The sequence below is a fragment of the Antennarius striatus genome, chromosome 13, assembly GCF_040054535.1.
Source record: "Antennarius striatus isolate MH-2024 chromosome 13, ASM4005453v1, whole genome shotgun sequence".
NCBI classification, from domain to species: domain Eukaryota; kingdom Metazoa; phylum Chordata; class Actinopteri; order Lophiiformes; family Antennariidae; genus Antennarius; species Antennarius striatus.
In genome coordinates this window covers 15,249,678-15,363,719 of record NC_090788.1, presented here as the reverse complement: position 1 = coordinate 15,363,719, position 114,042 = coordinate 15,249,678, and the positions used below count along the sequence as shown (strand labels likewise).

Below are 114,042 nucleotides of genomic sequence, written 5' to 3'. Positions count from 1 at the left end.
TTTCCTTAGATGCCCATTTATAGACAGAAACAAATAAATATCAAAGAAATGGTATGAACATTGGAATCGGGGAAAAGGCAAAACAAATAATTTAGAAAAAAATAAATGTGCAACTTTTGACAGCATAAATATCAAACCACAAAATTTAAAAAAAAGATTTTGAAGTATAATCATAATCTTTCTTGATCCTGACGATAAAATTCTCTCTGTATCCCAAACAAACTCTAACAGGAAGCAGAACAGGAAACGCTCCGCCAGACACTTACGTCTGTCTGTATGATCCTGCCGAGGAAGACTAGTCTACATTCATCAGCAAAGCAGCAGCAGCAGAGTTGTACCTTGCTATGTCAGCATACAGCAATGAAGCAGTCAGAAACACGAGATTGAACATCAACAGAAAGGAATAATATGGCTAATACAGCTTTTAACACAGCCATGTTAGCACCCAGCCACAGACAGATTAGCACCACAGTTTTCCTCCATGCTCAGTTTGTCTCTTCATTCGCATCCTGCGACTTAGTGCCATCACTGGCTTCAAGGAGGGTCTGGCACTTCATAATAGCAAAGTTAAGAAATGGAAAGTTCTGTTTTCTTATGGTTTTTTTTTTTCTTTCTCAAAAAGGTCAAGAGGCAGCAGCATGGATCTCCACATCCAATCCACAGAAGAAAAAGACAAATAAATTTTAACTGGCAAGGTAGAAAGCAGGCCCAAGTCTCGCTCTGCCTCAGACACAGTGAAAGTTTGCTCTTCTCTACACAGACACACCAGCAGTGATAGAAGCAGCAACCGATTCAGAAAACACAATAATGTGGCGTAGTGGGCAGAGAAAGAATGGAAACAGGACCAGGTTTCCCAAAACATCAACTGTCATTTAGGCTCTTTTTCAGTCATGCTTTAACTTTTTTTAATTTAAATTTTTTTGTACATATATGAAAAACTGCATATTATTTTCATTTTATTTTTCTTCAGGTTTAAGTTTTGGGAAACACGGTTCCAAGTTTCTGTTGGGAAATCCTCCCCAGACTGACAGAAGGTGCAGATTTGTGTTCTCATATATTTGATTAAGGCACCTGGTTCAGCAGGCATCATATTCAAAGTGTTCTTTTGATTTCTTTGTATATGTAAAAACCAAATGCACAGTGATGAACACTGTTGTTTTTTGTTTGTTTGTTTTTTCGACTGTTAAAAGAAGAAGATTTTAAAAAAGCAGGGGCATGTGGTTAGAATGTAATGTATTCGGACACTGAAAATCAACATCAAAATATCTTTGTGCTCATTGTAGTAAGTATGAAATCATTCAACAGAGAGAACAGTGAGTGACACCATGTGGAAATGTAGACTGATGATTAGCCAAATTATTTCCCAATGTACCAAGAATTCCAGACAACACCTGGTATTCTTACACTTCAGGGAGTCGAAATGCAGAAACATCATTCCCACTGAATTAGTTTGTCACAGAACACATCTAAGAACTGTGGATTGCAGGTAGTAAACATTCAGTGGAGGTGTTTTTCGTGTAAGGGCAGGCCACATGAGTCGAAACATGACAGGAAACATTTGAAATGCCTCAAAGGAAGCTCTAAACCAGACTCTGTGAAGTGATACCACTGGACGAGGGCATTTGTAATTTTTAATTACAAATCCCAAACTTTCTGAGTAAGATCACGAGACGTTTCCATATTATATGTGGGTTGCCCTACACTAATTGCATATAGAAAATCCAGCTAAGGCATATATATTGAGAAGCTTTCATGCAAAGTTATTCAACCTCAATGGAGAATACATGTTTCAAACCAGCGATTAATGAATACAACTAACTGTTGACCCTTTTCCCCTCAGTAACAGTCCCGTTGATTTGACTATCTACTGTATATTTCGCCTGATTGTCAAACGTTCCTTTAAGGAACCAGGCAGATGGCCACCAACTTTGAGTTGAGTGAGCAGAGTTTTCTGCCAGTTGAAATTGTGTTAGTGTTGATTATGGGGCAAAACTGGGTCCTTGTACAGAGTATAGTCTAGACCTGTGACAGGTGTAATGCGTCATTAGATCAATTCTGTTGTGGTCTAGTGTGTAAAAATAGGCTTGGCCTATAAAAAAAAGGAAAGAACTAAATAACATTACCACATGGGCTTCTATATATTTTTTGAGTTTGGGCAGTGGCATAAATTCAAAGAGTCTGACTTTTACAAAACAAAACTTGTATGCTAAACAATATTGTTCATACAGATCAATAATACTGTGTGAATCTTCCTGATTGGTCCAAAGGGATGCCTTGTCTGATGACAGTTATTGAAAACAATGATCACATGGACAACAATAGTTGTGAGTGGGCCCTAATGGTTGGATCCCACTTAAATTCTTGATTATTTCTGGGACAGTGAAAAGTAATCAGCACCACGAGACAAACCCAAGTTTGGATTGTAATCAGAGTAAAATCATTTTGTGACAAGAGGATGTTGGAGGTTTGTTCTACGTTTGAATACCAATATGGAAAGAGTGACTTGATTTCTTGTTACAAGTCTGTTTGCTTTTTTCGGTTTGTGCACTGAGCATTGCACTATATTGATTGACATTGATAATTTGTGATACACATACACACACACACACACACACACACGCACGCACGCACGCACGCACACACACACACAAAATATTTTGTACAGAGTAAAGAATGGTGACAATAATTGGAATACATAAATATATTTTCTTTTGTTTTTTATGTCATCACATACGTCAGATAGAAGAACGACAATACCCTGATTAGCTGAAGAAGAGCTTTATGGATCCACTTAGCTTTTATTGGACAAGAGTAGCACAAAGTTACACACTCTATTAGCTTAATAATTGAGTGTATAGGATCTATGTCAACAGAAATAAAAAGAATAAGGAATAGTTTGACTGGATTTTCACTCACTCCAAGACTGTTAAAATGCCACAGAGTCTCCTGGTTTGAATGTAAAGTTGCACAGCTTGCGCACATCACGTTAAATCTAAACCTGTAAACCTGTGAGGACTCTTTCTTGAACCAGCCTCGTGATCGACAACAAAACAGACACGCTTCTCTTGTTGGCCGCACTGCTGAGTCGGCCAACTTTCCATCAACCAGCGGCCCTTAAACCACTGTACCCCCAACAGACTTGGCCAAAATCGTAGCTGAAAAATGCATCAACAATCATCTAAACACACAGCTGAGCACAAACCACTCAAAGATGAATCATTTTTCAGGTATATTGCGCCGTGTCTGCTACTTCAGTCATAGTTGTTTTGAGCCAATCAGGCTGAGAGGATTTGTTGTTATTGACCGTGAATTGGAAGAACAATGTCATAAACCTCAGGCGCATCCCTTGGAAACAGACATGTCTGCCATGTTATTGTTTTTATTTGTTGGTATATGAGTTGTTTAAGAAGGCAATAAGTGTCCGGATTGAGTCTCCATGTGTAATTGGCTTGCCATACAGTACAGTGATATAGTAACTTCCCCCAAGGCGGCCCGGAGCATTTTTCAAACTGGCTCTTCCTGGCCGCCTCAGGCTAACCCCCTCCTCATTAAGTCACAAGTAGAAATCAGTTTACATATGATAACAATATATCTCTCTGGAGAAATGTGTCTACACTGTACATCACCCTGAAGAGGAAGCCAAAGCAGAATCAGTTTTTCCATAGGAAACCTCTACTGAAGGCAAATGAATCAAGACGCCAAGGGGGGTCAGCATCAGGATCAATGTAGGGGCCCTGGAATCAAAACCCTCTTTTTAAGACCACAAAAAATTTATTCCCTGTTTAGGAAATAGACATATCCTGTCAACACACTGGGCTTCCCAAAGCCAAGGAATGATATGCTCTCAAGCAGCAGCACATATCATTACGTGGCTCCAGAAACATGTGGACCAAACCCTCACTGGGCCATACACCTATTTCTTGCTAGTTTATAGATGTAACCAAGTCAGGTAATAGACCTACTCTAGCAAGTAGTCGTCAGTTTTACTTGCAGCATTCACACCAGGCCTTTTAGCAGCAAATGGAAGGAAAAAAAATGCTTCTCTTTTCTTTCTGGGTTTTTTTTTGTTGTTGTTGTTGTTTTGTTTGTTTTTTTCCTTTTTTGGACAAAGTGCTTTTGTTTTCAAACATAGAAGGTAATCTATACATATATCTAACATTTAGAAGGTACATATTAACTTAAACTCTATTTACAAAAATGAATCACTACTAAGAATAGCTGTGGACGGTAGGTGAGAGCAAGTCTTTAGGCTACAACTAGACTACGAAGTCAAATCAAGGATGCTCATGGTTATAACTTCAGGAAAAAAAGCACCAATTCTCCCTTTTTTTAGACAACAGGAAATAATTTTATAAAAAAAATTTTTACACACACACACACACACACACACATTTATTAAAAAATCATTCTGGTTGAATTTTACAATTCCTGGAAATGACAGCATTTCCAAGCATGCAGGCATCATGCATTTCTTAAAGTTTTGGACACGCTGCCAGGATGTGGCCGGGACGTTGTAAATCTGTGTCAGGAACAAGGTTATTCTTTGCAACTTTGACCAGTTTGGAAGGATGTTAGCTGAAAAACAAAGGCAAGGCCAGGCAGATAAAAAAAATTCAGCAATGCCATGCAGCAATACTGATGCCAGGAAATACAAAATTCACCCAGAATATTAATGATGATCTAAATGGCAATGCACAGCAATAACTCTAGATCAAAATGGGACAAAAATATGATGGCTTTGGCTTTCTTACAGCGTGTGACCTCACAAACTCTCACATCACCACTCTGAGTTTCTTCCTTCCCTGGACACATACTCGTATTCATTCTGTTTATAGACCTTTCCAACCAGAATGTGTCTTTGCTGCATTGTATTTCACATAAATCCAGCCATAATTTTATGTCAGTTAGCTCAGCAAGCGAAAGAGACCAAAGGGGTCAAGTCTAGGTTCATAGATGAAACTACCAGAATAACTAGCTGCTCATCAAAATAACTTTCTCCTATTTCTTTCCACTTCATCATCTTCTCTCCACTTGGAGAAGGTGACCATACAAATACTTCCAGAACAACAGGACAAGTAGCAGCCAGCTTTAATGCAACAACTTTCTTTTGTTTTGTGTGCGATTTTTGTTTTTTGCTCTAATTGTCTCAATGTAAGGACAGGCGTTACTTTATGTATCGTGCTTAAAAAAGGAATCAATTCTCATCAAAAGTGGCATTTGACCATTGACAGATAAGCATATCAGTTATGGTTCTATATACAGTACTTTAAAAGACAAATCTGTTAATATTTAGTTGATAGACTAGACCTGTCTACATATAGAAAACAAACAAGTGACACAGGAACAAAACATTTTGGTTATTGTGGTTGACATTTTAACAAACAAGCAAAAATGTAACATAGCTTATCTAGTGACGCTTTTGGTGTTTTTTTCCTAAACAGCGCCATGAACACAACGAGCACATGGAGGGAGGAATCAGTTCAGGAATGACATGCTCGCTAAGCAATAATTCTACTGGAGAACACCGTAGATGGGCTTAATTTTAGATTGAGAAAAAAAATGAATGAATGTTCCTTTTCTGTACAGAATTGGACCCAAACTAATTTCACAGTTCAATGAAGTTCCCTGACCCTCCCACATTTCTACATTCAATACGGCATCAGGTAAGCTGTGCAAAACCTTACTTTAACTGGCTGGTCGCCATTTCGTTGCATGTGTCTTTGGTACAAAAACAATCAAAATATAGTGTGCAAATATATTTTTTTAAACAAAAATATCTGTTAACCCTCACCCAGGCTCTAAAGACAGAGTACCAAAAACAAAAAGTAATCTATTGCAGAGCCCTCCTATATACACTGACTCTGTGGCATCAAGCAACAAGAGCATCCGTTTCTTTATGTACATTCAGAATATCTTTAGTCAACTGAAATACACAACAAACCCCACAGGCATCTCCTTCCTCACATTCACAACACTCCTCCTCAGTGTAACATGGGGCTGTGACGCTCTGAACTGAATCAATGAAAAGCAGTGAATCCCACTGTTTGATGGTTTGCCATAGCCCCGCCCTCCACTGAAAAAAACCGCGGTAGTGACGGCAATGACCCCCCCCCCCCAACCTCCCACCCCCGGTGCAGGTTCACACAAACGCAGTGTTTCGGTTATGCCTTGTCGTCACATCCCCAGTACAAAGTAGTCCTCTCCTCTGCGGAACCACAGGGAGTTCTGAGCAAACTCTCCTCCTCATTCGATCCCTTTCACATACGTGCACACACACAAACACGCACACGCACGCACACACTCAAAGTTACAGAAATACACACATACCTACACAAGGCACAATGAGTAGCACTCTGATCAAACACTAGTATGAACACACCAAACTGTTAGCCTGGTCATCTCTTCTGTACAAAAAGGGGAGTCGGTGCCATTTTTTACCGAGAGACACTTTTATGTACAATATCCTGGAGGAGATAGATCGCTGTTTTTTTGCCATCTTCATCACCACCTTCTCTCATACTGGCAAAATGCCCATTTCCACTAGTCCAGTTATAGCCAGCCCAAGGCCAAAAAGCACTTATCTACATGCACTTCCTCACCATATTGTCAACTATGTCCAGTTGTTTAACTTATTCTTGTTAAATCAGCTGTAAAGTTTCATCTCACAGCACAAAATGTTGAGTCAACTGGATGTTTGAAGTTCAATAGTTAAATGTCTAATCAAGCCTTAAAATTCTACATTTTTGTTCAGTAGCTAACTGTTAACTGCTATATTTTTACAACAGCACAACTGACTGGCAAATTGGGAGTGACATGAAGATATTCAGGCCTTCAATTCAGAATATTTCTTGCCACCCCGAAACACCACAAAGAACGCTGCTTTGCTTGGCTCTTCTAGAAAATGATGGTGTCTGTCAGGTAAAAATTCATCCTCTGTCATTAAAACCTCCAAGAAGTTGTGTGAGAGTATTCCAGTGGCTACACATGTATGACTGTGTCGATCAGCCCTGGAAGCAGAAGCAACCCTACACAATGCTATGTTAAACACATCTAATAATCACCGGTGGACTTAGAACGTGCTATTAGATATACACAGAACCACCTCTTGCTTTCAGAGGTGCGTTTCCCAAAAGGCATTCACAATGGGTTGGGAGACAGTGACCCGCTACCTGTGCACAGGGTGCAGAGATAGAAAGCGAAGATGTATGTCATTGGTTCATGACTTCAACAAACACACATACATACACACAGGGAGTGGTATGTGTGTTTGTGTGACCAACAATGTGTATGTACTCTGGGTTGGAGGCGCATGCAGGAGGAGCATAGTTACAATAGGACAGCACGGTGGTAATATTTAGTCCACTCCTCTCAGTGGACTGCCATTTGTCTAAATTTTGGAGGTGGGGACTCGTAGTCCGACCAGTCCACCAGTGGGATCCCCTCGGCCAGTGTTATCCAAGATCTTGTTGACAAAGTCCGAAGTCTGCCCAGCAACAGGTGGTGCCACTGGATGAATAGTCAGAAATAATAGATGTTAAAACAAACAACTTGTTTTTGTACCTTTTGTATCAGAGTTATACTAGGGAAGGGTATTTCAAGCAACAGCACTATCCAAAAGTCACACTGATTTTGAAAAGAACAATTTTTGCTGCATTATGTTTTTAATGTACACTATACTTCAGAATCAGTGAAAAACTCAATAATTGACGCCATTTAATTTTTTGGTTAATTTATTTGTGTTAATACAACACAAAAGAAGATTGTTTCTCCTTTAAATAACTTGCTTTTTTGATGCTGGTCATAGAGTTCCTATTTTTCTTTGTGTTCACAGACACTTGAAATTAGCTTACACATTCCATTAGGTCTGTTTTGGCGACCATAAACGATTCTCACCAAGTGTCTCCTGGATGAGATATTCCAGAGTGTCAGTCATGTTTGTAGGACGAGGAGAGGAGTCCTCCACCCGAACCACAATCTCCTCCTTGATGGCGTTGATCACAAACAGAAGACGGTCTAGAAGACACATGGTAGAGCACACAAATGAGTGATAAGCACAAATCCATTACATTTAAAGTCTGTATCTTGTGATATGCAACTAACGAGAAATCAACTTTTGATTTGACGACGATACATAAATTACATTGATCCTCTCCACAGAGGTCAGATGAAGTTAAAAAAGTTACTACGTACCATACTCTGTGCTGAGTCCCCACAGTTTCACCTTGTTTGCTTCATACTGGGCCTTCTTTTTTAAACGGCAAGCTCTGAAAAAAGATGAAGAGACTTTATTAATACATCTTCTACGATGAAACCTATTTTTTTTTATTAAATTTTTTTTTTTAAATAAATAAATTAACCTTCCTATGTGCAAAAAAACCTGAAAGAATGCTACACCTCTATCCGGGAACAATCTGGCCTTGCATTATAGATCTAAAACATTTATGAAAGCAACAGCCTGAAACACAAGTTTTTAAGATTTATTACACTTCATTGATCTCTATTCACTCTGTTATATGACTTACACACATACACCCCCCCCCCCCCCCCACACACACACACAGGTCTCTGTCTGCCTCTCTCTACCAGCTTCTCCTACACCCTCATCCTCTCTATTTCAGTGCAGGAATAATAGCAGTTCAGCAGGTACCTTACAAGTTATGCTGAGAGGACTGCCGACACTGATGTCAGTTAGTTTCATTCAATGGGGTACTGCCAGAGGAGAAACATCCTCTAAAGCATATCAATAACTCTTTTCACACAGCTTGTTCAGATTGCCTATTGCACCTCGTTTTATTGCACACCACAAAGGTATAATGGAAGATATTATTATTCTGCCTCAACATAGCAGCGGAGGAAATAACGTTACATTGACAGAGTGATTCAGCAAGGTGGTGGGACAATACTCAGGTGGAATGACTTTTAATGCATTACGTGTATGGCCCACAACCACAGGACTTAAAGAAACAGCTAGATGCAGGTAACAGACCAGATATGGAAGGGAACCTGATTGGAATCTGATTTGCTGCAGTCTGAGCGTAGCCAAACACTGCTCTTCGGTGTCACATTATGCGGTGCAGTTTCTTTACCTTGATGCTAGCTTGTTCTTCTCCTTGCGGGATCGCGGCCGTGCAGTGAGTGGCAGCTCGCTCACAGGTGTCAAGTCACTGATCACCTTGTTAAGCTTGCGGAGCTCAGTTCCAATCTGCAGCAACTTGCGAGGATTGGGAGTCAAGTCTTCCACATCTGTACGGCGAGACTTCTTCAGCATGTATTTCCCTAAATAACAACCAATGAACAGAATGCATCTAAGATCACTGGGACTTTAAACATAATGCTGAGCAGACACCCAAGCACAGAATACAATAGTGTTGCAGTGGTTATCAGTTTCCTGGTAAACCATGGAATGTTTGGATGGCTATTATACTACTAACAACTGGTTATTAAAGGTTTTAGAAAAACACAACGGGAGACTCTCCATTACTTAATGAATGCCCGTTAAGACTGTGGAAAGTCCACCAGTGAAACATACAAAGCAGAGAATATGGAAGAGTATATGATGGATTTCCATCCCCCTAAAAGAAAAGTATAATCAGTAACGTGAGACTACTTTGAGTTCTGAAAAACCACCAAGACTTTATCCTCAGGGGAGGATAATCAGATTGTAAGGTGACTGGAGGGAATACATCCAACTACTTTACCTGTCTTCACTAGCATCAGCCTTCTGCCAGATGAAAATATGAAAATGAAATCTTGCTGTTACACCATGCTTCCACTGGTGCTAAAATGTTCAGTTACAAGACATGTTACAACGACTTGACTGATTAATCGTGATTATTTTCATGGTGTTTCTATAGCTTCTTATTATTAATTGGCTTTGACAGAACGACTGAAGATGTGTGACAGAAAAAGAATGCCCCTGTGTTTGAATTCAACCAATCATTTAGGATTATGTTTTTAATACTTGCCATAAACATTTGGAAATGATCAAAATGTACAATGACTTGTCCACTTCACACCTATAAATATTTCTTTTTCATGCAAGACAACTTCTTCACTGCCTTTTCATCTTTTGGTTTAAAGCATGCCTTTTGCATGCCTTTTACAAGAGGATTTTAATTCTCTTTATTAAATATTTTAAATGTTATCATTTAAATTGTAAATATCACTGCCACATACTGTACACAGCTGCTGTAAGATCCAAAACATTGTAGTCCAACTGAAGATCTCTAACAGCTTTCATTAAGTCGCACATGTATTTCCTGTACTGATTGAGGTTGAAAGATGAAATGTAAACAATAATTAAAGAAAAAAAAATTATATCAAATTAAGTCTTTCCTTTAAAGCTTAAAGCATCGGACTAAATTAGTTCAGCAAGGCTTGAATTTGAATTTGATGACACAACTGCTTTAATACTGTTACGGTTTGCAGGTTATAAGTGTGTTTGTGTGTCGGTGTGTGTGTGTGTGTGTGTGTGAGTGTGTATGTTGATGTATGTATACCATGGAGGGGCCCATTCTTCTGGTACAGGTTGCTAGGCAGCGTGTGTCTGTCCCACTCTGAAGGCTTGAGCATACGTTCCTGTTTGGAGGGGGTGAGCTGCTCACTGTACTCCCAGAAGTAGCGGCGCTTGCCTCTCTTCCGGCTTGACACTCCTGCTGTAAGGCCTTTAATATCCTCCGTCAGCTCCATGTCACAGCCTGATGGAGGCAGAAGAACAAGACATGAGAACAGGTTGGAAATCAGAGCAACGGAAAACTTAAGCGGAAATAGTGGCAAATAGGAAATGAGCAATGAAAACAGGAAGCAGCAACTGCTACCTTGCTCTGAGAAGGCGTCACTCATATCATCATCCTTGTCTGCTTCATAGTCTTCATCCTCTTCCTCCTCCTCTTCTTCTTCTTCCTCCTCCTCTTCCTCTTCCTCCTCGTCATCGTTTTCAGACAACTCATGCTCGCTACCAAAACCCTCATCGTGGTCTTCATCGTCAAGCTCTAGCCCATCACCCTCATCCTCCTCTGCCTCCTCTTCATCGTCGTCCTCCTCCACATCCTCATCGAGCAGGGAGTGGGCTCTACCGTCCAGCCTGCTGCGGGTCAGGAACAGAGAGTAGTTGTGCTCCTCCTCCTTGCCGTTCTCTGTGCCCTCAACAGCCAGACCACCACCACTGCTGCTCGTTTGTGCCGCAGCATCGCTGCCACTGACCAGACCACCGGTGTCAACCTGAAGGGCGTGGCTCGCTTCTACAGCGTGAGGCACAGCGGACCAGCCTACAGGCAAGTCTCTCCTCCCTTTCCTCTCCACCCTCTTCTCAAAGCTCGTCAGGCTGCCGTAGCCACTGGCCTCTGCGGCAGGAAGTCCCATTGAAGTAGCACTTGCTGAAGTGGAAGCCTTTTCATCTTGAGGCAGAGAGAGAGGTAAATGGGCATCTGACCTCTCAAACTCTGTCTTGGTGGGACTGTCAGGCTGAGTCTTATGCACAGCACTCACACGAACTTTGGCCTTACGCACAAAGTCAGAGTTATGAGAAGTCTGGGCTGTCATCTTGGTGCCTTGTCCCTGGACCTTGGCTTGAGTTTGGCCATAGTCCTGGGTGAGACTGAGGAAGGTCTGGGTCTTGGCCATAGTCTCCGTGCTGGAGGGGACGGGTCTGGTGGCTTTTTGGGAGCCTTCAGGAAAGTCTGGGAGTAAGTTGTGGGAGGGACGGGAAGATGTAGAGCATGGGGAGGGCCGTGCAGAGCTGGGCCCGGATATTTGTCCAGGGACCAGGGGTCTCTTACTTTGACAGGGAGGCTGAGAGGGAAGAGACTGAGCCGGTGGCAAAGTCAGGTCAGCAGGGGGGTAGAGCGCCTCACACACAGGCTGTGAATCCTCACTGTTCAGCTGGGCCAGAGTCGGAGTTCGACCAATCACTTCCTCATCCTGGTACGGACTAGAGAAGTCATCCAGTCCAAGGAAATCAACCTCTTTGGTACCCCAGATGTCACAGCTGGTCAGCCTTGTGTATCTGCCAAGCGTAAAACCATGATGTTATATCTGTTGTTATAAATACACATTGAATTTAATTTTATAAAACGTAAGGTTCCAAACCCAATCACTGATTTAACACAATAAATCAAAATAATCACTTTGGCCAAAAAACAAGACATTTGAGGCTCACTTTGGAATGAAAAACAGACATCTGACATCCCATAATACAGTGCGCCCTTGTCACTCACAGTTAATGCGTTCCAGGAACCACACACGAATAACAAATTCCGCAATATAGCGACAAACTATTTATCTTATTATTTACCATAATTTAAACGTTTATGAACCCTCCCCCACACTGATATTACACCACCTTCTCTCTGTATTACCTCTTCCAACACTTTTATCGACTTTTTAAAGCACTTTTGCGTCTCATGGAAGTGTGCTGCGTTCTGAGACTCACAGAACGTAGTTCACTTCCGGATGCCGTCAGCCAATAGAATGCATGTACGGTAACACATGAATACCTATTAAAAATCCATGATGAGGTGAAGTCACGAGTGTTGATGTGCAAATGCACGAGGGATTAGTGTACACTTAACAAATGACTTTTAAAATCTTTATATTTGGAGCCTATCAGACTGAGAAAAATGTCAGTGACTCAGAGACATACTCAATATTATGGCTACCTAACAGTCAAGACTATTAAAAACTGAGTTATTCATAGTACAAAAGATGAAGCACTATTTTAATTAAACATGACCTCCAGGAGACACGACCCTCCCTGTGACAGTCAGCACTGTCCCACCTCAAGGGTAATAGCCTTTAGATTTCAGAACCTGTTTACTCTAAACTGACACTCGACAACAGAGGAGGAAGTGCGCAAACTATTTTGGTAGTGAAGCATTAGGATCACTGCAGGACAGATGGAGCATCACCTCACATCTCGGGAGATTGCGGTAGCCAGCTGCTTTGTTGTTTGTCGACCTCTTAAACCACTCTCTGCCTTGGAGGGAAACCAAAACTTACCTCAAAGCATCCACTGTCAGTCAGACTCTACTACTACCTCTCAGTGATGCTGAAGTCTCATGCTGTGAGAACCTTTAGGCAACTGTATGATCGCATAATTGCTTGCAGTTTTCCTATCATAAAACATATATCTCTCAACTCAGATGGTGCAGGAAAACTCTCTGCCAGGACCCGCACCCATTGATCCCCTAACCTTTCACTGACTTTACTTAATGCAGCCAGTCTTGAAGTGAACCATGAACAAAAAAAGGCATTGAAACGTGCTTCAAAAACATAGAAAATATTTTCTCATTGAAAAATGTTATTGAGCAACAATGAATATTTTGGAATTGAAATTTTTAGCAATTTACTGACATTTAGCAGCCTAAAAATATTGTTGGATTAATCAACGGTTTTGTGGGAACTGAACATAATTAGTGATGAACGGGTGATACAATTTACAATGGTTTTGCCATGAATGAATCAGGACTACTGCACTATTCTTCCGGCATAGAATATATTTTAGATGTCTTGCAAATCAAGACCCTAGCAGTCCACTTTATCAAATTTTTGTTTTGCAGAGAAAAATGTTCCCTCTGGGGTTTAAAGAATAATGCTGATATTATTCAATATTTTTCTTACAGTCAACAAAACCATTAGACACAAGTTCCTTCTGAAAACAGATAAGTCTTTAAATTATTACTTGAGCAAATAGATGTAGTTCATTATTTTTTTTCCACTGTGCATTAATTTCCATTAAATTTATGAAAGTATGCTAGTATATTTAGTATTGTCTCAAAATAATCCACAGTGTCTATATTTGTCCTAATCAAGAAGCATGTCCAGGGTGAAGCATGCTGCTTAACAATATGTGTTCAGCAGTGTTTGAAGTTTATTGGAAGAAAGGCTTTGGATAATGGTTGTCTCATGTTCAAAGTAAGAAAAAGATTACCTTTCAAAAACAATCACAGCAAAAAGGGACAGGCCATTTGCATTCATACAATCTTTATAACTGATTTATTAAATGCAGGGCATCCTTAAACGCTCCTCTGAGTGATTTGGTTTTGAAGCCAGTGATTTGTTGCCCATTAAATAAACAAGAGTAAGTCTGTTTGACACTAAATGCAACTCTGTGTAGTTGTAGGACAATCCATTAAAGCTACATTGACCTTCAAAAAGTTTGATAAGTGAAAGACAGTATGTTATTAAAGTTTAATGAAAATCAACAACAGCACATAAAGAATCCAGTACCTGGTGAGGTCTTCCCAGTAGGAGTCCCACTGTTCAAAGGCTGAGCTGCTATAGACCGTCTCACACTCGCCCATACCCATCAGCTGATCCATGCAGCCCTCCACCTCCTTCCCTCCATCCCCTGCACCGACTACGCTATCCCCACAGGGGCTCTGCCGATGGCTCATGTCTCGGTCCTGCAGAGAGGAGGAAACCAGAAGATGAGTCAGGTTTCTGACATTTTTCATTCTACTCAGTCTACCTCATGAATTCATCTTACAATCACAAAACTGTCAAGAAGACATTCTGATTACTATAATGTATACTAGTATGTGCCTGGTCAGCAAAAATTGATTTGTGAAAACATTTCTAATTCATTTCTTTTTCAAAAATATTTAAACTTGGCAGACAAAAGGTAAAAAACAATATAAATAATCTGGGTGCTTGTTATTTTTGTCACATGTAACCTGACATGATTTTTCAGTGTGGATTTGGAGGTAATCAGCTGTGACCACGCCGGTCGATGAAGCTACCCAGTAGTGTGTTTTTACTAAAAGCATTCCACCTTAAAATATGCAATTTGTCTTGTTGTATTTGACTTGTGCAAAATAAAACAATATTCTGTATCTTGATGTATAAACTTTTTAACATGAGATAACATGAGGTTGTTGTTTTTAACATGAGGAAGTTCACACAACTCAAATATGATCACAAAGGATCACTGAAATAAAATTGATATCTAATACAGCAGTAAGAAAAGGCCCAATAAATTAATAACAAATCATGAAAAATAATTTTTACACAACAAAATTCAAAATTGGTGCATCTTACACATGCACGCACGCACACACGCACGCATGTACGCACGCACGCACACACACACACACACACACACACACACACACACACACACACACACACACACACACACACACACACACACACACACACACACACACACACACACACACACACACACACACACACACACATAAACACAGGTAACAATGACAGCTGTGCACAGCACTATTAACCACACCTATATTTCAGTATGGTAAACTCTTTGTTTTCTCTTCTATTGTGTGTGCAGCCACTCACCAGTTCATACATGAAATCTGGGTCAGAGCTGGTGGCGAGTAGCTCAGTGCTGGTCAGGGCCTGGTCAGCAAATGAGTAGTTCTGAAAGGCGTCCCCAAAGGGAGGCTCCATCCCACTGACGCTAGGCTGCAACACCGGACATAAAGCACATTGAAGTCAAAAGTTACTAGTGAACATCATCATCGCGATCGTTAAATCTGATCAAAGCTAACTTTTAACAGTTTTGTCTGGAATTCTGTCTCTTTCGGGTTGCTAAATCTGTAAGCCACAAGATATGCAGGATATCATGACGACTTTAGTCTCACACAGATGGACTGTGATAACTCAGCTGCTGAGGTGCTGATACTTCTCATTATTTATTTGTCTGGGACATAGGGGTACACAAGTGCTGACAGTGTAACAGTTACCATGACTGTTTTTAGCAAATGTTTGCAGCTGACATCCAGTTTGCCTTGTTTAATTTCATGCAATAAGCAATATTTCTCCAAAGTGTTAGCAGCAGACAACACCAGACCTTACTGAAAGACGGCCATAACAACAGACAGGCATTTCATTTCATAATCTCTGCTTACTGAGTACAACCCCATTTCTTTTCATCTAAAACACGGTGCAAAGCTAGAATATATAAAAACTACATTAAACAAGTTGTGAAGCAATTGTGTTGACCAATGACTTTTTATAGATTGTTCCAAAGTAAAGACTTATTACTTATACCGTGACTTAATCCACAAAGTGGTGAACCTCACCTGATCCTTGCAGCCCCATCATATCCATTAAGATATCACCTGCATACCTTGCAATGTTCAACAGGTGTTTTTTGAACTGAGCGCAACCTTCCCAGTCTTTTGTTGGCTGTTTCCTCTTGTTTGAAATGTGTTACTGGTATTAAATTCGAAACTGGAGTTTAAGTTTTTGTCCTTATCTAGGTTTAACAAAATTCAACAGACTTAAGACGCTGTGCAGGTCTGTGTTGGAGGACAACTGTCTGTGTGAAAGTGATGTCATCACTCTTACCTGAGGCATCGCCAGGCACAGCTCAGAGCTCCAGCGGGGATAACCTCTGGGCCCTTTGTCCGGTCCCAGTGGCGGTTGAGTGGGGTTGTACGTTCCACACAATAAATTACTGTCAAATGAAATGATTGCCGAGTGCTGGTATGCACAACCTTCAACCTGGTCTGGTCTGATATGGTTTTCTGTCTGCTTCAGTTCTGTGGTAAAAAAAGAGACGAGGAATTAGAATGAAAACAAGGGGACACAAAGAAATAATCCAACAATAATATGCAAGTGCAGCCATTGTTGTAGAGTTGTTTGGGTTTTTTTTTACCAATCTTCAAGAGGTTGTTTTGCTTGGTTTGGCTTTTACTATTTTCACAAAAAAAAATGGCAAATAGGTGTTTTAATCAGTTGCTTGGGAAAAAAGACCAAAGTAATGACCTTTTCTGTTCTGTTGAAAATGTGTATACTGTACTTGGCTAGGCTCAGATGATGTAAGGAAAAACTGGATTTATTTTTTGCACAGACACAAAAACATGACATTTTAATTTAGTCTTTGTTAACATTTCACTGAAGCTTTATAAGAATAGTTTTCTTATCTTTTAAGCTAATAGGATGAACTTGTTGGCAAAAATTATTTCAAGACACAGCCGGAAGCAACATTATCATTTATGAGTATTCATATTTCCAGTTCCTTGGTGACAAAAGTCTTGTATTTATTCTTTCTTACATCTGTCATGTCTTTACAAACTCCTGAGGAAAATATATAGCTCTTCAGCTAATAAATTGCAAACAGCCGGTGAGAAAATTTATTATCACCTATCATCGCAAAAAATACGATGTAGGAGGTAGCAAGTGCACAACAATATTTTGTAGAATAGAAATGATAAAACTTCTCTCATCAAATACATTAGTGTCTTTATATATCATTGTTCTTCAGCCAAGCAGAATCCCTACTTCTCTGCTGCTTTTATTATCTCACCGAGAAGCTGACGTGTTTAAACGATCAATATATCCCACGCTCTCTTTAACTGTGCTGACTCTTAAGAGGTTAATTCATCACCACCCCCTCTACACTAGACAGAGAGTGTATTTCGGTTACTAGGTTGTTTCCTGATTTCAGACACTCAAAGCTTCTGAGTTATAATGACACATGAATGAAACGGCAATTCAGCAGGATTTCCCTGAAGGTTTTGTAAATGTAACAGACCCACAAAACAGTTAACAATTACTTGTTAATGCAAGGGAAACAGTGCTCCTAAAAATGCCGACCTGTTTACTGCCGGTTGGGAAAGTCGGAATGCATCGTCTCTACAGCTGGACCTAAGATCTGCAGCACTGGACCATGCTAGTCTCACTGTGTCATTAATGAGAAGATACACATGGCAACATATGACACATGACGCTGCAACTTGGATGATCAAATTGCTTCAGATTGTCGGAGCACTTTTACTACATGCGGTATAGCGCTGTGCTAGCACAAGGCTAAATGACACATTAAAAAAAAAAAGTTACTTATAACAGGAGACACAATTTTAGCACTACAGTAACGGTAATTTTTGAATTCATTTTTTCAAACCACCACCGTGTAAAAAAAACATTATTTATAAAGGTGATATAGTATAGCTGCATGAGAAAAATGTTGTTATACTGAAAATAATGAATTTGATCATACTGTAATTTCACTAAATACAATGCTACTGAATTGAACAGTAGCGTCAGTGACTTTGATTTTTTCCAGGAGGAAGCGTTCCATCACAAAGCCTTGTTTGACTTCTTTTAATTTTAAGCCACCCACGGTAAGCTAGCAAAACTATAAGAAGGGTGTTGAATTAACCTCTAGCCCAGCATGCATAATAAGTCAAAAATATGCTTGGTGATAAACTGAGCAACAGATATGCTTTGACGCTAACACTGTTGCACCACTGATCCTTTGACATTAACTCCTACTGCAGCACCGGGCCTGAGCAGCGCTGGATGCAGCACAGCAGCTCAGCCTCGCTGCCAATTCATCCCCACCACAACGAACTGGAACAAAATGCTCTACTTCTAACAAGTATTTCACCTCCAAGATGAACATTATAAACATTATGTCTATAAATTGTTTGAGGTGACACCTGAAAGCACAAAAATATTTGTTTGTTTTTTGTTAAACTTTTCCAGAGCCTCACTATTTTAAATATTGTGAGGTCAGGCTAATGCAAAGCAGTAACATGTGGATGGAGCCAGCAGGATAAAGACTGACGCTGTGTGCCACACATCACGGACCTCACAGTTTTGTTCAGGTTTTATAGAACATCCAAAACTCTGGGTAGGATGTTTTGATGGTAAAACCCCTTAAAGAGTTAACAGTCATTACAGCGAGATGAGTCAAACAGCAGACGTCTGAGAGAGAGTCTCACCAGGCGGTCACTGAAAGCACTTCTCCATGTAGAGCTCATCTTTTCTGTTCACTGTTTGTTTACAGACATGTGGTTGCATTATGGGTTAACCTGACCCATATTGTATTGATAAAATTGGTTTATAAAATGAATGAAAATAGTAATTATCTTCAGATAATTCAGATAAAACCTGAACATAAACTACTAAAATAATATACAATCATGAAATTAATTTGAATACTCATAATTATAATTGTATAAGGAGTGAATGATTAACTGACTATAAACATACTGCTGACAACTCTGGATGGTTTCCTCTTTTCAGCTCTAATATGGAATGACAAAAAAGAGAGCGGTAATGCTCTTCTTGCTCCATTGTCAGAGCCTGGACATCTGTTTATGAATGAATAGGCAAATATTTGCCTATCTCTAGATGATTTGTACAATACTCTTTATTGTGGTATTTTTCAGTCAACACACTGAACCAGTTAGTCAGTTAGAAAAATGTTCAAAGTGACTGACATTCTCAAATAAAGGATGGGATCAACTTTTGATTATTGGATAAGTCATTAAATGATATTCTGATCAAATAAAAACTGATTTATTTATATGATTATTTTTTCAGTGAAAAACATTGCTACCTGATACTGATAAAAATTCAATGCCGCCATTGAAGATGACAGTAATGCATCTACAAGCTGTTTGCCAGCTACCACTAAGAAGAAACCAAGCTGACAGAGAGCCGAATCATGCTAGCTATTAAAAAAAAAAGTACTTATGAAGGAAAATGGGGTGCAGCATCATGTCTGAGAGCATCCAGTTGTGTTATAACAACTGGAAAGAAAGCACCAGCAAAAGAAGGCCCATCCAGCTCAACAGTGGCTGGTGTTATAAACAGATGAAGCAAGTTTGCTGTCAGTTGTGTCTGACACACAATGGCTGTCAAAGCACAGATGATGTTGAAGACACAATTCCCATTCCCATTCCCATCAAAATCTCCTATCATATGTCACACAGCATCCATTTTAGCAAAACAAGATCAAGCCACAGAGATCAAACTGAGATCAAAATCATGCTTAAAATCATTCCAGTCATCACAACTTTGTTGTTCTTTACTCCCACTAACTCACTGTAGCACACACTGGCCTTTGGCTCTTTGCTACCTTTGCATAGCAAATAAATTAGAATCTGCATGGAGACATGGGCCTGTGGTGAACAGCTGACACAATCATGCACCAATCCAACCACTCCGAGACCAGTTGACGCCATCACTTCCTGTCAAATGAACTTCTCACCTCTGAGCTCTATCCCCCAAGCCACAAGCTTCACATCAACATAGGAAGTGGCAGAAAACTCATTTGCACATAACTCTAATACAACAGGGGATTTAAAAATAACACCTTTATAAAACCCAAATGTGAATGTAAGTACACAACTCATTGCATGTAAATATGAATGCACACACATAATCTCTTAAGAGCTGAGAGCATATTTGAAAGCTCAGGCTCTGAAATAGAAACTGATCATTATCATATCTCAGTGTGTACCAGGGCAGCTGTGTCTGGCTTCACTTGAAGCAGAAGCAGAATGGGGAAATGACCTGAACACAGAGCTAGCACCTATATCAATCGAGACTCTCTCCAACAGCAGAAAGAATCAGTGAGGGTGCAATTACAAGCGTTAAAAACAACTATTCTCATCTCTACCGGCAAATCTGTGCTGAATACATTTGAGCAAAATCTAAATAATCCAACTAACTACTCAGCAGCTGATAAACTATGACGTAAAGCTAGATGTTTATGACCGCAACTGAAAGCCCAAACTCAGGATTAAATTCTCTCCTGCTTTGATCAGTCTAGGTTCAAGGATGAAGCATTGGCTCTTTTCCTTTAGCTCTGTGCTTTGGGATTTTTCCCTTGGCCTGGGTCATAACATACTTTTAACCAAAAAGATTTGGCTTTCCCTTTCCAAGACAATGAAAAACTGAAAAACCTTTAATACAGATTAAGAATTCCTAAAAAAAAAATTTAAAATAAAAATAATTATTATTATAATAATGAGCTGTGAAAAAAAAAAGGGACATATTATTTGAAAAGTCATTCTTAAACAGGATGTCAGAAGTCCAGAACGATTAGACACTTTTAGTTGAGTCTGAATGCTTGGCTGGATTTTGGCCATCCAGTCAATGGAACATCCCTCCCTTCATTCTCAGTAATGAGAAAACTTTTGATTATGCTGTTATGACATGCTGTTGTGCATCATTCGACTCCTGCCGTACATATGTGGAACACAGTGAAATGTCTTCTGACACAATTTACAAAATGTGCTTTTGTTCTTTATAGCGTCCCTTGAGGACTAACTTTGATATGCACAGTCACGATGACCTCTCCATAAATATTCAATTTCCTGTGTTGATGCCAGGCTTGCAGATGTGGATTTCTACAATGAACTCCACATGAACTCACACAAAAGTTCCTTCCTTGTTACTGAGCATCAGATTGATTTAGATTTAGAAAATGTGAAACATTTAGTTGTGCTTGTGCTGCACTCAGTTTGCACAATCATACAAACAGTTGACATTCTGCCTCACAACATTGGACGTGATCCAAGTAGGCCAATCAGTTTTTTTCGGAGAGTTACCTAGTGGTACCAGGCAGTCCCCGAATCCTACGATGAGTCAGCAGGAGATGTTCTCGTTTGCCAAAAAAAAACACGTGAGGGGATCACCTCAAGTTTTCTTGAAAAATCAATAAACCGCAGGACCTAAACGTGTCTGTTTGTCATGGTAACTGTCATACATAAAATGGATACCTGTTAGCAGCCATTAGTGCATGAATGTTATGATTTTAAGACTAATTCATACGGCTATTTGCTTATTTGTCTATTTTATGAGGTGATACAATACAGAGATGACACTAGGGTTGGTGACTTGCTGTTAGTGACTATGTTCACATCACAGCATCATTGCCCCATTTCTCATAGTAAGATTATTTTTTAATTAACTGTAATTACAACACGTGTTACCGTTGTTTTTCCTTCTATGAATGACTGACAGAGCGAAACGCATATTTGATAAAAGATAAAATGAACTGTTCAGCTTGAAAATTTGTGGAATGATTGGGCATATGTCAGTGAACAAATTTTTAAATATAGAATAGGAATAGGCCACCTCTACTGTATTTTCTACTTACAATTCTAAATAGTTCTGTAATGCCCTTTTGCGCCTGAAGGAGGAATGCTGTAAACTACTGACTCCTGCACATGAAGGACACGGAGCCACTGCTGTTGAACACATTTAGTAAATCTTTTGCATAGCAGGCATTTCACTTGGCAATCACAGGTGTAGCTAAACCATTGTTTATTGTTGTGTTGCACTGCAATAATTTCTGGAGCTAAGCCATTGTTAATATAATTAGTTCCACCTGTGACTGTCCTGCTATGACAGGTTGAAATGTCTGCCGTTCACAAGGGAAGTAAATATAATTAAATTTAGAACAATATAGAAAGAAGGCCGCTTTCATGGTGGCAGGGCTCTTGAGATTTCAGTTACAAAGATCTATTTAGGACAGCAAAGCTAAATTATGGGGCTTTTTCAGAACTGACAAAGCCTCTTGGATGAAAGGTGAAACGTCTTTCAGAAACTTTCTTAAAGTCCAGTGGATTGATTTAAATAGCTTTGGATACAATACCTGTATTGTAAAGGATGCACAACTAGCATGGATAAACACCTTTGCCTCCACAAGACACAAATCAGCAAGAGTATCTTGTTTGAACATCTGCAGATTGCTAACACTAGTAGCCCTTGTGCTGCTGCAAGGCCAGTGGCAGTGATTCCATGATGGCACACTCCACTCAACATACCAGCAAAGGGAAGACGGATAGTATGTTTAAAATATTTTTTTCCTGTGGAATACACATGCATTCTTTGAATTCATGAACTGGGAAACATTTTGGGTCCTCTAATCTAAGCATGAAGCATGGTTTCAAATTTAGCATGATAATAACAAATAATATTGTTACTAAGTTGTAGTAGTGGATAAGATGTTCTCCAAATGGAAACTTTAAACTATTTGACCTCCACAACCACCAGCAAAAACAAAACAAAAACCATGCCTCCATCTCTTTGTCATGGATCTCCTGCTTCTGGGGTGGGCACACTGGGAGCGCAAATATCTACATCTCAACGTCTTCTCCACCTTACACACGGGCATAAAAGCATGATTACAAACTCCAATAAAACCACTAATGCCACCACAGTCCCCACAGCTTCTGCTCTGATAACAGATCCTAACAAAGCAAATGAAAACCTCGAACAAACACGCGGAGCCAACACCCACGTAATCTACTTCTCCTATTGGTCGAGCGGAGATTACTGTCCTCCTCTAGGCGCCTCTGATTGGCTGCTACAGCCGTCATTATCAGGAGAAGCTTCATAATAAACAGCCCGTTTCATTCTAGGTTGAGGCAGAAGATAAACAAGTTGGAGGCCTACATGTCCGTGGCCTAGATAGCTTATTTTACACATATTTTAAGCCAAATTTAACCACTAACTCAAATAAATCCCAGTCCAAATCTATGTCTTTTGCTAATATTTATACCAAAGTAGAGACACCGAATCAAACGTTTTGCTTAAGTCGGCTGATAAACTAAAAAGCAGGTTGTTTTGGCAAAAATTCACACTAACTTATCACACCAAACAAATCGTTAGTCGAGATATAGCCACGGCATTACCATACGTCTGATTTGGGTCTGATATTTAACTTACATCTCGTGGAAATTTCTGGCTGTGTCGAGTTTTTTTCCACCAGCAGTGGGATTGTTATGTGTTGGGGGGCGTGTACCTCCACAGAGCTCAGGCTGCCAAGCGAAAAGTCACTGTTGGGCTTTTTATTCACACACAACGGCTTTTCTCACCAGAAACACGGTTCAATGGTGTTTAGAATTGCTATATTAGACCCATTAAAGACATTGTTGAGAGTTTTCTCCGGGGTTCACATGATTTGAATAGTTAAGAAGAAGCGTGGTCGCCTATGCTCTTACATAAGTGCAGTTTTTAACCATCCGGACCCAGTGCAGGACATGTAACCACAATAACAAATATTATGTCCACATTAGGACACAAGGACATAATAACTGAAAACAGCAGAATGTTATTTTTGAGCTATGTCGCGAATGACAGTTGACAGTGACAACAATTATCTAAGTACATGATGTAATAATAGCTAAGTTAGACACATAATTGCATGTAAACATTTCCTACGGGATCTCGGGAGACTGCAGGGAATAATAAGGGACATCTTAGCTCAAACTGTGTGTTCTAATAGGGAACGACTAGAGACTCCAGCTTCTCTTTCACCCGTAGCTCGCAGTCAGTATGGCCGTCCGCCCCCTTCCTCATCTCAGCCGAAGCTCAACACACAACAACAACCTGCCGTTAGCTTCCAAGCTAATCCTCGGCCGCGGTGAAACACCGATTCGCTGCTCAGTACAGTTCCCTCAAAAAGGATAAGTAATGGTCGTACTTACTTTAAGGACGCCCATTCATATGTCCTGTTCCGTATTGGACCTCGTGTATGTTCCACTGTTGGAGATAACAAGGCCCCCTTTTCAATGGAGTCCACGCGCTATTACAGCTCTCTCGGGTTTGTTTTGTTTTTCTTCTTCCTGACGGGTTCCTGGAAAGCGCGTGACTGCCTGGCCACGTGGTGAACGTCTGGGCCAATCAGAGCTGAGCTCAAGAACGGGCGAAAATAATTATTTAACATGTCACTTTTCTCAGTTTATCCTGATAAGTATTACTTTTACCTGTAAATTATATATATTAACAATAACGAACTTTTAGATATATCATATAATTTTCATAAATATTGCATCAAAATAGATTAAAAAGTTGTAATTTTTCTGATTTCATTTAGTTTATTTGCTGTATTTTCAATAGATGTAATCTTTTAAATGTTGCTGTAAATGTTGCTTCAAAATCCTGCTGTCAAGAGTAAAATCAAGGTGAGAGAACAAGCGAATTATCATCTGCTAACATAATTGTATTTTTGCATTTAAATGTACCATGTGACCTTTTTGACCAAGTTTAAGACACCAACCAAGGCCTGAGGAATACTTCTCCCTAGCACATAGTTCAACATGAAATAAAGGAGTTTACAAAGTTCAGGCGAAGAGGATGCACAACATGGAATGTCAACAAAAATGTTGTTTCATTACGGAGTTGAAATCATTTGTTGTGGATTTTATTTGGCCTTAACTTTAACATGTCTTAAGTAATAACATTAAAGTATTTTCTTTATTATAGCAAAAAATGTTGGACTGAAAAATAAAACTGTAACAGTAAATACAAAATTGTTAATCATGCAACAATGAACACAGGCAATGAATGCTCTTTTTAGTCTTGTTTCTGAACAATAAGAAAAGAACATACATGCCTGTGAGCTATTCACAAAAGTATATCAGCTTGCATAGCTGGATTTGACTGAATAACATTGTAGACTGAAAAAAAAAACAGCTTCTATGGACAAAGACACACTTTATACTGATGCTGTGCAGAAAATAGGCACAAACTTGTTTTTATCTCCTTTTCAGGTGTCCATCAAATAATCTACTAACTTTTCCTCCTTCAGCCACATACAGTTTGTGATTAAACCGTTATAATTGTATAATCCCTAAGAAGAACACACACACACACACACACACACACACACACACACACACACACACACACACACACACACACACACAAACAACTCAAAAAATGTCTCAACCTAACCTGTTATCCAGCATGAATTTGTTTAAATACATGGCCAGGAATGCATTCATGTAGGAGGTCTTTCCTTGTTACACATTTAGGAGACATTCAGCCTTCACAACCAAAGAATATTATAGAACAATATAAAATGCTACATTCATGAAAGTAATGTTGTATTCCATTTCAGTGGGAAGCTGTGAAATGATAACACTCAACAGCCTGATTCCGTTTATGTGACTTCCATGGTAAAAGTCTCAATTTGATCTCAGGCCAAATTCTGTGCAGCTGTGCCAGACAACCCCCACCCCCTTACTGGAATCCGAAACAATGAGTTGAGTCATTAAACTAAAATGTGATAAGAAGACATATGTGTCAACCCCCTGAAAATTTGTGGACTAACACTTCAATGCCTTTATTTTTGGCCTCGATCAGTACGTTTTAATCGTTCTTTAACCCTTTGTCAAGCTCTATAAATCTATATATTTAATCAACCTAAAAAAGGTCCAAGTTACTAAAAAAATATAATGAAAATGAAACAAGAATGCACACATTTATTCATATGCCTGTTTTTGGTCTATTAATAGCCATGTTAAGTCTGACTAATTACGTCGAATGATGACAAGAGTCAAGAGTTATGAAGAATTTGTTAATTCTCCCAGTGTCTGAGTTTCCTGCCTTCCTCCAAAAACACGAACGAAAGAAAATTTTTGATTTTTGGCTTCAGTAAGACCATATTTTATTCTTGTGTGATACTTGTTCTCATAAGAGTAATTTAATACCAGGGGGAGTATTTCTTGATGTTTTTCAACTGAAACACTCATGGCATTTAGAGGATGTATGACTTTCAGCTGTCTATTAACAATACAGTAATCAAGTCTGTGTATATTACAAGACTGCAATATGGAAATCAACAAATGACAAATATTTTTCCTATCAAATTGCAACTTTTAGGACAATGCTCCTCAATATCATGGTGTCTTAATGTTATATTATGCAATTATATATTTCTCTATTACATTTTTCAACAATGTTTAATGTTTGAACAATACATATATTGTGCAATATACAAGATTATATAGACAGACAGACAGACAGACAGACAGACAGACAGACAGACAGACAGACAGACAGACAGACAGATATACAGTGTGTATATATATAAAATATAAGAAATGGCAGAAAGCCAAAATTGCTGCAACAACTCATGCAACGTCAGTACATATGTAGAAACAAGATCCCCGCCATCAACCTACTGTAAGTTCCCTACCAGTCATCAGATATCGAGCTGGAATACCAAGCTGGCCTCTGGAGGAAATAGATGCCATTGATGTCAAAACCTGAAAACTCTTACAATGAAATTCCTACACAATGAGACTCTAAAACATAAAGATGGAGTATGGGGATTAGTAAATGTCAGAGCCATGATCTAGTTTGAAACAAGGAGCATCTGTAATCAAATCAGAATTATATCCCGGGGGACGGACTGCTAAGAGAATGTCTCAGATAGCAGAAGACTACCAATGTTGAGGAACAAGAGGTAGCATTATGGAACAGCAAGGACAGAACAGATGCTGTTAATTTGGGCAGCAAAAGAACAAGCTCTAAGCACCAGAGGCAGGAATATTTCTATCCAAGAAGCTGGGAAAATATACAGGGACATCTCTGCTCATCATGGATCAACAGTCCCCAAGGTCCAGTGGGAGGCACCACTGAAAATGGTCAATAACAGACATCTCTTGGGTTTGCAAGACAGACAAGTCACAGAAGTAGAAGTGAAATTGTCTCATTTGTCTCTTTGGAGACGAGAGCGTTAGGGACAGCTCCAGCATGGGAAGGTTTTTGTCCAGAGGAACTAAAATACAGCAGAGAACCTGGAAAAAAAGAAGGCAAGTCTGAGGAATACACAAGTAAAAGCCACCGCTCATTTTAATGGTCACCTGGAACAAAAGGCACAAGTTGTAAGGCTGTGAACCACCAACATGAAACCTTCTCCAGGTGACAGATGATGTTATAACCTTCTTCCTCACTTCAGTGGTTGTAGTGAACCACATAAACTTTTTAAAAATGAATTTTCATGACATAAAAATCAGTCCTTGTATTCTCTCAACAATGAGGAAATACATCATGCAGTGCAGCCACCCACATTATTTTGTTTACCAAACATGAAATATGTTGCAACAAACTGTACTGAGCAGATGATGACTTCATTCTTAAATTAAAAAAAACTTTATTCAGTGTGTGTGAAGGCAACAGAAGTTCATCCATATGACTGCCATTAACAGCTATGCAAAAAGATGCTGACATGATGAAAAAAGAGATCAAATGATTATTACTATTTGTAAGGTCAAAAATAAATACTATGTGAATATACTTCAATATTATAATATTGCAGCATGCAATCTGCACCGCCTATTTTTTTCTTTAGTTTAATGTACTTATACTATTTTTCTCTGGACTTTTCCTGCTTCTTGTTCTCTCATGGGACACCACAAAATGTTCTCCATTATTTTATACAAACAGCAATGCATAAATCAATCAAATTGTTTTGTCAGTTGAGTGAACAAAATTAAACCACAGCTGAGACACTAAGGACAAAGTCCATTATCTACAGCTCCCTAATATTTAAGAGAGATGATGTATGTTTTACATTGGAAGTAATGAATTTACACACATACCAAAGAAACAGATTTACAGTCCTGGAGTTCTCAATTTTTTAACTCATTAAATCAGTATCCTGTTCTGTGTTTCGGGTGTTTATAAATTGAAGATCAGAAGAAAATCCCAAAAATAGCAGAATTTCTTTTTTCCCTGTCTTTCACTCATCAAATTAACTGTAAGGTTAATCTGTAGATCCTGTGGAGGAGTCTGAGGTTTAGGTTGGGATGCAGTCTGGAATATTACCTAACTGTAATTAAAATTTACTCCATCTCATAAGCAAGATTCTGATTTTCTGATGCATACAGTTGAATGAATGACTGAACTAACCAACAAATGAATGAATGCTGTATCACCTACTGTTCAAACTAAGGACTTTGAATTCAGTAGGATTTTATCATGACTTTTACTTGTTATATTTAGTTCTATGCTTGACCTTCTTCTTCCTTCACTGCTCAACATACTTGTAAATACACAGGGACCCTTGTGCCCTAGGTCAGGAGGTATTTCGATCAATTTTTGTTTCAGGACTTCACTCACGGTGTGAAATGAATTCAAGCATAAAAGTTTATCTTAACCTAAAAGCCGGAGCAAACTCAAAGTCTTTTTCCTATACATCTTTTGAGACATTTCAGGTGCATCATGTAGTTCACGTCTGTGGAGTTAGCTGATCATTTGGATCTGCAGCACTGAATACAATCATCACTTTTGGGACTGTCATGTCTATTTGAATGTAAGGCACAATGTCTTGTGTCTCAAATGTAGTCAACTGAGCAAACTTCATCTCAAATGAGCAAATTCCATCCAGTGCACTACAAGTGAACATTTCAAAAAAGTAGACCGTGCGTTTGGATCCATCAGATGACTCAAGAATGCCAAGTCGTATCATCAGTTCTGTGTTTAAAAATTTCAGTGCAGAACACCAAAGATAACCTTTTTTTTTTCCATTTCACCACCAAAATTTCTGATTGTTTACAGACAATTCATCAGATTAAAGCGTAATGTCTTTTCCCCAGCACACAATCACATTAGTCATCAACAGAAACCCTTTGGAACCATAGGATATTTAGTTGATAAGTTCGTTTTTCTTAATCCAGAAATCCAATTTAATCAAATCCCAAGGTCCCAAAGCAATACTAAAAACAAAACATTTCTTATGAGGACAATCAATTGCCAACATCTTGTGATCACATCAGTGTCCCATCTTTTCATGCACTTGTCAACTGGAATGACAAATCTTTTCCAAGATCACAGAACTAACTATACACCACAGGCAGCTCTAACATTGTTCCTCTTTTATTTGGTCCAGTGTGAAAACTTGTTGCCCCCCCAAAAGAATTCTTTCCGCTGGATTGTACAACAAAAGCAGCAGGAAGAGAAGCTAATGAAACAGTCTGATGAAAGAGGCATCAGAGGAGAGTGCCAGTGGCCACTACCATGAGTAATAGAAGATTAATTTTAATTTACAAATGACATCTCCGTGGTGCAGTTCATTCCGACAGCACATCCATTAACAGTGCTTATATTTATACAGTAAGAGCAGTGGTGCAGTTGCTTTGGATCTCCTGCACAGATCCGTCTTGAACAGCTGATAAAGGAGCCATTTAAATGTGTTTCGTTCTTGCTCTTAATCACGATTAAACGTTTTCTTCACTCAACACAACTGTTAATGCTAAATGTCAGCAACTCGGTAAAAGGCTCTGAAGAGTCAAGTCATGTTGACTAGATAAACTATTGGTGAAACGCTGTCTTTTTGTTTCTTGGCAAAGAAAGGCTGCCTGCAGCTGAATTTTTCTGCTGATGGAATCACCTGCATGAGATCAGTCTTCAATCAATACTGTAAAATGGTTCATAGAGAAAATGCCACAGGCACAGAGAGCTAGGCCGTCAGACATGTTTAGTGCTGTGATTATAATACAGAATTGTTTCTTTCCCTACTTTAGCCTTGGCGTTACGATTTCCTGCTGACTCATGGTCACTGGTGGATTGGGATAAATAGAAATCTATCGCTTGGCCATGTTTCTGAATACACTGGAATATTCTAACAAGTCAAAAATTTGTACTGTGATATAATGGATACGTTCCACCTTTGGGTCCAGAGAAGATAGAGTCTGAGACTTGGAGTGCACATCAGTTCTGTGATGTTATGAGAGGCTCCAGAAACTCTCCTCACTGCTTACTCACATAAACACATTTCAGATTAACTTCTATGACTCCTCACGTCGGCTGATCAGGTCATAGTTCAGTCTTGATCCTGTGCATCAGATCTCTCTGGTCCACCATGTCCGTCTGTCTGTTCCAGCGATGATAAGCCAACAGAGCAATATTCTTGGCAGCGACTGAGCTCATCTCCATGGCACTGCCAGCCAACTCGATACCATTGAGATAGTAAAGATTGGGGTGGAGCTCTACAGGCGGCAGTCCAGGGCTGCTGCCGTAACAGGGGTAGGCCTGCCACTCTGTCACCTGCACTGAGTAGTATGACCTAGGATTGGGCAGAACAATGAAGGTCAAGTGTTATCAGTCTGTCCTGATAGAATTTTGCACAACATTGTCATTGAATTTGGTATTTATTACAACAAATCTACATTTGGGTTTTTAGCCATAAATAGCAGTCACTCCATACTGTATATGACAGCATACATCTACCGGTTCATCTTCAACTCTTCAACTTTTCACCAAACTATCTCATAACTTTTATGGTTCAATTCTTTGGATTGTGTCCAAAAATCTCCAAAACCAAAGATATTTCAAACATTTAAATATCAGCATGCCAGCAAATTGACATTTAACACAGACAACTGCAGTGCCAGAACTGCTAGCATGACGGTAATATTATACTATATTATATTTAATTTTCCACGAGAAAATTCCAAAAGAATTATATTAGTCTGATGATTGTCCTCAATTTTGTAAATTAACAAAGAATTTTGTAAACCAAAATGCTACAACCTTCACATGAATAAGCATCTCATTTGCTACTATTTGCTCTAAATTAAATAATAATTTATAGTAGATTTTCTTAGAGAAGGGGGTTTTCATTGTTTTCCGGACCAAGATGATCACCAGATTAAGCAGTAAATACAGTAACAGTGAGCTGCATCCCTTGACAATTTAATAGTCTTGTACCCTGCGGCTAAGTGGCTAACCTGAAGAGCATTTTAAGTTGAGCCTTATCCAGAGGTTGTTGTGAGAACACTTTATAGACGCCAGCCTCTTGTGGCTGCTTGCGGCGAAAGCCTGTCGAGATGTTGACAGGACAAACGCTCGCCACGCTGTTGAAAAAGAGATCAGGCCTCTCAGTTGTCAAGATGCTCGCAAAGGGGAAAAGGCGGGGGTCCGGGAAACCAAAGAAAGAGGTGTTGAGGTAACCATGGACGATTGTAGCCACAGTGTCGTGATAGTTGCCAGGGAGTTGATCAAAGGGAGGGGTGAAACCTTGGAAATGGACTCCGGACTTGACATTCTCCTGGAGCGGCGTTGCCAAAACTACAATGTCATAAAACTCTGATCCTGTTCCTCCTGTTCCGGTGAAGCTTAGCTGGTACTGTGGTGCCTCTGCTACATATGAAAACATATGAAATCATCATTAATGCTGTGCTACAGGCCGTAATACTAACACAAATCCGTCTACAACAGTCCACTGAAGCTACCGGTAGATAAACTCTAGAAACATGTACCACACTTGTCACGTCTCAAAATACCCGATAAGAGTCAGGTTGGATTGGACTTATTGGACACATTGGATTGCTGAATATGTGTCTAGGATGAAAGAAAAAGGAAAATGTGTCAGACTGAGAATGAGATTTTTTTTAACAGTGGATGCAGATATATTGTGCAGATTGTCTTTCATGTATTAGCCACAGATCAACTCTCTGAATTCAAATAAATCACAGCGTAAAGGATTCATTATTGATCCCTAAATATAATTACGGTGTTATAGGAGGACAGGCTGAAATGCTGAATGTATTACTGAAGTGCTTCCGCGGTTATAACTCCCATAATGTTAGTACTGTGAAATTTAACGAATCTAGTAATACCATTCACATCACTTTACAGGGGCAGGATTCATTATACTGCAAATTTGCAAGCAAAATCACAGGATAAAAACTGAAACACCGTATGCATAAAATGTTAGTGTTAATGTTAATGATGTTTTTGAGAGTAAATACAAGATCATAAAAAATAATATCATGGAACCAAGTCTTCTGATGTTTTCTTACATATCTATTTATGCCTTATCTCATTGGACTGTGTTCTGTTGCTTCCATTTGTGGTATAAAGAGAAAGCAGTACAGACAAACAACAAACACCCAGACAACCTGCAATCTGGATGATTGGGAAATAATTTTTTTTAGGTGTGTCTTTATCCCCAAACATCTGAAATATTTTGAAATGTTTAACTTTTGAACCATTTACATATTTCTGTTTGACACAGAAACACCAGCAAGAAAAGACAAAGAAACACATGGAAAACATTCATCATGGTAGTATCACTTCTTTATATGTTTACTTGCAACTTTCCAGTGTATTTAATACAATCACGTCTCGTATGAACCACCAAGCCAACATTGGAGTAAAGTACCTGAATAGACTGGGGAGATGGAGTTGACTTGTACTTGTAGCAGGTTAGCATTAGCCATCTTTAGCAGGCCAGAACACACTAGTTTATTGCCTCCTTCCACCGCCCACAGGCTGTTCTGGGCACCAGCTAAAGACACAGCACCTGCAACACACACACACAAACACACACACTCCCATCAGACAGCGCTAAGTGCCATAAACCAATTATCGGCTGCCTACAGACTATCCTGTTCTCTTGCTCTCACATCTTATCCCCTCCTCTCACCTTTCTTTCCTTTCTGCTATTTACAACACGCAGTTGTTCTTTCACACCTCTTTTCTTTTCTTTCCTTTCGTATTTCAGCACCAGTTTTCTTCGTCCCTCTCTTTCCACCTTATCTCCTTCCCACTCCCACTGTCTGCTCCTCTGACCTACAAAGGCGGGGATGCTGATGTTCTGTCCATAGTTGACCCTCATGATGGGTGCTATGACCTCGTCGATGAAGCGTTGCGACACGCCCAACTCCAACAGCGAATCAGAAAGGGGTCTTCTGGTCATATTGATGAAGCCACTCCCACCAAGAGAGTCCAGCAGTTCCTCCACTGAACTGAAGGCATATCCGTGGGCCTGATACTTGTATATCCTACATTTCTCACACACACACACACACACACACACACACACACACACACACACACACACACACACACACACACACACACACACACACACACATACACACATACACACACACAAAAAGAAAGAAAGTAAGATGAGATAGTCAAACAGAGATAAACAAGCTTCATCATCACACCAGGCAGCTGCCATGAAACTCTGCAGAGGTCATTGTTATTACTTGCATACCTCATGAATTTCTCCATGATTTCCTCCACCCACATCTGCAAGCGTATGAAGCTGATGCCATAGCGCCACCAAAGCCGGAACAGGTCAAGAAGATACCAGTCAGTCTCCTCCAGAATCACCTCCTCACCATTAAACACAGCTGTCTTACCCGCCACGCTGCGGCGATACTTTAAGCCTTGAGGGACAAAGGATGAAATAAATGATAAGTCCTAAGACACAAAGGCACATCAAACAGAATTAACACTGACGATCTTTTATTCTGTCAAACAGTAATGATGTGACATGCACCAGTCCACTGTTGTTATACTGTGGAAACCAGAATGAAGTAGGAACAAAGAATTTTAAAATAGAATTCTACTGTGTTACACGATAATAAACATTTCCTGTGAAACAATGTAAAATTAAATATCTATCTAAAATCTACCAAGGAATGAATCATTCTACTGGTCTGATTGCTTTGACCAGGGAATTAATACAGGATGCAACATCACATTGATTTGTCTGTGACACACATATAGCACTAGATGTTAACGTCAACCTGGTGATACCTCCTCCTGCTAAGGTTATGGTTAGGTTGAGGTTAAGGTTAAGGTTAAGGTGGAGGTGCAAAATTAAATGATAATGCTACATACCTACTGCCACTGCTGCAACAGAAGGTTACTTTTCCTTGTAACCTTGAAGGTGTTTTAACTCTGTCTAAAAAGTGTGTGTGTGTGTGTGTGTGTGTGTGTGTGTGTGTGTGTGTGTGTGTGTGTGTGTGTGTTTGCTTTTAAACCAACCAAGCTGTTTGACAAACTCTTGCATGTGGAGGTTTAGGGAGTGAATGATGGAACCTCCAGACTCGTAGTCATTGTGATTGACAGTGACAGTGGCGAGGCGACCTCCAACATCTCCTTTCTCAAAGACATCCACGTGGACCTCAGGACCAAAGTGCTGCCGCAGGAAATGGGCTGTGGCGCTGCCTCCAATCCCTGCCCCGACCACCGCTGGGGGAACAGAGTCAATTAAAAAAAATATATCAGAAACGAGTTTGGAAATTAAATTCATCTATTACTATAATTTTATTTCAAGATGGCTCATTTTGGAGCTCATTCCAGATTATTTGAAGTATTGGGATAGTATATCTACCAATATGATCTGAGACTCTCAGAATAGTAGCTGTTTACCTACAGGGTCAGCGGATCACAGTAATAATAATGACGTAATATCTGTTCAAAATTAAACCCATGACCATTATTATTTAAACTAAATAGTCATTAAGTAAAACAAACCAATATCCGCTGTGACTAAAAACAACAACCTTTCTACCATCCTAGCTAGCTATCCTCTGAATGGGACCTAGCGTGGGCAGCACTCTAAGGTCTGCGTTGAGGATTTGAATTATTTTCTTGCCTATTTTGGAAGGCGGAGCCGCGTCAACACGATCGAATCCCGTCGGCTCTCCGACAGCAGCCCGGGCGGACAGCACGACGACGACCAGCGGGAGAAGACAGACACCCATAGCGGCGGAGGAGCGGACGGCCGTGCGGTGACGGCCACACACACACATATGCGGTGACGGTTACCGAGCATGCAGCAGAACGCAGCGTTAGCTCGTCGCTTTCGCTTTGGATTATAACAGAAAATGCATTGAAAAAAAACAACAAAAAAAACGAGTACGTGACACTTGGAACTGATAACGTTCAACATAGAACGGTGTCGGGTCACTGCACGAAGAACGGCAGGATAACGGTCATGGGCATGATGCTACACACCAATTCACCAATGAGCAGCGCACGTCCGGCAACATCACGTGAAAGGAAGTGGTCTCACGCTGACCAATCACAAGTGTCGGTGCATTCGCCGCTACGTCTCGCGCGTCCCGCTTCAAAACCTTTTTAATTGCGGAAGTGTCGCAAGATTCATTCATTATCAACCGCTTCATCCGCTGTGGTGGTTTCGCGGAGAGCTGGAGCCTATCCCAGCTGAACGAGGGCGTGAGGCAGGGGAAACTCCGGGCGCAACGCCAGGGCACCTCGGAGCCACACACACACAAATACGCATTGGCAATTTGGAATAGCCAATTAACCTGAAGCGCATGCTTTTGGAAGTGGGAGGAAGCCGGAGAACCCGGAAAGAACCCACGCAGACACGGGGAGAACATGCACTAGGCACAGAGCGGGACTCGAACCCACCTTACTGTGCGGTGAAAGCGCCACCGTGTCAGAAGATTGGAAGTAACCAAATTCATGAGACATAGGAAACATCGTATTTGTTTATATAAATAAAAATGGAAATTGGTGTGTGTGTGTGTGCGCCCAATTGTAGTTCAAGAAATCCAACAAACAACATATTGAAAAACAGTGGAAGTCGCTTTTATTTCATGAAACCAACTGCTGAGATATAAGAGTAAACCACTGCGCAGAAACTAACATTCACACTGAGCCGCTGAAACAATGACTGGCACAGTGGAGCAGTAAGGCTTAAGGATGCCTCAACGCACCTACGCACACACAGACGCACACACAGCCATATCATCATACACTCATCTTCATTTACATCAGCTATCTTACACCTTTGTGGCTGCATGGGCAGCAGCCTCATCACTATACCTCTCCTTCTAATGTGGCCATTAAGAGAGGTGAGTGGTCACGGGTCACCTTTGGATCAGGTAACCTCTGTTCCCTGGTGTTGCCCTAAACAGACTCTTTCAGGGTAAGAGGTGACATAACACAGAGACCTCAACCGTTCATCTCTATGGTACATGTCAAAGCAACGTGACCCTCAGCAATAACACTGATGTCAGCTGGAGGCCTGGAGGGAAGGGTTCATTAGGTGTTTGGAGGGGGTCATGCTCAGGCCAGAGGGATGTCAAGGAACAGTAGGTCATCAGCCGAAAAAATGATGTGACTGGTCATTTCGTGGAACGTCGGGTGGGTTCAGAGGCTGTGGGTGGAGGCGGTGGGCCACGGCGGTCTAGATCATCAATGTAGAACATAATAAGCTTCCTGCGCTCCTCTGGAACACATTCCAAAACCAGGTAACGCTTGTCGTTCTGAAGAATCTTCTCCACATCTTTCAGATGCTGCTCTGACTCCTGGATGAGCTTTCTCGACCTGGTAGAGGGAAGAATGCAAAACAAACAGGATGGTGAAAATACTGACGAGAAATTCTAGGGAACAATACTAACGCTCCTTTACAGCAAAGTCCCTTTACTCAAATCATTAGAAGATTTGTGAAGCATTAATAAAATAATTGAGACACAGATTATGTGATGTATTGCACATACAAAACAACAGTTGTGATACTTGTTTTGATTACTTGGCAGTGTCAGTGAGTTAACATACCTGTATGTGATGAACTTTGTCTCCTTCAACAGAGTTCTGAAGTCAGCTTTGGCTGTTATGTACTTGTCTTTGATGTAGTCTTCAAACTCCCGCTGTCTCTTCTACAAACACAAATGAACACATCAGACACCAAAAATAGAATAAAAATATATGCAGCCTGTTACACCCACAGCATAATACCTTTAAGAGGGATATAAACATATTCATCTCTCCAAGGAACCAACACCTTATCGTGGTGGAGAGGTTTGTGTGCCCTAAGGATCCTGGGAGCAATGTTGTTATGAGTCTAGTACTCCTGGTAGAGTCAACCAAGGCAAACAGGTCTCAGGTGAAGGGCCAGACAAAGAATGGTTCAGAGGACCTCATGACAGAACGTAAAGGGAACTAAAGACCAGACCCAGGTGGCAGAGGCTGGCTTTGGGGACGTGGAATGTCACCTCACTGGTGGGAAAGGAGCCGGAGCTTGTGTTGTAGGTGGAGCGTTACCAGTTGGATCTGGTGGGGCTTACCTCCACGCATTGCCTCGGCTCTGGATAAAAATCCTGGATAGGGGTGGACCTTGTTTTACTCTGGAGTTGGGTCTGGCGTGAGGCGCAGGGCGGGTGTGGGGATACTCACAAGCCCCCGGCTGAGCGCCGCTGTGTTGGAGTTTACCCCGGTGGATGAGAGGGTCACCTCCCTACACCTTAAGGCTGTGGGAGGGAAAACTCTGACTGTTGTTTGTGTTTATGCACCAAATAGCAGCTCGGAGTATTCAGCCTACTTGGGGTCCCTAAATGGGGTCCTTCACGGGATCCCTGTAGGGGACGCCATTGTTCTCCTGGGTGACTTTAGGAGAACAATGATGGAGACACCTGTAAGGGCGTGAAGGGAAGGAATGGCCTCCCTGATCTAAACCCAAGCGGTGTTATGTTGTTTGACTTCTCTGCTAGTCACGGATTGTCCATAACCAACACCATGTTCGAGCACAAGGATGCTCGTAAGTGTACGTGGTACCAGAGCACCCTGGGTCGGCGGTCAATGATTGATCTTGTGATCGTATCATCTGACCTTCGACCGTGTGTTTTGGACACTTGGGTGAAGAGAGGGGCAGACCACCTTGTGGTAAGTTGGGTCCGTTGGCAGGGGAAACCTTTGGATAGAAAGATGCCAGCTAATTTTTACTATTATAGTGAAGTCACAAACTTTATTAAAATAAAGGTAGTCCTCAACATACAAACATTTGACGTACGAATATTCAGAGACACAAACAAACCTGTGCCACCATGTCTAAATAGTGTAGTTCCTCTTTCTGCCACAACATCCGATGAGCAGCACCGCTGCATTGACACATTTCAAACATTCGTCTGTCCCTCTTATTGTTTTTGTCTCTATGAGCATCTCAGTGCTCATATTTGTGGTGGACAGACAATAAGTCGAGTGAAATGATGTTCACTTGATTATTATTTTTCCCTGTATTTTTTTGAAAATTGACGTATAACTGAGAACGACTTAACTCGAAACGACCTGTACCTGTATTATATTTTAATGTGTTGTTTTTATGTCCTGTTATTGTTTAAATAAAGTCCTTTCATATTTAGAGCAGTAATAGCATTTAAATGATCTCAAATGCAATTACAAATTTAAATTTAATAATGATTTATGAACAATTCAGCTTACATGCAACCTATCGTAACCAATCATGCTTGTATGATAAGGACTACCGGTATTATCAAAAATGATTTTTAAGAATGTGTTTATTACCTAGTATTCATATAGCCAGAAGGTTACCCATTTAAAGCCTTACTCTGTCACTTGAGGAGAACTTGATACAGCGAGGGTCCTCCTTGATCACCTTCTTCACCTCCTTCCAGGTAGTCGTCAGTGTGATCTAAAATACAAACAAAATCATCAGTAAGCTCGAAGCAGATTGAAAAAAAGTTTGGCACTGAATTGAAAAATTTGTAAAGTTAGAGTAACTTCAGAATATTTTCCGTGTATCTTTTTGGCAATTTCATTTTGGGTTCAGAGACATATGAAAAAAAAAGTGATTATTTCATAGACAAAAAGAATTCTGAAGTTTATAACCAAAATAGATTTTCAATATTTCTAATTTTTCCTCATTAATGTGGCTTCGGCAGACCTACATAATATTTACCTATGTGTGCAGAAGAAATAAGCAAAGGGAAACAAATGATTACCATGCTAGTCTCATCCAGTAGCTGCCTGAAATGTTCTTTCTTTTTCTTGGCCAGTGCTTCTACATGTTCATTAAACAACTTTTCCTTCTCCTCTCTCTCTAGCAGTGATGCAGACTCCCAGCGATGGTCCTTTCGCAGGTTACGACGTGTGTCTGACCACGTTGCATCTGAGGACCGAACCTGCAGATTGATGAAACACACAATCAATAAATGAAAGAATCTGATTTACTGATACCAGTTTCTGTTAAAACAGAAAAAAGTTGACTGCTCCATCACACACGTTTGCATGTTCGCAATTGAAAGCGCAGCTATTTTTAGTTTATGGTCTGGTAAGGTGTCAGATTTGATATATTCCTAGTTTTCCTTTAAAATTGGGTACGTTGTAGATAACAGTATTTATTTAGCATTTTGACTGGCTTGTGGTACTGTCACAAACAGCTTTAGTTGAAAGTGTACTGTTTGGAACATGTACTAGGCGGCACAGTGGAGTAGTGGTTAGCACTGCTGCCTCACAGCAAGAAGGTCAGGGGTTCCAACCCCATAATTTCCAATATGGCCTTTCTGTGAAGAGTTTGCATGTTCTCTCCGTGTCTGAATGGATTTTCTCAGGGTTCTCTGGTTTCCCCCCATTATCAGGAAAAACATGCATCTAAGGAATATTAGGTCATGTTGACCCGTCGTGGCGGTGCACCCAGGGTGCAGCGGCTCTAGACCGACTTTCCATCTGGCCTTTCAATTTCATTTTACCAGCCCTGTGTATAATGAGAAATGAAGCTCTTTGTCTCTGTCTTGTACTGTATGTTTGTACATAAGAGTATTTATGAAATCTTTAAATTTTTTCAGAAGCACTTGTTTCATTACAAATAAAATCTGATTTGGATGAAAAAGTGAAGTTACTAGTGATGTAGCAAATAGATTATAAATTATCAGATTTGTTAGGGAAAAAATGATTTGCAGAACATCTCACCATATCAGACATGAGAGCCTTAAAATGCTGAATGGCCTCCTCCCTCTTGTGTTGCTCTCTTTCCCGGTCAATCTCTTTGGTCTGTTCCGATCGGGCCTTCTGCACCTCCCGCTCCCTTTCTCTCAGGCTGGCCTCGATGCGAGCCTGCCGCTCCAACTCCCGCTCCTTGTCGATGTCCACGCTCTGTGGATGATGACACAAATTTTATTTCTATCAGTCTTGCTTGGTAGGTTAACTCATTCGCTGCCAGAGCTTTGTAGCAATTGATCTCCTTCGGAGAACTTTCTCTGATGCTCTGGACATTTATCTGTGTTTTATCTGTGAACGATTGCAAGATGCTTTGCTCAGAGTGACGTGTTTGCTTGCAGGTGTGCTCTGACATACGCAAACTTTGTTCCATTGTGAGCTGCCACAACTTCTCCCTCTTCCACTGATTCACTATCCTCTGTTCTGTAATTGGATCAGCTGTCATGATGCTCAATTCCATGATTAAAAGCCCGATTTTCACTGCCAAACTCTGCCAGAAGTTAAAAAATAATTCTGGAATAAAGAGCTATCAATCAGGATAGTAATTTGTACCAAAACACAAATTAAATTTTATGATGTCTTGCCTTAATTATCCCTACAACATTTGTGGCCGGGAATTTGATTCTCATGGTTATCACAGAAAGAGCTCTTATGCACTAATACATGACTCCAGATCAAGTAATTCGAAAAGATAAAACTACCATTTTAGTCCAAATATAAGATGACCTTAGAAATAAAGATGAATTCAGTCTAATTTATCTGGATTCATAATGTACCGCTCTGATTGTCCTGGACTCCATGAAAACTCATTAAGAGTTGGGATGACTTCCACAGATATGGTATTAATAGATTTGAAGAGTATAAATTAGCACCAATGAGGCTATTAACAACACCAAGTAAAATTCACTGTAAATTTGATAATATCTGATGTATTCAGTGACATGTGACTGCCTAGACTCTGACACATTAACCATAAACAGGAGAAAAGGAGTCTTCATGTACAGTTGTGTTCAAAATAATAGCAGTCCAACATGAATAACCTGTTTTTGGTAGAAATTATATTACTGCATGGCAACTAATTTACCAGTTGCTGTAATAGGGTCATAGAAAACCAACAGAGCCAACATTCCTGATTTGTATGCTCCTGATTCTGTGTAATTGAATAATGAATTGAAGGGGCGTTCAAAAAATAGCAGTGTGGAGTTCAATCAGTGAAGTCATTCAATCTGTGAAAAAACAGGTGTCAATCAGGTGGCCCTTACTTAAGGATGAAGCCAGCACATGTTGCTCATGCATTTCTCTCTGAAAACCTGAGAAAAATGGGTCGTTCCAGACATTGTTCAGAAGAAAAACGTACTTTGATTAAAATGTTGATTAATGAAGGGAAAACGTATAAAGAATTGCAGAAAATGATGGGCTTCTCAGCTAAAATGATCTCCAATGCTTTAAATTGGAATGCAAAACCAGAGAGACGTGGAAGAAAACGGAAAACTACCATTCGAATGGATCGAAGAATAGCCAGAATGGTGAAAACTCAGCCAATGATCAGCTCCAGGATGATCAAAGACAGTCTGAAGTTACCTGTGAGTACTGTGACAATTAGAAGACGCCTGTGTGAAGCTAATCTATCAGCAAGAAGCCCCCGAAAAAGCCAACTGTTATAAAAAGACATGTGCTGAAGAGGATACAATTTGCCAAAGAACACATTGGCTGGCCAAAAGAGAAATGGCCAGCCCAATCCCCGGACCTTAATCCGATAGGAAACTTGTGGGGTGACATTAAAAATGCTGTTTCTGAGGCAAAACCAAGAAATGCAGAGGAATTATGGAACGTTGTCACATCATCCTGGGCTTCAATACCTGTTCACAGATGCCAGAAGTTGGTCGACTCCATGCAACACAAATGTGAAGCGGTTCTCAGAAACAGTGGCTATACAACTAAATATTAGTTAAGTGATTCATAGGAATGCTGAATCCTGGATATTTTTCAGTTTATACAGTAAATATTTGAATTTGTAAAGTAAAATGCAGACACTGGTATTTTTTTGAACAGCCCAATGTTCATTTTTCTTCATTTTCTGTAAAGTAATTAAAGAATTTCTGTTTTTGTCTTCATGTTTTGATTTAGAATATAATGTGCAGTGTTCCCAATGCATGGAAATAAAAACCATTATAAGGATTTTGGGCTTCACTCAATTTTTTAAACAGACTGCTATTATTTTGAACACAACTTTATGTGCACGGTAAGCAATCGAGTCATCTATTAATTGAACCATCCCTGATTTTTATCTAAACATATAAGAAGGACAAACAAATGACACTGATGATATTCGGTAACTGTACATCCTGTGCTCATCTTTCATCGAGACCTGCCCCTACCTTCGCTTGTTTTTCCATGTACTGTTTGAAAAGTTCTTCTCTGAGTGCTGAGCTGTCCACAGCCTTGTATCGAGGGTCGGTCTCTAGCCTCTCTTTGACTTTACTCCATCGCTGACCGCCCTCTATATGCTGGTCACTTAGGAGATCAAAGAAGTCTTGCTTCACCTGGGAGCAAAACAAGCATCACAAATACTTAAAATCGCCTGAAAAACCAGAGTCAGCAACAACCTTGCAGATACCAAAGTCAATCATTTTCGACTTCATTACTCTAAAAATCCCCACAATGTAGTTGAAAAAGATCTGCACATTGATAGTTGAGTTTCAGATAGTGATACCTTCTCTCCTCTGGACTTTGAGTCCTCTTTCTCTCGTTTCCTCATAGCGGTGATGAATTCAATGAAGATAGCCTCCCTGTCCTTCATCTTCTCTATATTTTTAAAACGTGGGTCTCTGCCGTGCTTCACTGCAAATTCACTAAATGTTGTTCTGTTAAGATAAACCAAAAAAGCCAAAATTTCATGAAATCTCATCACCATAAGATGAAATAAAACACCGATTGATTTTGATGCTCAACACAAACAGGCTTGTGCTTGTACCTGGGGGAGAGCTTTGACTCCTCCATCATCCTCTTGAACTCATCTTTGGCCTGCATCAGTTTGTTCTTCTTCTCCTTCCTTTCTTCCTCTGCACGTGTCTTCACATACTGATCAAACACCTGCAGTGGACATAACCACAAAACTAAACTTGTAAGATTTTTACTTTTAATAAACAGTATATAGCATAATACTGTGAAAAAGTTGAGAATGAGAATTGGTGATCGAGGAATGAAACATCAAACCTGCTTCCTCTCCTTTGGGTTGAGTAGAAGGTAACGTGGATCAAACACAATCTTATGAAGCTCTTTGTCCCAAGTGGAGAATGCAGACACCTATGAAGTGTTAGACACCTGCTTTCAGTGACAGCTAACACTAATATCACAAGAAAATAATTAACAACATCCTTGAAGGAAAAATTCAATTATTTAGATCAGACAATATCAACCAAACAAAAAAAATATCACAATAACACTCATCACTACACGAGTGATGAGTAAAAATGTTGTGTTACCCCTCTTTCCAGCAGCATTTCTCTGAACTGGGTCATCCGAGCTTCTAGTGGCACTACAGCTCGTTCTCTGGCAGCTCGGAGTTCTGCCTCCATTGCTGCTTCCTTCTCAGAATCTCCTTCCTTCACTTCCTCCTTCCTATTAGTGTGAAACCACGAATGCCACATGAAGTGGAGAGAGTATGACATGGCCTTTAGAGATAAATAAACAGGGAAACACGACTTACTTTCTCTTTTTGGCTTTGGTTGGCTCCTCATCCAAACTCTCTTCAGCCGCAAGAGCCAATTCTGTTTCCTCCTTACTGATAACTGTCAAAACAGATGAATGGAACAGTGACTACTACGGACTATTAAGAGCCATCACTGCACTGGTGTACCAGTGTTACTCTGGCCACTGATTTTAAGAAAATGAAGATGTAAATGGAACAAATCATCAATGCAAATATAAAAAACCATTTACTTGAATGTCATTTAGTATTGTCATGATCCCTTACTGCTTGCGAACGTGTGCCTTTCCACACTAGTCTTCTTTCCATCCTCCAGTCCTCTCTTGTGCGGTGGTTCCTGGATGTGTTTATCGACATCCGCTCGACCGACCAGCTCCTCGGGTCGGTCCCACATGGACAACCGTGTTGTTGGATTGTAGAAAAAGACGCGATCATCGCCTGTCCATACCACACACCTGATAAAAGGATAGACATGAATGTATACACATGAGGAGAGGAGGAAAATGTATTCCCTGCGTTGAAGGTGAGTGGGGCATGGTGCTGATGTGGACTGTGTTGTGCTGGGTACCATGGAGTGCCAGGAATTGGGTTGGTGGCTACCGGTCTGGCTTTCTGAGCTGCTTTTTCCTCTTCAGTCATCTCTTCTTCTTTAGGTTCCTGAAGATTAAAATTGTTTATCTCCATTGTTATGACACTCAAAATTTCATGTTACCTATATTCTTGAGTAACTTCAGAAAATACGCCTTTAATTATATTTAATTACATATCCGAATTCTTATACTGTATTGTCTGTAGTATTTCTTGGACTCTGAATAAAGTAATTATTCAACAACATGTTCACACAATGTGAGGCAAAAGTGTTTTTTACAACACCAAGCAGGTAATTCAGATCTCCACACACCTCCTTCTCAATAATTGTGTTTTCAGTCTTGTCCTCGTCTTCCATCTCCATCGCTTCTGCCTCCTCCTGGGCCAAACGCTCTTTGATCCTCTCTGCTTCTTTTTCTGAAGTTGAGGAGGAAAAGGCAAATGTCTGTCAGGAAGTTAAAAGTAGAGTGGCACAGCTAAACTCATGTAAATTACCAATGCCAATAAAATTATCAATACTGCTGTGGTTTTATATTCTGTTTTAATATAAACTTTATGACGTACAGCCTTCATAAAGTTTATATTAAAACTGAATAGAAATAAGAAGTACAGCCTCTTCCCATGGGCTCACCACCTGTGGGAGGGGCCATAGGGGTCGGGTGCATTGTGAGCTGGGCGGTGGCCGAAGGCGGGGACCTTGGCGATCCGATCCCCGGCTACAGAAGCTGGCTCTTGGGATGTGGAATGTCACCTCTCTAGCAGGGAAGGAGCCCAAGCTGGTGTGTGAGGTTGAGAAGTTCTGACTAGATATAGTCGAGCTCACCTCCACACACAGCTTGGGCTCTGGTACCAGTCCTCTCCAGAGGGGTTGGACTCTCTTCCACTCTGGAGTTGCCCATGGTGAGAGACGCCGAGCAGGTGTGGGTATACTTATGGCCCACCGGCTTGGCGCCCGTACATTGGGGTTCACCCTGGTGGATGAGAGGGTAGCCTCACTCCGCCTTCAGGTGGGGGGACGGGTCCTGACTATTGTTTGTGCTTATGCACCAAACAGCAGTTCAGAATACCCACGCCCAACCAGTCTACATGTGTTTTGTGGACTTGGAGAAGGCATTCAACCGGGGGGTTCTGTGGGGGGTGCTTCGGGAGTATGGGGTACCGAACCCCTTGATAAGGGCTTCCAGTGAGGGTTGGACTCTGACAAGGCTGCCCGTTGTCACCGATTCTGTTCATAACTTTTATGGACAGAATTTCTAGGAGTAGTCAAGGCGTTGAGGGTGTCCGGTTTGGTGGCCTCAGTATTGTGTCCCTGCTTTTTGCAGATGACGTGGTACTGTTGGCTTCATCAAGCCGTGATCTCCAACTCCAACTCTGAGATCCTGCCCTAGTGGAGGAGTTCAAGTATCTTGGGGTCTCGTTCACGAGTGAGAGTACGATGGAACGGGAGATCACGACAGGCGGATCGGTGCAGCGTCTGCAGTGATGCGGACTCTGTATCGGTCCGTCGTGGTGAAGAAGGAACTGAGCCGAAACGCAAAGCTCTCTATTTACTGGTCGATCTACGTTCCTGCCCACACCTATGGTCACGAGCTGTGGGTCGTGACCGATAGAATGAGATCCCGGATACAAGCGGCCAAAATTAGTTTCCCGCAGGGTGTCCGGGCTCTCCCTTAGAGATAGGGTGAGAAGTTCGGTCATCCGGAAGGGACTCGGAGTCGAGCCGCTGCTCCTCCGCATCGAGAGGAGCCAGATGAGGTGGCTCGGGCATCTGGTTAGTAACCTCCTGGACGCCTCCCTAGTGAGGTGTTCTGGGCACGTCCTACAGGGAGGAGGCCCCGGGGACGACCCAGGATACGCTGGAGAGACTATGTCTCCTGGCTGGCCTGGGAACGCCTTGGGATTCTCCCGTAAGAGCTGGACGAAGTAGCTAGGGAGAGGGAAGTCTGGGCTTCCCTGCTTAAAATGCTGCCCCCGCGACCCTACCCCGGACAAGCGGAAGAAGATGGATGGATACAGCCTGCAATCTGCTAATATTAGGTATAACCATAAGAGGAAAATGTAACTCCTAGAATAGCTAATCTGAGACCAGGGTCCTTGTACTTTAGGTTCTCTATCTCATCTGTTGAAAAATTGTGAACAGAAAATAAAAGTAAAGCTTTAGAAAAGTCACCGACATTCCAGACAATGCTTGCGTTCTGGCACAAGTTAGCAGTGTCTACCTTTCTCCACCAGTGCCTGAGGTTTCTCCCAGGTGGACTCCAGTGTTCGATTGTTGTAGTAGTATGTTTTCCCATCAGCTGTTTTGTACTCAGACCACTCCGGGAGATGTAACGATCCGGTCATAGAGGCAGGGGCTGCCGAAAGAGCCAGCTGTGGATGCATCATGGAGACTAAAGGAGGACCCATGCCAGGGAGCATGCCTGTCATTGGTTAAAGAGAAGACAAACCAGGATTAGTCAACGCTCATCTGTCTAAGCCACTAAATAATAGTTGCTGTGGAAAATAGCCTATAAGCATTAAAGTTTACAGTAAAATGTATAAGAAACATGTACGTACACAAGTTTTTCCCTAACTTGTCCTATGTTGTATCAAATGTGAACGAGGAGTATACAGAGAGCTCCACATACAGAACAAGACTCTCTGAAACTTAAAAGGGTGGCAACTGTAGTCCCCTAGTCATCAGAATGAGTTATTACATGAGTGAGGGGATGAGAATAGAGTATTATCACATCTGATCGACTTTAGCAGTCCCTTTAAGAAACATACATGATAAGTGACAATGAACACAGGCCACACACAAAATAACAAAGCTAAGCAGTGACCATACACACAAGCATTCCACAAAAGACAACAACATGACCACAACATGTATTCCTCACCGTTGAACTGGTCACTACAAGACAACAGCAGCTACTGAAGATGTCCTTTACCTCAACTAACCAACCACACACCCCAAAATGACTGATTCAAACAATAAGCAACTTCCCAGTCTAACCACTTACGTACTGATTTTTAATTGTCCCAAAATAATTACACATGGTCATGGTCATGGACATGGTCCATGTGAATTCTCTAACGTACTCTGTTGGAGCTGCTCTCCTCTTGTCTCCATGACTTGCTCACTTCTTTCCCTGCCCTGTCTCCTCTTCACCTTTGTCCAATTACTAACAACTTCATTTAAATCCAACTCTTTGTAAACGAGTATCAGCTCAGTTGAGGTGTGAATCAGTCAGGGAATTTCTGAATTATTTTTTTTAATCCTGTTGTGTGCTTCAACCCATGTTCCCAAGACAACACAGCCTTGGCTGGCTTGGTGTCTCATTCATGAATTGAAACAAATGTCCAAATATTGAATTTCTAGCATAACTGTGTGGTTTTCTCACGCTGCAAATATGCTGCCTCACTAACGTTAGTCATCACATTCTTAGTACCTTAACCTGTCTGGCATTCCTGACATGTTGACATCTCTCATGACAGTTTGTTAATTCTACTAGGTTGAAATTCATGTACAAGATTTACATTGTCTTGCAGTTGATATTTGTAAATTGTCAAAATCACATCATTTGACCTTGTTTCTATAATTGCTGGAAAAATATACTGCAGCAGCAGTGGGACCAATATGAAAACATTACATATTTGTCCATGATTATTCTTTTTGCAGTTCTCATTTTTCATGTAAACAAGACACTTTATAGGACTATATGGCAAAAACTGTCAGTGGAATATCGCGTCTATTACATTAGCATGATCTATGTTTGGGCATCAGGTGAATGTTCTCTTGGCCCTTAAGATATTACTTACATTTGAAAAACTTCCTCAGGTCATAATCAACAGTAAATCCTTAACCGATCAACCAGCATTTAAGACAAAATAGTTGTTCTTGCAATTAAAAACAAACGGACTTTACTATGCTTTCATATAGCATCTAACATATAGTGAAAACTAAAATTAAATATTCAACACTTTTATCTGAAAGTGGGAGGAAAATGATTATGCTAGCTCTTTAGCTTCATTCACTCCCATTCATTTAGGTTGCTCTCTGAACATTACTCTGAGCATTACTTGGTATCTCAGTCAGACTGGGCAAGCCCTACCTAAAGTTTACACAAAGGATTTTTTGATTTCCTTGTTTGCTTTCCACAAAAAAAAAAATCTGCTGAAGAGGAGACGTGATATATGGCTTGCTTTGCAGACATGTCTTTGTAATCCAGAGTAAAAACATTAAACTGATTTTATTTAATCTGTAAGAATAATTGTATTTCAAATAACCAAATTGAATGTTTTGTTTGTGCCTGTTAGAATGGAATTAATTTCACAAGATGATGCTCACATCATTCACCACCATGCCACTGCTAGAGTGTGTCCATATATTACATGACTCATGTAGACATCATTCACTACCATGCCATCTACTGTAGATCTGGGAGGCGAGCGGATGGGTGTTTACCGTTGGCGCTGGGGCCTGCCTTTACACAGGGTGCACCTACTATCTGCATCATTGCTACACCTGCAAGAACAACGGACAAGCAAGCATCTGGTTGAATACAGCAGGACACTAGACATCAGCTACCATTATGTGCAGTAGTTTGTGTGTGGCCCCACTCAAACACATAAAAAAGTTTAGATTGTGCATCACTGTTTTGTTACTCCGTTTTTGACGTTTATGTGTCTGTAATTTATTTAGAAATGTTAGGAAGAACAAAGTCCATTGTGGCGTAAAATACAAATCATTTTGAGCAATGTCAGTAAAAGGTAGGGAAATAACAATTGTGAATGAGCATCTGAAAGAGTGAATCTATTATTTTGGAACATCAAACATGTCAATTTCAATCGGGAAGTGGCAAGTCTGGTGTTTTTATCAACTGAATAGCCATCATCCCTAATCTAGACCTCACCACAGCTCACTTTTCATCCACAGAGAAGGAAATAAACTGAGGAAATTAACTTCTCAAGGAAGCTTTTTCAGTCAGTTTATGTCAAATGAGGAACAGAGAGAGATAAGAGGAAATCATAAAATGAGCAAATAAAACAAGGGAAAAACCTGACAGCAAGCAAAGAGGACAAAGAGGTGTACTCACATCATCTTAAAATCTCACTTAAGACACAACGCTGACAAGGCCTGGTAAATCCCTGCTGACTTAATCAATGACTACAAGAAAGTGTGAGTCCTTAAGAAACACCTCTGACATTTACAAGCACTGTATAATACATGGGAAAATGCCACAAAATAATTTGACCCACCTGCGGGTAACTAGGAGAGATGGCGTCTACTGGCTACCCGAATTTTTGTTAACATAATGACCCCATGATGCTGACTCGGTGTTTTCACTTAGTCTGTATGGTAGATGCCATTAGTCAGAGAACAATTAATACAGTCAAATATCTTATTAGCACCGCACATGTACATTAGAAGTAGTTGCTGAAGCTCAAGAGCCCTTCATTTAGTCTCGAGAACTAGTTACCTTGATCAAACCACAAAAGACTTTTAGTTTATTCCTTGTAACATTTATACATAGATAACTGAAGACGTGCTGTGGTTAGCATGTTTTTTCTGTCTCCTCTCTCAGCGTGAAGAAAGTTCAACTTCACAACTTTCATGGCAAAAGCCAAACTTAATCTTGTTTAAAGCTGACCAGTCGACCATTTTAAAGACCTCTCTTTTGTTTCTGTATGTCCACTAAGAATGACTACTGACAGGGTAGAGTTTTTATTAAAGTGTGACAATACCACTGAAAAGATCAAAAGACATACTTTGTCTGGTAGAAGAATAAAAATACTTCTGTTTAAAGCCAAACAGCTGCTCGGTCCCTGTTGCCAAATTTACCATACTTCATTGAGTAAAATTGTAAACACAAAACAACAAAATTAAACTCATCTAAATCAGATTGGTTCTTTTATCCACAATTACAGCTATAACCTACCCTAGCTGTTGCAATATAACCCTCAAAATAATAGCATTACATAAACCTGGGAGAGTAGCCAGAGTGAGTAACAGAGAGCCAGTAGAGGCAAACAGTGTGTATAAAACAATAGATGGTTTGTAGCTTTGTAATTAACAGCTAGACACTGCTGCCTATTAAACTGAGCCGTTTACCTGGTAGAGGGATGTGCATGCCCGGCAAAGGTACCCTGAATGGTGGGACCATGACAGGGGGGAAGGCAGGTATGGCTGCAGTGGGCTGGGCCACACTGTGAGGCAGGGCTGCAGGCAGCAGAGGCACTGTCTGCACTGCTGTGACAGGTGATGGCACCGTGGAAACCGTAACCACAGTGACTGGAGATACAGGAACCGTTGAGGTCACTGTGGCAACAGGGTTCAGGTCTGCTACAACAGGGGCTTAATGGAAACGAAAAAGTAAAGATATGTCAGTTTAGTTTGTGTGTGCATGTGTGTGTGTTAGTTTCATGTTTTCCTACCTGCAATCGTTACGGAAGGAGAGGGGATGGGGGTGGAGTCTGGACTGGAGCTAATTGTGCGGGACGGGGTTGTAGATGGAGTCTGAGTGGGGGAAGCTCCTGCTGCTGATGTGCTGGATGTGGTGTTGACGCTACCCGAGCTGGCAGCTGCAGTTACACCCACACTGGGGCCCGACACAGTAGCCCCCGCTCCAGCTACAAGAAGAGGGTTGAGTTCAGACTGTTGGATAATCTTCACACAATCCGGTTTACTCCACGATGACTCTCTGGTCCTGGCGTTGTAGTAATATGCCTGTGAACAACAAGCAAGAAAAACAATGCAACAAATTGATGTCTATCATCGCCCAAAATGCCATCAAAGCATTTTCTAATGGTGCTGATCAATTTATTTAGTTGCTTAAGAGACTATCTCAACTGAATCAGCCATGTGACTTTTTTCTTTAAACTTAAGGCTAACATCAGCACAATATTTCACTCTGACAAAAAATGTACATTGTAAATAATTACTAATAACGATCTATAATATAATATATAATAATTAAGACACCAAGAAAACACCATAAAATAATTAGGTGTTTCACATTGCTCTTTTGCTCTATACACCAACACAGATGCAGTGTTATATGATTAGATACAACTTCCAGCTCACCTTTCCCTCTGCTGTCTTGTTTTCTACCCAGATCTCCTCTGCAGGGTTGAGCGAAGGGCCGCCAGATGCAGGCAGGGGAGGCATCCCAGGTGGAAACAGCATTCCGGGAGGAGGTGGCAAGTTCCCCATGGGAGGGGGGAGGAATGGAGGTCTCTGCAGCAAAAGATTAAGCCTCGACATTTAATTTCCAGAGTGAATCGATTTGAGTAGGGCGAGAAATGTAAAATACATACTAACAGTTGACGTGTCCAACAAATTGTGACATTGTGTGAAGAAATGTATCGAGACAGATAAGTACCAGTAGTACTGATTTTTTGGCCAGCAGTGAAAGTTCATTGAAACATGATTTCAAATGATGGACATTTGTTTATGGGTCTACTGAAGAAAGAGGTGGTGGCTGTACGGTTTATAAAGCATTCTAAGTAATTTTACTCCTAAATTGAGGTTTTTTTCTTGTACTGAGGTCTACCACTGTTAATGTTGTTGATGTTTTTGCTGCTGTTGACCTTATGTTTCCATGCAATTACCATTCCTGAAGAGACCCAAGCTGGCCAGCAATTGGTATGGCAACAGTACTCTTTTAAATAAACAAAAACTTCAATCTATTTGTCTATGTTTTATTCCTTTTCTAAAGCAACTGCTACAAGTTGTTTGCACCTTTCACACTGGTTTCAAAACTGGAGTTGATGGTGTTGCACTAGAATAAAGTGTTCAACCAAACAACCCATTTTCATTTGAATCATTCAATTAAGATTTTGTACCTTTCATGCTAAATACCAGTATGGACACTGTCATAGAAGTAAACTGCAAGAAAATCACGGCTATATTTTAGCTTGAGGCATGTCACTAAATAACCTGAGCTTCACACTGAATAACTAAGTCATGGTTGAGTGTAGCCAACGGCAAGACTACAAGGGGCTTCTTGCATCATTAAAGAACTGCAGATATGGAATGATGAGAAAACAAAAACAATCTCTTGTCTTTTTGGTAGCATCGAAAACAAGCTTAAAATTTAAAAATTACAAATTTCTGAGTTTATTCTAAGCTGATGAAATTTATCAAAATGGAAAGGAGCCACCAGCTTAGCACATTCTCAAATTTTCACTTGGTTTCACTTGCTTCTTGTTGGTTACTTTTGTAGTCTCCAAAATGTCCTGTTTAAGAATTTCCCCTCAATTTTTAGATGACTTTTTTTTTCTTTAGTTTTTGATGGTTAAGACTCACAAAGAAGTGCATTCATGTTTTATAAGAATATCAAAAAGAACCTGTAGATGGGGAGGTCCCATGGGTGGTGGTAGGCCTCCTGGTGGTGGCATTGGTGGCATGCTGGGGTCAAAAGGTGGACGTGCAAACGGGGGTCTTGGGGGGGGTCCCCTCATCATACCAAACGGAGGTGGCGGTGGCCTAAGGAGTGGTGGTGGACCTCGTAAAACTGCAGTCTGGGCAGGCAAAGGCGCAGGCGCAGGTGCAGGCCCGCGGAACCGCACTGCCTGCTGCACCATTCTAGACACAAAACATGGTGCTCATTAATAATATTTATTAATAAAAAAGTTTAGATATCAACAGTTTGACTCATACCATTAACCTTATTCAATACCACACAATTGGCTATCATTCTAATAAATGTAGCACCATTTTATGTTTTTAAATCAAATGAAGCCCTGTTCATATGAGGTTTTCCTGTACTGTATATCACAACAATGGCATCTGTTTCTGCACAATAATATCAATTGTCTTTCGTATGCCTTTCTCAAGTAATTCATGTATTCATATTACTTGGAGATAATATGTACGCTATAAAATAATAAAGGAACTGAAACTGAAGTTAATGAGATAAAGAAATATCCTGCACAATAGCAGGTATAAACACAAACACAGCGATTCATGCGAAGCAACATAGCAACCTTAGCTGGTATCAGTTCCTGCTCAAAACTCCACACAAATTGAAATGGTGTTGATTATAGAGGCAGATGCAGTGTAAAATAGGAGACAATTCATTAAATAAAAAAAACCCCGTTGTACTGTTGTTCGCAGTATTATTCTTTGAGACTGATGTGATATACAGTAATATTTTGCCAACTAGTGTTTGATTGTAGTACAGTATTGATCTGTGACGTGTTTTATTGTTCTCATGTTAAACGTTTGGGATTCCTGATGGGAACATCGTGTGGGCCACATTTTGGAATCAGATCCAACTAATGCATTCTAATAAAGCACTTACCAGGCGAACAGAAATGTACTGATTTCAAAACACAGAAATAACCGAGTTCTGTGCCTCTGCAAACTCATGAATGTAGCACAGATTAGCTAGTTGGCTATATAACATTAAGGTTTCAACAGAGATAACAAGACAAGTGTTAAATAGGAAAAAACAAAAACAAAACTGGAACCTGGTAAAGAAGGCATCCCAGAGAAAAGGGGAAACACATGTTCGTACTCGGTCTGACTGGTTGTTTTTACCGCGTGCCACAAACGAAGACCTGAGACAAGCCGCTTTGAAATACAGACGTGTTAGCTAGAAGCTAGTTAGCTAGTGTGGCGAAAACCGCCATTTATCACTATCTCTCTAACAAAAATAGCATTTGTCTTATTTATCGTATAACAATAACAATAACCTTATCACAACCCTCATTTTAACACATCATTTGCAGATATATGACCTGTTTTCGCTGAACCCAATAGTCTCGCTTTCTGCCTGGTCCGCCATTACAGGAAAATGTAACGCTTTCTTCCTGGAAACGCCCCAAAGCGGACTCCAGCTTTCCTATTCGCTAAACAAGGATGCCAATCATAGTACAGCCCAGGATTTACGAGCTCTAATTGGATGACAGTTGCTTTCATAGAGGTTGGGCCGAGCAGTCGTTGGTCCGCTCGCGTCCAATTTCTCGTGATGTCTTTGTTCCGTTCGTGTGCACAGGGTGTTTGAATCAGCGAAACTTCAACCATTAGCCCTTTTTTATACTTCACCATCTGTTGTTACCGCGTCCCTCCCGTGTTTACTGTGGTGGTGGGTATCTTGTATGCGTTGAGTGTTTCGTCTACCCGCTTTCTCCAAAAGAAAATAATGTAACATTAAAGAAAAATAGCTTCAATGTTTAAGTTCAAGTTATGTAGACAAATGTCTGTTGTCTCTGTTGTTTCGAACTATGTGCACCTTGTAAGGGGACGGGGACGATGAAGCTAGCAGAGCTACTCAGTATAGTACACATGCTCTACTTTGTAATTGTGTTATAAATTTAAGATCATCAGATGTGAGAAAGAATTGGTTAAATAATGCTTTTTGATAGCTAAACAAATGTGTTGTGTTTACTGGCCTCCGCCATACTGTGGTGAAATGTCTAGGGGCGACAGAAACAAATGAGTCTTGGCTATCTGTGGTGATCAGTAGTCTGTTATCTTTCTAGTTGCTCAACACATGACAAAACAGCCATATTTACCCTTGTGCCCTCCTTAAATTTACTATTCCCTATCCCCTGGTAGTCACATGGCTCCATAATAATATAAATATAAAACACAAACATTTCATACATTGGCCTGCAATGGGAAGTTGAATCTGATGGGATGCAGTAAAAACAAGGCAGAGACTGTAACATCCTGCGACACCCTTGAATTCACCATTTTACCCTGACCTACACATGTTTGTGCCTCTGGCTTCTTGAAAATGTTACTTTTTGTTTTGTGATTTTATCTCATCAGGTTTCAGAGATGTGTACCTCAAAGGAACACAATGTGCCGTCATTCCTCTCAGTTAATGCATTCCAGGAACCACACGCGATTAACGAATTCCGCAATAGAGCGATGAACTATTTATCTTATTATTTATGGTGATTTAAACGTTAATGAACCCTTCCCATACTAATATTAAACCACCTTCTATCTGTATCACCTTTTTCCACACTCAGTGTTTCTGGAGAAATATCACTTTATTTCAGGCGTGTCCAAAGTCTGGTCCGCAGGCCAATCATGGCCAGAGGTTGGACCTTGCATGACCTGTGCCGTATGTGAATGTGTCATATTTGGCCCACCAGATTCTTGACTCCTCATTTTGGCCAGTTGGTGCTCAAGCCACAAAACATTTCAGAATTACCCCCGAATTTACAATTAAGATAAAATATGTCAGTTCAATCTCACTGACATCACAAATGCAGCAGTAAACCAATTAAAATGTCCATACTGTACATTTTCTGAACACTAACATTCTATTAACTAAGCATAGCACACTAAAAATTAAGCTACGTCACATGTATATTACAAATGTAAATCAGATGTTATTTAAGCTATCATATAATGTATAGGAATAATAAAAAGTCCACAGTCAGGATGTCTCTGTGAATTTGTACTTGTTGTGTTGCAAATACAAAGTAGGTTGCCTATGGGTAAAATTAGTTGTATGAAAATGATGACTCACTTCTAATAGTTTCTAATTCAGCAAAACTAAATACCAAATACAGTCATTTTCTGCTGCTTTGCAACTTCTTAGCAAGAGGCTAATAAATAGTCTATAGTCTAACGTTATATCACACATAAAATAATGCACCAGTTTCTTTTGCCCATTTTTCCTTTTTCTTTTCCTAAACTGGGCATCTGATGGCTTCTTTGGTCTTCAATTAAGACCGAAATCATAACCTGACCTTTGGCGTTAACCTTGGCATTATCAACACCGTCCGATCACCCGTCAATCATCCGGAGGCCAGAGTCGTGTGACGTAAACAAATTTACATCGATCAGCTCTGAGCCCCTTCTTGTTCGCTATGGTGATGGACAGGCTGACAGACGAGGTTAGACAGGAATCTCCATGGACTATGATGTTTGCAGATGTCATTGTGATCTGCAGTGAGAGCAGGGAACAGGTGGAGGAGAAGCTAAAGAGGTTTGTTCTGGAAAGGACAGGAATGAAGGTTAGCCGCAGTAAGACAGAATACATGTGTGTGAATGAGAGGGACCCAAGTGGAAGAGTGAGGTTACAGGGAGAAGAGATCAAGAAGGTTCAGGATTTTAAGTACTTAGGGTCAACAGTCCAGAGCAATGGAGAGTGTGGAAAAGAGGTGAAGAAGCGTGTACAGGCAGGATGGAACGGGACGGGTGAAGAAAAGTGTCAGGTGTGATGTGTGGTACAAGAGTTTCAGCTAAAATGAAAGGAAAGGTGTACAAAACTGTGGTGAGACCAGCAATGTTGTTTGGTCTAGAGACAGTGTCACTGAGGAAAAGACAGGAGACAGAGCTGGAGGTAGCAGAGATGAAGATGCTGAGGTTATCTCTGGGAGTGACCAGGAAGGATAGGATCAGGAATGAGTACATCAGAGGGACAGCACATGTTAGAGGTTTTGGAGATAAAGTCAGAGAAGCCAGACTGAGATGGTTTGGACATGTCCAGAGGAGAGATAGTGAATATATTGTTAGAAGTATGTTGAGTTTTGAACTGCCAGGTTGGAGGCCTAGAGGAAGACCAAAGAGGAGGTTTATGGATGTAGTGAAAGAGGACATGAAGGTAGTTGGAGTGAGAGAAGAAGATGCAGAAGACAGAGCTAGATGGAGGCAACTGATTCGCTGTGGCGACCCCTGAAGGGAAAAGCCAAAAGGAAAAGAAGATTACATCCATCCCACCTCCCTTCCTCCTAATCCCCATTGCCCAACGAGAGTAGAGGGGGTGTGGGTGCACGGTGCCCATGTGAGCTCTGGGCGGCCGATCACATTCACCCACCTTGCTCACAAATTTAGTCAAAGCACTTCTGTTTTGGCCCCACATGTTGAAATAAACCACTTATAGACATTTACTTATCTTACTTACACCACGACAGCAGAAAAACATAGTTAGAGAATATTTTATTTGACCATAAAATCAAATGTAGATCATGTTAAATATCAGTGATCAATCCCAGTGTTACTTGAAAGGTTCAATAACTTTGACATCCTCCACATTTCCCTTGCACTTAGCTGTTGGTCAAAAGTTGCTGCCAGCGTCGGGCAGCTCAAAGTCCTCAACTGTGATGGTGGAGTCGGGGAGTAGATCATAACTGATGATCTACTTGAGTGGTGTTTCTTACCGAGGAAGAGTGACCTCTTCTCACGATGTACCTAAGTTTTAAATAGTACAAATTCACAAGCTGAGGCTTAAGTGAGGTTGTAAATGATCCATGTGTGCACTGCTACTACACACAGCCTCCGTCACACACAAATCAAGTAGAAAATCCCAATGACTGGCGGGTTCCTACTGAAAAACTGAGAATCCCCCCCAAGCCTGAGAATACCCCTTGAATCTCTCTGGGTATTAAGACCCATCTCATTTATTTATTTCTTTTTGACTCTTCACTACAGTGTTTGGTTTAGACTGGGTTCGGTTTCATCTGAAATACAAATCATTGCAGACTTTACGGACAATAGAGACATCTTCAGGCTCTGAATTACTTTTGGTGGTGGTTTGAAATTATGTCAAATAGAATTAAATGAGCCTAAAATATGAGACCATCATTAATCCATTTTTCATTAGACAATTGAACTCCCCTACAGTTACTAAAGCTTCTTAATTCCGAGTTTCCATCATGTCACAATAATCTGGATCAAAGTTAATACAAACAACAGTTAGACCATGTCAACAAATTCACCTTAGCAAACAAAACACCAAGATGAATGCTATAATATAATTTACTGTAGAATGAAGTACAGAAAATATAGAAAGTAATCAATTCAAAAAAACTATAACCAAAAATAAGCACAAAAAAATAGAAAACCGATTTCCATCAAATAAAGCATGTTATTAGTAGCTCTCTTGTAATAACATAAGTTTATATCTAAAGAAATAAAATCTGAAACTAATAGTTATGGGATCAACCCTTGTGTGATTAACAAAATAAAGACTTTGATCATTTTGAGTGCAGCACCTCAGAAGATTAAGAGGACTGCTCATCTGTTTACATACTAAACAGGAAAAATGCACCCATAACGTCACGCACGCACGCACACACACACACACACACACACACACACACAATCTCTTCTCAGACATCATCAACCACTAAACTCCTTTAGATTGACTTCTGCATGTGAATCTAATGTAATGCTTGTGAAAACCTCATGTTGTGAGAGAAACAAATCTTTTGTCTGCTATTGAAGGTTCATTTATGGGTTATTCCCGATGCTTGTTTGTGTGATATCATCTTAAATGTGGCTGAAACTCAGGGAATTTTGATAATCTTGTTAGATAGTATCCATCATTTTCTCTCTTTTCGCACAGTCATAAATTGTGAACATATGTGGAAGCAGATGAGCGCTGTCTGAGCCAGGAATAAAGATGAAAATATCAGTGAGCAGTAAAATAGTGATGGACTCTGTCATCGACCATTGGTCAAGGACGTAAAAATAAAATACAGAGTACCGGTATCACTTTTAACATTAAACGATTATAACATTTAATGTTGTAACCCTCATGAAGGCTGAAGAGAAAGAACAACCACAGTGTTCGTGTCGTCTCGTTGCAAACACCCATCCTGCCTTCTGCTGGGGGAGGAGTATGGAGTCAGGATAGTTTTCTTATGTCATGTCCTCCAGATACTTTGACTGTTAGCATGTGGAGATCGTGATTGTTGGTGAGTCAATCTGTGATCATAATGAGTGGCTTCAATTTTGTAAATGAACTTGGTTGGAATTATTCTCAAACAAATCTCAGGTTACACTAAAGAATTAAGGCAAAAGTGTAGCTTTGAGAGAAAAACATTTAGCTGTGGAGAGGGGAGGGGTTATACTTTTTTTAACATGTAAAAGTAGGTTGAGATGAGGATCCTTTAAGTCTATGAAAGTAATTACCAGAGGCTGTGGTTGGACACCTTCCCTGTTATATGTGACATCATTTAACAAATCAAATCACTGCTGGGTTGGGGACATCACTGGGATGTCTCCCCTACCTCTGAGGTCATGGTGATTTATCTCTGGTACCATCTTCCCAAAGACAGCAAAAGCAGAAAGACAAACATGCAAGGTTGTCTTCAAGTACAGTAACAGTCCTTCAGTGGATCACACTCACACTCGCTCACACACACACACACACACACACACACACACACACACACACACACACACACACACACACACACACACACACACACACACACACACACACACACACACACACACACATTCACAGTCTCTGCAGTCGTTCATTTCCCAAAACTGCCAAAGTTAGCGAAGGCATCTTGTTTGGGTGGGACCATTGCTGGGGTGATGGAGTGTGTTAACCCGACTCCTGGAACTCCCATTCCAGCCATACCGCCCATCATCACAGGGGTGGCTATGCCCATATTCATGCTCATGTTCATTCCCATCATGCCCTGGTTTACAGGAATTCCCCCCACTCCTATAGTTCCCGTGGTCATTGAAGGGGGCATACTCGTCAAAGAAGGAGGCATGCCAGTTGCCATGGATGCAGGCATGCCCATCGTCATGGCGTTGCCTGCCATCATGGGATTGGCTGGTGATCTAACAGGTGTCACTTGGGGAGGGGAGCTGAGGTTCAATCCTCCAAAGTTATGAGTCAAGAGATTGATGGGAGGCACTCCTGCACAGACACATCAGGACAGGGAGGAGTAAATCCACTGTGTTTCTAACTGATCCTTATGATATTCAACAGGTATATATAATCCATTCAGATCCATACAATACATTAAGTCTTCCCAGTCTACATTCGCTTGCAGTATAAAATCCACACATAAAAATGGATCACAATGAAAAGGATAATACCTTGTTGCTGGATGATGTTGTTGAGTGTGGGTGGGGTCTTGGTGGGGTTGAGACCTGCTGATAAGAAATCCAGGCTGATGTTGACAGAGGGGTCAGACCAGGTCAACCCTAATGATCCATGCCCTCCAGCACCTCCCTTCTGCTGTCCTACGGTCTGCTGAGATGCTATACCTCCCAAGCTCTAAAAGTTAATTATAAATTATTTTAACTTGGATAAATGCATAAAGAATAGAATTCTGCATCAGGATGACTCAAAAAAATAAGTGTTGGTCCAAGAAAATAAAGACTCATGACATGTGCTTAAATTTTTATCTGCAACAACTAAAGACCAAGTACTGTCCTTTCCGTGATGAGTGTTGTTCCTACCTGTTGAGAGCGTGAAAGGGGCATGGTGGGCATAGCAACAGGTGCTCCCGGTGTCACTCCTCCCAGGGAGAAAGTCAAGCTCTGAGAGGCACTCAGTGTCGTGTGTGGATTGGGTAGTTGATGGTTAACTCCACCCATAAGGTCAAAGAGCTCAGCTGACGGTGGGACGTGGGTAGAATTGGAGGCTGTGGATGACGGGACGCTAGCAAACAGGTCAGTGATGGGCTGGGAGGGACCAGAGACTGATGAAGCTGGTGGATTGGTTGAAAAGGCATTCCAGTCTCCAAACTCTCCATTTCCATTGGTGGATGCAGCAGCTGGTCGGACAAAGAAAGCGCTTATTTTATGCAGCTGTTCTGTTGATCAAATCGATTTTGACAGGAACTGCCCCACCTCCCCCAACTGTGTTGTCTACGTTTAAAAACAGGGGCAGCAGGATACGTAAAATGAGCAGGTCTGAGAGCATCGTAAGGCTACAAAAGGAGGTGCTGTTGAGAAAGGTGACGTGTTTACCAGTGGAGGTTGGGAGGCTGGCAGAGGCAGCAGGAGAGGAGAAGTCTGCAAATCCACCAATGAGGTCTGAACTTCCTCCTGGTGAGACGGACACACAGTAAAAGGTGACAGAGTTAACTTAATGTCAACACCCATCATGGCTTTCACTCGTCCCTGTCTGTGTGTGTCTTTGGAGTTACCTGCTGTGGCCTTGTTAGATGAAGGGTCAATCACGAGCAGGTCAGCTATTCCTCCACTGGATGACTGCCTAGCCGATGACTAAAGACAGGTACAAAGACATTCGGTGATCGACAAATTTGAAAGTGCATCTCACATTTTAATAAAGCGTTCCTTCTCCTGTAGCACCTTCTCCTCTGGGCTCTTGTCTCCGGTGTAGTGGGCCGCAGCTCCCAGGTCCAACGTCTTGCTGCTCGTGGCTCCACTGCGTTTCCGTGTGGTGGTGGTGGTAGTTTCTGTTGCTTGTGTGATCTGGATACTCTTTGTTGTGACGGTTTCTTCCTCATCTTTGAACTCAATTGTTTCCTGCCTGCCATTCCTTGAAGCTCGTTCTTCCTCATTGTCACTGTTGAAACCAAACAGTGGACTTATGAGAAGTAAGAATTACTCAGGTGATTTTGTGATTCACTGTTTCTGTTTTATTGCATGTCTCTGACTGCTTGATTTTGCGCTGGATAATCAAAGACAATATTTAAAAGCAGTGGTTTCCAATTCCGGGAACCATTAACAGTCCGTGGGTTAATTTAAGTTTGTAAATACATGACAAAGAGGTCAACACTCATCTGATGAGCAACAAGTTGTGAAGCATTCAGTTGTTCTACAATACACTAGCACTCACTCAGGCTTTTTTTAAACACGTTTGATCTACTTACCTGTTTCTGTCCGGCGAGTCGTCTCGTTCTTTCTTTCTGAACTTGTTCAGTGTGTCGTCGATGGTGCTGCCAATCTTGTCGCTGATCTCACCGAGCTTCTCACTAAAAGGGAAAGCTCCTCTGCTCTTATCCCAGTCCTCATCCCACTTACTCCGATCCAAATCATTTGCTGGGTATATAGATAGTACATTAAAAACTTGAGACACTTGGAATTTCAAATCAAAGTTCAAGCTGTCTACTTCTGTACTATAAAGGACAAAAAATCAAAAGATTTGTAATTCTACAACAGAAAAAAAAATCATCAAATTGCACTAACTGAATATTATCAGCTATTCCTATAATTAAAAACCTCATGTTGTGATGCAAACTTACAGATGAATGAATTCATTGATACACTAATATTTTAAATTCTTTGTTGGTAAATACAATTCAAGTTACTTTAAGTAACTTTTAAGAGCAATTCAAAGTCTATCATGGTACTTATTTTACGTAACATCCTCCCTCCAATGCAAATTTTATTATTAAGTTTGGGAAATTACTTTATCATTTTAATACACATCTGGCTTAAGCTGTCAAAGAAGATTTCCTGAATTACTTACAGTTCTTCACGCTTCCTCCTCCTCCCATACAGTCGGAGGACACTCCAATATATTTATCTTTGTTCTTTTTGGCTTTCTTCCTCTCCTCTCTCAGTCTGTCATCATCCTGGACAAACTCCACCATCTCCTTCACCTTCTGACGAACATTAATACCCTGATCTTTACCGTTCTCATCTGGACAGAAACAAACAACAAAGATATAAACTTTAATCTTGAAGAACGTAGTCATATTTTCATCGTTATGACATAGACCCTGGTCAATATCAAGGTGTCTTGAAAACCAGAGACACAGAGCTTTTATCCTTGTGATTTTAGTTATATCTGAGATTGACCCAAATTAGCAAGTTTCTACAAGAATGATCAAATCAGAAGATTATAAATTAACATAACCAGAACAGAAATAAATAAATAAAGTCTCACCAATGAAGTGGTAGTTTTCTAGAGATCGCAGGTCGTAGATATGTTCTCTGGCACTGGTGACGACTCTTTCGGACCCGTTCCTGATCAGATAGGCCAGCAGCAGTAAGGCCTTGCAAAGGAAGATAGAGAAAAGAAAATGTACTAAAAGACGTGAGAAGCATGACAATGTCAGGATTGCTCAATAAGAATGAGTTTTCTTTGAAATAAACATTTTCCTTTCATTGAATTTTGTCAATCTATAGAACTCAGCCCACTTCCTCTCTAAGAAAAATATTCCAAACTCATTCTTACTTGGCTCGAAACTTATTACCTTTGGAAATCAGTCTCACAGGAATGTGTGGGCAGGATCCAAGAATACTGATGAGATTTACTGCTCTAGGCCCTCATTTATAAATGTTTCATAAATGTGAGACAGTGTACGCCATGTTCTCAGGAAACTCTGGGATTTATTATATATTTATTTATGTAATACGACCCCCTAGAGAACCTTTGATCCATAGTCGAGTCTGCACACAAGGAAACAAGTCAAATGGAAGGAGTCTGAAACATTGTCACCTGAAATGTATACCATTTTGTACAATAAATCAGAACAAATTAGCTCATGTCACACAGTTATCTTCCCTTGAGGGTACGTCTATCTGTCCATCCATTATCTCGTCTTTCACAAAAAGCTGTAATACTGGATAATCAAAAGCTAAGAACATAAGGAGGAATCTGTTTTATTTACATTTATGTTTTCTATGCCTCATTTGGTCCAATATGACTGTGATGTTTCAGAAGGAACACTTTCAACTATCAATGAGATAAAGGCTCATTCACCGTCAGTTACTACAATGTTAATATTTACAGCTTTAACAGAATATCTTTCAGGGTATACATGTCAGAGAAAATCAGCACTATTATGTTTTATTTCTTCAACTCATTGGCACATTTATGAATTGATTTGAATGGCATCTGTGAGGATGAAGATGAAACACCTGGGCTATGTCAACTATGTCTATATATATATATATATATATATATATATATATATATATATATATATATATATATATATATATATATATATATATATATATATATATATATAACAAAGTACAGTAGTATATTTCTGCTTCTGTCAAGCTGCTCCAAAAGAACCTCAGTTCCACACCAGGTGGAATTTCTGTTTATAGTTTGACATGATCGGTCCCATGCAGTCAGAATGAGGATGACTGTGAATATTGGGGACATTCACTAAATATAGAAATCTGTTACACAAAGTTCACACAGATGTGCCACATTTTGAGTTGACAGTAAATTATGAAGGGGATCTGGTGTGAGCAATGTGAACATTTAGTGCATTTATGAACTATCTGCATTTTGCTCTATTCAGGTTTAATAATGTGGCTCCTGATCTTTGTTCCAAATTCAGTGGATCAAGAAAGAAATGGAAAAAGAACTTTGATCAAATGAGTTATCAATATTAATTAATACAGAAAGCGAGGACAGATTCAGTAACACAGACACACCTGAACGCTCAAGTGCACCCTACCTTATAGACTCGTCTCCAGTTCTTCTTGTTGTCTTTCAGCATCCTGGTCCACAGCATGTTCATCACCTCTGGGAACTGCTCATACATGAAGGTAGATCTACACACACAAAGACGGTATAATGATGGTAAAAACATGTAAGAACAACAGCCTTGCACATTTAACTGCACACATACACACAGCGAACATACGCGTGTGCTACACATACTTGGCTATTTCTCCCATCAGTTGTCCGGAGGGTCCCCAGGGGTCGTCATTGGTGGCCTCCCTCACTTTGGACTCGATCTCTGAGTAGTTCATCACCACATTGGTGCTGTTGAAACAAACATGTACAATTTCTATTAACAACAATTTATATTTCTATTAATATTTGAAAAACTATATTTAATTCAACGTCTACTTTATTGTCGGTTCTGCTACACGTGTACACATACCAAGAACTTAAATTGGATTTCTCTCAAATCCTATAAATATAAAGCTGAGAGCAAAAAATTCACATACAATAAAAGATGAGAGAAATAAACAAAATGACAACAACAGTCCTCATCTACATAGTGCACAAAGGAGGCTATCATAATTCAGAATCAGAAGTGTTTCGTGCAAATTCAAATTAATGCTAATTTAATTTAACCCTTATGCCTTCCTCTGGAATTTTTGCATATTTCTCTAAACTTTCTTTTAAGGTGATGATTGCTGCTTGTAGCATGAATTTTTGCAAGAACCTTTTGAAATCCAGAGTCCTTTATTCTTATGTTGTATGTCTTTGATACATTTTGCAACCTTTGGACACATTTGTGGATAATGGCACACACATACACACACACATAAACTCTTGGGAGCCTTTGGTAGTCACATGGCTCCATAATATGAATTGTCGTCTTACTATGAAGCTACAGCGCTACCCTCTGTGCCATTGTGCCCCCCCTTGTTAACATTTTCTACTGGAAATTATTTAGTTATCACAACACTTTTGTTGGGGCACGGTGGCACAGTGGTTAGCGCTGTCGCCTCACAACACGGCGGGTCCGGGTTTGAGTCCCGCTCTGTGCAGAGTTCGCATGCTCTCCCCATGTACGCATGGGTTCTCTCCAGGTTTTCCGGCTTCCTCCCACCTCCAAAAGCATGCACTTCAAGTTGATTGACCGGTCCCAAATTGCCCGTAAGACTGACTGAGTGTGCGTGCGTGTGTGTGTGCGTGCGTGTTTGTATGTCTTTGTATGTGGCTCTGCGGTGCACTGGCGTTGTGCCCGGAGTATCCCCCGCCTCACGCCCTAATCTAGCTGGGATAGGCTCCAGCTCCCCGTGAACCGCTATGGTGGATACAGCCGCGGTACATGAAGATGAATGAATGCTTTTGTTAACTTGCACAGAAAATCTAATAATAAGGATGTGATGTTCAAAATGAATAAACACTTCCTAATGTTTCATGGATGTAATTTATAACCTTTACTGTATACACACAGCTGCATTCTGATTGGAGTCCTATATACAGGTAGTTCTCGACCTACGAACACAATTGGTTCCAAGAGGTTGTTCATAAGCTGAATTGTCCGTAAGTCGAATGTTCGTATCTTGAGGACTACCTGTACTTAATTAGGTTTTTAAAAAGTAGAATAATCCAAACAAACTGAAATATAAATGAAAGAAATTAAGTTTAACAAACTAAACGGTATATCCTACGGTAAAAAACCCCAAACAATTAAAAAAGCAAATGTTAATAGTGATAATAAACGGGAATAATAACCAATTAAACTCTAAAAAAAAGAACAACCTCAAGACAATTCTTCCACAGCCAATAGAGGAACTGTAGAGAGAGCAGCTTGTTTGCACGACTGGAAAGACATTTCTCTGTTCTGAGACTGATGAAACAACATGATGCACTTATACTGTGTGTATATGTGTATATATATATATATATATATATATATATATATATATATATACACACATACACACACTTGTATATATATACGCTGTATATATACAGTATATATATACACATATACATATATACACATATGTGTATATGTATATATGACATATACATATATATATATGTATACAGTATATGTCAATATACCCATACTTAACTAGGCCTGTTTATTTTTATTTCTATACCTATTTATGATTTTCTGTTTGTATATTCTTGATGGGTTATTTATTAATCTTTCGATTTGGTGTTTTTGGTGTATTACTTTCAATGTGCTGGTGCTTTCTGTGTGTTTTTCTGTGTTTTGTGTAATTACTATGCTGTGTGCAACGGAGAAATTAATTTCCCTGACGGAACCTCCTTAAGGGATAAATAAGGTTATACTCTCTACTCTGTATGTGGTTTGGAATCAATATCAGTCCAATACTGATCAATTCCCTGGATCATAAAACAAATAATACAACACACAAAATCTAAGCACTATTTGACACAAACAATATTTAGGTTTAGTGTTACTGAAACAAAGGTCCTGGGCCATGCCACATGAAACTGAGGGGCAAGTCTACTATTAAAAGAATGCCTAAAAGGTTTACAACAAGCCTGCTCTTCTTGATATGACAAGACCCTCAGAAAAAGTTACTTAACTTTTTTTTAATATGCAAAAAAAAATTATTCATGCACTTTGTCAGAATGAAGCTGTTCTACTGGGTTAAAGTCAGATGACTGTACAGTACATACACTACATTACCAGTAAAAATAGACACGACACACACAGCAGCCTACCTTGTCCAGTGCTTAGAGTAACAACTGGATGTATAACGATACACCGACATTAGTTATATTATATTGTGGATTTTAGACCATCTTTCTGCCCGCAACACGGGGGCTTGGGCCTCGATTGAAAGGTGTAGCATCGCCACAGTGAGACATGGTCAGGAGCTTTGAAAGGAAACCCCATCCATACAATTATCTACGAACTCTGCTTATATTAAATATTGATGATCAGCTGAAAAAAATTAATTGAAATTAAGGTGAAGACAGTGGATATTGTGGACAATGCGTGACACTGCAGCAGCATTCACAGAATATGCTGAACAGAGCTTATCTAGGCTTAGCAATGCTAGGAGAATTAGCTGACTGGATAGAGTTGACATAAATATATTTCTGGTTTATAATACTGAATGTTCTTGACTAAACGTATAAAGATCCCTTCACAAACTACACGTTTCTATTTATGCAGTCAGGTCGAGGATTGGCAGCTATCCAGCTAGCCGGAGGTACCAGCTGAGGACCCATAGCTGTGACGTCACCGTCCTCTCCTTTCCCCTACCAGCGGTAAGAGCTGCTGATGATGCCGGGCTAAAGCCGCCCAGCTAGAGCCGGCTAGCTCGGCAGCCACTCAGCGGTTTAGCTAGGTGCAAACAGTTCCACCTGCGCCCATGTACTCACGCTTTGTCCACCAGCTCTCTCACTTTCCACATATTTAGCATCTCCACACGGAACCGCGGGCCCCCCGCCTCCAAACTGCTTCGCCCCCGTGTCTCTACGCCACACAGGACAGGGAATCTAAGCGGTTATCAACCACAATTCCCCCCTAATTTCTCGATGAGAGCCGTCGGTAGTGTGACTGCTGCGGTTAACGGACCCGGCCCTAGTTGCTAGGGAAACGTCCTGATACGTCACGGGTCACCACTCGCGTAAATGGTACGCATGTTTCTCTATCGACCAAGTGTTTATAATAAAGAAGCTGTGACTAAACATTTACTATTATTATTATTATTATTATTATTATTATTATTATTATTATTATTATTATTATTTATATTATTATTATTATTAGTGTTATTAATGTTGTTAATGTAGCCGCAAGAGGACACCAGCCAGTGTCTTATTGTGCCGGTCCCAAGCCCGGATAAATACAGAGGGTTGCGTCAGGAAGGGCATCCGGCGTAAAACTTTTGCCAAATCAAAGATGCGAATCAAACTTATGACTTCCATACCGGATCGGTCGAGGCCCGGGTTAACAACGACCGCCATCGGCGCTGTTGACCTACAGGGTGCCGGTGGAAATTGGATTACTGTTGGTCGGAGAAAGAGAGGAGGAAAGAGCGTTCGCACTAAGAAAGAGAAAAGGGCCGCCAAGAGTATAGGACTAAGAGTAGGGACGTTGAATGTTGGAACTATGACAGGAAAAGGTAGAGAGTTGGTTGACATGATGCAGAGGAGGAAGGTAGACATACTGTGTGTCCAGGAGACCAGGTGGAAAGGTAGCAAGGCTAGAAGTTTAGGAGCAGGGTTGAAGTTGTTCTATCATGGTGTAGATAGGAAGAGAAATGGAGTAGGAGTTATCTTGAAGGAGGAGTTTGTTAGGAATGTCCTGAAGGTAAAAAGAGTGTCAGATAGAGTGATGAGTCTTAAGCTAGAAATAGAAGGTGTGATGTTCAATGTTGTTAGTGGGTATGCTCCACAGGTAGGATGTGAGCTGGAGGAGAAGGAGAAATTCTGGTTGGACTTTGATGGAGTGATGCAGACAATGCCTTGAAGTAAGAGAGTTGTCATTGGTGCAGACTCCAATGGACATGTTGGTGCAGGAAACAGAGGTGATGAGGAGGTGATGGGCAGGTTTGGTATCCAGGAGAGGAACGCAGAAGGACAGATGGTAGTTGACTCTGCAAAAAGGATGGAAATGGCTGTAGTGAATACTTTCTTCCAGAAGAGGCAGGAACATAGGGTGACCTATAAGAGTGGAGGTAGGATCACACAGTTAGACTACATCTTATGTAGACGGTGTAACCTGAAGGAAATCAGTGACTGCAAAGTAGTGGTAGGCGAGAGTGCAGCCAAACAGCACAGGATGGTGGTGTGCAGGATGACTCTGGTGGTGAGGAAGATGAAGAGGGCAAAGGCAGAGCAGAAGACGAAATGGTGGAAGCTAAAAAAGTAAGAGTGTTACATGTTAGGAAGGAGTTAAGGGTGGCAAGGAGGTGCTTCCAGATGACTACACAACTACAGCTAATGTGATCAGGGAGACAGGTAGGAGAGTACTTGGTGTGTCATCTGGAAGGAAAGTAGATAAGGAGACTTGGTGGTGGAATGAGGAGATACAGGAGTGTATATAGAGAAAGAGGTTAGCTAAGAAGAAGTGGGACACTGAGAGGACTGAGGAGAGTAGACAACAGTACAGGGAGATGCAGCGTAAGGTGAAAGTAGAGGTGGCAAAGGCCAAACAAGTCGCTTATGATGACTTGTATGCTAGGTTGGACAGTAAGTAGGGAGAGACTGATCTATACCGGTTGGCAAGACAGAGAGACAGAAATGGGAAGGACATGCAGCAGGTTAGGGTGATCAAGGACAGCGATGGAAGTCTATTGACAGGTGCCAGTGGTGTGATGGGAAGATGGAAAGAGTACTTTGAAGAGTTGATGAACGTGGAAAATGAAAAAGACCAAAGACTAGTAGAGGTGACTGTTGTGGACAAGGATGTAGCAAAGATTAGTCAGGATGAAGTGAGGAGGACATCGAAGAGGATGAAGAGTGGAAAAGCAGTCAGTCCTGATGATATACCTGCAGAGGTTTGGAAGTGTCTAGGAGAGGTGGCAGTAGAGTTTCTGACTGGGTTGTTCAACAGGATCTTAGATAGCGAGAAGATGCCTGAGGAATGGAGAAGAGTGCTGGTGCCCATTTTTAAGAACAAGGGAGATGTGCAGCGCTGTGGCAACTACAGAGGAATAAAGCCGATGAGCCATACGATGAAGTTATGGGAAACAGTAGTTGAAGCTAGATTAAGGGCAGAAGTGAGCATTTGTGAGCAGCAGTATGGTTTTGTGCCAAAAAAGAGTACTACAGATGCAGTATTTGCTTTGAGGATGTTGATAGAGAAGTACAGAGAAGGCCAGACTGAGCTGCTTTGTGTTTTCTAGATCTGGAGAAAGCTTATGATAGGGTGCCCACAGAAGAACTGTGGTATTGTATGAGGAAGTCTGTAGTGGCAGAGAAGTATATTAGAGCGGTGCAGGACATGTATGAGGACTGTAAGACAGTGGTGAGGTGTGCTGTAGGTGTGACAGAGGAGTTCAAGGTGGAGGTGGGACTGCATCAGGGATCAGCTCTGAGCCCCTTCTTGTTCGCTATGGTGATGGACAGGCTGACAGACGAGGTTAGACAGGAATCTCCATGGACTATGATGTTCGCAGATGACATTGTGATCTGCAGTGAGAGCAGGGAACAGGTGGAGGAGAAGCTAGAGAGGTGGAGGTTTGTCCTGGAAAGGAGAGGAATGAAGGTTAGCCGCAGTAAGACAGAGTACATGTGTGTGAATGAGAAGGACCCAAGTGGAAGAGTGAGGTTACAGGGAGAAGAGATCAAGAAGGTTCAGGATTTTAAGTACTTAGGGTCAACAGTCCAGAGCAATGGAGAGTGTGGAAAAGAGGTGAAGAAGCGTGTACAGGCAGGATGGAACGGGTGGAGGAAAGTGTCAGGTGTGATGTGTGATAGAAGACTTTCAGCTAAAATGAAAGGAAAGGTGTACAAAACTGTGGTGAGACCAGCGATGTTGTTTGGTCTAGAGACAGTGTCACTGAGGAAAAGACAGGAGACAGAGCTGGAGGTAGCAGAGATGAAGATGATGAGGTTCTCTCTGGGAGTGATCAGGAAGGATAGGATCAGGAATGAGTACATCAGAGGGACAGCACATGTTAGAGGTTTTGGAGATAAAGTCAGAGAGGCCAGACTGAGATGGTTTGGACATGTCTAGAGGAGAGATAGTGAATATATTGGTATAAGGATGCTGAGTTTTGAACTGCCAGGCAGGAGGCCTAGAGGAAGACCAAAGAGGAGGTTTATGGATGTAGTGAAAGAGGACATGAAGGTAGTTGGTGTGAGAGAAGAGGATGCAGAAGACAGAGTTAGAAAAAGGCAAATGATTCACTGTGGCAACCCCTGAAGGGAAAAGCCGAAGGGAAAAGAAGAAGACATACAGTAGTGTGAGGATGATTTTGAGGAAAGGCGTACTAATGGTACTACCTAGCCTTACCACTTGATGGCGCTGTAAACTCGTTCTTTGACAGTCAAACATGTTCTTTTATGGTCTACAGTAGTTTTTATTTATGTCACATTAGAGCCGCAGAAGAATGATCTGGTTAAAGAATTAATGTAGAAAAAAATAGTGTAAACCATGACAGAAAATGCCTCAGTGTGTCAGAACTTGGTATACAGATGACTATAAACTCAAATGGCTTTGCAGAAAGTGATAAAATGAAGAGCAGTTACTGTACCTTATTACAATTTTGAATTTAGATATACTTTTCCTGTTTTATGGAAATCTGCATTTCTCTTGGGTACATTGAAGTGAATCATTGTACATCAAGCTACCCAGGAGTATATGAAGCATTTAAAACTGGCTCCAGATGCAAGCTTGAAACAAGGCAGTCAGAGACTACAACATCCCGCAACACCCCTGAATTAAAATTTTTACCTGACCTACTTTCATAATGGTCGCAGCAATGAATTCTTGATGTGTACCTAAAAAGGTACAAAAGTGAAATTTTGACCTTGACCTAGTTTTTCAAGGTCATGGTTGTGATTTAATTTTCATTCCCGTGCCTCCCTGAATATAATGCCGTTTGTTCCATCTTTCTATCTTATCCGGTTCCTGAGATATGTGCAAAAAAATGTACAAAAGTTGAAATTTGAACTGGACCTAGTTCTCTCAAGGTCAAGGTCATCATCTCATTTTCCTCCCCTTTGCCACCCGAGTAATGTACTTTTTCTTTCATCTTTCTACCAGCAATGGTTGTGAAGATATTTGGTGGACGGACGGACAGACAAACATACAAACACTGACAATTACAATACATCACCGTTTTGTGGGATGTCATGATGAATAACTAGTCCAGACACATTTGTTCGTTATTTTGGGTTTTAGAATGTGCTAGTTATTTTGTATGAGGAGAATGTTTAGATCTTGGAGTGTATTTTTGAGAGAAAAAATCTAAATTACATTCACTTAAATAAACGTTCTAATTTTACTTCATTAACCCGAGAGAACCCACAGCACCACCACTATAACACTCACATTGAATTTCCCTTTTCTATGTGGTCCACTTGGTTTGTGTTATAGCCCACATAATTTTCCTTCAAGGATAAATAGGTTGTGGATTCTTAAGGGTTAAAATGTTTGGTGCTTCGATCATTGCTCTATTTCAAATAAAGAATTATTTTGTGTCATTTTTTACAGTCACTCCATGTTTGTTTGTTTTTTGGACATACTTTTTTTTAAAAGACATAAATCTTTTCATCAATCAAGATCCTCAATGTTATTCAATCTTGTGAGAATCTGGGTTAGGGTTAGGATGACACTTAGCACTTTGTAAACCTTGTAGATGTATTTATGTTTACAGTTGTTTTGTCTTGACCAGGTCTCCCTTATATATGAGATTCATAATCCCAGTGGGACTATTCTGGATAAGAAAAAACGTAAAATACCCACAAAGTCATATAATGCACAAATTGATGTATTTGGCACTGAGGGATTGACCGGGCAAAGAACTTAATTCTTGATTTTGAACGCTGTGTTCTCTTTTCTGTAATACACCAGGACTGCAGCACACTTAGAGAAAATGCAGCAATACTGTACGTGTCAAGAAGGAAGTTTAGACAGAGAAAGATGTGGGATAGGAGTAGAAGCAGTGAAGGAAATGGATGGAGCATGCAAGGCCAGGATTTGTGTGTTTGCGTGTTCTGTTCCCTGGAGTCCACCCTGGAGATCGCTTGGGAAAAAGACCTCTAGGTCTGAGGTCTGACTTGAAGCCAAGAAAAGCAAAACTAAAATAGTGAGAGGGAGAGAGAGAGAGACAGAGAGAGAGAGAGAGAGAGAGAGAGAGAGAGAGAGAGAGAGAGAGAGAGAGAGAGAGAGAGAGAGAGAGAGAGAGAGAGAGAGAGAGAGAGAGAGAGAGAGAGAGAGAGAGAGAGAGAGAGAGAGAGGGTTAAAATTGAGCACTGAAGAGGTTGGCATGGAGAGAGAAACAGAGCTGAAGATGAAGAGGGCATGAGAGGAAGGAGGAGCTGAAGAGAGGGAGAGAGAGAAAAAGGACTTTTGTATCTCAGGAGCAAATGTACGGAAAATAAAAATATCATTCACATGGTGTCACACACTCTCACACACTGCTGATTGGAACCATATGTTGAGAGATGCAGAGAATAATGGGAAACTGTGAATTGTTTGACTTGTTTTCCCTCGTCTTTGTTGCAATAGATGGGGCGTGGGCGAGATGGGGTGGGTGGAAGGCATCCGTGACTGTAGATGATGATGGCCATGGGAAATTCCATTGAGTAGATGTGTCTGCCACACTGCATAGACAGGTCCGGTTCATTAACAGTAAGCTTAAGGGGCAGGGTAGGGTAGGGAGTTCTGTGCGAAGTAGGAAAATGAACTGTGGGATATGTCAGAAGTTATTTAATATAGAAAAAGTGGTTTAAACAATGAGTGATCTCTGTATACTGAATTATCAAGTTATTTCATTGTTTATCTCTCTCTCTTTTTTCCCATGCTCATATAACAATGGTTCGAAAAACAGCTGTTAATGACCAGATCGAAATACATTGAACTATCTCCAATAGAACACAGAGAAAGTCAGTCATCATGTGATTGCCGTCACCAAGAACAAATTTGTCTCAAGACCACACAGAATGACCATATAATACTTGTTTAAGCTTAGGTAAGTACACAAACACACACAATTACCTCGATAGTGGGTGATGATAATCTCAGTATTTTCACACTGTGGTGGAATCGGCAGAGTTTAACCCTCAACAGAGCACAGAGAACACACCAGAAATACTTTATTTAACTTTTTTTCCCTGTTTCATTCCTGTTTGTGGTCTTGAGGCAGCAGTGCGTCCAGTGAAGCAGGAACAGATGAAGACAAGCACCCGTGAATGACAACAGTATTGAGAACCCAATATTATACTTGTCAGTGATAGATAAAAGTATTTTTATGTATACTTTATAAAAGTTGATAAATGGAAGAAGAGGGCAGAAGCAAGGGAAGACAGGGTCAGAGAAAAAAGGGTGACGAGGAGAGAGCAAGGATGATTTGCAACAAATGCTCTGTTGGGTAAATTACATAATGGAATTGTGTGTTTGTATTGGTATGTTGGTTTTTAAAATGTTCCAGCATTTGTTGAATGGTTTCAGAAGTGAGTCTGCAATAAGAATATTTTTTGAATTTTGAACAGGCAGAAGGATGGGACAACAGGTGAACATGCTGGACCAGCGTCTGGTCTGAAAAACTAGTTGTAAATTTGACACACCAGAGTAGCTCAGTGTGCTACATAAAAGCCTCGTCAGCCATAAAATTTCATTTTAATTTAATTGAAAATTACTTCTTATGACAAATATTGCATGTGCATTGTTGATATCTTATTTGACACCCCAGATATTGACCAATAAACTTACATATGTTGAGCCTGGGAAAGCAAATAACCATAAGTCATTAACAATTTGTCTAATCCTCACAAATCTTTCTGTGTAATTTCACACACTCTTTGGGAATGAGCCCACCAAAGCGTTCTGACACACATGGGTGCAGCTGATTCAGTCAGCTGGAGTCATGATTCACATTCTCATTCCAGTTCTCCTAAGATTGAAAACAAAACCACATCCACTGATATGCCACAAACCTACAATATACTGTGTGGTTCATTTAAAAGTCTCTATTACTCTGTGGCAAATCAATGAACCCTTGCAACTCCACTACACGTCACATAGATGCTATCAGAAATTTCGCAAATTGCTTTAAATACATATTATCACATGGGAAAATATGTCATACACTTTCTTATTGTCTCCTACTATAATTACTGTTTATAGAAAACATTATTGCCAATAATTGCATTAAACGTCACTTGAAACCAATAGAGAATTTGATTTTAACTCCAACATTTTAACTACTAAAAAGTCAAAAGTACATCAATCTTGGAAATGTGATGTCATTACCCAAACTTGTGAGTGAAGAAACATTTCTACCCCGAAGCCAGTGAGTCATTTCCTTTGAGATCAAATTCCCAGGAGTCAAAGTTCTTTAGGATAAGTACTGTAGATCCATAAATACATACATACATGCGTATGTATGTACATACATAAGAACATATGGGATGGGTGAAATGATTTGTTGTAATTATTTGGAATACAGTAATGATATATCTGTATATATGTATTTATAATTTTATTATTATTGTTACTATAAACATAATATATTACTTGAATACAGCTGCATACATGCATTACTTGATAAAGCCCTTTATGGTAAGGAGCATAATCTCAAAAAACAAAGAGGTGAATGTGGTTCATGAAGCTCTCTCCATCTGTGATCTCCCAGGGGAAGTGTTGCACTGAATCATGTGTATCTGATGATGTTTTATCGACTTGTTTCCATGTAGGAGGACGTTGCATGACATGAATCCACTGGAGACTTAAACTGATTTCAAACAAAAGTCTTAGCCCTAACATTTAATTGTTTACCTTGTGGGGATTATGGCTTTTTAATACCAAAATGGGAAGTGAGCGCCAATAATGTGACTGTGTGAGTAGATTTATGTTCCCTAAATGTTATTAACTAAAACACAAGCTGCACACATACATGGACAAAAGAATTTTGTATAGGAAAAATGGTTTAGCGTTTCTTTCCTGCTCCATGCATCTGTGTCTGTTCCCACTTGTATTAAAACGTGACCAACAGCATTATTTAGCAGTATGCATCATGCATATATCTAATTAATATTTTCCTCATCAACTCAGTATTAAATCCAACCAGAGGGCCGATCCAACAGTTGTAACTGTTTGGCATTAGATATCCGAACACTACAACAGCGTCTCTGTTTCTCCCGTGAGTTGGAATTATAACTCTGACTCTAATTATGTCTCCTCTGCTTTAAAACTACGCCTCAGGTCCTCAGTTGTTATTTTAAATCTTTACTAATTGTCGGACTTTGGCTTCGTTCCTTTCCACCCCCTTATGAAATCCACTTCATGCAGTGAATGCGTAGTTTGTTTTCTCTGTGTGTGTGTACGTGGTGAGATTTACTAGCTGGCGATATCAATGTATTCAGGGCATGCTTGTGTAAATAGTGTGAAGTCACATACAGGGATCACTTCCATTTTCCCTTACATGAATAATATTATTATAAACTAGCTGTGACCTAACCTTTTCTCCTATAACTTTCCTGCAGAATAAAAACACATGTGGCCGGTTAGGGCAAGGCTGGCTCCCGTTAGAGTGCAATGGTACTGATTGATGACATCACAGCTCCCTGGTGTGAAAGTGGCAGATTAGAGTTACTCTGGGTGCTTGTAAAGTTGGAGTTTGCCCTATGCAAGCTTCCATGAAAACAATGCTGTGATTTCTTTTCCCTCCTGTAGGTTTTCAGTTTTATATTTGTATATGTCAATAAAAGTGGGTCCGCATTTATAGATTTATCTTCCACCGTGTTTGTTTTTGCTTGTCCTTTCGTTCAATCAAATATAACATTGTATATTGTGAAGATAGTGGATGTGAATGTACGTTTGAAAGAAAAAAGGCACATCTTGTCTTCAAAAAAGCGAGTATGTAGGAAAATGATTGTGTTTATGTGAGTAGTGATGGTGGTGGTGGGGAGGGCCTGATTCAAGGTCGGACAGGAAATGCCTGTGCGGATGTAAGAGCAATGCGGACACATTCAAAACGACATACAGGAAACAGCTTACTCTGCAGCTGTTTGTGTGTCTTTATCTGTCTGCTTATGATTAGTAGCAGCAGTTTGCTATTACATTTAGAACAGATGACAGATGAATGTAGTAATAGTCAACAGAGCTAGGTGGCCTCACGCACCGCTACACCGCTAACTGAAAATGCAGCTTTTGCCCACCTGATATATTTACACAGGGCCGGGAATGAGGAAGAGACATGCTGTGCAAATATTTTATCATCTGTTCTGACATTCACAAAGCAATCTGTCCACAAAATAATCAACCACGAATATGTTTTGTGCCATGTTTCGGTAGAAGTCTATCATTGTTCAGCTTTTTTGCAGGAAGATGCTGTGTTGTCTTGATGTTAAAATTGACATACGTGGTCTGCTATTGGTTCACATCCCTGTACAACTGGATGAAAAGTATTATACCATTGTATATCAGATTTATTGACAAAATAGGCTCATCACGGTATCAGCTGTGTGCAGTAACAAAGTAAATGCAGTTTAAATTTCTCAAAACAGCAGATATTACAAGATTTTGCTCCCCAAAAATAAAATGATACTTCACTGCAGTCTCAGAATTTTTCAACCCCATGATGGGAAGTGACTGTAGTACTCTACGGAGGCCCTTTTGCTGCTATAACCTATGCAATTCATAACCGGACACAGTAGACTTTGAGGTTCGCTTGGGATCATTGTCCTTTTGGAATGTCTACTGACGCCAAAGCTTCCTTACAGATGGTGAGACATTCCCTTCAAGGATTTCCTGATGCTGGATGGAATCCACTTCACCCTGTTCAAGCTACTGATTTCCACCGAGGAAGTAAATCAATCTTAGTGCGTCTCAGAGCCACTGCGGTGCTTCACCCTAGGTAGGCAGCTCTTTTCATCGTGAGCTTTATTCTTCTTCCTCAAGACTTACCACTGATCCATAGACATAGACGTGGAGAGCGTCCCAAAAGTCCTGTTTTATCGAGATGGGTTTTAGTGTGCTGGAGCAGAATCGTAAGGAGTTATGCCCTTCTGTGAACATAAGCTTCTAGACAGCATAACATATCAGACAAATGAGCTCCTTTGAGAGACACCATTTAGAGATTGAATAATTTCCAGGACACAAAAATAGTTGAATAATTTTCTTTTTGTTTTGATAAACTGTAGATACAATTATTCATAGATTAGATTTTTCGTTCTTGATCATCCCGCTTTGTTAAATTCAGCACATCAGTCCATCTTTTTCTACAGGACCATACGGGCTGCATTTTGTCAATAAACACCAGCAGATCCATATCACTTTATTCCCAGTACTTTAAAACATGACGGTTTTCAGCAGGACATTCCAGAGCCTATAAGGTTACTCACTATACCCACACTCTTGTAGCTAACTTCTCTTGCTGCGGATGAACATCATTTGGTTCTCATTGCATCAATCTAATATATTTATGTTTAGTTTGCTGTCATTCTGTATAAACGGCCTCTACTCTGCATGAGGTCATCACCAGTTCACAATATCAAATACCCATCATGCATATATACATGTTACTAAAAGAAATTTATAATAAAAAAAGAAGTCTCCTCACGGATTAGAATTCTGTTCACATGCTGACCCTGTAAGGGCTTCTCGCGCTGCTTCCTGTCTGTGTATGTATTCAGCAGACCGAATTCAGACTGGGGTCACACATGCAGGAAATCTCCCATCTACCAGCGGGACAAAGTGTAAACCCCCTGAAAAAAGGGACAGAGCATTTGGAGGGAAAAGCCACAGAAACTGATTTAAATACAGACTGAAATGTGTTTGTGCTCCCATCAACAAGATAAGCAAGATTTTACCTGTATATGTAGCAATCACTTTGTATATTACAGTTTTGGTACGCCCCCATAGATTTTCTTTCCAAAGAAAAAGAAAATCTGTACTTTTTGGTTTAAACTATACTAACATTTACTGATAAGCTACAGATGTGACACACTTTTAGACATAGCTTTCCATCAAAGTTTTGTATCAAACACATTTTGGATCCTGTTTGAACTTCAGGTGCAGTGATTTTAAGAAAAAAAACCCCCAAACATAAAACACAAAGACACTCCAATACATAAACTTTCATTCACTCGGTCACCGCTTTGATTGACAACCAGACAGGTAAACCACAGGGCATTCCAATGCAGCTCAGGTGTGTGTGTGTGTTAGTGTGTGTGTGCGTGTGTCTGTGTGTGCCTCATTACTATTCACCAGGCTATGGTGTATTTGCGTGTCATCTGCATAGCGGTCCAACAGGGATCATATTAGCATTAGAGAAAGAGGGAAGTAGAAGCACTTTAATTTTTAACAAGATGATATGAAGGAGACACAAAGACCCGGCTCTGCTGCAGCTGCTGACACAGCCAGGAGAGAGAGAGAATAGGAGAGGGCCCACTGGGGTATGGAGTATGCATGTGTGTGATTGTGTGTTTGGAAGGGGGCGGGGGGGGTAAGACAGCTACACGGAGAGGCATCAATCATAAGAGAATGAAGGCTATGACAATGGAAATAAACAGACGACCCATGTTTTCCAAATGAAAATAACATTAAAGATGATTTTTTTTTAAAAATATTGCGTATTGATCTCTTTGTCTCTGCCTCCCCTATTTGCCATGTGTTCATGAGAACTCAGTTGAACTCACACATCAGATGCTCATAAATAAATAAGTGGGATAAACAATGTACCGCAGTCACAATGGAGTCAATATCTCATTAGTGGACTGCACAGGAGCTCACACACACACACTCACACACACACGCACGCACGCACACACACACACACACATTTTATTCAAGCGTTATATTTTATTATGTGCTGATGCCAGTAAAATTGTTTTAAATAAAGTCATATTTTTTAATCAAATATGTTTCCAGATCATCATTATGTTACCTGGCAGGTCTCTGTCAGGGCAATAAATCTCTGACATTGTTCAAGCCCTACTGTGCTGCTAAATCTAACAATAAAAAAAAATGCAATCATGGTTTATTCAATAAAAGGAAAAAAATATTCAAAAGCAAATTAAGTTTTGTTATCGGTGAACATTTTACAAATAAATGTCAACATTTAGTAAGATATTCTTGTTAAAAAGCTTTTCCCCAGCAGGTGGAAGTTTCCAGGCACCTGCTGTGTTTCGTTTTCTTTTGCAGGTAGTTACTGTTTGCCTCTTTTCTTCAACGTTTGTTCAAAATTAACATTTAAATATATATGGACGTCAATTATTGATTATATATTAGAAATGACAACTATAATTTTTGGAGACAAAATGAACTACAGCCACAACCTCTTCAGCTTCTTCATACGAGGAATTTGTTTTGTGACAAAACCTACAAGAACCTCATACTTGAATATATTTTTGAGGATTTTAAATGTTGTGTTCTTTGTACTTCTTCAAGGTGTGTGTATGGGACATAGACTACTATGTGTATTTGTCAACTATTAATATTTAATCTACAGATTTAAAGACCATACTTAGTCAAAACAATTGTACAATAAATATAAAGTATTTCAGATTAGCTCCGTCTTACTTATGTTAATGATTTTGGTATATATAGAAGAAAGTAGAAAATTATGAGTAGATGTAAACTGACTTTGGTTTGGTGGATGCACAGACAGAAGCCGATGCAGATGAACATAAACTCATCTTCATCTTCTCATCATCATCTTCTTCCTCATAAACATCATCTTCATGGAATGTAACTTCCATCTTTGTGGAGCCTGAAGTCAGTCAATCTGACCTGCTGTCAATCAAACCAAAAACTTCAGAGCGGTCACACCCCCACAGTTCTCTCATAGACCCTCCAGGGCTTTTGTGATCAACCCATTCATTTTGCCATCATGGGATGGTTAGCGTGTTGAATTTTCTACCTTCTTCCTCTCATCTGTATTTTTGACTCAAGCCCTCTTTCGTTCCTTCATGGTCACACATGCCTTCCTTTCACTGGTAGTCCTTCTGCACGTTGGTCAGGTTTTCCCTCACTTCTACCTCCATATCACATCAAGACGTTTCATCTTTTGGCAATGACTTTCTTTTTTACTCTCATTCCTTCGCATTAAATCCTTTAGCTCCCAAGTCCCTGTGTCTCTTTCATAACGCAGCCCTCTTCTTTTCTCTCACCAGACTAACATAGAAAGTTTGCTGTGGTTTAATGTCTGTCTGAGACCAATCAATTGAAATGTTTGTAAGGCAACGTTCTGAACTCCTTTCATGGGTGCATAAGCAACAAATAGGATGGAGATGAAATGTTTTTTTTATTGCAAGTGAAGGCTGTAAGAATATTGAATCAATCAGACTGCTGTATTATAAAAAAACCCCAACACACTATTAATCAACTTCTATACATTAATAAGTAATGATTTAGCTGAGTTCAATACCACATTAAGAATATCAGAACCACCTAATAATTTATTCCCACATTATTTTATGCAATAGTTTCAATGAAAAAGCTTGTATAAACAGAATGGGACGAAAAAAAAAAAAAAAAAAAAAAAAAAGTAAGAATTATTTTTTTGATACAAAAAACAGAACTGAAAAAACATTGAACTCACATTTGGTTATGATATGTTGATGTGTTCACAAATAATTTCCTTTGCCCTCAACAAACCATTGGTTCATATGCTGTAGATTTATTCATTTTTGGAACATGTGTTCCCTTATTGCCTGACCCCACCCAGTTGATGCTGGCTTGCTTTTGTCCACCTACCATACAAGGTATAACCTATGAGCTACTATAATGCTTACAGTGTTTTTATCTGGAACAAGTCTAACTTTGATAATCTGACAGTTTTCCATCCATTCAGTCATTAAACTCATTCCTCAGATTGGTCTTCATCCATCATACCAAGTCTGTAAGGGCCCCTTGATGATGTCCGGGTCTCAGGTCTCAGTGCCCCCCCCCCCCAACATCCCTCTGGGCCTCTTGGCTATAATGCTGCTCCACTGTGGTGTCATCCTAAAGTGTTGAGGCTCCCCGAGGATGTGAACTGGATGGTCGTCCCCCACGGGTGCTGCTGCTGCTGGCTCCCTCATATCTGTCTCTGTCTTTAACACAATCACACACACACACACACACACACACACACACACACACACACACACACACACACACACACACACACACACACACACACACACACACACACACATACACACACACACACACACACACACTTTTTTCTACTCTTCAGACAGCAGTGGTCTCAGCGGGGCTGCCCTGGAGAGTGGTTGTGGCATGCTGGGTACCTGAGAAGCCAGTGATACCAGAGCAAGGCCAGAATGTTAAGTGGAGTGAATGTGTGTGTGTGTGTGTGTGTGTGCGTGTGCGCGCGCGCGTGTGTGTGTGTGTGTGTGTGTGTGTGTGTGTGTGTGTGTGTGTGTGTGTTTACTTGAGTGGGTCAGATGCTAAGTGGAGGATTAATCAGTTATAATTGTGTGTATGGTCCATTAAGGCAAGGGCTGGCTGACAGTCAAGGCTGAGATGAACAGAAAAAGATGGTTTCTCTGGTAACGTGCACGTCCACGTGCACATTGACCAACGGAGAAGTGAAACTGGCAGAAATAGCATTTTAACTGTGCATTCCTCTTCCACATCGCTTGTGCTTGATATGTTTTTATAAATCCCTGTTCTCCTTTTCTTGTTTTCTTTTCCTGAAGCCTCATCATCAATCTTCCTCTCTTTTTTAGAAATCCATCCATCTGTACCCGGAGCTGGTGTAAAGTCCTACTTTTAGAAGCTCGAGGTACCGAACAACCGTCACCAGCGGAAAAACAAGACCACTTCCTAATATTTTTGTTAATCCTGCAGAATACACCCCCACTCCCAACACCACCACCCCCCCCCCCCTTCACACACACACACACACGTTCGCACACACCTTTCTCCCACTGATCTGCAGGCTGATTTGGTATTCAAGTGCTGTTGCAGGCCCAGCAGGCCTAAAGCTCTCGTTGTATTGTTTCATTACCCAGGGGCTAGGCCGCGCCTCACACACACACACACACACACACACACACACACACACACACACACACACACACACACACACACACACACACACACACACACTCACACACACACACACACACACACACACACACACACACACACACACACACACACACACACACACACACACAATATACACTTTTAAACACACAAGTGCAAAGCAGGATTAGCATATTAGTATCCTGTCTGTCAGTCGACTCTGTCTTGTTTTCTTTCTCTCACATAGTTTCAGGCTGGAGAGGAAGCGTTCCATGAGGAGGTGACGAGGATGAGAGAGATAACGTAGGAAGCAAAGATGGGGAGGAGGAGAAGAAGGAGGTAGGGGGCTCTGCTCACTCCTCTCTCTCCTCTCTGGTAGACAGATGGTCGTCTGACTCCTACCGTGTTGTCAACTGGCCAAAAGAAAGACAAGGAGAAAGGTATTGAGAGGAAGAGGGGAAGAAATCAACCTCTCCTCCACTTTTTCATCTTCTCTTTTGCTGCCAGGTCCAACTCATTTTACCTATCTAGACCCTCCTACCACGTACATTTCTCACAACCGCTCATCATTCACAGGTTACTCAAGTTTGTCCAAACTTTGTCTTCTCCCACTGTGTGCAAGCATCCATCTGTCTCTGTTGAGCTCCGTGAGTTGGCTGGATGAGTTTAGAATCATGAGGCATTGATAAACAGAAAGAAAGAAAAACTAAAAAATGAGAGGTCATACAGTAAATCCTTGTTTTTAAATGTGTACGAATAATTGAGTTGCAAACGCACAAGACAAACCCAGAAACCTGTATACTGGTGAATATACTGTGTGAATTGTTATGGCTACATCGACATGTGTTTTTATATATGCATGACCAGTATTTTAGACCAGAAATATTTCACTTTTCACATCATTACAATAATTTCACAGCTTTTAATATTAATCTATAGATTCAAATTTTAGATTTAAAACACAAAATCTTCTTATTTGGTTTCCCTTTGTTCAGGGACTGAGCAGATTTGTCCTCCCCACCAAAGTATCCCATCCATATTAGTAGAGCTTTTATGCTGAATACTTTTCCAGATGTAATCCACCACATATATCCAAACTTGAGACTGACACCATTACCACACTGGGCTGTTTCAAACATACATAAAATATGTTTAAAATAATTTATAATTCATTTACCTCAAGCACAAAGAAGCAAAAACATACATTATTTAAAATAAAAAAGAAACTAAAGCTTTAACTTTAAATTTGTCACCTATATATGACATGAAAATAATTCTTATTGAGTCTTAGACTGACTGAAGGTTCAGGCTTTGGGACTAAATGGTGCCATGACCCATTTGGCACAACAGGGGGCAGTATGGTTCTGTGTATTTCCTCTTTCAGTCGACCAAATAACTCCTACAATAATAATATAAGTGAATATTTTAAATAAAGTGAAATAGGATACAACAGGACTTGTGTTCTGAGCTGTAGGTGACTCCATGTGATCTTTACATCTGCAGAAAATCTAAATAAAGACAGGGAGTCGGGGTTACACTGGAAACACAAGGAGATGTAACTGAAACATGGCTGCACAGGGTTAAAGAATCACACTGCTCTCACCCTGCTTTGGTGTTTCATCCTTTTTGAAGGTTGAAAACGTAAGAGGGCAGTTTTGTGGTTGATGCAAAGGCGAGTTAAAGATAGGAGCAGTGGGATGATACGAGAAACAAGTGGAGATCCCAACTTCCCTTTTCTTTTTCTTCTAGGCACCCATCAGTACCAGAAAAGTCAGATTTACTTTGGAATAACAGAGACATTTGTACCAACACAGAGACATTTGTTTCATCATTGTTTCCCATTCTGGCTTTTATGTGTTGCAGTTTATCAAAAACTGCCACGCACATCAGTGAGGTTGTGATTGTTTAAATGAAAACATAATCTATTTTTGTATTACTGTGACCGACTGAAGGCAGTTAATGCTGCAATTGATCCATAACATGGAAATAAAAACGCTTGAGTTGATTTACTGTAAACTCATCAGCGGTATGAAGCTGTAATTTATATCAAGATTTGAGTGGATACGTAGGAAAATAAATCTGTTGAAGGGCTAATTAGCCCTGAACTGTTTAACAAAACATGCTCATTTATGTTCTGATAAACATTCTCTTGTGGAGGAAAACCCTACTGACATATCAGAGCGGTGCATGCTATATGATATTTACACTAAAACCCATCACATTAATGCTAGTGGTGTCTCCTTCCCTTGAGAAAACACAGCTGACAGTTCTTGATGCTAATATTACCCCATATGAACATAAATCCTGGTATCAAATGTATCTGTGTTTGTATTCATTAGCGCCTGCTGCTGGATCTTCATCACAAGCAGAAAAGGCAGCTTGTTTTGTCGAAACACAAGAGGTTTTTGTAATTCCCTGGCTGTGTGTTTGCAATGTTTGTGCTAAAATGATTTGGCGCATTTGTCAGCTTGGGATGGTAGCTGTGTGTGTGCGTGTGTGCGTGCGTGTGTGTGTGTGTGTGAACAGATTTTTGACTGTGTGATGTGCTGATGAGAAACACTAAAATGACAGCTGCGAGCTGCGTAATGACAGTATAAGACTTCTGTCACTTTTCAAATAAATTTGTTTGGAGTATTTGTTTGTGTGTGTCTGTATGTGTTTGTGTGTGTGTGTGTGTGTGTGTGTGTGTGTGTGTGTGTGTGTGTGTGTGTGTGTGTGTGTGTGTGTGTGTGTAGGATTCACATGTGTATGTATGTGCCTGTGTGTGCGTATCAATGTGTGTGCTGTCATTTATGTCATCTGCCAAGTAAGACAGTATCTTTCATCCTTTCCCTCTCATCTTATCCCTGATAGAGATTCTACTTGTGTTTGCACACACACACACACACACACACACACACACACACACACACACACACACACACACACACACACACACACACACACACACACACACACACACACACACACACACACACACACACACACACACACACACACACACACACAGAGACAATGGTTGTTTGTGTCACACTGAGCTCATAATTATACTGCTTGTTTTTCCCTAAACAGAATGCTACAAAGTGTTGAATCCTGTTTTGTTTTTGCAGAACAAAAATAGTTTGCTTTGTCTCTCTGTAATGGTGCCCCTCACAACTGCCACACACTTCAGTGTAACACCACGGTGAATAGTGAAGCTCTGCAGTTAACATGCATCTTATTTACATAGAAGTTTTCTCTATGTATTTGCAGAACACATGGCTGTGCTTGTGCCTCCAAACGTACACTTCTGTGCCAAAGCAGGGAGAGGAAGTTGCTGTAACACCAATCCGGATGGATACAGAAGTGTTGTTACTCACCTCATACAGAGTGTGTTAACATATCAGAGGTGTTTCCAACTTTTTCGAGCTCTGTTCTCAGTTTAACGCCTGCCTGTCACACAGCTCAAATGATCTAAAACAATAAAGCATCTTGAGCTTAATGGAACAAAGTACTTTCTTTTTTTTTTAAGCATAAAGCAGTTTTACTGTCAAGCAAAGGTATATTAAATAAAAAACAAGCTACTGAAGTGGAAAAGATCAAGTCACAAGGAAAATCAAGTGAAGTATGATTATTTGTTGTTTAGATTTAACTTGATTATCACGTTTGCCCACATTCACCTGTGATACAGTTTATAGACGGATCATCGGTCCACATAAGCACCAGTTGTTTTCATTCCACTAGTGACAGCATCTTTGTTCTTGTTCACCATATTCTGTGCATATTTACCAGTGGCCACAATGCATTGTGATGGGATGGATCCTTGTTTCCTTGGTTGGTTATTTCATCAATGACCCAGCAAACCCTTTCTACCCTGTAAACCTGCCACCAGGGGATGCTTCATAGAATGCATGCAGGTTTGAAATTAAATGTGCTGCTATTTTTAGTTGAGGAATCAATAAGGCTTCTGATCTGACATGTGTTTGAGATATCTTTTAACAATTCTGGTTGTTTACGTTGTGGATAAAAAGTATTCACAAGAACAAGCTTTCTATGTGGTCCTTCCAAGTCCTTCCTCCAATCATTGATTAGATTTGAGCTCTTGTTGTTAACATTTATGATCACCCATCCCCTGACCCCCAAAATATACCTGGTTAACCGAATATGAGAAGTGACCACGTTGGAACGCAATGGGTTTCTTGATCAGTAGTTACTTCTCAGACTTAATTACTGATTATCTGCTGATGTTACTTGGTCTTCTTAGAAGTGTTTTAGCCTGGCAATGATGAGTCTTTCAGCTCTGATTCTATAAAATATATTTGAGCTGTGGGTGAGGGTGAATGCAGGATTTGTACCATTGCTGTATGTTTCAAAGTTTTGCAAAGCGTAACTTTTCAGACTTTACAAGTTTGTATATAAAAATATTAATGAAAATCAACCAATTTGGTCATTGAAACCATCATCAGACTCAGTGATATAAATGTCTTTTGATATTATTTCTGTATAGGTTTAATATCAGTTATGTGGGAACCACAATAACACAAGTCTGAACAGGAGAATGTTGTTATGTGGCCTGATTTTTAAAGATGGATCAGTGGGATAGAAGAACCTGGTTAATTGTCTTTAAGAATTGTCTGCTTTTTGATTGATTTTTTTTCACTGTACTATTAACTGGCCATATTCCCAATGTCTCTAATTTTAAGGTTTAGCTCTGTTAGACTGGATGAAACATTTCAAACACACAAATCTTACTGAATTGTCAGTTTTTCTCAGAAGCACTTGTGTTCAGACTGGAAACAAATAAACTGCCATAGAAGTCTAGGCAGCAACATACACCTATGTGTGGACTGGACCTGCTTTTTTTTTTTTTTTGACAGCTCAGATTGAGAAAACCCACGAGAAAATCCCTTTTGTCCTAAGTTTTTTATGTTTATTTTATTCTATATGCTATCTGTCATTCACAGTAAATCCGACCAGAAGATAGTTGTTTAAACTCAAGATAGTTTTCAAAAAATTATCAGAAAGCTGATGAGTATAAGAACCTGTACTTCCTGCTAACTAGGTCTTGTCTGTCTGAGGGATTATTGTACTGCTGGAGCATCACATGCTAACACCTCGACTAATGTGTATCCTCAGTCCATTCATTTTCTTGAAGAAGAAACGTCTTGTCTTCAGCTGCCTTTCTGCCTTGCGGGTCACAGGTGTTTTCTGGAGCCTATCCCAGCTGGTTCTGGGTGAGAGGTGGGGTACACCCTGTACGGTATTGCCAGCTCATTGTGGTGCTCAGCTAATGTGTGTGAAATTATTAGAAAATCCATAATTAATTTTCTAAAAAAGACAAAATGACAACTTGCAATTGATTTAAAACAAAAGATAACATCAAATAGCCCATGAAGCTCCATCCATCCATCCATCCAACCATCCGTCCATTTTCTTGACGACTAGACGACTGTAATCATCTAGTGAGGGGCAGGGTACACCCTGGATGCTTTGCCAGCATATTGTGAGGCCAGACAAAAGACAAACTCATCCACATTTTCACACCTACGGACAATTTAGAGTGATCAATTCACCTACATTGCATGTTTTTGGAGGTTTGAGGAGAACCCACACAGACATGAGGAGAACATACAAACTCCCCACAGCATGGAATCAAATCCGGAACCATCTTACTATGAGGTGACAGCTCTTTGTGCTGCACCGCCATGCCTATACCACCTTCTACGAGCCTCATTTTTGTCAAATTCATGTCTTTCAAAAGTTTTGGTTAATTCAAACCTTACATTTCATTTTTCACGTCACTCAACATGTGAAATTAAGGCTAACCTGTTAGCATGGGGCAGTGGAGCACAGGGTATGGGAGGATCAGGAGACTCAACCTCAATTTAACAGTAATTAACTTGATGTTTTCAGTTTCAGCTACAGACGAGTGTTGATCTCCTCACACTGGTGGTGTTATGCAGGTGAACAGGAGCTTTCTGTGGACTCCTTGTTGCAGATTCCATCCATTCATACATATTTAATACAGCAAATAGGAAGCATACCCAAATATGGGAGAATGCTCTTCTGTGAACAAGATGATTTCTTTCAGAGTTAAAAAGTCAAGCTATTGTAAACTGGTCATGCAAATGAATCACGTGCAAAACTAAGTGAAGAGTGTTGTCTTTAACGCTAATCAATGCTGAAACAATTCAAATCCGTGTGAGAATCTTGCTGCTCCAGGATGAACGTGACCTCAGATGTTTGCACTTTTCTTCCCTCCATCTTTCCTCTCTGTTTTCTACCCTCAGGCTTCCTTCTGGCTGTCCCCTGAGGCATCATGGTTAAATGTGTATCTGCCGGGCAAGTTGTGGCTTGTTTGTGTATTTGTGTGTGTTTTGTGAGAGAGTGTTGTCTAATGAGTGTGTTAGCACTTGTGGACTTAGAGACCACAGGGAGGTGGTAGAAAAGAGGCTGTGGGTAGAAGATGAACGAGAATTGAAAATGTCTGTGTGCATTCCTGTTTGGATGAAGATAGATAAATGACTCCATACAAATTTGAATAAAAAATGTTTACATTTTACCAAGAGTTTTGTTTTAAAGATGGAAGGGAAGGGATTTATATCTCTAAGGGATTTTTATTTGCAAAACAAATGAACAGAAATATTAGCTTTAAAGTCATACAAATGAACAAGTTAACATTGTGTGAAACTAACATATACTGTAATATAATATGTTTTTTAAAATTAACATTCCCACACGCCACAGGGTCATTTTAGATCGATAATTCAAAATAAAATGCGATCGTCTCCTGAACAGAGAGGAAATTAGTTCCCCTCGTCTTTACAGACATGACTTAGAACATGAATTTATGTGCGATCTGACATGCTCCTCTCTTCTGCTGTCCTCTCCTCTCTTACGTCTCTTTCGACTCACACACACACACACACACACACACACACACACACACACACACACACACACACACACACACACTTGTCCTGGGTGGCCACAAATGGACGGCTGCAGCTGCCCTGGAGCTTCACCCAGGACTCGGTCTTAGCCCCAAGTCGATCTCCAAGTTCAACAGTATGACTTACCAGCCATTACCTCCAGGCCACAGCATGATGATGGCTTTATGGAAACCATTAGACCGCTGTGTTTAATCCTCTGTGTCTGTGTGGATGTGGTATGTTCACACTTAGTAGTGTACTGGGAGAAATAAAAGGTCAAAGGATTCAGACTGACAGCCATGTGTTTTATTTAGCGTGAATGATAAAAGCAAAGGAGTTGTGAAATTTCTGCTTTCAGCTGTTTTCAACACCTTCCAAATTTAAATGTATTTTTTCTTGTTGACGTTCAGTGAATTTATACTTTATTATTTTCTGTGTTACAGACTGGTATTGTTGTTTTTTATTTTGAGTCTATAACCACTCTCCTGCTGATACATTGGCTACCTAAAAACTAAATATTACCCAACAAATACAGAATTTAATACTTGCTTGAGAATTTTGCTAAAGGCTATTAATTTACAATGAATATGCATGTTCATGGATCTTAAATAGCAACAAAGAGGCTGAACTTGTAGTTAACAAGACTGTTCATAATAAGTTTACTCCAAATAAATGTGATTGGCGCAACAAAGCCATTGACTTTAGAAAGTGTTCTTCACTCACAGTTTTTCACAGGGATTTCACTGAAATTTACTCATTTTATAACACATTTTGGAAATGTCATACGTTACGATTTGAGTCCCCTTGACAATGTAAACCTCTTCTACTTCAACAGGCTCTCACACCTGAACAATAATAAACAATAGGATTCTCAGCACTGAGAAAATGACCTGGAAAACAGAACTCACCCTCCTATGCTTCATTAAAGGGTTATTGTCGCTCATTATAGGCTTCATAATAAGAGCAGGAGGAGGCCCTCCAGATAAGACCATCTCCTCTGATCCCAGGACCAAACCTGGCAACCCAGATCATTATCATAGCTGACCTCCCGGCCCTGAAAAATATCACAGCCATTACACACAACTGCTGCTCCATTAGAGCAGAACACAAACATAGACATGTAGGATGGCAACACACACACACACACACACACACGCACGCACGCACGCACGCACACACACACACACACACACACACACACACACACACACACACACACACACACACACACACACACACACACACACTCTTGATGATTACAGTACACCTGACTCCTTTTACTCCTACTCAGCTCACTTTACTGTTGCGGTTGTAGTTTAGTTGAGGTTAGCTCAACACGGTTAACGACTACAGCATGTAGTACTTATGACAGTAAATGGACTTGACTGTGTGTGTAAATCTATGTGTGCTTTGCTGAATTAAACTAATTATATTATCGTGTCTATTTCTTACTAATGAATGTTTAGCATCTAAAGTGTCATTACAACTGAACGGATAAATCACTTTCTCATATTTATGCATTGGTATTGAATGGGCTTTTTTTACCTCTTAAATAGTTTCATTTATGTCAATCTTTCATGTCAAAATATCCTTTGCTTCTTGTTGCTCAATATTCAAAATGCATCTCAGATGTAAGGCATGGGGCGACTATTTACTTACAGTATTTATTTTTTATTCGGTACCATTTAATGACTTGACTTCATCAAAAAGAGATCATTGTCATGATGTATCCCACTGTTGAGGTTACATAAAACATAAACAAAATGACATGTTTGTCTGCACAAAAGTCGAGTCCAATTCTCTCAACCGCACTATTTCAGTTTTACAGTTTATTTATAATCATGTCTTTCAGGCATTACATCATATTTTTCAGTGCGTCTTCTCCAAACGATGACATTTAAGAGAATAGCATGCACAAAAGATATTTTTCAGAAATTTAAAATTGTGGTTAAAATCTCAAAATGTCTACAGCCGTCGTTTATTTAAATAACGTGCTTTTTATTTTGGTGTAAGGAGGATGATTCTGTGTTTGTACTGTGTGTTGTGTGTGTGCGGTCAACAGTTGAGCGGTTCATCCTGTAAAGTGAAGGCTGGACTGATGCATTTGAGTCATCGTTTATGTCACAAACATAAAGACTCTATATATTCTCCTCTGGCAGTAGAAACCTCCTCTTCTTCTTCACCCACATCTCCCTGCTGCCGTCTGACATTTGTACACCTCATCACCATTATGTAAAACATGCATTCCTACTCTGCTCCACATCCCTGTACAACAATGTATGTGCTTTTATTTTGTTTTTGAGCTGTTGATGTCTAGCCTGTATAATTCTCTGAGACACACAAGCGCACACACCTTGTTTAACACGCGAAAGCACCTCTCAGTAGTTTAAGATGAGCGATGAGACCCATGGGCTTTCTAGCAAAAATACATCCTGCCAATCTTCACAGGATCAAACACTGTGAGATCTCATGAGAGAGAGAGAGAGAGAGAGAGAGAGTATGTGTGTGTGTGTGTGTGTGTGTGTTTACATTTGCACAGGCATGCTATATGGGGAGGAGGATGTGGAGCAGTAGAAATGTGAAAATTGATTTTAAAAATCTTAATTGCTTTTCAAATGCTTCTGACAAAGAATGATTCGCACGCCGTTTGATGTGAACGCTGAAATGTCAACATTTGTGAATACCCTATAATCAGTGAGTATATCTTTGAAGATAAACTCGCTTTAGCAGTCGCCAACAGACAAATCAGATTAGTATCTTCTTCTTCACCGTCCTCTTAATGCCTGCATTTCTGTTATCAGTGAATGAAAAGCTGAGGGTTGAGGCATTCCTCTAGCTCAAATAACAAAAACAGTTGGTTGAATACTAATACTAATACTAATACTAATACTAATACTAATACTAATACTAATACTACTACATAATAATAATAATAATAATAATAATTAAAAAAAAAAATTATAATGATAATGATATATTTTATTTCAATGAATGCCTTTAATCTGATTTGGTCTACATCGTAGAGTTCACATTTCTAGAAATTTATGTTATCTATAAATATTTTTTTTCCAGAAGCTCATAATATTTGTAGAATACTGTATATACATGGCAAGCTGTTTACAATGTCCTGTCTATGGTTGGGACAATAATTCACCACTATAGTTAGTGAGGAACCGATTCACAGTGTAATAATTGATATTACTGGTTCGATTCCCGCTCCTGCCCAGCCACCCCAAGTGTGAGCTGGTGGTGGGAGGTGTCAGGTCACACTCCAAAGTGAGCATTGCCAAGGCGCCCTTCAGCAAGGGGCCTTTTTACCCCTTTATAAGTTGCTCATTAGGGTGCATCACTAAGGAGCTGCCCACCATTCTACCCCCCCCCCCACTGCATGTCTACAGGCCCCCCAGTGTGTGTGTTATGGGCCTGTATACACTATAAATTAATAGCACACTCTATATAGTATAGAGCTTGCAGTGATGTGAACAGTGTGTGTAGTTGACTGCCTGATGGAGGAAGACAAGGTCAAATGAAAGCCTTTCCTGTGATGTGTGATATTGTTAGCCTTGATGTGTGGAACAAGAAACTTTCAAACAGATCAGTGTGACATACAGTAAAGTCTACAAGACTAATTTAATTCTCCTTTGCTTACATAATTTGGTCCTGGTATCATTGTATTCACCAAAGTAAATGCTGAGCTCTAGCGGGGCGACGTCACTACATCTGAGTAGCTGAATAACTTTCAACATAAGGTCAGTGAAATTCTCTTCTATGCGGGGGGTATGGGCCCTAGTACTCTGATTGGATGAAACAAACCCAATCTTTTTCACATTTTGAATGACCAAAATGAAGAAATTGTCATTTGCTGATACTTAGAGGATGTTTTAAAAGAACTCTATAATTCTACACGTTCCAGGAGACTTCTTCGGGGCCATTTACTGTTTACTCTATATTAAAGGTGAGCGGACACAACGAAGAACAAAAAAAAAGCGAAGTAAAAAGTGAAAAAACTGTTCATCCTGTAGTCTTGATGTCCAAATGACCAAATGGCCTCACAAACCACTGCAACTACATCATTACCTCTGTCTTTCCTCTTTGTATTTATTGGATGAAACTTCCTCCGATAGTGGCCATATTTGTTAACAGACTTGGAGGGACAGACGTGTCCATTCATGTATATAGAATGAGCATAAGAGGATAAATGTGGTTCAGATTTCATTCATTCTGTTATTTATATATCCTGTATATGTGCCTTCCCTATGGTAAAGAACAAATGTGTCCTTAGAAGGCCAGGAAGCTATAGTATGAAATAAAAACATGGAACAACTTTCGTTTAACCATGTTTCATTTGAACTCAGTAATCTTTTTGTGTACATCCCAGAATGATGTGATATGATCTGCACTGAATCAAGCAGCTGCGTACAGTTCTGGTATTTGCATGAAGATAATTGTCGGAACTCAGGAGACGGGATCACAGAGTCTGAACAGAAAGCCCTGAAACTTTTCATTACTGGTTCCAGTTACAAATGCAGCAGTTGCTGCGACCATTAGCTAGGCTGATAGAAGTAACCATTTAGTCTGCTTCACCATCCCTCTCTCTCTCTCACACACACACACACACAAAGGTTTGACCTATCAGCCACCCCCCCCCCCACCCGCCGCCCCCAAAATGACCTTAAGCCTGAGTGTGTGTTTGTGTGTTTGCTTACACCACATGTGTCTGCTGCTACTGACAACAAGAGACAAGCGATGACTGAAATTATGCAGGGCTGTGACTGGAGGACAGACGTCCCCCACCAACACGGCCTAATAATTTTTATTTATTGTCACATGTGTCAAGCTCCAACCACCTGCCACCACAGCCGGCTGTAACATTCTATAAAACATTTTTACAAAGACTTTTAAACCCCAGAGAAGCCGTATCATTTTTAGTCCTGCTGCTCTTGTGCTCCCTGCCAGCCTCCTTCGATTCTCTGCATGCTTTATGTCCTCCTCCTTCCTTTGGCTTTTCTCTCTCCCCCCGACTCGCTGTTGATTGAAGGAAAGCCGACCAACCTAAGCAGTGTTTTACTGCCCCCTTCCCTCTCGCACACCTTCCTCCTTTCCCCCCATCGACTTTCCAAAGTCTTCCAGACAAAACGGAACCCGCCGTAGTTTACGACCTGATTACTGCCTGGACACACCGCTGGATGCACCCCTCAGTGCCAAAAACACACACTTTCCCTGAGTCTCAGCATTGGGTGTTGTGGAAAGGGGGAGAGACTCACAAGTTTACCTGTCATTTCCCATTAGTAACACACCAAATGACTGCTCACACTATTTCAGCAGCAAGGCTATTAGCAGCTAAGTTGTGGGCTTGTAGTAAATGTCAGTCCATTAAAAGGACATGGTTTTCTACAGTGTGCATGGAGGCTGTTCAAGCACATGTACACGACTGCAGCTACATCATTTATGTGTAAAAATAACACACCAATGAGTTGGAACCATTAGGGTCAGTTTCCTGCATTCCTTGGCGGGCTGGTCCGCTCACCTGCCCCTTTGAGCAGTTACCCAGGGAACAAGCCCCTCCCACAGGGCCAATAACTACTTTTCATTCAGAGGCATCAAGATGGGAATAGCATCAAAAAAGCTCAACCCTACGAACATCTTTGGAATTGTCCAACTGTTGCTGCACCAAGTTTAACACGAGGTGTCACATTTATTTTTAGAGCACAATAAAAAAAGTTCTTGCCAGCAAACATATTTGAAAATAATTAATTAGCAAAAATATAATTCTGAAATACATGCATAATATAAAATGTGCTCATATTCCTATATAGAGTACATATACAGTACATGTCTACACAAACATATTGACTTGGAAAAAAAGCAACCAAGGAAAATACAGTGCGCCCGCATTCCTCGCGGTTAATGCGTTTCATGAACCACATGTGATTTAAGAATTCCGCTATAGAGAGAACAAACTATTTATCTTATTATTTACGGTACCTTTAACGTTTATGACACTCCCAATACTGATATTAAACCACCTTCTATCTGTATTACCTTTTCTCACACTCTTATCGACTCTTTAAAGCACATTTGTGTCTCACGGAAGTCCGAGACTCACAGAACGTAGCGCACTTCCGAATGCCGTCAGCCAATATAATGCGCATACGCTATGACGTGACTGCCTACCAAAAATCTGCGATGAGGTGAAGTCATGAGCGTTGATGCGTGAATGTGCGAGGACGAACTGTATCCATTGAAACGACTCATATTATAGACACTGCTTCATTTTTAGCGATAACAAGTCAAATCACTTTATCAACAGCCACTTGCTGATTTATGCGTTCCTCCCAGAGTGTTCTTGGATCTGCTTTTGCTACCAGGCAGCCTTGTTTCCCTGAATTTTATTTGGTTCAATGATATCACATTCAGAAAATGGAAATTCCCAATTTCTACATCTGAATCCCAAACACAATTTTTTGGGAGGTCTGGTTTGGAAGAGTCCAAAGAAAACACAGCAACCTGGTTTCCTTCATCATACAACAGCTTATATATTAATGATATTTGGAGGTCTGTGTTTGTTATACAATGCTAAATACACAACCCTTCACAGAATCTGTTTCCATAGCAACAGATTAAAATTTTACATAGCTTTTATTTACAAAGACACACCTAATAACATTGTTTTGTGGAGAAAGTCCGGAACAGAAGCTCAGCCACAGAGGTCTGGTGATGTCATCAAGGGAAAGGATTTCAGGAGAAATGATTGGCCAGCTGTCAGGAACAGTCTGTCCAGACTCCTCTATCTGCACCACAGTTCCCATGAGCAGCTTCCGCTGTCATTAACTGCTGTTGGATGGATGTTGATGAGTGGGACATCAAGAGTAGACATTTGCCAGCAATGGACAGCCCACACTCAGAAGCCACATTCTCCTACACAAAAACAGATAGTAACAAAAGAAAATTGAAAATATTGGAAAAAGTTCTAATGTAAGAACAATAGAAACAACTGAAACATACTGTGACACGGTAGATCTGGGACTGAAAGTAAAACTACCAGCTCGCTGCCACGTACAGGCCGGCTACAGAGCGCTAATGTCACCACAGCGTGTCCCCTGAGACACAACGTGAAACCACTGGAAACGGTCTTACACACACACACACACACACACACACACACACACACACACACACACACACACACACACACACACACACACACACACACACACACACACACACACACACACACACGCACACACACACCTAACGTTCATTAGGTCTAATGTTGTCATCCAGATGTGTGAACCTGTGTTGGCAGCAAAAATATTGTGAATACATTAGTTTTTAATTCAAATGAATCAGATCTTGAAATAAACAATCAGTTATTCTGGAAATGTGACGATAAGGTGCTTTGATCATCTCAAGTGCTCAGTTAGCCTATCCTTTAATTTAAAGGTGGCTTCATGTTTATCATGTATGTTTGCTGTTGGTAAGCAGCCAAAAGGCTTCATAGGTGCCACCTGCTGGGTCCTGTCTGTGGGCATTTGGGCAAATATGTTGGTGGTTAGTTGAAAAAAATTGCTAATTTAATGATCTACTACTGCAGATGAACAGTTTTGGGCTGTTATCACAGGTCAGCTGAGGAGCAGAGAGAGAGACATCTGTCAAAAAGTAGAGGATCCCTTTCTGTGTGTATCATGACTTGAAGCACTGGAGTCGAGTCCTCTGGTGTGTTTTAAATGCATCTTGAATAAACTGAACACAAGTGAATGTGGGGCCTGAATGATGTCGAACAACTGGTGCTCAGATACAAAATTTATGTTGCCGTCTAATTTTTGCACGACAAACATTTTCAACTTATAGTTTTACCTGTCACTGTGTCACGAAAGCCTATCAGTATTGAGATTCTGTTGATGTCACATTTTGCTGAAATTGTTCCAGGTAGATGTCAGCTGGAGCTGTATGCCATGGTTTAGTATATCAGAGAAACATCATTTCAGAATATGTAATTCTGCTTTATTCTATTTTATATGGAAAACAGGTAAAAGAAAATATTCTACTTGTGTCTGGGCATGTGTGTTCTCATGAATGATTTGTTTTGGAAAGGAAAGGATGAAGGGGTGGATCTTCATGGATCACCATATCTCCGAATCAACTTCATTATCACACACTAGTAGCTGCCATTGTTATTTGTCTTTTGTTTTTGCTTTAAAATAAAAGCAACATGTTGACACAAGACTGAAAATGTAAATATATAGAGTGATCATTTAATTTTCCAGTGCAGCAGGCTTATGCTACTGTTTCTGTTCACAGGTATCGAATATTAACAAGCTGCATGGGAACCTCCAGCATCTGTGTTCTCAGTGTTACTGGAGTAAAGAGGCTGATTTGAGCCGGTGATCGTGATAATTAAGCTGATGAACATGAAAATTAAGTTTCTTTGTTCCAACACGTGTGTTTGAGTGTGGAAGACACACCGAGAGGGAAAGAGAAAGAGAGCATGTCAGTGTAGGGCTGAGAGGACTAAAAGGCCATTTATAGCTGTCATACACTGACAACCATTACCCATGCATTTACAGTACTCTCTCCACATACTGTCAGGTAACTCTGCCTGCACACACACACACATTTCTACACAAGCACGCATGCACACACACCAACAGACAAACACACACTCCCTACTCTACCTGACAGAGCCTAATTATCGACACCTCTCGCTGTCGGATGAAACAAAAAGCTGCTCTATTTTCAGACTGATGGAGTCTGATGTCTCTGTCGTTGTCGTCTTCTTTTCCCACTCTCAGCGTGTTTTGTCGTCTCTGTGCGCCGCTTCACCCCCCCCCCCAATCCACCCCCTTATCTGACGTTTGATCCTCAACTCGTTAAATAAGACTCAAATTAAAACAGACAATAAGGAAAGTTTCCCCTCACAACCACTTTCATTTGTTGTGAATGTTATTCAGAGTCATGGATAGCAGTGTGCCCATGTGTGTGTGTGTGTGTGTGTTCAGAGTGGAAATGGCAGCAAGTGCCATGCTGTCTTTGAGGGCTGCTTCATTAGTTGTCAAACAGAAGAGCCGTGCTCACCCCTGGCCCACCATCCTAGTGCAGTGGGGGTTTGGGATCAAGTATTACCTCTGTCGCTCCGTATTATAGGGCTTCAATTCAGCTTATCAAAGCTGTGATTCATTATTTGCCCCGCTGACCTGATGTAACCAAAACCAAAGAAATGGGCTAGTTTGTGTGTATGTGTGTGTATGTGTGTGTGTGTGTGTGTGTGTATTCTGTAGAATGACAATACATTCATCTGCAATATTTATATGCTGTGTATTCAGCTTTGGAAGGAAGAGGAATCCAACCATATAACCAGCCTTCTTGACCAATAACGTTCACCAGAGCTTCAGCGTGTGTGTGTGTGTGTGTGTGTGTGTGTGTGTGTGTGTGTGTGTGTGTGTGTGTGTGTGTTTGCATTTATGTGGCTGTTGGCACTGTCTGGTGAACAGATCACATTTCAGAACATTCCAGAACCATGTAAACATTTATATACAAGCAAAGCCAATCACACATACATACACACACACACACACACACACATATTGACGCATGCGTTCTTCATAACACTCATGCTGCACAAGTAAAACCCTCAGCGCAAAGAACCAAGTGATTTCACTCACCGAGGTAAAATTCTCTATATGGCAAATCTCAGAGGAAGGTGGGAATAGGACAGGAGAAAAAGGAAGCAACCAGCTCTCATTTAATTTTTTTTCTCAAAAGTGTCATGGTTGTGTTTGTTGCTATGGACATGTTTCTCTGCTCTGTTCACCCTCCCCAGCTCTGCAGTGCTGGAGCGTGGCAGGAGACGGGTTTGGTCTCCACACCTCAGCTTTGTCGGGCTGATTACCTGGGGTCTATTTAGCCACCTTTCCCCTTGAGTTCAGCACCAGAAGTCATGCGTTTTGTGTCTCTCCACGTTGCTGACCTTGTCTCCCACCAAGTGTTTTAGCTGCAAGGTTTTGTTTCAGTGATTCTCTTGTTTTTGGTCTTCACGAGTATTTCCCTGAGGACGGTGATTTTCCGTTGTTACTTTGTTAGCCAGAGATATTTCTCAGAAAAGAATTCACTGTAGTTACATTATTAAGTAATTCCCTTGAAGGTGATGTTTTGTTGCTACTTTGTTAGTCAAGCTTCTCTCTTCTGAGGTCATTTTTTTGTTGTTACTTAGGTTATTCTTTCTCTATAAAGTGATTTTCTGTTGTTACTTTGTGCTTAATAAACGTTTTTTGCCTTGCTTTTGCCTCGTGGCTCATAACAAAAAAGTTATTTTCCATTCATCTTAACGTAAACACATAAAACATAAACAACACAATTTTATTTGCAACATAGATTTTTGTTTTGGTTTTCTTAATACATACTTACACATATATACATATATATATGTATGTGTATATATTTATATGTATATATATGTATATATATACATATATGTATATATACATATATATACACATTATATATACATATACATACACATATATACATATATATACACACATATACATATACACACATATACATATGTATATATATACATATATACACACATATATTATATATACCTATATATTATATATATATATATATATATATATATATATATATATATATATATATATATGCGGGCGGCACGGTGGCGCAGTGGTTAGCGCTGCTGCCTCACAACACGGCGGACCCGAGTTCGAGTCCCGCTCTGTGCGGAGTTCGCATGCTCTCCCCGTGTCTGCGTGGGTTCTCTCCGGGTTCTCCGGCTTCCTCCCACCTCCAAAAGCATGCGCCTCAGGTTGATTGGCCGGTCCCAAATTGACCATAGGAGTGAGTGTGTGTGTGAATGCTTTGTTTGTTTCTATGTGGCTCCGCGGTGCACTGGCGTCGTGCCCGGAGTGTCCCCCGCCTCACGCCCTGAGACTGCCAGGATAGGCACTGGCTACCCCGCGACCTGCGTTAGCGGATTAAGCGGGATGGAAAATGACATGACATGACATATATATATGCACACATTCGCCAGTTCACTGTTGTACAACTTGATACTCAACAAATTAGAACGTCCCATGGGCCTGTCCAACCAGAAATGAGTGTTTTTTTCTCTGCTTCTAGTTGTCACTGGCTAATGGTGCTTATTCACCCTCTTAAACTTAAGTGCAAAGGAACGGCACAACAGTGCGCATTCACGCATCAACACTCACGACTCCACCTCATCACAGATTTTGGTCGACAGTCACGTGATAAAGTATGCACATTCTATTGGCTGACGGTATCCAGAAGTGCGCTCTTTTCTGTCAGTCGCGGACTTTCGTGAGAAACAAAAGTGTTTTAAACAGTAATAAGAGTGTGGGAAAAGGTAATACAGATAGGAGGTGGTTTAATATCCGTATGGGGAGGGTTCATAAATGTTTAAATTACTGAAAATAGTAAGATAAATAAATCGCAATCTCGATCGCGGATTTGTTAATTGCATGTGGTTCCTGGAACACATTAACCGCAAAGAATGAGGGCACACTGCATTGATTATTTTGCATGTTCACAGTGAGGAAACTTGATTTTATATTGTATCAGTTATCTATGAATATTTTTGAGTCAGATTTGAAAAAAGCTTGAAAATTTCGCAATGCATTGATTTAGCAACATGAAGCCCTGTCATTCTGCTGCCAGTGAATCCATCAGGTTAATATCAGCCTGTCACCGTGATGTCACTCTAATGGAAATGATTAAATTACATATTTTCTGTGGACATAGTCTGACTCCTGCCAAATCCCACTTTAAACCCCTGTTGAAAGTCAAGTGATGGTTTTGTGGCTTATTATTGAAACTAGTTTGAATCTTCCTAGTCACAAAATTGAATTTCTTAAAAAGAAAAAGCTTTTCTTGAAGATCTAAAATGATCATTTCCACATGATGAAAAGTGCCTGAGCTTATTTGTTATCCACACACTTAATGGGGGATGAAGACACCTTTTGTGAATAAGTTCTAACTTGACAAACTCGCATCGGTTGTTTCCTCTCTGAGAGAAGTAGAAGCAGACAGTAGAAGCAGAGTTCTTTTCCCACAGTTGGCTGATATTGATATAAATTTCCCGTTCCCCTATTAATTCCCACATTCCATTGTTGATAGCCAAGGCGAATGTTTCTGTTTTTAGGTTCATTGGCTGTTAACAAATTCACATCTACTTCTTTATCTTTGTGTAATATAATCTCTGGGCATCATACTTCTAATAAAACTGGCAGTAAAGTATGCAGATGCAGAATCAGAGTTCAGAATACCAGGTAATCAGTCCAAACAGGCAAACAAATCAGATGAGGAGCAGGCAACAGGCAGAGTCCAGGGATCAGGCAGAGTCAGGACAAAGTTTTCAGGCAGGAAACAGGAATGCTGGAAAGTTGACAATCTGGCAGGGAGCTGAGGGCTGAGCAGAGTATCCAGGATGGAGATCGATCGGCAGATGGGCTGCAGGTGACTGAGGAAAGACAGGTGAAGGGGGTGAACTTGATCGAGTGCAGGGAGGTGGAGAACACTCTGAAATAACGGAAGATGTTATTACTGGAAAACACTCAAAATGAATAGAATTAAAAATAAACTGTAGTGTTGACAGAAGTCATGACACCGTGGCCTCCTGCCAACTACTGATTTAATGCTTCTATTTGCTTACCTCCCTTGCAACATTTTGAAAGTCAGCTTTAAATTTTAAGTTCAATTGGCAAACAGATGGAAACAGGAATATTACTTTGGCTGGAAGCTCTAATAAGAGAGATTATGCATATTTTCACTGTTTGCAATGCAGTTATTTGTACTGCATATTCACAGTTATCGAGTCATTTTTATTGTCTCCGATTAAATTTTTAAAACTTTCACACAGACAATGTCACTGAGGTTCAATACATTCAATGACTCAGGTTTGTCTCATTAAAAACACACACATCTGAACATTTCTTTTAAATACACCAGACAGACTACAAGTTGTTTTGCACTTTTTATTTCATGAGAAAAGTTTGGGTTTTTCCCGCTGACATCAGTGCAGTGAGACTTTCCTTGGAGCCATTTGGAGAAGCTGAATCTGGCTTCAGCATTTGGCTCCTGGTGGTTGCTGTTTGCTCTAATCTTATCGTTAAACTTAAACCCTAATTTGCTAACCATAAACCAGCCTCTGGAAGAAGTGCAGACAGACCAATGTTACATCACTTTGTAAACAGTTCATTACTTTACATTCATTACAAGGACAGACCGTCGCTCACACACTCATATGCATGGAATCCAGATCGCTGCTTCTTCCATGACTCTCAGTTCCATTCATTCACCACAGATCCTCTCTGCGGAGGTAAATAAACAGATGGAGCTAGGATGTGTTTCAGAGAGGAAGGTGATGGGAAGGCTAATGGGGGAAACATTAACCCAATCATTCATCAGCTCATGTATCAGACTGCTCCTATTTATCTCACTCTGCAGGGTGCTGAAAGAGATCTTCTCTTTGGCTCTGCTGCTTTCTTCATGCTTACATCTTCATCTTTCTCTTCTCTAGCCTTCTGCACTCTGTCCTGAGGATGAATGAAGGTGAGTGTTCAGCCAGGAACACTGTGTATAGATCAGTGCTGCATTGGCAAGGATGACTGGTGAGCAGTTCAATGACTGATGGCTCTGGGAGACTCTCCTACAAATTCAACCAGAAGGGCTGATTTCAGACCGATGAAGATGAGGCTGAGACTTGGCTGAACTTCTCGGAAAGTTTTTGCTGATCTTCCTCTGCAAAACAGACCCCGGAACTGACTTGTTGTTGCGCTGAATTTATCCATTAGATGCAGAATGCATCATGCTTACTTTTATTTTCTGTTGGTAAGAATGTAATATAATCATATCAAATTTTATTGGTTTTATTTCACTCACGTCAGTGGAAATGACATAATCCTCAGTCGCTGGACTTCATCTAATCTGAAAGGATGGATATTACTTTCAAAATATGATGTCACTCCGTTGAGAACATAGTTTTATCACAGCTGAACAATCGTCCTACGTGTCCTACCTAATTCCATTTGATCTTAAGTGTCAGTAATCAAAAGATGGGCAAGAGGTGTCTATTTAAGAATGCAAACTACTTAATATACTTTATGAAAAAGTCGAGCTGACTACATGGGCTCATCCTGGATCATCAAACACCTTTATATATAGTATTACATCATGAAGCTTGTTGTTTTTTTAGGTTGTCACTTTCCGTGATCCTGTAGAAGTCCACCCAGACCGCGTGCTCGTTACCGGTTTGTCCAAGCATGTGGATCGACGATCTTATTCACCTGGAGGGAATATATATATGTTACCCCTAGTTTCTGTATTTACAATGTCTTCATAAGGTCTCATGTCTTTTTACTGTATTCAGCCCTGAAAAATGAAGAAAGACAAAGCGGTTTGACCCCTCCCTTCTCCTGACCTGCACCGAAGCTCCGCCCACAGGCTTTATGATGGGACTTGGACTAGAACTGACTTTTGAATATGTTAATGAAAAATCATTAAAAGTTCTCCAGTCTGTATCTGTATCTGACATGCCATTGTGTTCTGGGGGGAACACACACACACACACACACACACACACACACACACACACACACACACACACACACACACACACACACACACACACACACACACACACACACACACACACACACACACAGTATAAACATTGATCGATTTTGTTGCATTGACTTAAGTATATGTCTGATCCTTTTAATCACTCTGCATCTGGAGTGTGTGGTTACACTCCAGATTTAAGCTTCAACAGCAACATGGTGAGTGCAGCTGCAGCTGCGGTGCCACAATGGATGAGTCACTTGTTAAAGTGAAAGATAATGTTATCACCTCTGGACAGTTAGCAGACATATTTAGCTCAAGATCAGCTTTCTGACATTACCTCAGAGCTAACCATCACTAGGGATGTTAACTGCAATGCAGTGGCTTTGGCTGAATAATGTTTGTTTTCCTGCCACACCATTCTGCGTGTAGAGTTAGCTGTGGTTTGCTTCTTGCTCTTCTATCTGCTCTTTCATCGACTTTACTCTGTGGGGCTGGTTCTCTGTTTAACTCACTCTGTATCGTGACTTAGGATAACATTGGGTTTGGGTTTACAGTATGTAGCCTTTGTGTTTTCCTCCTCGCAGCAGACTGCTACATTTATTTAGACCTTTATATTTGAAAATGAATTACTCTACAAATATTTGTTTAAAAAAAAAAGAAGAAAAAAAAAGCTTCACAACCAGAGCATATTTGGGGTTCTGTGATACCTTTATAAGGCCAATATAGTTTCATGCTGCATTCAAAAATCCTGATTAAGTTGTTCAGTTTCAGAACTAATCAACTGATAAATAACTTTCCTATTATATATGTTTTCCATAGCTATAGCTGTGCATTCTTTAAAACAGATTGGATGACACACAGCGGGTGATGCAGCACTCGTTACAACCATAAGAGACTCGATTTGGAATTTTTGAAACAGACCTGTGAGCATCTTTACCAAGCAGCATATGTTACACGGCTCATTTCAGCTTGTTTACAAGTAAACTGCACAGAGTGAGGTCTGTCTACTTACACATACAGTAAGTGTACTTTCAGAGTGCTTCCAGCCCGCAATCCATTATGTGCAATTATGCAATCTGTCTATGCAATGCTGAATGGGGCTTGCATGTGTCTGTCTGTACACAAAGACTACAATCACTGGTATTTTTACTGCGCTGCAGTCACTCTTGGGTTTCTGTTAAATGCTTAAGAGATATATGAGTGTTTCATCACTTCAGAGGACAGTGTCAGATTAATCCTACCCCTAACCTAGCCATTACTTACCTAAACATAATCTAAATAACCTAAATCTAAACTTTGCCTAAAGCTGAGGAGTCCCCTAAATGTGACTGAGTAAAAATATTTTGTACCCAAAACACTTGTAAGACATAACTACAGACACACACACACACACACACACACACACACACACACACACACACACACACACACACACACACACACACTTGTTAGTAATGTAGACCGGCTCTCGCTCCAATAAAACACAATTACAACAGATTATACACCAATAGTTTCCACATGGTTCACAGAAAGTGGGATTACCACCCTCACTGTTTGGGTCTAAGTGTGTGTGTGTGTGTGTGTGTGTGTGTGTGTGTGTGTGTGTGTGTGTGTGTGTGTGTGTGTGTGTGTGTGTGTGTGTGTGTGTGTGTGTGTGTGTGTGTGCATGCTTACGCACGTGTGGTAGGTGATTTCCTTTGGACCACCACCAACCTAGCACTGATCCACAACCTATATTGAATGGGACAAGGGCTGGAAGGAAGCACTGGGTAAAAGGGAAGGGTGAAGAGGTGATGGAAAAGAAGGGGAAAGGAACTCCGAAGCGAATGCACAAAAAGAGTGGAATCATGCTGTGCGTCTTTGCATCTGTTTGTGTTTATATAATACAAGTGAGCTCTCCTAGCATGAGATTCAAAACACCAGACAGGTTTGCTTTTCCTCATTGTCAACGCTGTGCTGAATCTGCTAAAATGAGTTCATGCTGTAGCCACGCAAACTAAAACAGCATCTGTACCCTGCATCAAAGATGCTGAAGAATCAAAGACCCAACAGTTGAGATGGGAAGAATTCATAATGACAGCCTGTAGTCCTGGTTAACTGCATGTTGTGTGAGGCCATTGCAACACCTTGAAACACAGCTTTTGCACTACAACGTGGGTGATCCTGACATCCAGTTGCCGTGTGTACAGTGTGTGCTAGCCAAAAATATCTCTATCAGCCTAAGGCCGATATGAAAATTGCTCTGGAAAACAAACAAGAGTTGCTTTACATGGTCTGCCAGAGAGGAGATTGCAGCATAATGTATTAATCAAAGCCATGTGATCGACACTTGTCTCAGAAACACTTCGCAGTAGCGTGATTACATGCATTTTTAGCCTGGTTGCCTGCATACAGCTGTAGGGCCATTGCCATGCTCAAGTCAGAAAAGTCCAATATGTACATGACGTCACCGTTTAATCCAATTTAAAAAGAGGTCACTGCCTTTTTCCAGGAGGAAAGAAACATGGTGTATGTCAAATACACAAAATACAGATGGCATTAAAAAGTAAAAGCACGTTCAAAAACTACTGATGTGCAGAGAGGTTGCTGTGAACAAAGACAAAGTATCACAGACAGATACAGACACATCAGTGCTACAATGTGGTCAGACTTTCATTTGGACTTTCATTTTGGACAACATTCTTGTTTAACTGGTCAATACCATATTCTTGCGAGATAAATTGAGAAACATGTGAATGAAAATGAAGAAGAAAGTCTTTTTTTAAGTGTATCATGAATATGTGAGTTAAACGTCCCATTCTCCAAGAGTACAGAATGAAAAAAAAAATTGATTTGTTCATGGTGTAGAGAGGAAGACATGATGCAGGGACAGGATGTGAAGTAAGATGAAGTGAAAGGAGGGTAAATGTCTGAGGTGCACCTGGACTGTTAAATGATGAATGAACGCTCCAACCAACCACAGGAGAGCAGTCTCCATCGATCCATCAACATTGACAGCAGACCACCAATCACACCACGGGGAGGAGGAGAGATCCGCCCTCTTTTTTTGTTGTGGATTCACTCACTCACAGACACGCTTTGTTAAGATGTGCAGGTCCTCCGAGGTTACAATATGAAGACCCAGAAATAATCCAACTCCAGTCTTCCCCTGAACATGAACTCACATTGTTTCGCACGTCTCTGACAAACAAAGAGACATTTGTCAGCACATTTTTTCATGTTTTCTCTTCCACGTTGTCAGGCTGTTCCACTGCATTTGTATTGTTTTCAGTGGGGTAAACTATTGGCAAAGCCAAACCAGAGCCCAACATGAAGGCTGCTATTGCAGTAGTGAAACAATATGAGACTTGTGGGACACCAACACATGCAGGAGGTACATGACCCCTCTGTCTGTGCCGTTGTTTCTCTTCCCAAAGTTTGCCTTTCTTTGCTTCCTGCTAGTCTCTGGTGGTGACGTGTGGTAGACCTCAAACTATTGTTTTGCAAATGTGAAAATTTTCCTAAATAGAGCCTGCTCAATTCTATTTAGGGGAGAGTGACAGACCATAGCATGTCTTTTGAAAGCTTTGGATATTTCTTACATATACATTACATATAAAACTGTTTTTTATTTAATAGTGGAGCCATAATTTATTCTGCTTCTCATTTTTTTGCTATCCACTTACTAGATATGCTTAAACATGAAATATTCTACTCAAGCTTCACTTTGTGTCAGCAGAAGAGCTGTACAGAAAAGTTCCTGCTCATAACAACTTGTAAAATGTTTTCCTATTTTTGTAATACTGTAATAGTTTAATCACACAGACCTGGAATGTAGCTAAACATGTCTCAAAAGAAGCCCAAGCGCCAAAGGGTTACTGTAAGGCTCCAGGTTAACAAAACATATTTGACGGAGAAAACAAAGATAAATTATGAAATTATTACCCAAAGCATCTTAATCAATTGTCGCTGGTTGCCGTCGAACTTGCTTTAACTTTGTTTTACCATTTCCAAAAGCATTTTGTGTGTACTCACTTTCATTTTTACCTTCAAATGATGAGATTTATACTTGTAGACAATCTGGCTCATGTTTTCTTCCCAGCTGGAGTTGGAAGGCTGTCAGTGTGTTCTCTCATCTCACCAATTACTTTTGGGAGTGTGATAATGTAGTCAGCAATGGAAGCATTTAGAAGTTTGATATAGGTGAAAGGAGAAATACCACCATGTTTGACGTATTCCTGCAATAACTGATTTTTTCAGCTTTGCAGCTGCAAATACAAATTATGAACACAACTTTGACATTTCATCATCTCCTATGTTTATATGGTAAAATTGCTGGCAAACAGTTCCTTATTTATATAACCAGTCATGCTTGTGAGTACATAAATCCAGTATCCCTTCACTTTAATTTGTTTTTGGTGTCTTTAGCTGGTAAATGCTATTTCCATCAGCTAGTGTTTAAGGCTATTCTAAAGCTTGGGGGAGCTACAAAGTACAGTCATAAATGTGTAAATATATAACTACGAGCAACTTTGTTTGAATTGTATTAATGTTTAAGTAGCATGTTAGTGATGCAGATGGCTACTGTTGAGTTGAGTTTAGACTTTTACTCTGTCGGGTGCATTCATTCGCTATATCACAACACATTGCATCGTATAGGCTCATCGTGTGGGACATAAAATTTAAAACCCTTAATCTGCAACCTTACTGGGTAATGGAACAACGTTTGCAGTATTTCTTGAAGTGCCATGCAGTCAGTGTTCGTACCGACTTTTAGATTGCTTTCAACCATCAACTAATAGAAATTATGATCAGAACAGTGAAACAGAACGTGTCCTATCTGTTAAGAACTTATATTTTAAGCATGCATGTAAAATGTAGCCGCAAGAGGACACAAGCCAGTGTCTTATTGTGCCGGTCCCAAGCCCGGATAAATACAGAGGGTTACGTCAGGAAGGGCATCCAGCGTAAAACTTTTGCCAAATCAAAGATGCGAATCAAACCTATGACTTCCATACCGGATCGGTCGAGGCCCGGGTTAACAATGACCCCCATTGGTGCTGTTGACCTACAGGGTGCCGGTAGAAATTGGACTACTGTTGGTTGAAGAAGGAGAGGAGGAAAGTGTGTTCGCACGAAGAGAGAGAAGAGGAACACCAAGAGTATAGGACTAAGAGTAGGGACGCTGAGTGTTGGAACTATGACAGGAAAAGGTAGAGTTGGTTGACATGATGCAGAGGAGGAAGGTAGACATACTTTGTGTCCAGGAGACCAGGTGGAAAGGTAGCAAGGCTAGAAGTTTAGGAGCAGGGTTCAAGTTGTTCTGTCATGGAAGGAAGAGAAATGGAGTAGGAGTTATCTTGAAGGAGGAGTTTGTTAGGAATGTCCCGGAGGTAAAAAGAGTGTCAGATAGAGTGATGAGTCTTAAGCTACAAATAGAAGGTGTGATGTTCAATGTTGTTAGTGGGTATGCTCCACAGGTAGGATGTGAGCCGGAGGAGAAGGAGAAATTCTGGCTGGACTTTGATGAAGTGATGCAGACAATGCCTAGAAGTGAGAGAGTAGTCATTGGTGCAGACTTCAATGGACATGTTGGTGCAGGAAACAGAGGTGATGAGGAGGTGATGGGCAGGTTTGGTATCCAGGAGAGGAATGCAGAAGGACAGATGGTAGTTGACTTTGCAAAAAGGATGGACATGGCTGTAGTAAATACTTTCTTCCAGAAGAGGCAGGAACATAGGGTGACCTATAAGAGTTGTGGTAGGAGCACACAGGTAGACTACATCTTGTGTAGACGGTGTAACCTGAAGGAGATCAGTGACTGCAAAGTATTGGTAGGTGAGAGTGTAGCCAAACAGTATAGGATGGTGGTGTGCAGGATGACTCTGGTGGTGAGGAAGATGAAGAGGGCAAAGGCAGAGCAGAAGACGAAATGGTGGAAGCTAAAAAAGGAAGAGTGTTGCATGACTTTTAGGAAGGAGTTAAGACAGGCTCTGGGTGGTCAGAAGGTGCTCCCAGATGACTGGAAAACTACAGCTAATGTGATCAGGGAGACAGGTAGGAGAGTACTTGGTGTTTCATCTGGAAGGAAAGTAGATAAGGAGACTTGGTGGTGGAATGAGGAGGTACAGGAGTGTATACAGAGAAAGAGGTTAGCTAAGAAGAAGTGGGACACTGAGAGGACTGAGGAGAACAGACAGGAGTACAGGGAGATGCATCGTAAGGTGAAGGTAGAGGTAGCAAAGGCCAAACAAGGAGCTTATGATGATTTGTATGCTAGGTTGGACAGTAAGGAGGGAGAGACTGATCTATACAGGTTGGCAAGACAGAGATAGAGATGGAAAGGATGTGCAGCAGGTTGGGGTTATTAAGGATAGGGATTGAAGTCTATTGACAGGTGCCAGTAGTGTGATGGGAAGATGGAAAGAGTACTTTGAAGAGTTGATGAACGTGGAAAATGAGAGAGAACAAAGACTAGAAGAGGTGAATGTTGTGGACCAGGATGTAGCAAAGATTAGTCAGGATGAAGTGAGGAGGGCATTGAAGAGGATGAAGAGTGGAAAGGCAGTCGGTCCTGATGATATACCTGTAGAGGTTTGGAAGTGTCTAGGAGAGGTGGCGGTAGAGTTTCTGACTGGGTTGTTCAACAGGATCTTAGATAGTGAGAAGATGCCTGAGGAATGGAGGAGAAGTGTGCTGGTGCCCATTTTTAAGAACAAGGGAGATGTGCAGAGTTGTGGCAACTACAGAGGAATAAAGCTGATGAGCCATACAATGAAGTTATGGGAGAGAGTAGTGGAAGCTAGACTAAGGGCAGAAGTGAGCATTTGTGAGCAGCAGTATGGTTTCATGCCAAAAAAGAGTACTACAGATGCAGTATTTGATTTGAGGATGTTGTTGGAGAAGTACAGAGAAGGCCAGATGGAGCTGCATTGTGTTTTTGTAGATCTGGAGAAAGCTTATGACAGGGTGCCGAGAGAAGAACTGTGGTATTGTATGAGGAAGTCTGGAGTGGCAGAGAAGTATGTTAGAGCGGTACAGGACATGTATGAGGACTGTACGACAGTGGTGAGGTGTGCTGTAGGTGTGACAAAGGAGTCAAGGTGGAGGTGGGACTGCATCAGGGATCAGTTCTGAGCCCCTTCTTGTTCGCCATGGTGATGGACAGGCTGACAGACGAGGTTAGACAGGAATCTCCATGGACTATGATGTTTGCAGATGACATTGTGATCTGTAGTGAGAGCAGGGAACAGGTGGAGGAGAAGCTGGAGAGGTGGAGGTTTGTCCTGGAAAGGAGAGGAATGAAGGTTAGCAGCAGTAAGACAGAGTACATGTGTGTGAATGAGAGGGACCCACGTGGAAGAGTGAGGTTACAGGGAGAAGAGATGAAGAAGGTGGAGGATTTTAAGTACTTAGGGTCAACAGTCCAGAGCAATGGAAAGTGTGGAAAAGAGGTGAAGAAGCGTGTCCAGGCAGGATGGAACAGGTGGAGGAAAGTGTCAGGTGTGATGTGTGATAGAAGAGTTTTAGCTAAAATGAAAGGAAAGGTGTACAAATCTGTGGTGAGACCAGCGATGTTGTTTGGTCTAGAGACAGTGTCACTGAGGAAAAGACAGGAGACAGAGCTGGAGGTAGCAGAGATGAAGATGCTGAGGTTCTCTCTGGGAGTGACCAGGAAGGATAGGATCAGGAATGAGTACATCAGAGGGACAGCACATGTTAGAGGTTTTGGAGATAAAGTCAGAGAGGCCAGACTGAGATGGTTTTGACATGTCCAGAGGAGAGATAGTGAATATATTGGTAGAAGGATGCTGAGTTTTGAACTACCAGGCAGGAGGCCTAGAGGAAGACCAAAGAGGAGGTTTATGGATGTAGTGAAAGAGGACATGAAGGTAGTTGGTGTGAGAGAAGAGGATGTAAAGGACAGGTTTAGATGGAGGCAATTAATTCGCTGTGGTGACCCTTGAAGGGAAAAGCCGAAAGGAAAAGAAGATTTTAAGCATGCATGTAAATGTGAAATTTCTGACATTGAATCTCAGATATCTCAGACTTTACGATGGTGAATGGAGTTTGATGATGTCAGATGGCATCAGATGAAATGATGGTTTAACATTTAAAAACGTTCAGTGGTGACTATTCAGCCTGCAGGACACAGAGGTCAGTGACAGGCCGACTGGCTTCTAACGTCTCTGTCGTTATAGTTCTGGGAATTTGATGCAATGTTTGGAAACCAAGCTACAGTCAAGCAGGGTGGGTCTAAGTTTCAGTGTGACGTGTGTGTGTGTGTGTGTGTTTGCTTGCGTGTCATCATCTCTGTTCAGCCAGAGATGATTGTGTCATTACAGCATTTAGGGTGTGAGAGCTCTCTCTCTTTCTCTGTCCACCATCTCTCTCTCTCTCTCACACACACACACACACACACACACACACACACACACACACACACACACACACACACACACACACACACACACACACACACACACACAATCCTCATCATCATCAGGCTTTGTTCCCCTCTGTCCTTCTCTCTGTCAGTCAGGCACCGTCTTCTTAATCCTCACTCTTCTGATGTCATCTGGGAGTGGATTGATGGGTGGAGGGGGCTTGTGAGAAAGACACACTTGTATGTGCACACAAATGCACACTAACACACATATTCACTGTTCTGCAGGGGTGTTAACAGTGAATTATGGACTTTTAATGCCTAACATTGTGGCTGATCCAGAGAGAAAAGTCAGGCCAACTAGCCATTAATCAAAACATTTCCCTACATGTGCGTTTGTGTGTTTGTGCATTGTGCATTGCATTTCTGGTGCTTACGTCAAAACAAAACAATTCACAGCAGGCGTCATGTATATGTGCAGCGTGCATAAGCAAATACACACAAAGACGAGTGTCATGAGAGAAAGCGAGGCAAGAAAACATGAACGGAAATTATTAAAATGAGAAAATGTAGAATTTTGGGTGGTGGAGGAAAAGGTAAAGATAAATAGAGAGAGAAAGTGATGCAGGGGAATGATAATGACTCCCATATGTGAATGTCAAAGATTTTTCCTGCTTGCTTCTTGGTCTAATCATATCAGTGGTTGGGCTCTTTCCAACTTTCATAAATGTGAAATATGCAGCAAATTTTAGGATCCAACTTCTTTTACATAAACACCCCTTAGAAAAACAACCCAGAGTGTATGAGAGTGTGTGTTTCCACTCCTGGGAGAGAGTGCATCCAGTATGGTGATCTACAGTACAAGTTATGCATTTGTGTGTGTGTGTGTGTGTGTGTGTGTGTGTGTGTGTGTGTGTGTGTGTGTGTGTGTGCACACAGATTAGGTGGCGATGAGTGAAGTGAGTTAAAGTGCTCCTGTCAGCTATAAAGTGTGTGTTAGAGTTCATTTACTCCTGTGCCACCGCGGACTTAGATATTTCTAATATTGATGATTTAGAAGTTTCCAATAGTAATAGTGTTTGTTATTTTCACCAGGGAGGTCATGTTTT

The 114,042-nt window shown here is 40.6% G+C and overlaps 4 protein-coding genes across 9 annotated transcripts; all 4 read right to left on the bottom strand.

The window, feature by feature from the left end:
• Nucleotides 1-6,132: 6,132 nt before the first annotated feature.
• Nucleotides 6,133-24,335, bottom strand: crebrf (creb3 regulatory factor). 2 transcript variants are annotated; one of them, XM_068331433.1, is made up of 10 exons: nucleotides 24,204-24,335; nucleotides 16,318-16,511; nucleotides 15,304-15,429; nucleotides 14,227-14,402; nucleotides 10,815-12,004; nucleotides 10,500-10,697; nucleotides 9,087-9,276; nucleotides 8,191-8,264; nucleotides 7,894-8,013; nucleotides 6,133-7,506 (listed from the first exon to the last, which is right to left on the bottom strand). In XM_068331433.1, exons 2-10 carry the CDS (start codon nucleotides 16,324-16,326, stop codon nucleotides 7,388-7,390), a joined length of 2,202 nt encoding a protein of 733 aa, XP_068187534.1. In that variant the 5' UTR covers nucleotides 16,327-16,511; nucleotides 24,204-24,335; the 3' UTR covers nucleotides 6,133-7,387. The 2 variants fall into 2 exon arrangements, with proteins under 2 accessions (XP_068187534.1, XP_068187536.1); XM_068331435.1 differs by having other exon boundaries at nucleotides 10,818-12,004.
• Nucleotides 24,336-26,503: 2,168 nt separating this feature from the next.
• LOC137606703 (prenylcysteine oxidase-like) lies at nucleotides 26,504-35,279 on the bottom strand. 3 transcript variants are annotated; one of them, XR_011037901.1, is made up of 8 exons: nucleotides 34,907-35,279; nucleotides 34,294-34,500; nucleotides 33,515-33,689; nucleotides 33,082-33,293; nucleotides 32,672-32,812; nucleotides 31,236-31,647; nucleotides 30,271-30,571; nucleotides 26,504-27,302 (listed from the first exon to the last, which is right to left on the bottom strand). XR_011037901.1 is itself a non-coding variant. In XM_068332091.1 (7 exons), exons 1-7 carry the CDS (start codon nucleotides 35,061-35,063, stop codon nucleotides 30,322-30,324), a joined length of 1,554 nt encoding a protein of 517 aa, XP_068188192.1. In that variant the 5' UTR covers nucleotides 35,064-35,279; the 3' UTR covers nucleotides 26,504-30,321. The 3 variants fall into 3 exon arrangements, 2 of the variants coding, with proteins under 2 accessions (XP_068188192.1, XP_068188193.1); XM_068332091.1 differs by having other exon boundaries at nucleotides 26,504-30,571; XM_068332092.1 differs by having other exon boundaries at nucleotides 26,504-30,571; nucleotides 31,236-31,644.
• A 567-nt stretch (nucleotides 35,280-35,846) lies between these two features.
• On the bottom strand, nucleotides 35,847-54,107 carry tcerg1b (transcription elongation regulator 1b (CA150)). Of its 3 annotated transcripts, none has more exons than XM_068331237.1 (21): nucleotides 54,038-54,107; nucleotides 52,643-52,880; nucleotides 51,378-51,530; nucleotides 50,729-51,020; nucleotides 50,406-50,648; nucleotides 48,759-48,818; nucleotides 46,531-46,731; nucleotides 44,625-44,728; nucleotides 44,292-44,380; nucleotides 43,991-44,178; nucleotides 43,724-43,805; nucleotides 43,500-43,635; nucleotides 43,231-43,320; nucleotides 42,989-43,107; nucleotides 42,728-42,878; nucleotides 42,393-42,557; nucleotides 39,988-40,170; nucleotides 39,021-39,200; nucleotides 38,627-38,710; nucleotides 36,841-36,941; nucleotides 35,847-36,609 (listed from the first exon to the last, which is right to left on the bottom strand). In XM_068331237.1, exons 1-21 carry the CDS (start codon nucleotides 54,082-54,084, stop codon nucleotides 36,408-36,410), a joined length of 3,108 nt encoding a protein of 1,035 aa, XP_068187338.1. In that variant the 5' UTR covers nucleotides 54,085-54,107; the 3' UTR covers nucleotides 35,847-36,407. The 3 variants fall into 3 exon arrangements, 2 of the variants coding, with proteins under 2 accessions (XP_068187338.1, XP_068187339.1); XR_011037827.1 differs by having other exon boundaries at nucleotides 36,586-36,609; nucleotides 38,584-38,710; XM_068331238.1 differs by lacking the exon at nucleotides 48,759-48,818.
• Nucleotides 54,108-57,193: 3,086 nt separating this feature from the next.
• On the bottom strand, nucleotides 57,194-67,972 carry LOC137606043 (clathrin interactor 1-like). The gene is made up of 12 exons (XM_068331079.1): nucleotides 67,786-67,972; nucleotides 64,615-64,719; nucleotides 64,409-64,505; nucleotides 62,875-62,983; nucleotides 62,455-62,628; nucleotides 61,856-62,024; nucleotides 61,332-61,548; nucleotides 61,166-61,244; nucleotides 60,987-61,064; nucleotides 60,474-60,790; nucleotides 60,108-60,288; nucleotides 57,194-59,925 (listed from the first exon to the last, which is right to left on the bottom strand). Exons 1-12 carry the CDS (start codon nucleotides 67,824-67,826, stop codon nucleotides 59,528-59,530), a joined length of 1,965 nt encoding a protein of 654 aa, XP_068187180.1. The 5' UTR covers nucleotides 67,827-67,972; the 3' UTR covers nucleotides 57,194-59,527.
• Nucleotides 67,973-114,042: the final 46,070 nt, after the last annotated feature.

What these genes read in the sequence shown, in the direction of transcription:
- crebrf (XM_068331433.1), bottom strand. An exon ending in GAAGAATGGGCCCCTCCATG is followed by an intron (nt 9,277 to 10,499) that starts GTATACATACAT and finishes GTTGTTATTTAG; the next exon opens with GGAAATACATGCTGAAGAAG. An exon ending in GGGACTCAGCACAGAGTATG is followed by an intron (nt 8,014 to 8,190) that starts GTACGTAGTAAC and finishes TGTGTCTTCTAG; the next exon opens with ACCGTCTTCTGTTTGTGATC.
- LOC137606043 (XM_068331079.1), bottom strand. Translation starts at nt 67,826, where the DNA reads ATGCTAAATATGTGGAAAGTGAGAGAGCTGGTGGACAAAGC. An exon ending in AGAGAGCTGGTGGACAAAGC is followed by an intron (nt 64,720 to 67,785) that starts GTGAGTACATGG and finishes TTGTTTCAACAG; the next exon opens with CACCAATGTGGTGATGAACT. An exon ending in ATCTAACAAGGCCACAGCAG is followed by an intron (nt 61,065 to 61,165) that starts GTAACTCCAAAG and finishes CCGTCTCACCAG; the next exon opens with GAGGAAGTTCAGACCTCATT.
- LOC137606703 (XM_068332091.1), bottom strand. Translation starts at nt 35,063, where the DNA reads ATGTGTGTGTGTGGCCGTCACCGCACGGCCGTCCGCTCCTCCGCCGCT. An exon ending in AGAGTTTGTCAAACAGCTTG is followed by an intron (nt 33,690 to 34,293) that starts GTTGGTTTAAAA and finishes TTGTCCCTCAAG; the next exon opens with GCTTAAAGTATCGCCGCAGC. An exon ending in CATCTCCCCAGTCTATTCAG is followed by an intron (nt 31,648 to 32,671) that starts GTACTTTACTCC and finishes TTTCATATGTAG; the next exon opens with CAGAGGCACCACAGTACCAG.
- tcerg1b (XM_068331237.1), bottom strand. Translation starts at nt 54,084, where the DNA reads ATGGCGGACCAGGCAGAAAGCGAGACTATTGGGTTCAGCGAAAACAG. An exon ending in ACAAGACAGCAGAGGGAAAG is followed by an intron (nt 51,021 to 51,377) that starts GTGAGCTGGAAG and finishes TGTTGTTCACAG; the next exon opens with GCATATTACTACAACGCCAG. An exon ending in CATGCACATCCCTCTACCAG is followed by an intron (nt 48,819 to 50,405) that starts GTAAACGGCTCA and finishes TTGTTCTTGCAG; the next exon opens with GTGTAGCAATGATGCAGATA.